The following is a 144179-nucleotide window of genomic DNA, read 5'->3' as shown; positions in this document are numbered from 1 at the left end:
CCAGGTTATATAAAAATCAATCTGTGAACCAGCTCCATGTGCTTTCTCTCCCTTGGATTCTAAACTAGGATGCAGCAGAGACAGAGGCATGGATGGGGCAGAGACTTCTCTTTCAGTCCCCAAGCCCAATCAAACCACTATAATCAGAATACACAACAGGTCACCGGGACAGGAAAGAGCATTCAGGAAGTAGATAATAAGCTGGGCATAGATCCATGATACATGGTAGAGGTGGTGTTGTTTATTCAGTCATTTCACTCATATCTGTCGTTTTCTTGGCAAAGATACTGGAGTAGTTTGCCATTTCCTTCTTCAGCTCATGAGGCAAACCAGGTTAAGTGCCTTACTTAGGGTCACACAGCTAGTGTCTGAAACTGTATTTGAACTCATATTTTCCTGACTCCAAGCCTAGTGTTCTATCCACTGTGCCACATAGCTGTCCCGTAATAGTGATAAAAGACCTCAGGCATCCAAAATGTTAGAGCTATCACTCTGCCCCAAAGGAAAGCAGGATATAATTTGTTGTCTTGCTTTAATGATGATTTTGTCACCCCAAAAGTAGAGAAACCAATGAGGGAAATTTTCTCTTTTGTATCAGCTCCTTACCAACAAGGAGGAAGTTGGGGTGAAAATGATGGAAATCTTGGGTTCTAGATATATATTCTTCATGCATTTTTCGTTATACTGCTTGGCCACTGGGCTCTCCAACAAAAAGGCCAAGGTCTCCCACTGCACTCTGGGCCATCTCCAGTCTTCCTGATATATATATCAGGCCGCTGAACCCAGATGGCTCAGGAGGAGAAGTGAGGCTGGTCACCTGCACAGCCCTCCCTCACTCAAAACAAAGTCAGTTGCAAGTCATGTCATCATCTCCCTGATGCCATGGTCCCCTTTGAGAATGAGGGACAAACCGCATCCACAACAACTATTATGGATGATGATGGTGATGATAAGTAATCTTTGTATGTAACTTCAAGGTTTGCAAAGCATTTTACATATGTTATCTCATTTTATCCTCACAACGAGGGTGATGCTATCATCCCCATTTTAAAGTTGAAGAACCTGAGGCAGACACAGGTCAAGTGACTTGTCCAGGGTCACACACACTTGTCCAGTAAATGAATGAGGCAGGATTTGATTTATTATTTATCTTTCTGATCACTCATTCTTAGTCTTTACCTCCTCCTATGTGTGGCTTCTAGACTAGGCCCCCTTTTCTTCCTCTCATTTCTCTCAAGAACCTCATTAGTTCCCATGGATTCAGTTATCACCTCTAAACTGATGACAGTCAAATATATGTAACCATTCCTTACATCTGTTCTCAGTTCTAGTCCCCATTACCAACTGTTTGCTGGACCTTTCCACCCAGATGTACCCAAGAGACATAAATTCAACATATTCAAAATAGGACTCTTTATGTTCCCTCCAAAATCTGCCCTCATTCATAATTTCAACATTTCTACTGAGGCCACCAGTATCCTTTAAGTAACCTTGGTTTATAAATTCAGGGTATCTTCGACTCTTCTGTTTCATTTTCATGCTATGGCCAATAAATTGCTGCATCCCATCAAATGTAACTCCACAATAGCTCTGACATTTGTCCCCTTCTCTCCACTCACTGGGCCACCCCCTAATCCTGGCTCTGCTCATCACTCACCTAAAGTTTTGCAATAGCCTTCTAACTGGCTTCACTGCTTCTAGCCTCCCTTCTCTCCAAATCAATTTCCTCACAGGTGAAAAATTTCTTCCACAACATAAGTCTGACCAGGACACTCCCTTGCTCAAGAAGCTTCCATACCTCTCTGTTGTCCCAGGATAATATGTAAATTCATTTTAGCATTTAAAGTCCTCTATAATCTAGCTCCATCTTCTCTTTCTAGGTTTGTTGAATACTACTTCCTGTCACACACTCTACCTTCGCTCAAAACTAGACCAATCCATTTCCCAAACTTAGTACTTTAATTCTCTCCTTTGTATGTGTGTGTGTGTGTTTGTCCTTCATTGCCAAAGAAGACCATGCCATCAGAGAAATAATGACATGACTTGCACTTGACTTTGTTTTGAGTGAGGGAGGGCTGTGCAGGTCACCAGCCTCACCAATTGGGGTTAAATGACTTGCCTAAGGTCACGCAGCTAGTGAGTGTCAAGTGTCTGAGGTGAGATTTGAACTCAGGTCCTCCTGACTCCTGCACTGGTGCTCTATCCACTGCACCACCTAGCTGCCCCTGTATGTATGCACAGTCTACTCCCTAAGCCTGGAATGTGTCCTTCCTTTCCTCAACAGCTTAAAATCCCTGGCTTTCTTCAAGGCCAGACTCTTTCACCATCTCCTGTAGGAAGATGTTTCTGATTTCCTTAATTATCAGTCCTCTTTCCTCAAATTACTGAGTCTACCTCTGTTTGCATGTTTTGCACGGTAGAACGTAATCTCCTTGAAAACAACACCCTCTGTTTTGTGGATTTCCTCAGCACCTAAGCAAAGACCTTGCCTATAATAAGTGTTTAATCACCACTCATTGGGTTGGATAGATTAGGCTTCACTGTTGTTGGTTGTCTTTGTTGGTCCTTTGAAGGCATCAGCTTCATTCTCTCCTCCAGTCACTGAGTCCGCAGGTAAGACAAGAGTTGAGATGACTGGCCTTCCCTGTGAGGCTGAGAGCATGGGAGCCTTCCTCATTTCCTAAGGAAGCTGTGATTAAAAGACCCTGTGATGTGACCAAATCAATGCCAAGACATATGGAGAGAACAGGATTGAACCAGTCAGCAAATCATCACACCCTTTCTTTTCTTGGCCTGTTGCTCCATGTTGGTAAGGCTGCTTTGGGAGGGCAGATAAGTGGACCTATACCCTCCAGGATGGGAAGGGTGAGAAGAATATTGAAAAAAATATGAACACTAATACTGTCCTATATGTTTTAAGGCTCAAGTCTTGTAACAACAATTTTATTTACTTTAACATTAATCTATATCCGAGCATTTGAAACTGAAGACAAAGATGTTCAAACTAGCATAGTCCTCTATCTCCTTCAATATGACTGTCTGCTCAAAAATGATCACAGGTGACATTTACAGGAATCTTAACAAGGAAAAAGATTATAATACATAAAATTTAATTTGTGTTAATTTTCCAAAATAGTTGAGGAACAACTTCACTTCCCTCTGGGACCTCTCCCCTCCCTTCTGGAGTAAACAAAAAGGTTTCCTCCCTGTCAATAAACATCAATATCCTTTCTTAATGGAGAAGCGTGGGTCATAGTGTCAATCTAACTCTAGATGAGTAGGCAAAGAAGGGATTGACCTTAGAGGAATCAATAACCCAAACTCATCCGGAGTAGAAACGGCAATGATGTAAAAACAAGATGAATTACTTTTGTTAAAAAAAAAGTTGGGTACCGTCCTTAATCCATTTCTCCTGCTAAAGCTTTTTTGTTCTTAATCACTTACCTTCCCAAGAATTTTGGAAAGGATTTTGGAGGAAACTATTTCTTTTACTAAAATGGTTTTTAATATAATTTCATAAGAGATAGTTTGAATAAACCAGTGATGAGAGCACTTAGAATTTAATTTGAATTTCTTGTTATTTTCCTTGCACTATATTTTGTGTCTTTTTGCATTATTATAATATTATATGATTAATTATGGTTAGATCTTAGGAAGATTCAGTAGAAAATGGGCTTTTGTAGACAGTGGTTTTGGAGAGAGGTCCCACACAAGTTCTAGTAGGCTCGATGGGACAGTGGAATACAACAGAGATGTGGGTTGGGTCAGATTGTTTCTAATGTCCCTTCCAAGACTGAGATTTTGTGGTTCTGTGCAATCACTATGTCTTCGAGTCCAAGATAAGAAAAAACACCACCAGAAATCAAGTAATATTGCTAGGAAAAAGCAAGAAAGAGACAGAGACAGAGACAGAGACAAACAGAGACAGACAGACAGACTGACTTGTTTACGTAGGTCAATACTCCGTGATACTGAGATAGTAGCCACCAGGAGGAAACGACAGGATAGGTGGCAGGTGAAAACTTCCTAACAACTGGCCCCAAACCCCAAAGTAGTCTCTGCAAACAGCTACACAAATAGCTACACACATTTATATGCAACACCTATACACACACGGAGGGTCAGTTCACTTTCACGTTTTAATTGATCTGTCCCAGGAAAACCCTCTCTACTCTTCATTCACAATATTGCAGGGACCCAGAATTTGAAGCTGCTGCTGCTGCTGGCTCTCAAAAAGTAGCACTTTAATTCTGCAACTAGGACTGCTTGGAACCATAAGATAAAGCTAGAAGGAAGAGGACTTCCTTGTTGGTGTCATCCAACTTTTCTTGGACTGGTTTTCTTTAGAGGAGAAAGAGATATACAAATGACACCTATTTTCGATAGTGCATGGTGGTGCTATGTGGTGTATCTGTGTTTATGTTCCCTTGTATTGTCTGTATTCTTGCAGAAATCTCATCTGCTGGACCATAATGTTAAGCTCTCTTGGGCAAAAAAGAACATGGGAAGTTTCCTCCATGGGGAATCCGCATCATAAGTTTAGTGACAGCAACATAATGCTGTTTGAGCCCTAGTGTCTTCTCCTGGCTATCCCTGTGCCAGAGGTAAAAAAAAGACCCTGATAGTCAAAGATCATGGGATCCCAACACCTGATCCACAGTCTTCTCCCTCAAAATGTGGTTTTAGAATTTAACTCAGGTTCTAATATCGAAGAGATCAGAAGTGTCTAATGTTCCCTGCACCAGAAACTGCCAGTCATCAGACTGAGATAGGGAACTCAAAGGCCATTTATTTGGCTTAAACCTGGAAGGAATGCTGTGCCAGGGACTACTCAACTCAATAATCCCTGCCCTTTCATGCCGTTCTGTAGTTCTTCCTGTTGTTGATCTGTGAATCTGTAGCTGGACCTCAATTTAGCTTAAAAGCTCTATCAAAAATTGTCTGCTGACTTGTGAATGAAGTCTCCTGGCCTAGGTAGACAAGTTTCTCTCTCTCTTTCCCATCCCACCTGTCACTCTCTTCCCTGCCCCCCCTTCTCTCTTTCTCTCTCACTTTTTCTCTCTCTCACTCTTTCTCTCTCTCTCTCTCTTTCTCTCTCTTTCTGTCTCTCTCTCTCTCTCTCTTGGACTCCATGACTAAGAAATTTCTACCTATTCTGGTACTGCTGACGTGCTTGTAACCCTCTCCTCATAGAACCCAGGAAGCCAAACTCTTCTATGGAAGAGAGACAGCCACAACTCTCCTTCCCACCAATATCACAACCCAACTTCTAGAAAGGGACAGGAGAAATAGGACAATATTACCTAAATTGTTCAACTGACTTTAAAAAGTGGGTCTGACCAATGATGTTTTTCTCAATAACATTGTTACTACTTTATAAACATATCCTGCCATGAGGTTTGTCTGAGCACCCATTTATAGCATTTAACACCATGGCTATGAAATCAAGTGTTCTCAGGGATGCTGTTTAATCTAATGTGGAAGGTTGTGTTCTTGTTGTGTGTTTTACTTTTTACTCATGCTCTTTTCTTTTTTTATATCCTTGTGACTTTCCAATGACTTCACACTCCCATAACACTCCTCAATAACAAATAAATACAGTTAAACAAAACAAATGAAAACATCTGAGGTTGAAGTCTTTCATTGTCCTTTTCTCTTTATGTTATTTTGACCATCACAAAGATATATCTTCCCACATATATGCACAAAATTAGTGGGAAGAATAGATACACACACACAGGGGAATACCAAAGGAATAGTTTTAACCAGGGTCCACTCATGGAAGGGCAACTCATGAATGAGAAGCTTCAGGGTCGTAGATGTTTTCTGGTGATGTCCAGCTTCTGCCAAAATGCCTCTTCCTGGTCTCTTACATCACTGTCCCATACTGCTAAGACAGACACTGCCCTGCTACATGCCCTGCCTCTGTTGGACAGTGCTGAACAGTGGGAGATGGGGCTAATACATGGCTAGATGGGTAGATGAGCGAGAAGAGTATTAAGCAGGGGGTGAGAACAGTTAATTCTTTTGGTATAGTCTTGCAAAAAGTACAAGAATAATACTAAAAAGAAGCAGTATGGCATAGAAGACAGAGAGCTGTTCTTAGAGTTAGGAAGACCTGGCTCCAAGTCCCATCTCTGACATATACTGTCTGTGTGACCCTGGACAAGTCATATAATTTCTCAGTGCCCTAAGGAATTCTTTAAGACTTTAAGTTAGAGAGAAGATACAACCCACATTGGGAAAGGAAGCTTCCTCAACTGAGAGTTCCCTATACCAATGAAATCACAATTCTAGCCCTCAGCCCTAAGGGTGTAATGGCAAATGGGGGTTGAGGGAGGGGGAGAATGAACATATATGTATATATATATATATATATATATATAATATATATATACATATGTGTGTGTGTATATGTGTATATAGGTATGTGTACATGTATGTATGTATATACACACACAGATATACACATGTACACAAGGATACAATTTTAAGTTTAATTTGCATTAACATTTTTCCATCACTTTAATCTACTCAATCAACAAAACAAATCAATTACTAATTTATATTTGCCAATTTCTTTTTTAAATTTCTTTTTTTATTTGCCAATTTCTGAATTGTAAATTCAGTAAATTGCTTACTCTGAAAATTTAACAATCAGCTCCCCCCAGTATAAGCTGACTCTAGCCCACCTCTGTCCTTGTACTCACAAAGGGAGTTTGTGAAACAAAGCTAAAAATGTTGGAAAGTTATGCCTTCCCAGGGTAGTTTGGGTGTAGGTAGGTTGGGGGAGCAGGAGATTCTTGACCCCACAATTCTTACTACAACAGGATCGTATATTTAGGATTGGACCTTAGTATCAACTGGTCTAACTCCTTCATATTACACAGGAGGAAACTGAGGCATAGAAGCCCAAGATACAACAATGAGCTGCTAGGGTGGGATTCAATCAGATCGTTAGCCACAAATGTCCTACCTTCCAGGTGAGACAATACAATGCAGATGGCTTTAATTGGCACTGACTTAGACAAAGTACAGTACAAAGAACAGGCCTTGTGAAGGTAGGCAGGACTCCAACCTTTAGAGGACAGAGCACATCATGCCGTTTCACCCATCCCAGTTCAGTGGTTAAAAAAAACGTGCTTCTTTTTCAGAAAGATAGAAAATAACCTTGTGGGTTGAGCAACAGGACAGTTTTTTTTATGGTGCTCTTGAATCAGTTTGACAGAAAAAGGCAGCGAACCTTTCAGAGCTTTAGCCAGTCAACAAAATATTTTTCAGGTAGAGGAAAAAAGTATAGGTCTTCAACTTTGTTTACTCCCATTTAACTTCTTGGGCCAGAAAGGGGATTCTTTTCACCTCAGAACTGAAAAACAGCCTCCATAAACTCCTGCTTCTTACTCGTTTTACAGCAGAAACCCACTAGATTAGGGCTGAGAGTAGGTCTTGGGCAGAGCTTGTCTTTGGGAGCCATCTGGTTGCCTTTTCAATTCCTCCTTAGCCCTTATGAGGGTACCTGCAGCACTTTGTCCAGCCTGCTCTCCTTATATTCCTCTCAACCAGCAGTCAACTAATGCCTCCAAAAGTTTAGCTGGAAACTCCCCTCCCAAAGGTATGTGCATTTCAGTGAGAAATTCTTAAAGTCTGAAAAGTCTTTTAAATCCAGAGGAATGAATCTCTGATGAGAAAATTTCAGGCTAGCAGCAAAGATACATAAAGGCCCGTTGTGCATTCCAGATCACATCCTGGAGGGAACTAGCTGTCTAGCATGTCAAATCATAAGGCTGATAGGGTGCCCATACCCATTCCATTCCAAAGTTCAAACCTATGTGCACGATATGTGATTAGATTCCTGAAGGTGTGTGTTCACTTGGGAATTTTATAAACTGAAGTTTATTTGAAATTCACTCAAAGAATCCTGCTCCGAAGAAATCCACAATAAATCCTGTTGTAAAGTGAATAGACTCATCGTTCAGAGTTCAAATCTGTGCCCAGACACTCACTAGCTGTGTGACCCTGAGCAAGTCATTTACGTTATTTGCCTCAGTTTCCACATCCATAAAATAAGCTGGAGAAAGAAATGGCAAACTCTTCCAGTATCTTTGCTCAAAAAAACCTCAAATGGGGCCATGACAGAGTCGAACATGACTGAAAATGACTGAACAACAAAATAATTGCATTTGCAGATTCAACTGTTCATGTCCGGGATTTACTTGAAGCAAGGCACACCTATTATCTATTGTATTCTTCAAACTTTTCTTAGAATTTTAGAAAAACAGCATTAACTTCTTCTGCAATAAAAAGCAAGAACAAATACTACATATTGAAAATTGATAGCTGAAAGGACTTATTCTTCAGCCAATCTAAGGCATAGGTTATGTTTAAAAGAATCTTACCAGGAATTTTCAACCCAACTAATTAAAACACACATAGGACTATGTCCCAATTAGTATGTATAATAAATCCCCTGAAGTGGTATCATTTTAAAAATTTGTATGGTATATTTTCATTGAATTAGGACAAATTATCATATGTTACATAATTATAACTTCAAATGGTATGACTTAGGATACACGCAATCACTTATGAACAGCATTGGTCCGAGCTTAATCTTTGCCATTCTGTCTTCCAATTTTCATCAAATAGGGAGCTCTTTGATAAGAAATTTATGTTTTCCATTTTCTTGAACATTGGGTTATGAGTTGCACTATTTACGATTCTTACTTGTCTAGTCTGTTCCATTGATTCACCTCGTTTTGTGACCCATACCAGATGGCTTTGATGGCTGCTGTTAGACAGTATAGTTTGCGGTCTGAAAGTGTGTTGCCTAGACATTCCTATTTGGTCACACTTTTATTATTTTCCTCAATTTTTCTTTTCTGTTTTCAGATGGTTTTGTCTTACCCTCAAGCTTACTGTTTCAATTCATTCAGTTCTCTCTCGGTCAATAATTATAATATCTCCAAAGATTTCTTCAGCAATGACTACCCTGAGTTTAAACCGGGAGTTTGGAGATCACTGATCAACAGCCCTAGTGTAACAGCAAAGGGTTTGGTAGTGATGGGCCAAAGGAGACCAGGAAGTGAGTTAGGTAGGTTAGCGTGTGGCAAACATTGAAAGCTAAATAACCCAGGGATGAGTCAACACAGAAAAGGTAAAGCTAAGGTAAGAGTCCAGATGCCTACCAGTGGCTCCCTATTACCTCCAGGATCAAATATCAAATCAAATCTAACCTTCTCTTTGGCTTTTAAACCCTTCACAACCTGGCCCCTACATTTCCAGTCTTATACATTATTCCCTCTACACCGTCCACATTCCCCGGATGCTGGCCTCAATACTGTTCTTCAAACAAGATGCTCCATCTTCTGACTCCTAGGCTTTTTCTGGTGCTTCCCCTATGTCTGCAGCTCTCTCCCCTCTCTCTCCTTCCTAACTTCCTTTAGCCTTTCCCAGTCTTCCTTGATCTTAGTGCCTTCCCTGAGATGATCTCCAATTTCTCCTGTATATCTTATTTTATGTGGTTGTTTGCATGTTGTCTCCAGAGGTTGTGAGCTCCTTCAGAGCAAGACCTGCTTTTTGACTTTCTTTGTAATCTGCAATGTTTAGCATAAAAAGCGCTTAATCTTCTTGATTTGACTTGACATGGAAGAAACAGGAAAGATGGGGAGTCTGAGTAGTGAGACTAGGGCCAATGCCCCCAAATGTGAGAGCAGTCCTGAGATTAATATGTCTATTTTCTATGAGTTACCTCATCAGGCAGGTTCACTGGACACAGAGTAAGACTGTTTGCCAAAAGGAGGGAATCAGGAGCTGGCACTGAGCCAGTCTTGCTCATTCCTCGACACCTTTGCTGGTGTTTGCTGACTGACCTTGCTGAGCTGTGTCCCCCAAAATGGCCCAAACCAGCCTCGCTATTCCTGAAAAACATCCTGCTTTGGTGTTCCACTTGTTCCTGGGAAAGATTGTCCATTCCTTTTCCCAACATCTCCCTAAACTGCCCCTCTGTGGTTTTCAAGCATGGATTTCCCCTGCCTTTCCTGGGCTGTAGGTTCCTTTATACTTTGCGTTGGGGTGTCTCAGCATTAGTGACTGATTTTCTTCCTAACAAAACTTTCTTGCTTTCAACTCAGCTTGGACTCCTTTTCATTTTCAGGGATGGGCTTTGTCCAGTTGACACAAGGCCAGACTGGGCATGAGGGCACAGGGAGGAGTGTAGATCAAGCACAGAGGGAAGAATTGGAATTCACTACAGTCTAGGTAAGTGGAGATCCATATAGGCACTAGAGATGGGGAGATCAGACTGGGGCAGGCATAGAGTGACAGCAGGTCGGGCCCCAGATAAATATTCTAAACAAGAGAAGTTGGCCACTGAAAGATTAAGTAACAGGTATTAGAGTGTGGACACAAGAATCAGCAGTAAGATAGACCTTAATCCTAAGTGAACTTCTCGCAAGGCAAGGGATTTTTGTGTGCTACCTGAGTGGGGCCAGGACTAGGAACATCTGATGCAAGAGTGATTTCAACTCTGTAGAAAAGGGCATGTCAGCACATCTAACGAGTTGTTCAGGAATAGGGAATCTAAACTGACAGTTTAGTAACTGAGGAAATTTCTGATCAAATAAAGTAATTCTGTTCCATTAAATGGTTTAAAGTTGCTTAATGTTTTCTTCAATGTACTAAAGAAATTTTATTCTGATAATTTGTATACATATCCTAGTAAAGGCCTTCCCTCTATCAATGACTATCAGAAGCGACTGTTTTTTTGAAAAGTGGTCTGGGATATTGAGAAGCCTAGTGATCTGTTCAAGGTCACATCAACCAGTATTTGTCAGAGGCAAAGGACATGAACCAAGGTCCTTCTGACTCTGAGGCTGGCTCTCTACCATGCCATTGCAGAGGGGAAGTGGGCAGAAGATTTATAAATGTGATAACAGCAAAGGCTCCCAAGGAAGGAAACAAGCATCTATTAAACGCTGTGCCAAAAACTAGGAATAGCAATATATAGTTTTAAAATCCAAAAGGTCAAGAACAGATCAAGTTCTCTTTGGTCTGGAGGTGTGAGAACATTTACTGAGTAGTATAAATCTCTAAGATCAGGATAGGGAGCTAAGGCAAAATCTGCCTAGAGTTCTAAATGCACACTTCCATCTGTGCCTTGCCCATAAATCTTATGTTTCTTTCAATATTATTGCCTCAAGTGTACTCTAGGCTAAATGTAAAGAGAAAATATTTTTCAGAGACTATAATTCTCTGAAATGTTTAAAGGATAAATTACTATATGTGCACATGTACACTTACGTGCACAAATACATGTATGTTTATACCTACATGAGCATACATGTGCATATGCAGATACATATATGTGTGTGTACACGTGTGCATATATATATTTATATACACACATATATAAACTCCCATTATGTACTCAGTCTATTTTCATTGCAACAATCCATCCTGAGAAGGGTACTCTCTAGCTGAGAGGATCAGGACACTTTCATGGAGGAAATGATGCTCAAGCTGTCTTGCAGAAGGGGAACTTATCAATAGGTAGAGGTGGAAGTGGAACCTGTTCCAAGCATAGGGATCAGAGTGGGCAGAATCATATATGTGGGGAAAGCAGGATGAAATGAGAGCATGAGAAGCAGTAAAGTTTGGCTGGAGTATGAAGCAAATGAGAGGGAGTATTGGGACTCACAAACGGAAAAGCAGGTTGGAGCCAGATTGCAGAGTTCCGCGAATGTTAATGCAAGGAGTTATGATTTTATTTAGTACGTAATACAGACCATTGGAGTTCTGATGGTCTTTTGTGCAGGAGAATGGCCAGATTTGTGCATTGGGATGATTACTAGGGTAGTTATGGGTGTATTAAAGAAGGGAGAAATAATAGTTTAGATAAGATGGAATGATGGCTAGAGCTCAAGTGGTGGCAGCCTGGGTGGCAAGTAAAGACACTGAGGACATAATTTGGAGGGTGGGTCAACAGAACTTCATAATAACTTGGTTGTGGAGGAGGTGGACATAGGAGGAGAGGGAAAAGAGGAAGGTGAGGGAGAAAGTGCCAAGAAAGAGTCTGCACCTCTGTGACTGGGAGGATAATGGTACCATTAGCAAAAATGAGAAAATTAGAAGGAAGGAGAGGTATCTGAGGGAAGCTGATGAACTTTAGTTTTGGACATAATGAATTTGAGGTGTTTTGTTACAATTGGAAAAGTAGATTGGAGCCAAATTGCAGAGTTCCATAAATGTTAAGGCAAAGAGTTATTATTTTATTCTGTAGGCAATACAGACCATTGGAGCTTGTGTGTGTGTGTGCGCGCGCGTGCACAGAATAGCATAGTTTTCTGAAATTACAGAAAAAGATCTTTAGTACCTGTATATCCTTCCCCCTTTGAAGTTAATATTATCATCTGATATGTCAGCAGTGTAACCATCAAGTCTGCTGAGGTCTAGAACAGAGGAAATCTAATCACTTAATTGATTGATCACTTGTTAAGGTCAAGATCATTCACACTAACCTCAATATTTTTATTAAAGTATTCTAGTAAGATAGGAACAACATTTTGAATCCCTGTGGATAGATTAGTCTATCTACAAAGGTAAGGCAAAATATTTTACCCAAATTAAGTTACAAAATCTTCATTTGGACTTCAAACACTTTTTCAAGGATTGAATTTTTGTTAGTATTGCTGAAAATTTAGATCCAAATAACATTGAAATTGGCTTATAAAGAACTCATATTCAGAGATAGAACTGTGGTTGTGCTGTATACATGGAGCATGATATACAATCATGGTATCTCAACACAAGGCTCATTTTGACAGAATGAACTTTTAGAAGAGTTGTTATTGTTTAGTTGTTTCAGTTATATCTGACTCTTCATGACCCTAATAGGGGTTTTCTTGGCAAAACTACTGGAGTAGTTTGCCATTTCCTTCTCCAGCTCATTTTATAGATGAGGAAACTGAGGCACATAGGGTTAAGTGTATTGTCCAGGGTCACCTTTAGTAGCTACTAAAGGTCTGAGGTCAGATTTGAACTAACAAAGACTAGAAGTGTATCAAATATTTATTATAGGTTGACCAACCTCATTCCCGTATTTAATTTTATTATCTCAAATTCTAGAATAATCCAACTAGTATGATTGGATATTTTCCAATTAAATAAGTTGCAACCTTTTCCTCATTAATGATCACCACCATTACCACCACAATTTATTAAATATTATTTAGTCAATAAACTAGAGAAATCTCCTTTCTCAAACATAATAACATATCTCTCCATACAGTTAATCCTTTAATATCCTATTATTAAATAAATATTAAAATTATGGAATGTATAATTAACAAATGAAATCAATAATAAAAAAGAATAGTTACAATATTTTAACTGAAATATCACAAACTTAAATCTTCACTAAAATGATAGATGGTATTACTTGAGAAAACACAGTCCCCCACTATTGTTTATCTCAAGACACCAAATAAATTATCTTCTCAAAAATCCTCTTCATAAGATAACAGTGAAATAGTTTCATCAAAGATTTCTCCATCTCTTTTCTCTGTCTTCTCCAGCTTCCCTCTACAGTCATGATAATTAAACAGTCTCTTCACTAGGCTCTCAAATGCTACTTATATTTCTTCACATTATAAGTTAGCACTCCTAAGAAGAAATAAGTTTCTCCTCAGTTTACCTGTCTTTTCCTAAAACTCTTTATAGATCTTCAAAGTTCAAAGATTAAATTCACACACACCCTCTCTGACTACATAGGGAGAAGCACCTCAAAGCCAGATATTTCCATCTGTACTGTTAATGTATTTTGCTTAATTTGAAGATCTTTCCTATCTATTAGTAGGCCAGTGTGACCTGCTTAACTCACATGGAAGCCTAAGTCACAAGTGGTAGGAGGAGCTTGCTGAACAAGTGGAACAGAAAGGATGGAGCAGAGCTGGAAGAAAGTTGGTCATGCTAGTCAGAGCTGGGAAGGACACAGGCAGGCACAACTACTCTTGTGTTTGCTTGTGAGAAGGCCCCAGAAGGCCGGGAAAGGCTTGGGAATGGCATTGTCTCCTACATTGTCCCCTATATATTGACTTCATGGTTACTATAATGAATTTGACTTTCTGGTTCTGGGATTGGGTTTTGTTTTCCTTCTGCCTTCTCTATGGAAAGTCTATTATACTTTGTGATTCAGAACTACGCCAGCATATTTATAGTCGCTATCAGTGCTATGAATATTGCTTTGGCAATACACTGTCAGTCCAAACCACCATCTTGACCTTTTTTCCCTCAGCGTTCCATTTAGTTCTTAAAAATAAAATGACAGTTGTTGGTGGAGCTGTGAGCTGATCCAACCATTCTGGAGAGCAATTTGGAACTATGCCCAAAGGGCTATAAAAAGGTGCATACCCTTTGACCTAGCAATACCGTTCTAGGGTTGTCTCCCAAAGAGATCATAAAAATGGGAAAAGGTCTCACTTATACAAAAATATTTACAGCAGCTCTTTTTGTGGTGGCCAAGAACTGGAAATCGAGGAGATGCCCATCAATTGGGGAATGGCTGGACAAGCTGTGGTATATGAATGCAATGGAGTACTATTATGCTATATGAGTCAACGAACAGGTGGACTTCAGAAAAACCTGGACAGACTTGTATGAACTGAGGCTGAGTACAGTGAGCAGAACCAGGAGAACATTATACATAGTAACAGCCACAGTGTGTGAGTCCGTCCTCCACAGTCATGCAAGGACCTAAAACATGTTCAAAGGATTCATTATGCAAATGCCATCCACATCCAGAGAAAGAACTATGGAGTCAGAACACAGAATGAAGCAGACTTTTTTCTCTTTTGTCATGTTTTGCTTTGTTTTATTTTTCTCATAGTTTCTCCCATTTGTTTTAATTCTTCTATGCAACATGACTAATGTGAAAATGTGTTTAATAAGAATATATATAAGAACATATAAGATTGCATGTGGTCTGGGAGAGGGAAGGGAAGGATATTTAAAACTTACAGAAGTGATTGTTGAAAATTGAAAACAAATTTGGAGGAAAAAAAAATAAAATGAAATAGCTTCTATGCAGAAGTTAGTTTGAAAGGTGTTATGAAAGTATTTTGTCATTGAAGAGCTCAGAGCAAAGTTATTTCCCCTGAATTGAATATTTTAAGTAATCAGTTTTCAGGAGCAACAAGAATCCTCTATTACTTGGACTTTCCTAAGGTTCTGGGATCTCATCAGTTTTAATATTCCACTCATCAGTGTAGATTGCAATTCATTCTGCACACTTTTCATCCATTCTCATATCCTACCATATGTTTACCACAGGAATAGGGGGGATGGGGAGGGGTCCACACGACATGGCATGGGACTTCCTTGTATTCTCTTAACATCTCAAGAATACTGGTAAAACACAGGGGTTTGCTGAATGGCCAACCTACCTTTTTATATCATATATCTCCTTGATGGTATCCATTATGCCACTTGTAGATTTCTTTATTTGTAATGAGTTCCAGATTGTTTAATCACTATGTCCTCTTTAATCCCATTTGTCGAATCTTTGACTTCAAAGTCTTTCCTATAGTCTTGTGTTCCACCAGAAAAATATTGATGTTAAAATGGTGGGCTTTTGTTCAAAGAGAAAAATCTAGGGAGGCTTATGAAAACTTTGTAACTTCCCAAAGGCAATTCAGCTTGTTTTCTTCTCCCTATTCAATGCCAAACCCAGGCAACTGTCCATTTGCTGTATCCATCTATGTGTTCTTGGGTAGTCATTCTAGTAGTGCCTGACTCTTTATAATCCCACTTGGGGTTTTCTTGGCAAATCTACTGGAAGGGTTTGCCATTTCCTTCTCCAGCTCATTTTACAGATGAGGAGACTGAGGTAAATAAGTTAAGTGATTTGGCCAGGGTCACAGAGCTGGTTTCTGAAGCCAGATTTGAACTCAGGAAGATGAGTCTTCATAACTTCAAGCAAGGTACTCTAACCATCGTGCCACCTAGTTGCTTTATGTGTATATATGTGTGTGTGTGTGTGTGTGTATGTGTATATATACACATATATACATGTATATATAAATGTGTGTGTATATACACACACACACACATATGTGTGTATATAAACCAATATATATGCATCTATGTGTATATAGATGTGTGATGTTACATTCTGTCCACTAAATTGCATTATCCTAGCTGAATAATAGGCCTTGTTCTTCCACTAGACTTTTCCTTTATGGATAGAGAAATGAAATTCTTTTGAGTACTCATGCATCTCATTTAGAAAGGACCACAACGTTCCAAGGCTTAAGGTAATTAGCACAACGTCACCTGCAAAGAAGAATATCTAGAGGGCCTTACCATCTATGCAGAATCCTTTTTTGGCCTTTATAATCTGTGCTGGATCTCCTTCAGCATAGAATATAAATACCAAGGGAGCATATATATCCCTGTTTTACATCTTGCTCATTATTAATAGAGGTCATCTGTGATTAAATATCTAGAAGAATCTTATATGATTTGAGTATGCTCATTGGAAACATTTTGTTGGAGAAAAGCCTTTAAGTAGAACTTTTCTCCGCCAAATGATGTGCTTTTGAGTCAATATACAAAAAGCAGAATGGGTTCTTGTCTCTACATCTGCAGGCCAGTTGTGTGAGAGTAAAGATGTGGTCACTGTGGTACATCACTGGTGAAAGTCTGCCTGTTTGTTCCCCTCTAACACTGTCATCAAGGATGCCCTCAATACAAGTATAAACCATAGAAGTGGGAAATAGTCATTATTGCTGTTCTGTGAGAGATTTTTTCCCGTATCTTTGATATCTTCTCCTCCTTCAGAAACCTTGAGATTCGATCCCTCAATAGCCTCACAATTAACTGTGTCACTAAAAGCACAGCTCTCCTTCTACATATATTTGATCTAAGCCAGAAGCCCATTTCCACATCTGTTTTCTCCAGTGCCATTTTCACTTCCTCAGGAAGCATACCTGGGATTGTGGTGTTAAGAGGCCACAAGTAGTAGGTCCATTGAATATATAAAAACCTTTTCAGATCTTTTATCATCTTTAATCTGTTGGTTGTGGAGAGGGAAGGAAAAGCAGAAGCAGATGAAGATCCCAAGGAGGAAGTAAAAATAAGATGAATTAGGTAAAGGAGGAAATGGAATAAAAAAATTCAAGGAGAAGGAAAATGTAGCTGCTGTGTGATTAATGTAAGGTAAGAAGGTAGGAGAGAAGAGAAAGGGAGATGAGTCACAGCTGCCAGGCTGTTAAGAGGTGCTGATAGGGCTGTCAAGGTGTTAACTTACAATCACTCACAAGTGGTGTGAAAGACAGGGATCTTACTTCAATAAATACACAGGTAATATAATGCACTGATTTGTGGAAAAGATCAGAGGGAGAAAAGGAGGATGACAGCATGAACAGTTACATGCTAGGCTGGAAAAAAAGAAGACAGAGACCAGGCTAGGGCCAGCCCTGTCTCTGTTTCCCAGGGGGTGCGGATGGCAGGGTTCCCAGGTCAGAGAACTACTTAGGAGGTTGAGGCAGCCTTGCAGCCCATCTTCAGAAATTCACCTTCCAACAAAGGGGAATAGGGTGAGAAAGTGAGTGATGGAGGGATAAGAAAAAAAGCTGAAATATTAAATATTTTAAGAGAAAAGGCCTCAATAAACAGAAGGTGAAAAGGCCTGAAGAACACCTCTCTGCGCTCTAGGTTATCAGGAACAATGCAGCATTCCTTAAAAAAAAAATCAGAATGACTTCAATGAGAAAAGATAAGTATTAAATGTTGAAACAAGTATTTTCTCCATCAAGGACCATAGAACCACCACACTTGGACTCTAACATCACACTTCCAGATGGGCTTAAAATGGTACTGAAAAGAACACAAGAAAAGCAGCCAGATTAGATCAAAAGTGTATCCAGACAAGATCTGTGCTGGAGATCACGCAATTGTGAGGGTTTTGAGGGACTGCTCTCTGAGGCATCTGAAAGATGGAAACAATTCTGGATATTACTAATATGGAAAAAAGACCATCAAAAGAACATCAGTAATTACTGCTCTACATGTCTACTCTCCCAGCTATGCAAAAGCTTTACATGTTTCACAGACAAGTTGGGCCAATGTCTGTGGAAAAGCCACACATTCCTCTCACAGTATGTCCCCTGAGGGGAGGAGACAAAGTGGGAGGCCCTGCATCTTCCACCCACCCCAGAGCATTCTCACCTCCTGGTGACAGCCCAATATCCCAGCTGGGATATGGAGAACCTCCAGGGGCAGAAGAGCAACCTTCCCCTTGACTCCTGATTTCTGCTGCACTCATCCTTTGAGGAAAGGTGAAGAGAAAAGTGCCAATCACCACCCTTTGAAGGAAAGAGTAGTAGTGAAGGCGGGCCTCCCATCTCATGTTGCACTCACTTGTCTCCACAGTCTCCTTTACCCTCTACTCAGTGATCAACTTTCTTACAACATCCCATCCCATAAGTCATCATGGAAACCCTGTTTTCCACCCACTACCTCCTAATTATTCTCATACCTTTCAACTCTCCAACCCCAAAGTTTCAACCAAATACTACTCAGTCCTTCTACTGTGTCCTCTGGAATTCCCTTTATCCTAAATCTTTTTCTTCCTCATTCTTTCCATCTACTAGCTATTCCTGAAGCTTGGCTCTCCCCCAGTGGCACAGCCTTCCTGGCCGTCCTTTTCAGACATCATTTCCAGCACTGGCAGCACCTTCAATCATTCACCTTGGCTCACTGGCCAAGGCAGGGGAGTTGGAACACTTCTTGTTCCTGTCACTTCCAGGTATTCTCCCACCTTTATCATTCAGTTACATCTCCTCCTTTGAGGTTCATGTTAGTCATCTCCACCACGCAATCAAAATCCTGGTTAACTAACTTCCAGGTCACTCCCCTCTTCCTTCCTCAGTGAGTTTAGTACAACTCACAATTTTTCTCTCTTCCCCAACTCCTGCCCTGATAATAGGAGACTTCAACATACATATTGACTCTCTCCCTCAAACACCCTAAACACTCAGTTCTTCAGCCTACATACTTCCCACCTCAGCCACACACAAAGATAGTCATACCCTTTATCTTGCCATCACACATAAATGTACCACCCTCCACATTTAAGAATTCTAAAATCCCCTTATCCAACCATAATCTATTGGCTTTTCACCTCTCCTTCTTCTCACAATACTCTACCCTTTGCCTGCAATGTCTCCAATGCCTCGACCCCTCAGTTCTCTCCCAGGATATCTCCTCTGCACTAGCCACTCTCCTCTTCTCTCCATCTTGACCCTTCAGTGAACCAGTTCAACCCTCCACTGTCCTCTCTTGAATCTCTAACTCTCATATCATATCACTGATTTGGCTCTGCCAATCATCAGCTTTGGATCACTCCTACCATCTGTCACCTTTGGTCCTACACACCAGCTACTGAAGGAAGGTAGAGTAAATCACAGACCCATTCTGCCTGGGCCCCCGCCCTTGTGAGGCAATACCTCTCTTATGCACTTTCGCACTCTCCACAGTGGCTCTACTCAAACCTCCCTTTGTTTCCCATCCCAAATCCTCTCAAGAGCTCCCTTTTCTGCTTCCTATCACTATCTCTCCTCCTTCACCTCTGTCTGACAAGAAGGAGTAGCCTTACTCCCTACCTAGGCTAAACCCTCCTCTACCATTGCTTCCCTTCTCTGTCATCTGCACCCCATCCCTTATTTCCAATCTTTCCCTGTCGATTCATCACTGCCTACAAACATGCCTATGTCTCCCTTATTATGAAAAAACTCTCACTTGATCCCCCCTATGTCTGCTAATTATCTTCCTATATCTCTTCTGTGGCTAAACTCCTTGAAAAGGCTATATCTATGATGGGTGCCTCCACTCGTTCTTTTTATTAACCTCTTGTAATCTGGCTTCTGACCTCAATTCCACGGAAACTGTGCTTTCCAAAGTTATCTTTTAGTTGCCAAATCCAATGACCCTTTCTCAATCCTCATTCTTTTGACCTCTCTGCAGTCTTTGACAAAATTACTTTCTCTTCCTTGATAGTCTCTTCTTTCCAGTTTTTGGGAACACCACTGCCTCCTGTTTCTTCTCCTATCTGACCACACCTCAATCTCCTTTGCTGGATCCTCCTCCAAATCACACCCCCTAACCTTAGGTGTCCCGCGGGGTTCTGTCTTGGCCCCTCTCTGCAATATTTCACTTAGTGATCTCATCAGCTCTCAGGAATCTAATTACCATCTCTATGTTAATGATTCTCAAATCTACCTTTCCTCCCCTAATCACTCTGCCTTTCAGATGTTTTGAACTAAATGTCCAAAAAACATCTTAAACTCAACATGTACAATACAGAACTCATCATGTCGTCCCCACCACCACCTCAAGCCCTACTCTTCTCTTCTCTTCACAGTTACTGTAGAGGGTAACACAATCCTCCTAGCACCCTTAGGCTTGCAACCTTGGAGTAATTCTCAACTCCTATCTTAATCAATATTCACTGTCACCAAAGCCCACCAATTTTACCTTTGTAACACCTCTCATATATGGTGTCTTCTCTCCTCTGACACTGTCCCATCCTGGTACAATCCCTCATTACCTTACACCTAGATTGTTGCAATAGTCTGCTGGCAGATTTACCTGCCCCAAGTCTCTCCTCACTCCATTATATCCTCCATTTAGCCACTAAAGTGATTTTCTTCAAGTGCAGGTGTGACTATATCACTCCCTTTCTCAATTAACTCACTGGCTCCCTATCACCTCCACAATCAAATATAAAATTCTCTTCCTGGCATTCAATGCCCTTAATAACCTAAGTCTTGTCTACTTTTCCCAATCTTTTATACCATACTCCCAGCAAAACATTTCTTTGATCAATGACACTGGATCCATCTCTCAGTTCTAGGCATTTTCTCCATCTGTCTTCCATCCCTGGGATGCTCTCTCTCCTCTTCTCCACCTACAGCCTTTCCTGACTTCAAGTCCCAAATAAAATTCCATCTCCTACAGGAAGACTTTCCTAATCCCTTTTAATTATAGTACCTTCCCTCACTTTCTTTTTATCCGATTTACAGAGCTTGTTTGCATATGTTTGTCTCTTACATTGGATTGTGAGCTTCTTCAGGGCAAAGACTGTCTTTCGCCTCTTTCTGTATCCCCAGCACTTAACACAGTGCATGGCATACACAGAAGGTGCTTAATGGCCTGATCATAAGGTGAGCTCAAAAGATGGCAGAGACAGAGCTCCACTGGTACCCCTGCGGTATTAAGGGAATATGAGGAGGAAAGCTGTCACCACAGGGGTTCAACTCGCTTTGTTGAACTTAGGGGAGGATGCGGACAAGAATTGCACAGACAAGCATGGGATTATGACTAATGTTTTTGGAACAAAGATATATCATTAAATATGATAAATTTTACACAAGTCTTTCATTTTGAATTTTTTAGGCCTTTCTGGATTAAACTAGATTATTTGAAAATTCATTCTGAGATTCTTTTGTATTTTATTGGGGAATTTAGTCTTTCTGTATTATAATTCTATTTAATTCAACAAACCATATTAAGTACCTACTATATGTGTAAGTCATCAATACACAAAGACATAAATGAAATAGTTTCTTCAAGAAGCTTATAGTTTAGCATACTATGGGGTAAAATGTACAAAAGTATGATAGAGATTATGAGGAAAACACTTTATTCATTTTGTTTAAATCTAGCTTTGTGTGGTGAAATATTGTTGAATACAGGATGTGCAGGAAGTGTTATAACAGCTCATGTTGACCTCAGTGACCCTCCACGGAAGCCAAAGACTTCTGCAAGGAATTCTTGGACCCCACCTAATCTTGTGTTGGAGCATTGCCCTAAGCTTCTTCTTTGGCCAAATTTTTATTTCATGTTTAGACTTACCTGTGGATGTACCTCTCAAACAACCTATGTCTTATCTGGAAACTACCTGTGTGCAGGCCACTAAGGTGATTAAGATATCCTGATACCTTTGCTTAAACTCTACAAAACATAAAACTTAAGACACATCTTTTTCTGGCTCTCCCCTCTGCCAAAAAACTTAATAAAATTCTTTCTAAAAACTTTCTTAAGTTTTGAGATTTGTTCCCAACTAACAAAGGGAAATAAGAGGTAAAAAGCATTAACAGTGGGGAATCAGATTCATGAAGGATATGGCATCTGAGATGAACCTTAAAGACAAGGATTCTGAGATGCAGAGATGAGGAGAGAACTTAGGCTAGGCTTTGGTGACAGCTTATGTGAATTTATGGAGGAACGATATTAAGCATCAAATTTGGAGAAGAGCTTGTATTCCAGTTTCACTGGAAGATAGAGTTCATATGACAGGAAGGAAAACAAATCAAGACTGGAAATGGATGTGAGAGCCAGTTTTCTGAAGTTCTCACATGTCCTATTGGTAATCAAGAAGGTTTTTGAAAAGGGGAACGACATGGTCAGACCTATGTCTGACTTGTGATTTCACTGATGTAGGAAATTCCATTGCCATTGCAATTAAGACACCTCTCTTCTGCAATTTGGACAGCAGCCTAAACTTAAGCACTGAGAAGTTAAGGAAATTTATCCAGGGTTACACATACAATGCATGTCAGGGCCAAGGTCTCCCTGCCTCTGAGGGTCAGTTCTCTTCTTGCTTTGTCCTACCTGTACACCCTTTCTCCATAGTTCTATTTTTTTAAAAAGGTATTGTATATATTTTCCATTGTTGTGACACTATACCTGGAGAAACAAATACATTTGACCAGTCCTTGTTAGGTTTACTCCTTTTCTAGCTAGAAGAACTTTGTTCCTATATTTTAAGGTGCAGCCTCAAAGTCTCAGGTAACATTTTCCTAGCCAGTGGTTAAACTTCCTAAATCTGCCATTTTCTTCTGGACCAGTATCCATTATTTGGCAACAGAAATAAAAATGATTGTGAGCTCCTCAAGGGCAGGTGCTATCTTTGCCTTTCTTTGTATCCCCTGCCCTTAGCACAGTGCTTGGCACAAAGTAAGAACTTAATGCTTTGCTCATTTATTGCATTTCCATGGCTGGTTGATTTTATGACCCATCTTTTGTGTCATTTATATTCTTGTTGTAATGGTAACAATTCCTGTTATTCCTTGCCAAAATATTGGGATTTCCATATTGTTTTAATCCTTCATGGGAACAGTGGCACAGACTATTTTAAATCAGAGCTGTGCTAGAAAACTATTAACCTATGGTTTGCCTAAGGAAAGAAGGCCTGGAAATTCTGGGTTTTTTTTTTCCCTTGCCCATTGTCTTTTTGGAATAAAATTTCTGTCTTCGTGTGTGCATGCAGGTATGTGTGTGTGTGTGTGTGTATTCATGTTAATATACTTTTAAACTGGACTTGGGTGAAATCTCAACTTTTATCTCCTCATCCCTATGTGTTGGTTTAACAAGATAGAAAAATGAAAACTGTAATTCCTATTGGAAGATAAGGATTTTGAAGGTGTGTTTTAATACAAGATTTTCCTTATAGTCACATGTTTTATTTTAACCACTTTTTTTTAAATTGGACTCACAATTACATTAGTGTAAGGAGCTCCTAGAAGAGGAACATTCTCTGTATCTTAAGATGCCTAGCTGTTTAAGGCATGGAGAATTAAATGACTTGTCAAAGGTGACACATTTCCTTAAAAAAGAAATCACGTGCACATACTATGTTGGTTAATGCAAAGCTGTATTTTGTGCTAAGTTTTTATAAAGCACTATTTGATTCTTAAAAGCATTCTCTGTTCTGAACTAGTGCCATATGTTTTCTGAGAAATTTTCCCAATTTTGCTTCTTAAATTGGACGAAATTTCCTCTTGTCTTCTATGAAGAAATCTGAAACTCCTATCATGCCATTTTTCCTAGAAACTCTAAGAAAAATAAGTAAAGACACATTCATTAGTACTTTATTGTAGCAGTGAAAATTTTTTAAAAATGTATTGTAATATATAACAACTAATATAAATCTTATACAAGTAAATTTAATTATGGTAATTTACTCAGTACCCTCTTTTCTTTTCAGCAACATGTTGTGTTCATATTTTCATGGCAGAAAAAATAGACATTTCTTTTGAGGTCAAAATATTAATATTTTTTCTTTTCAAATTCAGATTTTACAGTGAGCATGAAGTGACTACATAAAGTTATACTGTTATTCATATTAAGGTGTTTTACTGAGTCTTAAAGGATTATCTTAAGGCTAATAAAACATATATTAAATAACTGTCTTTTGATCCACTTTTTTTACTAGGGTGTTTAATTTTTTGCCAGTTGAAATCTACTGAACCAATATAACTAACTTGCAGTGTCAATATAAACTGTTTTTCGATGTTTATTTTTCTGACATAAGACCTTAACATAAAATTTTAAAATCATAATTAGCTGTTTATTAATGCTTTTAAGATTAAAAACTGAACTATATTTAGTTCATGGCCACAAGTGAAAAGGAAGTACAACCGTGCAAAAGATTATAAGATATCTAAGTCAGGAGAGATGTCAGAGGATATGTTGGCTAATCCGTTCCCAAATAAGAATTCCCTCTATCTCGCTCCTGACAAGTAACATCTGGGTATGTGGCTGAAGACCTCCAGTGCAAGGATGACTAGTACAGCTCCTAGGTGCAACCCAACCTACTTCTTGATAATTCTTATTACTAGAGAAGTTTTCCCTTATATTAAACCTAAATTTGCTTCTTTACAACTGCCACCCACCAGTTCCCATAGGTTCAATTATGTTCTATATACAGAAATCCCCAAATTAGTACTTGCTTTACAACATACTACAGTAGATAAAGTCAAGAAGATCTAGGTTCAGACTAGACATTCAGTAGCTATGTGACCACCCACTCTAGGCACCTTTTTCCTAACACTCTACAATTCCACAACAGTTGTCTTACTCTCACACTCAGCTTCCTTGCTCCCTCCCCTCCACTCTTTTCCCTCCCCTATTTGCCAGCCAAACGCAGACCTTAACTTTTATACTGGCTACATCTCTCTACCCTTCCCCAACTTGATCCTGTGATAAATCAGTCCAACTCTATATTCTTTTCTCTTGAGTACTTTGTTCTTTTATCCTCTTCAAACATTACATCCTACTAAACCGCAACCTTGGGACCCCCACTATTCACTGGTTTTATTCCTACTCATATGTTGTTGAATGAAACTAAAGAAAAATCTTGAAACTGTGCTGACTGGATCCTCTACAAATTTCTGTTACAAAATCTTAACTGGGTCCTCACTGCAACAAGGCAATCCTTTTATAGCTTCCTAATCAGTTCACTATCCCACTTACCACAGAGAATTTTCCAAACCTTTTCATTCCTCTTCAAACTACTATATAACTTCCTCTCCTTCCCACTCTCTCAGCTGAGAACCTCACCTCATATTTCATTAAAAAAAATAGGGGGCAGAGCCAAGATGGTGGAGTATAAAGACACATATACTCTAGCGCTTCCCCCACAGCCCACAAAATACCTGTAAAAAATGACTCTCAACAAATTCTAGAGCAGCAGAAGCCACAGAACAACAGAGTGAAAGAGGTTTCCAGCCAAAGGCAACCTGGAAGGCCTACAGGAAAGGTCTATCTCATGGGACACTGAGTAGAGCAGAGCCTAGCCCTGGTTACATGGCACTGGGAGGAACAGGAACTGAACAGACCTCCAGGGCAGAGTTCCCTGCAGGGAGGGTCCCAGATCCCTCAACCCACAAGTGACAAAGAAAGCTCCAAAGGTCAGTGTGGGAGGGCTTTCCAAGTTGGGTGAGAGGGGAACGGCTTCCTCCAGCAACAGCCCCAGGCAGCAGCAGCAGCAGGCTGCAGGCAGCTACAGCAGCCAGGAAGCAACCTGGGACCATTGTCCAGGCAGCTCAGCTTAAAGACTCTGATGTTAGGGAGCAGTGATCTAAACCTCAGCCCTGAGTGATGGCCCCGCCTCCACTCAAAGTCCCTGGGGGAGTTGAGCAGCTGATATGAATCTCAGCCTTGAACATGGTACTGGAGAGAGGAGGGGCAATAGAACCCTCCTCTTGACAAAGAATTCAGAAGTCAAGTAACTGGCTGGGAAAATGCCCAAAAAAGGGAAAAAAAAAAAGACCATGGAAGGCTACTTTCTTGGTGAACAAGTATCTCCTCCCATCCTTTCAGATGAAGAAGAACAAGGCATACTGTCACAGGAAGTCAAGGCCATTGCCTCCTGTGCCTCCAAAGTGAATGTAAAATGGGCTCAGGCAAATAGAAGAGCTTGAAAAGCAAGTTAGCAGCTTGCTAAAGGAAAACCAAAAAAAATGCTGAGGAAAATAGCACCTTTAAAAAGAGGTTAACTCAATTGGAAAAAGAGGTCCAAAAAGCCAATGAGGATAAGGAGGCTTTAAAAAGCAGAATTAGCCAAATGGAGGAGAAGTTTCAAAAGCTCACTGAACAAAATAGTTCTTTAAAAGAGAGAATTGAGTTCAGGGAAGCTAATGATTATGAGATAAACCCAGGAGTTAAAAAACAAAACCAAAAGTTTGAAAAGATAGAAGATAATGTGAAACATCTCATTGGAAAAACAACTGAGTTGGAAAACAGATCCAGGAGAGACAATTTAAAAATTATGAGACTACTTGAAAGCTATGATCAAAAAAAGAGCCTAGACATCATCTTTCATGAAATTATCAAGGAAAACTGCCCTGATATTCTAGAACCAGAGGGCAAAATAAATATTGAAAGAATCCACCAATCACCTCCTGAAAGAGATCCAAAAAGAGAAATTCCTAGGAATGTTGTGGCTAAATTTCAGAGTTCCCAGGTCAAGGAGAAAATTCTGCAAGCAGCGAGAAAGAAACAATTTGAGTATTGTGGAAATACAATCAGGATAACACAGGATCTTGCAGCTTCAACATCAAGGGATCCAAGGGTTTGGAATAGGATATTCCAGAATTCAAAGGAACTGGGATTAAAACCAAGAATCACCTACCCAGCAAAACTGAGCATAATACTTCAAAGGAATAAATGGTCATTCAATGATATACAGGGGTTTCAAGCATTCATGATGAAAAGATCAGAACTGAAGAGAAAATTTGATTTTCAAATGCAAGAATCAAGAGAAGCATGAAAAGGTAAACAGGAAAGAGAATTATAAATGACTTTCTAAAGCTGAACTGTTTATATTCCTACATGGAAAGACAACTCTTGAGACTTTTCTCAGTATTTACACACACACACACACACACACACACACACAAACGCACACACACACACATACACACTCATATACAGACAGAGAGTACAGGTTGAGTTGAATCAGTGGAGATGATATCCATAAAAAAAATAAAACAAAAATTAAGGGGTGAAGGAGGAAAATACTGGGAGGAGAAAGGGAGAAAAAGAATAAGGCAGGCAATAACTCATAAAAGAGATAAGAAAAATCTTGTTCAATGGAAGAGAAAAGGAAGAAGGGGAGAGGGGAAAAGTGAAGTTTACTCTCTCCACATATGGCTTAAGGAGGGAATAACATGCTCACTAAATTTGGTATGAAAATCTATCTTACACTACAGGAAAGCAGGGGAAGAGGCAACAAGTGGGGTAAGGTGAATGATCGAAGGGAGGGCAAATAGGAGAAGGGAGTAAACAGAAATAAACACTTTTGGGAAGGGACAAGGTCAAATGAGGGAATAAAAAAATAAGGGGGAATAGGGCAGGATAGAGGGCAATATAGTTAGTATTACACAACATGATTATTATGGAAGTCCTTTGCAAAATGACACATATTTAGTCTGTATTGAATTGCTTGCCTTCTCAGTGGGGATGGGTAGGAAGGTAGGGAGGGAGAGAAGTTGGAATTCAAAGTATTAGAAATGAATGTTGAGAATTATTATTGCATATAACTGAGAAATAAGAAACAAAGGTAATGGGCTATAGAAGTTTATCTTGCCCTACAAGAAAAGAGAGAAGATGGGGATAAGGGAAGGGTGGGATGTGATAGAAGGGAGGGTACACTGAGGGAAGGAGTAATCAGAATGCAAGGTATTAGGGGTTGGGGGGAGGGGAGAGATGGGGAGAAATATTGGACATGTTACAAAGTGATATAAAAGCAATTAGTATTAAAACAATTGACAATTAATTACTGAGACTAAATCAGAGACATCTTTAGTTTGAGGAAAAGAATTTTAGTCTAAGTTTCCTAGAGGCAGATAACCTAGGGTAAAATTTGGCATTGATGAAAAAGTTAAGGCTTTAAGGGTAAATTTAATTTTATGATTGTTATTTAATCAGGAACTAGAACATGTATAGAGAGCCATGTAAGCCACTTAAGACTTGCCTCAAAAGATGTTCCTTAGCCAATGTGAAATTATAGTCATATCTGAAACCTGGTTATTGGAACTTGCTATTTTAAAATTCTATGGGACTATTAAGTGACTGCTCTTCTGAGTCTAACTCCAGGTATGGATAGCAAGAAAGACGGTCTGAACCTCCAATCCATGAAGCCAGTAAGCCTGTGAGATGCTGCTATGAACAGCAAAAGGTGATCTCATGGGAAGGGTAGGAGAGTGGCTGTTCAGCCTGGGTTGAGGTAGGATTCTCCTGACTCAATTTCCCCACTGACACCTGGCAGACTTTAAGACTGACTGAATGCAAGTGAACAATCTACTCCTGCCTGGAACTGACATAAAGTTGGGGAGATACTGCTTTCCTGCAATGTCCCTACTCTTAGTGGCAATTTCCTATAGTCAAAAGGTTTGTAAGCTTCATACCAGATCTATTATAGATTGTGGGTAGGGGAACATCCGAGGTTAAGTCTAAAATTAAGGTATTAGGCTTAGGACTTTAGACCAACAACAATAAGTTTAATTCTTAGTAGCAGTGTGGAGACAATTAGATCAAGGGCTTGTGAAGTTAGCATACACAGTTATTATTTGTGTCTCAGTTAATGTTAAAAAAAAAATTCGTTTGTGGTCTATATTGTAAATGCTTTAAAAGAAGTATCACCTGACCAAAAGTTGGAATTGTTTTATGTGATATGAATTATGTTAAAAATGAAAAATAAAATAAAAATTAAAAAAAAAAAGGAAAACAGTTGCTGCTCTCCCTTCCTGCCTAATCCTCTCACCTCATACCACTGAGGCAGATGCCTTCTGCTACTATCTCCTCATTGAACCCATCCCACATGAAGAGGTGGGCCTTCTCATTAAGACAAACTCTTCTAGATGTACATGTAATCTCAATCCATTCAGTCTTCTCCAGCAGACTGCCCTCTTTATCTACTCTCTCAGTAATCTTTTCCCTAACTACTACTGGTTGTTTCCCTACAAGCACACCTATGTCCCTCCCACTATCCTCAAAAAATCCTCATTTGATCTGTACATTTCTACTAGCAATTATCCTATCTCTCTCCCTCCCTCCCCCCTTTTTTTGCAACTAAACTCCATGAAAAGGTCATGTACAACAGGTGCCTGACTCCACTTCTCTTCTCACTCTTTTAAAATGCTGAACTCTGGATTCCCTCATCATTCAGCCAAAACTGTTCTCTCCAAAGTTACCAATGATTTTTTGCTTGTCAAATCTAATGGACTTTTAAAAATCCTCATCTTTCTTGACCTCTCTTGCAGCCTCTGATACTGACAACCACTCTCTTTCCCTTGATCCTCTATCCTCTCTAGGTTTTCATGGCACTGCTCTCTCCTGGTTCTCCTGTCCCATCTTCTCTATCTTCCCTTGTCTTCCATTTCCCATCTCTGTTCTCCTTTGCCAAATATTAATCCATGTCATGGCTGCTAAACCATGAGTGTCCCTCAAAACTGTCCTGGGCCCTATTCTCTATATATACCATTTTATTTGATCTCATTAGCTCCCATAGATTCAAGAATGATCTCTATGTTGATGATTCTCTAATCTACTTCTCTGATCCTAAGCCTCCTGCTAACTATCTCAGGTCTCACATCTCTAACTGCTCTTAGGCACCTCAATCCAGATGTCTACTAGGTATCTTAAACTCAATATGTCCAAAACTCTTTTTCCCCCAAGCTCTTCTTTCTTCCAAACATCCCTATTACTATTCAAAGGTATCCTATATATTCCCAGTCACCCAGGTTTGCAAACTGAAAATCATCCTTGTCTCATAACGTGCTTCTTTACCTCCCCTCCCCCATTATCCAAGCCAAACCCTGCTTTTTCCTCCTCCATAACATCTCTCATATATGTCCCTTTCTTGCCTCTGACACTGCCACCCCCGGGACAGACATTCATCCATTCACTGCAATAGCCTTTGGCTGATTTCCTTGCCTCGAGTCTCCCTCTCACCACTATAATCTCCTCTAGTCAGCTATCAAACTGATGATCTTCCTTAAGGATAGATGGAACCATGTCATTCTCCTATTCAATAAAGTCTAGTGACTTACTTTTAGAATTAAATATAAAATTCTCTTTTTTTTTTTTTTAAAACACTTCATACCCTATTTCCTTCCTACTTTTACAGTTTTCTCATACCTTAACTCTTCCTCCTCTACATGCTCTACCGCCCTGTGACACTGGCCCCTCCTTGCTGCTCCTCACATACAATCCTCTAATCTAAGGACTGAGCATTTTCACTCGTGGCCCACCCTTCCTCCCCAATGTCTAAGACTCACTTCTCTCTTCATCTCCACCTTCTGGCTTCCCTGACTCCCTCAAAAGTCCCAGCTCAAGTCCTACCATCTGCAAGACAACTTTCCTAATTCTTCACCTTGATGTTGTCTTTCTGTTATCTCAAATTTATTTATCCTTCCTGTCTATATCTTGTTTGTACATAATTGACTGAGTGTTGTCTCCCCCATGAAACTATGAGCTCCTTGAGGGCACTACTATGTGCTTGGCATACAGTAGGAGCTTAATAAATGTTATGTGCCTGGCATATATTAGGTGCTTAATAAATGTTTGTTGACTGATTGATTGACCTTGAAGGCAAGTCACCTCATCTCTCTGGGCCTGTTTCATCATCTGTAAAATAAGGGAATTAGACTCAGAAGCCCTTTAAAGTTTCTTTTTTCTGTCTCTTAAACCTATGATCATATGATAGCGATCTGGCCCTCGTTTCTTTCCTCATCTGTAATCCTGCCATCACCAACTATCTTTTGGACATTTCAAACCAGATGTTCTACAAACATGTCAAATTTTTCCACCAAATGCAGCTTTCTGAACTTCTCTATTTCTGTTGAGGGTAACACTTCTATGTCATCTTCGACTCTCCCTTGTCTCATACCTAACCAGTTAATTGCCAGATTTGATCAACTCTACCTCCAGAACATCACTCACATTTATCCCCTTCCCCCCATTCCCACAATCATTACCCTAGTCCAGACCCTCATCTCCTCTCACCATGACATCCTAATTGGAGTCCTTGGCCTTGCCCTTCTCCCCTCTCCTCTCCGATCTCCTCCACTCAGTCACCAAAAGGATATTCCTGACCATGTCACTCCACTGCATTTAAAGCCCTTTACAACTTGACTCCAGCTTACCTTTTCCAATCTTATACACATCCTTTCTCATTTCACGCACACTACAGGCCATTTGGCTTTTTTCTCCTGTTCCTCAATCAGTCAACAAACATTTTTTTAGCACCTGCACTGCTCTACATGCTGGAGATACAAAGATGAAAAAAATCAGTCTCTGATTCTCAAAAAACTTATTTTCTATTGAGATTTCCTCAGACAATCTATTCCTTCTTCCATTTCTGTGCCCTCACTCAGGATAACTCTCACCTCACACCTAGAATGCCTTCTCTCCCCACCTCTGCCTCCTTAGAATCCCTTGTTTCCTTCCAAACTCAGTTCACATGCCTATGTGAAGCCTTTCCTGATGCCTAGCTCCTAAACACTTTCCTCTACCCAAACTATTTTATTTTGTATATACTTATATACGCACATGTTGTCTCATGTGAAACATGTAAATTTCTTCAAAACAAAAACTGATTTATTTTTGTCTTTATATCCTCATCTTTATATAGCCTGGTATATAATAGGTGTTTTAACACATCCTTACTGAGCTACTGCTCCTGAGAACGTTCAATCCCTCTACTTTCAGATACCTGAAAACTGCTATCATATCTCCCCCTGCACCCCCCAAAGAAATCTTCTCCAGGTTTGACATCCACAGTAATTTCCATCAAGTTTCACGTGGCATGAACTGGAGAACTTCCACCCTCCTGATGGCCTTCCTCGTGATACTCAATAGCCTATCAATGTCCTTCCTAAAACTGCCCAGAACTGAACATAAGAATCTATTATATGGCATGAGTAGGACAGCATGGATATACAATGTGACTCTACTAAAATTCCTTATTCCTGAATGTCCTGCCTCTTAGCACGACCTAAGACTTGTTAGCTTGCTTGGCTGACATCTCACATTGCTGATTCATGGCCACTAGATTGCCCAGGTAGTTTTCAGACAAACTCCTCGATAGCTATGCTTCCTTCATCTTGGCCTTGTGAAGTTGCCTTTTTGAGTAATGAGTTGAAACAACGCATTTCATCTTACTAGAAATTCAGTTCAATGTCCAAAGCTGTCAAGATCTTTTGAAATCCTGACTGTCATCCAGTGTGATCTATCAGCATGGTCTAGGGGACAAGAGATCTAAGCTAAGTGCCAGGGTGAGCTTTGTCTCAGACACTTCAAGCTGAGTAACACCAGGTAATTCATATAACATTTCTGAGCCTCAATTCCTCAACTTTGTAAGATGTGGGTAATAGTAATACCTATACCTCCCTTTCAAAGAGTTACTGTGAAGCTCAAATGAGATAATGTCTATAAGGCCCGCTGTAAACTTTTAAGCCCTACCTAATGTGAGTTGGTATTGTGGTTATGATCTACCATATGATCTCTCCATGATCTGCTTCTCCAAGGTTGACATCATCTACACATTTGACAAACATGCCATCTAGGTCTGCATCTATGTCCATATAATTGTATTGTTGCATAGCTATCTCTCAACTTTGTCCATGGGCTGGGGAACATGGCAGACCCTATGAAATGTTTTGTTAAAATCTAAATAAATAAAACCTTTAGCATTCCCCAATCTGCCACATTATTACACTACCCAAAAAAGGGCCTGTGGTTAATCTATCACAAGCTATCCTGGCTGAAGCCACGGTGACTCAAAGATTGCTGTTTTCCCTTTCAAGCACTAACCATCATTTTAATAAAATATTCTAGAATGTTCTAGGAATAAATGGCAAGTTTAGTAGACCTGTAGTTTGCAGGGGGAAATTTTCTTCTCTTTGGGGGAAATTCTGACCTTTGTCCATCTCTGATAATACTTTTCCATTCCTCTATATTCTGAAAGAACTAAGCATCTTCCAGTTCTTTCAGTAACCTAGGAAGTGGTTTGTCTGGGCTTGGTGATATGAGCTCCTCAGGGATGGCTAGGTGTTCTCTTATTGTACTCTTACTCATCCTGGGCATCTATATTAAACCATTTTATTTTATCCTTTGCTGTCCAAAGATAGTTTTTATTGGCTGAGAAAACAGAAATAAATTGAATTGAGCAACACTGTCTTCTTACTGTTATATAGTGTCCTCTTAATAAATAAATGTTTGTTGGTTTATTAAATGGGTTATCATTTCATCCACCCCTAGCCCTGGCACAACAAAACTATCATTTTTTTGATCCACTTCTTTTCCCAAACACAACCAAACTTTCCAGGTTGTCCTCAGTTTTCCTCACCAGCTTCCAAGCTCATTTTACAGTTCAGCCCTATCACAGCTCTCATAGACTATGCCCTGCTTTTCTATCCCTCCCTAGAGGAACACACATATATTATATAGTAAAAGGCTGAACATATCCACAGCCGTTAATAAATTCATGAACTAATTAATTAGTTCTCTTTAAATTTCTCTTGTGAAGGATAGGGATTTATTACCTTAAGTAATGTCCTATGCCTTGATTACAATAGTTAGCAGTGATTTGGCCTGTGCTACCATTTCCTTAAACTATTTTACATTTGTACGTCATAGGGGATGAGCCAGTCGGAGTCCCCTCAATCAGTCCTCCCATTACATTACTTAAAATAATGCTTTCTAGTTTTAAAAAAGAATATATAGTGTCCCAAAAGTCTTAAGCTTTAAGCTATTAAACTTTAAAACCGCACTAAAACCTTTGGGATGTCCTATATGTTAGTACCATTTTGTAAATGCTGCACTGAAACATAAGGAGGTTACATAGCTAGCAGTAAACTACAGTACCAGGGACAGAACTGTAGAACTGAGATTTTCCAACTCCTCATCCGTTGTCCTACTCTCTCAAATTTAAGGCTTATAAAATTTGAATATGCATACATACATATGCACACACATACACACACACACATACACACACACACTAATGACTATAATATAAAGGTAGGAGTAAATTCAAATGAGGTAGCAAGGTGGGGCAGTGGATAGCGGCACTGAACTGGAGTCATAAATACTTATCTTCCTGGATTCAAATCTGGCCTCGGACACTTAATGTCTGAACCCAGAGCAAGTCACTTAACCCTGTTTGCCTCAGTCCCTTATCTGTAAAATGAGCTGGAAAAGGAAATGGCAAATCACTCCAGTATCTTTGCCAAGAAAACCCTAAATGGGGTCATAAAGGGTCAGACACAACTGAATCGACTAAACAGCAAATTCAGATAAGGGTTTGGCACTAGCAGAAGGACAAACATGATCCAAATAAATTTATTCATTGCTAATGCTATATACAGATATGCCTGTGTATATATTATGTATATTAAAATATATACATATAATTTACATATACATAATGATGTAGCTCATTCATGATAAACTTTTATTTCAAATTCTTTTTAACATAATTACATCATATACTTCCATAAATCCTTTTCTAGAATGATCATTCTGTTACTGCGAACCTCTATTATAATCCATCTCTATTATTATTTCCTATTTGCTCCCTGTTATAGCTCCCCAGAAGGAGGAAAGGAATGTCCTTTAAAAATGAAAACAATTATTTGCTCTGCCCTGGGGAAAATGCAAACAAACAAAGCAACAAAATACAAGCCCAGCAAGCTCTAAAAAGAAGAAAACACCGAGCTGCTTAGGTTTTGCTTTAGTCTGAGAAGTTTTATGGATCATTTCCACCACTAAAACTGTTTTTTCAACTTCATCCTGACTTCTGGTGCCTTGTTCATTTCCTGTACGTTCCCTCTGTCTTTCACAATTTAGCTTCATATTTGACCTTGATATCCATCCTCAACCCTATAATTTGCCAGTTTCAGAATCTACCTTTCAAGAAAGACGCTTATCTCTAACACAATCCATTATCCACAACCTACTAATCCTCAATATTGGTTTTATTTATTGTGTTATAGTCTCAGCTGTTCACTTCTGTTTACTAAACCTTCACTTCTACTTACAATCATACTCTTCTCTTTACTCCTTTTACATTTTAAGAGTCTGCTATTTGTTGACTGCGTGATCCTGGGCAGGTCATTTAACGTTTCTGACCCTTGGAGTATTTGATTTGTGCTATCAACCTCCCAAGGCCACAGAAATCTCAGATTTAGAGATAGGGGTCCAAATCCCAATTCATCCTCTTTCCCCTCCAAAGCTTACTTTCTGATTAACCTATTTGTAATTGAGTGGCAGCACTTAGTCATTCAAGATCCAGGGTAGTAGAGTGGAATGCACTACCCTTGGGAGTGAGGAAGTCCTGGGCTCAGTTTCTGTCTCTGACACATGGCTACGTGACCCCAGCATGGTCCAAGCAACTCTTTAAGGTTTCAGAGCTGCACAGAAGTTGCTGGTCTGCATTACTCCTTGACTGTTCGTTCACCTTTCATTCACTTACATATTCAATCAGTTACTCAGCCCTGTTGATTCTACACTTTCTCATTATTTCTTCGCATCCAACCCCTTGTTCTCTGTTTCCACTGCCATTTTTATTTCTTTGGAATATACTGATTTGTAAAACATCAGACAAATCTATTATTTGGATGAAAGTAATTAAATATACTCCAAAGCTAAATATAAATAATTTGAAACCATCATTTGAAATTATCTGTGGTACTTAATTACATTGGTTCAGAAAATCAGGAATAAATTGTATATAAAAATTACACCAACCAACCACTCTGGGGAATAATTTGGAACCATGCCCAAAGGGCTATAAAACTGTGCATACCCTTTGACCCAGCAATATCACTACAAAAAGATCAAAGGAAAAGGATCTGTATTAGAAAAATATTTATAACAGCTATTTTTGTGGTAGCAACAAATTGGACATCGAGGGGATGCTCATCATTTGGAGGATGGCTGAATAAGTTGTGGCATATGATTATGATGGAGTACTACTGTGCTATGGGAAATTATGAGGGGGTGGTGTCAGAAAAACATGACAAGAATTATGTGAACTGATGCAAAATGAAGTGAGAAGAACTGGGAGATCTTTGTGCACAGTAACAGCAATGTCGTATTGATCAACTGTGAAAGACTTGAACACTTTTTTCAAGGACTTATGATAAAAATAATGCTATTCGCCTCCAGAGAGAGAACTGATAAACTCTGAGTGCAAATGGAAACAATTTTCTCATGTCTGAGATATAGCTAATAAGAAAACATATCTTGTATGATTTCCCATCTATGATTGATATGACTGTGGCTGCCTTCTCTGTAGGTAGGAGAAGGGCAGGTGAGAACTGGGGACTCGATTTAAAAAGAAAAGAATGTTAAATAATAATAATGATGATAAAACAAATTACATCAAGGATATAATTTATGTTTAAACACAAATGATACCAACCACTGCCAGTTTACTTTAGGCAGCTGAAAATTGTGCCTGTTCATGTGCTTAGGCAGCTGACGTAAAGAAGGAATTCAAGAATAACTCAAAGGACCAAGCTGTGTCAATTGGTATGGTGCATTTTTTTTTTAGTGACAATGCAAAGAAACTATAAGATGAAAATTATTTCAGACTGAAATTAGAATAAAGTGTTTGCATTACTTGATGTGCCTCACCTTTCTTGTGTAGAGTATTATAATAGGTAACATATACCTCCTTTTTGAGACTAAAAAGTTATTTGTGTAGCTAACCAGGTAAGAACACCAAAAAAAAAAGTTAGCATGGAATCTGCTTTGTGAAACTATTTAATTTGGAGAAATAATTTAACTTCTATGATTTTCATGCATTTAGCTGAACTACTTTACTTTTGCTTTCACACTGCACATTTTTCTTCATTTTTTTACAGTTTTCTCTGTCTACAAATAGCTTCCCTCACTCTTTCTGCCTATTGAATTCCATCTGAAAGAGTTAGTTTTTGAGAAACATGATAGTCAAAGCACCTCACGCTCAAAAAGCATATAATTACACTATGTAAATGAAGAAGCACAATCAACTTATTGAAGCAAGAATTGGAACCGTCATCATACAAATGACTTCATACTTATCTAGCATTTCCCCCCAGGCACTTAGAATGTGGAATAAGAGTATACTTTTCTGGCTATCTACAATGCCACATGTCCTAATTTTTCATCCCAGAAATCTAAATCTCTTTGATGTGTTTCATTATCAAAAAGTTCTAGTTATCTTTCTAAATATATTTTTACATCACATCATAGTTAAAATTATTTGAAGGATTGAATATCAGAACTAATGTAAATTTATTAAAAATTATATTTAATTGGGAGATAAAATTTCTTCTTCCAGTGACTAAAATGAATTGAACAGAATACTGGCAACTACAGTACACTGAACAGATCAAGGAGATGAGATCTTCAAAAATATTTTGTTTGATGTTCCAAGCCAGGGGTAGGGAACCTGTGGCTTATCAAGGTCACATGTTGCCCTCTAGATGCTCAAGTAAGGCTCTTTGACTGGATCCAAACTTTTGTTCTGTAAAGTTTGGATTTAGTCAAGGACCCAGAGGGTTACATATGGCCTCAAGGCTGCAGTTTCCCCAACCCTGTTCTATGCACACAGACCAATCACAAAATTGTTTTTTTAACTTTTATCATTCTCATTAGTAGTGTGTAAACAAATTATAAGATTATTTAGCTGAAATTTAATGGAAATGTATGTTTTCCATAGTAGATTCCCACATTCATTAACATAAAAAGAGTGTCAGATTCAGTTAATACTTACACTGTTTCTTCAAGATTACTGAGAAAAAGGTTAGTATCACTCTCGGTTCTATCTCGATCTAAGCTTGAAAGATAACTGAAGATAAAAGAGAAAGTCTCAAAGGGGATGCGAGCAGGTCCCCCTTCAGGATCTTCTGTAAGGATTTCACAAGCATGCTTCATTGCACTTTGTAATGTCTGGAAACAATACCAACAAAGAGAAAAAAAGTTAAATTTACTATGCAGATTCCTATCTTTATCAGTAATTACAACAAATGGGCAAAAAACATTTTACTGAAATTCTGTCAATGAACTAGAAAAAAGGGAAAGGTCAAAACAGCATATAATTGAGCTAAAAACATCTTTTCGTGAACTACTGAAAACTTACAAGATCATGAAGATGAAGAGAAAATGTAATGGGATACCACCTGTAAACAAAACCACCCTTATAAGACCAACTTCTGTCACGCTAAAATTGCAGATTCCAGTTGGTATCAAGCTTTAAACTGTTTAACATGGTAGTCCTAGTCTGTAAACACAGTTAACAAACTGAGATTTCTTGCATGTGTCCTAAATAAACTTCAGGTCTTTGGGGGAGTTCATAATTTATTTTTACTTTTCTGATATTTTGTGACTTTACTACCCAGTTTAAGTGCTTATTTAGGAGTATCACAGAGTCTAGCTTTGGAGAGTTCACCACTTTTTGAAGCTCCCCCTCCTTCAATTTTATTTTTGTAACATTCATTAAAAGGATAGGAGCTGGTTTTGCATATAACTCATATTTGTGCTAGAGATCAAGAAAGAATAGCTTCCTACTTTCTACCACCTGCCTGAGTGCTGAAATTGACACTGTGACAATTTCTATCATACAGAAACAATACAAACAAAGGTGACATAATGTAATCACTGACCAGTAATTACGTCATACTATGATTTCCCATCCAGGAAAAATAATGACACTGGCTTTTGTGTGTTTTCTCACAGATGCTGAACTAATGTAGTGAAAGTGTATACAAATTATGCAAGTCCTTTACATAAATTCAAAGTTGTAACTGGAAAGATTCCCCACTCTCTATTTCCTATCCCCCCAAAAGAAATGAGATTTTCTGAAAGAACTTTCAGTGGTGATCAAATAAAGCTTCTGCTAGAAGGATGTTTCTCAGTTCCAACCTATGCAAAACAAGGAATGGGGTGTTTTTTAAAAAATTAACTGTAAAAAGTTGTGAATTAAATGAAAAAAATAAATGAACTTGATATTATTAGTAAAACTGACCTTGAAAATACAATGGAGTTTTTGTCAGACCTTCTGGAACATCTAAAAGGCTAAAGCAGCTCCTCCTTAAATTTTCTGTTTTTCCACCTCTGCTATTTTTTATATTCTTTCCTGTCTTAAATACCTACCCTCCCCCCTTCTCTCTGCCTGTTGGAATTGTATCAAATCTTTTCAAGAACTGATTTCATTTAAAATGCTTTTTCCACAAAGTCTTCCCTGACCTACTCTGGCAAATCAAAAATCATCTCTATTCCTTTATCTTGACATAATAATAACAACAAAAACAATAAGATATTATATAATTGTTAGCTTTTCTTACATTCCAGGTACTGTGCTAGGCACTTTACAAATATAGACAGTTTTTACTTCACTTAAGTGGACTGTTCTATAGACCTCTACATAAAGTAATTTTTATGTAATGCTTCATTTAGCCTATGTAACACAAAAGCATACACAAAATATCTTCATGTAAGTCATAAAATGTACTTAAATGCAGACATATTAAATACTATTATCATAATAAACAGAATTATGAAATGCACAGTAATTGTAAAGTGAAAAGGGGTGTGTTGTGCACTATGTCGTCCTTTCCTCATCCACACTGTTGATCACTCTCTCCTCCATGATACTCTTTTCTCTCCAGGTTTTCAGGACACCACTCTCTTCTGGTTCTCCTCCCTATCTGTCTGACTGCTCCTTCTCTGTCTCCTTTGCTGCATCCTCCTTCCAAATCACACCCTCCTCCTGTAGGTGTCCCACAGGGTTTTGTCCCGTCCTGTTCTCTTCTCTTTATTTGATGATTTCATCAGCTCCCACGGATTTAATTCCATCTCTAAGCTGATGATTCTCAAAGCTACCTTTCCTACCCCAGTTTCCCTGCTGACCTCCAATCTCATATTTCCAACTGCTTTTTAGACATCTCAAACTAGATGTTCTTAAACAAATGTCTAAAATGGAACTTATTGGTTTGTTCCCTTCCAAACCCTCCTCTCCTACCACCTTCCCTCTTACTATAGAGGGCAATACTATCCTCTCAATCCTTAAGACTTGCAACCTAGGATTCCCTACTACCTCTTAAATCCCCCTCTACCCCATTATCTGAGCCATTGCCAAGGCCTAACGATTTCACCTTTCAACATTTCTCATGTACACCCCCTTCTCTCCTCTGACACAGTCACCATTCTAGTGTAAGTCCTCATCATCTCATGGCTAGATTATTGTAAAAGCTTGCTGGTGGGTCTACCTGACTCAAATCTCTCTCCACTCCAATCCATCCTCTGTTGGGCCATTAAAGTGATTTTCCTAAAGTCCAGATCCTTTTATGTCTCATACACACACAGACATACCTCAAACTTCAGTGGCTCCTTATTGTCTCCAAGAGCAAATACAAAATGCTGTTTGGCCTTTAAACCTACCCTGCTCTCCCTTCCTACCTTTCCTACCTTTCCAATCTTCTTACATCTTATTCTTCAACATGTATTCTTCCATCCAGTGACACTGGTCTCCTGACTATTCCAAGTAAAATTCTACTTTCTACAGGAAGCCTTCCCCAACACCTTTTAATTCCAGTGCTTTTCCTCTTTTTATTACATCCTATTTATCTTACATGTACTTTGCTTTGCATGTATTTGTCATGTCATGTCATGTCATCTCCCTCCATTAGATTGTAAGCTCCTTGAGGGGCTGTCTTTTGTCTTTTTTTTATCTCCAGTGGTCAGCACAGTGCCTGGCATGTAATAGTCACTTAATTGATTGAGAACTAGTACAATTAGGAAAACATGTCCAGCACATAGTTAGAAATTCAAGCAGAAAGATTAGTTCTGGATATACAAGTTAACAGTCCAAATTAAACTGTAATTAACAGGAAAGCATATTTTCCTAAAAATTCTGTAATCTTTATGTAATTTATACGGAATCAGTTCTAAGATTTATAAGTGTTGTAATGGTGAATTTCCACATAGTAATATCCAATTTAATAAGGGTAACCATGATAACCCTTCACATTTATATAGTACTCGAAAGTTTGCAACAAAATACTTCACTGATTAGCATCATCACTAGCATTTCTAGGGTATTTTAGGGTTTTGCAAAAAGTTTTACAAAGATTATCTCACTTTATCCTCACAATAATCATAGGAGGTGGGTGCTATTACTATCACCAGTTTACAGATGAAGTAACTGAGGTAGACAAAAAATAATTGACTTGTTTTTCCATAGTTACATATGTAGTAAATGCCTGAGGCTGGATTTGAACTCAATTTTTCCTGACTTCATATATTCACATCTCTTTTGACCTTTCCAACAACCTTTTTGCACAGCTATTATTATCCCTATTTTACAGATAAGAAGAGTTAAGTCACAAAGAAATGAAGTGATTTACACAGTGAATTACACAGATAGTAATCATCTTAGACAGGATTTGAACCCACAACTTCCTATTATACTCTTACCTGAGAAACTAGGCTGCCTCCTTTCTGTTGAGAATGAATGAAACAGAACATATTGTCCTAGATCTCAAGGAGCTGACAATATAGGTAAGGACATACAATATTCAATATACATGTTTATTTCAATTACTTCAACAAGGATCTGTGATTTTGTCACTTGGGTCCTATCTTTTGTTGAATATATTGCCCCTCTATAAACTTAGTGGAAGTTGTCTGAAGGAATTTTCCAAGGCCAAAATAATTCATCATTGCATAGAAAACTGATAATGAATCTCTTCAAAGTTTCATTTGACTGGATATTTGGACAATGGATCCAGACTTGGTATCAAACTAGCCCGGCATCTGTGGATAGTGGCATTGCTTTGATTTTCTATCATGTTGGTAGTGGGGTGCAAAGAGGGAAAGAGAGAGCTAGTAGAGAAGCATATCATTCTACTTCTAAGAGTGATTATTAAAGGAAGAATCCTGTTCTTGATGCTGATAATCACTTTGAAAATAAAGTATATTGGGGAAAAGTGTCAAAATATAAGGTTCTATCTAAAAGTTGCTCATTGTTTCTTTCAAGGTTTCATCTGTTGTCAGGAAAGAAAGACCTAGGATGGATAATGATGTGGAAAGCCAACTACCCCACTTTATGGAACTTGGATTTATAAATCTCCTTGGGTTTACAAAGGCCTGGTTTTCCAAAGCCTATTCTACTGCCATCTAGTGTCTAGATAAACTGGTAAAAGATTTGGCAAAAAAGTGTCTATATTAGGTTAAAGAGAATATTCTTGATCTCAAAGTCAGTTTGTGGCTAAGAACTCAGCTGGCATGAGGTATGGTAGATCCTAAAAAAAGCTGACCTGGGTGAGGACAGTATGAAGGTGAAAGAGGGAAGGAATGGGACAGATAATTTCTATTGTATCCCTAAGGATTATTCTACCCCTCACTTAGAGATCTCCTCTCATAGTACAGTTTCCAATAACTGGTGCCAATAATGAGGTATTTCAGGTGAGAAGCTATTAAAAATGATGATTTTCCACCCAGAATCTACAAGGTTGAAAATCCCATATACTGAAGTCAAAGTTAGTTGTTAGAATGACAAATCAGTTTGAAAGTGTCTGAAAAAACTGAATGATATTCATAGGAACAAGTTTGCTATAATCCAGGAAATCTAAGGAAGGCATAGACTTTTAACGATTCAGTTTATACATTATGCCACATAGATAAGAGTAAGTAACAACATGTCAGGTCATCATTTCAAAGCTGCACAATGAAAACACTAGAAAAATTATGAACTCACCAAAAACCCTGAACCAAAATGCAGCATTAAAATGCGTCTCCCTTTAATAGCAGTTAAGTTTCTTTAACCTGAGATACTGTGTCAGATATAAAGAGATACACATCTATGCCTATTACACTTCAAGAATTCATAGAACTAAAAATCTAAGCACAGAGGTTTCCTCAATTACCTGCCAGGGCTTTGAGAAAACTCAACTCTATTAAAATCAATAGAAGTTGGATTATCCTATTCTTAGAGGGACTAACATAAGATTTGGTGGGGGGGAGAGCAGGAAGAAGGGTGACAGCTTAGCATGGTATCTGAAACTACAGCTGAAGAGCAGCCAATTCACTTATGTGAAAAATTAAAAAGGGAGGAACATGCCCCATTAAAAAAAACCTACTCTATTTCTTGTCATCTCTACGTCATTTTCATGAAGAAATAGTATCCTTTGAAATACTTGCTTTCCTGTTATATACCCAATATGAATACTTGAAATAATGGATTCCAGTTGAACCCTTTGCTCTACCCTTGAGAGGGACACTGTGGGACTGCATAACAATGTACCGGCATAATTCATGCCTAAAGCATTCAAACTTTACTACAGGGAGCACATCTCCTCTGGGATGGCCACATTGTTCGAATGCAGAAACATCTACTTGCCAAAAAGACTATTTTGTGGAGTACTCACACAGGGCAAGCACTGACATGATGGTCAGAAGTAGTAATATGAGGACACTCTCAAGGTCTCAAGAAATTTGGAATCGATTGTGTGATGTGGGAGACATTGGCAAAAGGCTTACCCAGCATGGAATGCCCACATCAGAAAGATGCTGTGTTCTATGAGCAAAAACAGAATTGAAGTAGCTCAAAAGAAATGATGCACAAATTTAGAGAATGCACCCCAAATGTTCAGATGGACTATTTGTGCCTGATCTGTGGTAGAGCATTCTGAGCTCATATTGGTCTCACCAGCTGCAGTCAGACACCTGTAACTTGACTCTAGCATAGTGATGTCATTTTGGTCCCCTTCAAGAAAGAAGGACAATGACCAATCCACACGGAGGGTTGGTAAATGTGAGGAGGATCTCATTCCCCAGTCTACATAATGGGAGTTGTATCTCATTCCATGGCTAAGCTTTCCGTCTGGCTCTGCTTGCTTTCCATGAAAACCCTCAAAGGAAACATGGGGCAGGGGATTGGCAGGGGAGCTTATTCTTACAATAACCTATGCAGTAGTTCATGCCTTTACACACTCATGTATAAGAAAGTACTCTATCAGTTCTTCAGTCAAAGTTTACTGCATGTCTAGTCACCACATAAGCACAAGATTGCATAATCACATGGGATAGTGCTCACCATTCTCTAGTCTAGGGGTACGATCTAAACAGCCTGTTTTTGTACTGCCAGCAAGCCAAGAAGAGTTTTTTACATATTGAAAGTTTTATCATATTTAAAAAAATGTAAAATTCATTCCCAGATCAGGGCATAGTGAAACAGACAAATGTCCTCAGCCAGGAGATGGCATAACTAGCATCATTACTAGTTCAAAGTAGAGAGTGAACTCAGTGAATATTTGAAGAGTTTAAAGCCCTATCCCCAAACAAGGTGAATTTCACATGGCTCCTAGGTACATAGTATATACCCAGACTTGTGGGCAGTGAGGTAGGAACCATACAAATTTGTAAATAAATAGATAAATCATTTAAATATATCTTCTAGCAACATATCACAGAATTTCAGAGTTGGAAGGGACTTCAGTGGTCATCTAGTCCAACCCAAAATTGAAAGAAAATTCCTAGAACAGCACACCCCAAATGAGTGCTGTGATCCCCTATACCAGGAAGCCCAGTCTATTCAACTTTTGTATTTGAAAACAGCTAATATGCCTCCCCCAGTTCCTTCAGCTGTTAAATCCTTTTATGGCCCAGAATTGGCCCTTGTTCCATTCTAGAAGATATTCTTTGGATGACCTTCAACTTATCATTGACTTCCTAAACTATGGTGTCCAAATCACCACACAATATTCTGGATGTGATCTAATTAGAGCAGAGTACAAAAGGAATGTTACCACTTAATTTCTGAAAGTGAGGCTTCATTTCTCAATATAGCCCAAGAACATGGCAGCTTTCTGGCTTTTCTTACTTGGTTTGGGGTCCGTTAGAATGATCCTCATCTTTTTAAACCCAGCTACCACTCTCCTCATCTCTTCTTGTGAAGTTGATTTTGGGCACTTGAATGTATTTAACTTTGTATTTATCCCTAACTAAATTTCATCTAATTAGAATAAAGACAAATAATTGGGGGAAAGAGATAAGGAAAAATATATCCCATTATTCAAAAGTAATAATGTTACCAAAATAGTGTTACTGATACCATACAAAGTTTTGGTTTAAGGTTTGCAAGGACTTTAAAGTTTCTCTTTCTAGATGATATCTGGTGAGATGCCTCCTCAATGGCATAATCATCTTAACACATTTGAGCAAAGGGAATACCCTCTCCTTCTCTCCCTTAACTCAATGAGCTTATTTGCCAGGTAGGCATTGAAAGTACATTATTAACCAATTGATTAAGAGCATGTAGCTTTATCCATGACAAAATGTCGCCATCTAGTGTTAAAACATTTAACTGGGTGAATAGTTTTCAAAATAGATTCACAAAGCATTTTGTTTTTAATTTAGTTTTCGATTTTCAAAAATAGTAAGATATGCATTTAAAGTATGAAATTTCTTACTTTTAAATCACTAAAAATTAAATTTAAAATTTCATAACTGTTTGTGTGTGTGTCTGTGTGTGTAGACAATTCTTGTTCCGGCAAGAATTGAATTCACCTTCTTGTCCATGTTCTTCCATATAATATTTAGTGAGATGCCTCGATGGCATATTCTGATCTTCTCCCTCCTGTATATGCAAATGATATGAACTTGTAACATGGACATACTAAGAATTTAAGTTACCACAAGCTTCTTGGGGTATTTTGTTATACCACCATGTCCACGTTCACAGTACAAAGCCCTAGCCAGAAATAACTGTGCCAAGGTCAAAAAAAATTTTTTTTTAATTACACATCCTTTGGTTTTCTCCTGACGAATCATAGTTACGGTTTCCCTTTTGGAATTTCATAGATACCTAACTTATATATATGAACAGATTATCTCTTCTTAATATTACCCCTCATCAAGCATCATCCTTCACTTAACTACACTACCATCTCCAATATATCTCCTGCCATCTTCTGCCACTTGAACTTCCACTTTGCAAAGGGCTTTTAAATCCTCCCTCCAATAAACTTCATTTGATCACGTTGCCCTCCAGTCTTCTTACACTTTACTCCCTCCTGCCACATACTCTGATTCAGTGACAATGGCCTCCCCTGGATGTTCCACCAAGACAAATCTCAGCTTCTGGCTACCTCCAGGCCCACAACTCTTTCCCCTCCTCATCTCTGCTTCCCAGCTTTCCCTAGCTTCCTTCAAACCTCAGTTAAATTCCATGTTCTACAGGAAGACATTTCTCAGCCTCTCTTAATTGCAGTGCTTTCCCTCTCATTTACTTCCTATTTATCCTTCATATAGTTTATTTAGACACGTTTGTTTTTTGTCTCCGTTAGATTACAAGCTGCTTGAGGGCAGAGAATGTCTTCTTTTTCTTTTTGTACCCCCAGTGCTTAATAAATGTTTACTAACTAATATTTTTACACAGTAACTGCAAAATATTTTAAAATCACTTATTGTAGTATATTTGATTACGCTATTTAAGTATTATTTTATGCTTCCTTTACAAATGAGGAAGACATGAAAAACAGATTATGTAACACATGAAATGATCTATAAGGACTTTACTCCTAATTAATGGTACACATAGCACTGGAAACCAAATCTTTCTATATAACAGTAATACAGAGCTTTTTTTTTTTTAACTTACCGACATTTTTCCGGTACTTAATATCGTGATTTTTAGAAGATACATTTAATTAATGTCACTGAATTTAAAAGGATTGTGCCATACACTTCAATATTTAAAATTCAGTGATTTCATAGATACTCCCTTCCCCCAATGGAGATCACAAATCTATTACATCTAAGAGCTGATATGATCAAAAACTGTATTGCCCTGGGCCCAGTCTGTTAATGAGGTCCTCCAAGCTTAGTTAGGTTTGTCCTTGAAGATATATATACACTACTAGACTCATATTTGAAGGGTCAAGCACAGCCTTTGAACAAGCCAGGTCATTGCCAGGCTACACAATGAGGCACATCAGAGTAGGGCTTTAGCGTGGTGGAAATAGAACTATAAACTGAATAGGTCTGGAACAAAATTACCAAAATGGTCACAGTGCTTCTCAGTTTCACTTATTCAAAGTCATAAATTAATTTTTAGAGATGTTTTTTATTTCAGAGATGCTTAGAGGCAGCCAGGTGCCCCAGCGGATTGAAGACCAGGAAGACCTAAGTTCAAATCCAGCCTCACTTAGCAGCTGTGTGGCCCTGGACAGGTCACTTAGCCTCTGTTTTCTTCAGTTTCCTCAACTGTAGAATGAGGATAATAAAGCACTTAACTCCTAGGGTTATTGTAAGCATTTAGCATGATGTCTGACACATAAGAGGCACTATATAAATGCTTATTTCCTCTTCTTCCCTCCCTTTTAGTTGTCTTATACAAAGTTACTAATATTCTTTCCGTAGATACCTACCCCACCCAATGTACTGCAGCCAAGTGAAAAAAATTTCATCCATTCTACTGTGTCTTCAACAGGATCCATTTTGAGAATGAATTTGAGTGTTTCTATCGGCAAGCATAGAATTTTCCATTTTTCCTCAAGTTCTTGTAAATCCACAATATGTTTATGAGCAAGCTTTAAGAAATATAAATGAAAAGGTAAAATCATGTAGAATAGGATAGAAAACAGTTTTTAACAAAAGTAATTGTTGGCATTCTAAATTTCAAGTACTTTAGGAAAACTGAATTCTGTTTCATGTGTGAAAAAATCAAAAGAAAGTCATAATAACTTATGTCTTTAAGATGAGACTTAAAAGTAGAAGGGACACTGAAGATGATTTAATTCAACCTCCCCTTCATTGCAGGGAGGGAAAGGAAGCCATGAGAGATGAAGTAGTTTTCCCAAAATCACACAAAGAAATCTTATTCCCACATTCTTCTCTTGGAAAAGCTTTATTTCTCAAAAGCAAAATACTTCAAAAGATGTGAGGAGTTAAGAGTAACACATCCTGAAGTTTCAGATACAAAGGCCAATTAATAATTACGGAAGCTTTGTTTCACTCTGTGTTCAGATTTCTACGGAAAGATCCTTTCTAAATTGAAATGGGGACTTCAGGTGGAGAAGTTCACTGTTTGTCAGATAGTCTTTATGCCTATGAAGTAACTATTTTCTAGAGACCTAGAGAACCTCCAAAAAACAGACTGAGGATGATATGCCAAAACTGCCAACGTAGTGGTCCTAAAGGTGATGGTATTTTTCCTGATTAGATGGATGGAAAAAAAAAACATTTATAAAACAGATGTTATTTTAGAGGTCCACCCCCAAGATTGGGTTTGGTCTGTGTAAAACTCAGATAGCTTGGCAAGGTACTGTGCCACATGAATTACATACAACCTTACTCTAATCTATGAGGTGTTAAAATTATTTTCCCTTCCTGGAAGAAAAATTGGAAGAGATCTCTGCAAGAACACCTCTGACAAAAATAAAGATCAGAACATTTCAACTTTAGAGAATAAAGTACTGAACAATTTCTTTTTAAATATGCTACATTTTTTTTCAACATTGGAAACGGTTCAAAAGTTTAATAAATAATTTAGAAGATGAATTGTAACTTTGTTCATTGTTCGTAGAAAAACCACTAACAATAAAAAAGAGAGTATTTGATACAAGAACTAATGACAATATAAGATTAGGTGATAATGAATAATCCTACTTAGGGAAACCTAACAATGAATCACGTAAGCTTGAAGCACAGGAGGTAGTTATATATAATTATATGTGCTTCCTCTTCAAATAAACTTCTAAAATTTGTTGGATGTGAAAATAGAATTTATTAATGTCTCTGAGTGGTGTCAACCCCTTATAGTAAATTTAGGTAGGTTTGATTTCAAGCACTAGAGAATTAAACCATCACAACAGTATTGGAACTATAGTACAGATGCTATACCATTATATGTGGGGGAAGGGGGACTAATCAGTTGTTGGTTGGGTAGAACACAGGTTCTTTGTACCTGCTTGTGTAAAACTTTAAGGAGTCCTCTTGTCAATCCTGTATCATTTTTTTGGGTAGCCACTGGCAGTTCAACTCTCTCCTTCACAGGAAGGGGATCCCCTCTTGACAAAGCTGAAAAATACCTAATAATCAAAGAAAGATCTTAGATCAATATTTATAATATATATGAGTTAGTTTCTTAAAAGAATTTAGTGAGTGGTTCTAAAAAGGTAAGAAATGAATGAGCACAATGAAGTAAAGTTACTAAAGAACTAACTAACACTTTTCATCTAGGCTCCAGAATCAATCTAAAACATTGGTGTTAAACTAAAACAGAAACAGGAGCCTCTACGCTGTATGTAACAGTTCCTACAGACCACATATTGACAGTTAAAAAAATGCAATATTATGTTTCTTTGAATTTTTATTTATTTCATTAAATATTTTCCAATGACAGTTTAATCTGCTTCAGGCTGTACTCAGGATTGTTGTGGGCCTCATATAGCCCACAGGACATCTGTTTGACATTTCTCATCTAAAGCAGTGATTCTTAAATTATGGGTCAAAAATATGGGAGCAGGAAGTCATGAAACATTTGGCAACAGTTTCTGAATGTGCAAGGACCAAAAATTAATTCAAAATCATATATTATTTCTGACAGTGCTTGCCGTTTTGCATTGTACAACTTCACTGCAGTCTGGGTTCTGAACACACATCATGCACATTTTTTCACCAAGCATGCCCTCAGGCCACGAATCCCCAACACACTCCAGAAAAGGTTTCTGGAATGCAAAACGTTTAAGAAGCCCTGATCTAAAGCATCAAATCTAGTTAGTCTAAGCTCTTGAGTAGCTTTCTCCCCTTTTCCTCCTTTCTTCAAGTTTTTTTCTTAACTAATATATTAATGGCAGGTTTCCCACTTTTATCATTTTCATTTCATAGTAGCCCCAAATCAAGCAGAGGTTTCCTGTTAATGAAGTAGCGATAATCAGGCCAGATGCTAACTGCCTGGGTCTTGCTGTGCTAAGGTATTTTAATTTACCTGCCCTTTCCTCATTCCCCAGCGATAACAACACTGCTACATTTCCCATCAACCCCCTTCATTTTTCATTTCTAAGACCAACAAGGAGTCAGAAGTTTGAAATTTTTCTCAGTGAACTCAAAGAATGAACACAAACTCAGCCAGCTGGGAAACTGGATTGTCAGTTCCCCTCTGAGGAAAAGGATGAGTAGGTTAAAGAGAAGTGATGGTAACACTGACTACTACTGAGTGTTTACAGGCAGGATATGGCTTCTTTGCTGCCCTTTGGTACAGACTGTAGCAAATGTAGCTGATTTCTTGAATCTAATTCATTTCAGCACTCTACTCATTGGACTGAAGTATCTTGAAAAGAGACTTAAACGTACTCATGTATGAAATAACATTATCTTGCTCCATGGCCCAGGCAAAAAAACCTCATGGAGTTCAGGTAATAGACTCATGATCATAGAGAATTCTACTTTTTCTCCTATCAGCTCTTGTGACCATTGAATCTTCATAATATGAGAAGCAGTAGGAGGAATTAAAACACTTGCATTTTTACATAGGAGTAAAACTATTTAACCAAGGTTATCTAGGTAAATGGCAGGGCAAGGTTATTACCTTAGGTCTTCCGACTCCAACAGAAGGAATGGAAAAGATTAATATTGGTAAATAAGTAGGATTTATTAAGAATTTGTGGTCAAGATTTTTTTTTAATTATCTTATAGCCTGAAAAATTCTGTTTACAAAGAAAATTTAAATGTGTGCCTAATTTTGTACCATGATGTTTTTATTTATGCTTTACGGATTTCACCCTACATAACTTGTGAAATCCATCACCAAGGACATCTGCAATTCCAGCAGTTTTACACTTATTTTTATACTCAGATAGTATCCTACATAATTTATCAGTGAAGACATAAAAAACCATCTTTGATTACACTTCATCAACCAAAGCTTCAACAGTATTTTGAGATATGTGTGTCCTTCAGTCAACCATGCCTCACAATGACATTACCTAGAACAACAGACTCCAAGGTGATGTAATATTCATCATATGTATGTAAACATACATACATACATGTATATACACAGAGCTTTATTTTTCCAGCCATGGATAGGAATTTTACACAACTTTCACTAAAAAATTAATTTTAGTGGAAGAGGACAAAACTAGAAAAGCCAAAGCTGTATAATTTTAATGAAAAATAAATATGAATTTAATGAAAAATAAAAATATAAAATAAAATGAAGCGGAAACTAGCTTTTCTGGGAAGTTACTTTTAAATAGGATAGGCTGATGGAGAGGAATTAAAATTGCTTTGATTCTCCATCATCTAAGATGCTCTTACGGAAGAACATGATGCTGGAAGCTTCTAAGATGCTCTTATGGAAGAACCTGATGCTAGAAGCTTCTGCCTAGAAGTGACCATACAGTAATCATACTGTTTTAAGTTCACCCTAATATAATATATATTCTAACCATAATAAGGTGAAATAGTTCACCTCAAATCTAAAACGGGGCTTAAAAGAAGTTAGTCATTATCTTTATTAATATTTTACTATATACATGTATACATATTTTAATCTGACATCTAACATCTCTCTCTTTGGGCTCTTCTCCAATCACACCCCATGACACATAAAACCCGACAAAACGGAGCAGGCGTTTGTGCAGACCAGTTCCAGGCACGGTGTTAAACATCTCCGGTCCCTCAAAAGTGTGAGCAGTTACAACAACCCTACTCTTTTTCGATATAACCATTTCTAAAAAGAAGAGGGTGACCACAGGACCTCTTAACCCACGTTAAGGAGGCAGCCCGGGCGGCGGCGGGGCGCTTCAGGTGCCCGCGCAGGGGAGGGCTCACTTACCCTGCGGACCACTGCAGCACGTCGGTGGGCTGGGTTCTGATGGCAGCCTTGGTGAACTGTTTCAGGATATCTGGGAGCTCGGGGGGTATGTGAATCTGCTGGGCGCAGAACATAGTGTCTGGAAGAGGCATGATTCTCCGGCGGTTTAGCAACCCAAGCTTGAAAAGGGAAACACAGTCAAATAAAAGAACGCGTCCTGGGGCTCTATCTAGGAAAGAGGCCCGGGCTCTGAGAGGAGCGAGCATCCTGCTTAGCGGTGGGATTTGTCTATCCCGGGGTCCTGGGCGGGGGGGGACAGGCAGGAAGCAGGGATCCCCAAAGGCAGGGCAGGGAGGCCAGAGAGATCAGCACTTTTCTTGCAGTGGCAGGACCAGGAGCCGGGAAGGCTCACCTTCCCGAGTTCAAATCCGTCCTCCGCCAGCTCCTAGAGGGGTGACCCTGGACAAGTCACTTCCCTCTGTGAGCCGAGCTGGAGAAGGACAGGACAAGCCACTCCAGGACCTTTGCCCAGAAAACCCCAAATGGGGTCACGAAGAGCCGGAACAGGACCGCCCCCAAGCTCTCGGCCCGGGAAGGCCGGCCCCGGGGGGCCCCCTGGCCCCGGGGGCTCCCCCTAACCCTGGGCTCCAGAGCTCGGGGAAGCCGCCCCCGCCTCCGCCTCCGCCGCCTCCTCCTCCCGGGAGTGGGGAGGTCGGGACGCCCCGGCAGGGACACCTGTCAGGCCGAGGACAGGGCTCAGCTTCGGGGGAGCTGAAAACATGGGCGGCTTCTTGAAGGGGGCCCGGGGACGCTGGGGGAGCTCTTACCGGCTCCTCCGGATCCACTGGAATGAGGACCAACGGCGGACCCTCGAGACTACCCCGCCAAGCCCGCCGCCGTCACGGAGGAGGCACGATTGTTTCGCGCCGTATCCAGGCAACGGGGACGCGCTCGGAGCGCTTCCTGTCCCCTCCCCCCGCGCCCCGCCGCGCAAGCGCACAGGCGGGCCAGAGCTGGGCGGGGGAGGGAGCCAGCCGAGATGGAGAAGGCGGAGTCTACGCCTGCCCCTAACCGGCGGGGTATCCGCCCGTCCAGTTACCCCGAACTCCGCTCGGGGCGGGCAGGGTTGGGGGCTTGCCTCCGGCCGGTTACAGGCCGTGTGACCCTGGACAAGTCGTTCAGCTTCTCAGCGCCTCCCCTCCCCCCCAACCAAGACCGTGCGTCCCAGAGCCGCCGAGGGGGAGCCTCGGTAGAGAGGGCTCCTCTGGGAGCTCCGTAGCTGTAACCCAGGCCCAGGTCCGGTCCGGTCCAAACTAAGAACTTGGAAAGGAACCCAAGCGAGAACGATCCCTGTCAGGGAGCTGGCACAGAAAGCCCACTTAGCTTATTGTACCACCGCTTGTACCCCAGCTTCTGTCCCAGCGGTATGCAAAGCATGTGCGAGCGAACCCCCAGAATAACTTTCTCTGAAGTTCAAGGACTTTGGGGATGGGGGTGTCCGTATTCCGAGCCACAAGGGACAGGGAAAGACACTTAGTAGGCTCCCAATAAATGTTACTCACGTGAATGAATGACTGGTCCTTATGTGATACAGAACTGGCTTTATTAATAGGGCAAGCTAGGCGTGTTTTCAAATAGCTTTTTCTGTGGTCACTTAAGAGAAGCCATCCGCTTCAACCGAATGGAACGCTCCCGACACTTAATGCTTACCCTCCGCTTACTGATGCTTAAAAGAGGAGCATTTGACATTGAAAGTGCTGGTGTGAAATTGGAAGCTAAGAATGGTCAGGCTCCCGGTGATCGCTGAGCGTCCGCTCTGCGCTGACTCTGGTGACGCAAATACAGAAAGAATGGCATCACCAGGAGCTGACGATCTGGCAGGGAAAACCACCCGGACGCGTGGAAGTTTGCACACGATAACGTCTGCGGAACAAGTACAAAAAACATACCAGACAGGCAAGGCACTAGCAGCTGATGGGACCAAGAAAGGCTTCAGGTAGAAAATAGCTGAAAGGAGGTGCTCTAGGAAGGAAGGGTGGCAGAGAAGGGTTCTCCAAGGGACTACCAGTGCACAAGTGTTAAATGCATGAAACAGAATAGTGTGCGGCTGGACCACAGAGTGAAGAAAGGGGAATGATGGATGATGAATTTGGAAAGACAGGTTAGGGACTAGTTTAGGAAGGGCTTTAGAAACAAGTACGTGTTCTAGAGGTAATGCTGGAATATTGTAGCTTGTTGAGCAGAGGAGTGGCCTGGCTGAAAAATAATTTTGGAAGCTGTGTGGAGATTGGATTGGAGAGGGGAAGACTTGACTCAGGGAAAACAATTAGGAATTCATTAGGATGATGAGGTTTTTTTTATGTGGTAGCCTTAAAAGTGTGTGGTGTGTGTGTGTGTGTGTGTGTGTGTGTGTGTGTGTGTGTGTGTGTGCAGGTACTTACTATATGGGTGTATGGGAAAGCTCTGGTTTAGGATAACCTAGAGATTCAATAAGATTCATTGCTGCTTGCAATTTTTTCCTCAAATTTCAAAGGCAGGAGGTGGGAGCATATTTTCCATGAGTAGACACTCCAGGATTTCCAAGGCAGATCATATGTCAAGAGAAACTATGGTTTTAGTGATACTTTGCAAAAAGAACAGACCATGTATCCTGAGTTTTATTTTGTAAAATACTGTAGTTGAAAACATAAGGGAAAATGATGTTAATTCAGTTGGCTGACCAGCTGGCTATAATATTGTGGAATTATTGGTCCTACTTTAACCTATACTTCAAGTTAGATTATATAGTGTAGAAGCAAAAGTCCAGATTGAAGGGTAAGAGGAAAATGGGGTGGAAGTCCAAGTAGCCTGATGATTGACCTTAGAGGTCACATGAATAGAAATATGGAATTCCAGACCATTAGGGTTACACCTATCTAAAGTCTTCAGAGAAGTTACCTTAAAGGACTTTAAATCTGCACCACTTGACTATGAACACATTTCCACTGTCTGAATCCTTCATGATACAGAATTTTCCATCTTTTAATGGCAAAATTTATCCTACTGAACTAAATTCACTTAGTTACATGCCATGGATCTTCTTGATATTCTGGACTGATTTTTTTTTCTTTGTGGATGAATATATAATATTTTATTTTATTTTTTTGATTGAGAACAAATTTAAGCAAAAAAATTGGTCTTTGACCCAGGATGGAGTGCAATTAACAAAAGTAAAAATATATATTTTCCTGGAGTCTTGAAAATCTAGAAAGCTTTAAACTTAAAAAAGAGAGAACTGCTCACATTTGCCTGTCAAACCAGATACCATAGAGAATACTAGTTTCCAAATTGGAAGAAAATCATTAATAAGAAAACAAAATCCGATAAGAACACCAACAATAAAACTCATAGCCTCATGTTTGGAGATGCGTAGAGTAAAAATAAAAATTTGGGTGGACCAGAGACCCTAACATAAGGAACTAAATTAGACTTTTTAGGTAAGAAAACTGAGGGGAATAGGACAGCAAGGTGGTTGATTGTGGGAATTAAGTCAAAAACACTGACTCCACCTTGTGATTCATCCAGCTCGGATCCTTTTCTATTCAGGTATGGATCTAGTCCAAATTCTGTCTTGTAAGAAAAGTTAAATTGTGGAAAATGGGAGAGAATCTTGTCATATGGTTTGAACCTAACCCCTGTATGGCTGGAAAACTGGACCACCTCTACCTGCTGTTTAGAGACCCTTAATTAACCAAGGCCCCAGGTTATGCCGATAAAAACCTAGCCAGACCCAAAGATCGATGCAAGTTTTCTCACAATTATACATCTTGAGCAACCCATATATTTTATCTGAAAACTGGCCCTGTATTGATCAGTTATCATTTCCATGTTCTTTGATTATTCACAGACACTTGGGGTAACAGGAAGACCTTTTCTGATTTCATGGAATTGTACTTTTGCTTTTCCCCTTCCAACTTGTAAAAGTCCCCAATCTTTCATCCGATTAGAAATCAGATTACCTAATGTATTTTAATTAATTGGTCTTATTTTTAATACATAAAAGAAGCCTGTCTCCCCTTCTGTTTGGGGTCGAGGCATAAACTGATATGTTACCAGTTTGTTAGGCAATTGCCATGCATTGTTTAATAAACTGATATGGTATCAAGATCAAACCTTTGCGTCTTCAGGCATTTCAAGAGCATTCCTGTTTGTTTGTTTGTTTGTTTTTTTGATGGGAAAGGATTCATGGTGGGGATATGGCTAAGTCAGTATGAACCCTGCAGTGATCTTTATCTATTTGAGTTTGACACCAGCATCAAGCGCCTGGCACTATGCTAAGTGCTGGGGAAACATGATTTAGGTTGAAGAAAATACGTCCACATAAAACTATGTACAAGAATTGGATTTGTGTGTGTACGTGAAAGGTTAAGGTATTAACAGTGGGATTGGGTTAAGATTCCTGTAGGTGGAATTCAGCTGAACTCTGAAGGAAATTATGAATTCTATGAGATGGAGGTGAGGAGTGCATTCCTTTAGGTATAGGGGAAACCCTGTAAAATGTATGGTGACAGGACTTACAACGTATCATGCAGAAACCCACAAGGTCAACTTGGCAGGAATGTTTTGGTGCATGAAAGAAAAGGGCTCACAATTAGCCTAGAATGGACAACTAAGAGTCGAACCATTAAAAACTGAGGTAAAAGGGAGCCACTAGAAGTTGAGTGGGGAAGTGTTATCAAACCAATGTTGTAGAAATACTAATTTGGCAATTGTGTGGAGGATGGATTGGAAAGTAAAGCTGAGAGACCAATTAAAAGTTAGTATTAAGTAGAGAAATGTGACACTAAGTTGGTGTTATGTAAGTGGAAAGTAATGACAGATATGAAAGACCTGGAGGTAAAATGTGGCAAGTGATTTGACATGAGAAACGAATATTAGGAAAGAGTCAAATATGACTCCAAGGTTAACTCAGGGGACTATAAGGACTGTGGTGTCTTTGTCAGAAATAGAAGTCAGTTTGGAGAGCAAAAACAATGGGTTGTTTTACACAGGTTGAAATTGAGATAGCTATGGGACAGACAGTTGGAGAAATGCAATAGTTGGTGTTGTGGGACTAGAGTTCAGAAGAGAGAAAAGATCTAGGAGTCAATGGCAAGACAGGAGCTGTTAAGATAACCAAAAAAGTAGAGAAGCTAGGATAGGATCCTAGGGTACATTCATGCGAAGGGGTAAGATAACTGATGATCGCTATAGGTGTAGCCAGTCAGGTCAAAGAAGAGGGCAATGACCTGAAAAACCAAAGAAAACAGAGCACCTAAGAGGGAGTGGCCAACACTACCAATAATGGAGTTTGGGAAGGACAGGACTGAGAAAAGGTCCTAATTTTGACAAATAATATATTAGTAAAAGGGCAGCTAGGTGGCACAGTAGACTGCCAGGCCTGAAGTCACAAAGACCTGAGCTCAAATCTGGCCTCTGACACTTAACTAGCTGCGTGACCTTGGGCAAGTCACTTACCACTACTCACCTCAGTTTCCTCATCTGTAAAAGAGCTGGAGAAGGAAATGGCAAATCACTTCAATATATTTGCCAAGAAAACCACAAATGGGGTCATGAAGAGTGGGAACACAATTGAAACAACTGAACAACACTAGTAACCTTAGAGAGGGCAATTTCTGTTTGCTAATGGTACCAGAAGCCAGACTGCAAAGGTTTGAAAAATTAGCAGATGAAGAAATGAATGCAATGTTTACACAGCTTTTTCTAGGAGATCCTCTGATGGGGAGAGATGGAGGTAATTAAGCTAGATGACAGTACTTCAGTTGTTTTGGAATTAGTAGAATGACTAATCCCAAAGAACATCTACTGAGTCATCAACTTTGCATGTAGGTTTTTAGGTCTCTAATGGAAAGGATCTGTCCTTTGCTGTTTTAACAGTTTAAATCAACTTTTTAATGAAGGTATAACACAAAGCATAACTGTCAAATTTTCAAATGTCAGTCTTGTACAGTTAGGTTCCTATGGGATGAATATAACAGTATAATTTAATATGGGATGAATATAATAGTGGATTTAATAAATTTTATCTCTGAGTTTCAAAAAATCACCTTACCAGGTTGATGAGGAAGGCATGGCTGAAGGAGTTCCAGTGAACTACAAACTCACTATAAATCAACAATGTGACAAAGGAGACAACAAAACAAACCAGTTCATAGGCTGCACTGAGGCACAATTCACAGAGCAGAGTAGTTCATGACTGTGCTACAACTAAAGTACCATGTCCTATTCTGAAGGCCACATTTTAGGAAGGGCAGTGACAAGCTGGAATGCAGTCAGAGGAGTCACAAGAATAGTGATGGAAATAGAGGCTATGTCATGTAAACAAAGGTTGAACTACAGATGTTTAGCTTGGAGGGGGAAAAAATACAATAGTTATGAAGTATTTTCAAAAGGCTCTTATGTTTCAAACTGACCAGATTTGCCCTGTATTAACTCCAAAGGGAAGAACCAGAAACAATAAATGAGTGAAAGTCTAAGCTTATAGGCCTAGAGCTGTAAAGAAGCCTTTTCAAGTAATCTAGTCCAATCCCCTTATTTTGTAAACAAGGAAACTTGAGATTCAGAGCGTCCAAGTGATTTGGCCAAGGTCCCAAAGGTAGTAAGCAGCATAAACTAAATTCCTATTTAGGTCTCACGGGTCCAAGTTTAGTGTTCTTTCCAGTATCCACGCAGGGGAGTAGACTTCAATTTGATGTAAGGAAATGCATCACAACAATTAGAGCTATCCAGATATGGGATGGGCTCCTTTGGGAATAAGTTGGGGTTTCTACTCATTAAAGGTCTTTAAGTAGAGCTTACTTCAGGATGTTTTGGAGGCAGTTTTCCCTCAAGTATGGGTTGAACTAGACAATTTCACTTTATTGAAACTTCTCCTAATCTAATTCTCATTTTCTGTATGAAATTACAAACCTATACCAAGATTATCCTCTACAGTAATGGTATCAAACTCATATAGATAGGAAGGCCACTAAACTGCACATAAGGATCCCTGTGGGCTGTACATTGACTTAGAAAACCAGAAAATAATAGTTTTATTGTACTTTTATTTAAACATTACCCAATTACATTTTAACTTGGTTCAATGCACTTCAGAGAGCTGTCTGCAGCGTTCGACACATCTGCTCCAATACATACCTAAACAGGTGACTATCCTACTTTTGGTTAAAGATTTCCATGGCGGAAACCCACTACCACCCCCAAGACAACCCATGCCATTTTTGTGTAAATTGTTGGGATGTTTTGCCTCTTTATAATTTCTACCCATTGTTTTAAGTTTTGATCCTTGGGGCCAAATGGAACCCATCTTCTGTACAATAGCCTTCAAAGGCTTCAAATACAAGACTTTAGTTTCCCTTAAGCCTTCAGGTTCTTATCCTTCCTAATATGGCACAAACTAGAGACCCTTCACTTTCCTAGCTGCCATCCTCTATCCATTTTCCAGCTTATCAATGTTCTTCCTAAAATGCAGCAAACCAGAACATATCCCATCTCTCTCCCTTTTTAAATGCTAAAAGCTCCTGAGAGGGAACATGTAATAGTTATCTCTGTGTTTTCCCATACATAGCATATTATACACAAAGTGTACAACCTAATAAACATGTTGACTAACAGCTGGTATTTGTGAAGTGCTTTATATAAATTAAATCCCTAGATCTTCACACAAACCTGTAAGGTTGGCAGGGCAAGTATTATTAATCCTATTTAAAGATGAGGAAACCAAGGTTTGGAAAGACAAAAGAACTTGCCCAAAGTCACCTAGTCAGCAAGTAGCAAAGCTGGGATTCAAAAGATCTTCTGACAGATTATGTGCTCTTTAAACAAACTACCTCACAATAATGAAGAATTACAAGAGTCTGCTGGTAGGGCAGCTAGGTGGCACAGTGCATACAGTGCCAGCTCTGGAGTCAGGAAGACTCATCTGCCTAAATTCAAATCTGTTTCAGACACTTACTAGTTATGCGACTCTGGGCAAGTCACTTGACTGTTTGCCTCAGTTTCCTTATCTGTAAAATGAGCTGGAGAAGGAAATGGCAAACTACTTCAGTATCTTTTCCAAGAATACCCCAAATGGAGTTACAAAAAGTAAGACGCAACTGAAAACAACTGAAGGACTACTATGTTTGCTTGAGATTAGCTTTGATAGCTGCTGTCATCTCCATCTGTGAAGAATTGTAAATAAAATCTGATTTCTGCAATAGCAGATGCTTTATTATTTTTTTTTTTTGTCAAAGGTCTTCCTTAACATTCCACTCTTCGCATTTTTATTGATGGTGGTTCTGTGAATGGAAATAGTTTACATTCATGACAAATAAAAAGTGAAAGGCACATATAAAAAGTACACAGGAATAAATGGTACACTTTTCTAATTATCACGATATTAAAAATACAGAATATTACAAAGTGAAATATGAAGGAAGGATGCCCCTATGGACAGTCAAAAAAAGGTATGGGCTCACAGTCGCTTATAAAATAAAAGATTAAATAAACTAGGATAAAATAATTTAACCAAAAGTTTGAAAGAATTTATATTAGTCATGCTTTTTGATAATACTTTTCTTGTTTATCTACAGTTTTCATGATAAATGGAAGCAGTAATTCAACAGATACTTTCTACTTTTCATTATGAAAAATCTTTTAAACATATCTAAGTTTAATACTATAAAACTGACCTTTGCAAATAAATTTAAAATGTAGCATTCTTAAGATATGAGAAAACTAAAAACTTTACTTTTTACGTGTCAATGTCACCAAATACATTTATCAGTGGTTTTTTTGCAAACATTTTGTTGACGAAGAAATTTTTTTTGACTCTTCATTTCAACCCAAATGCAAAAGTCATATTTTTAAATTGGCTGCTTTTCTGGGTGTGAGAAAAGTACATATTATAAAAATCAAATCATTTGAGGAAAAATCAGCCTCAACTATTTCAATAAGAGAGTGGAAAAAAAAACACAAGACAATAATCATTACATTATTTAAGAGATGTATTAAACTTTAAAATAAAAATTATTTTACATTTACATCCAGACTTAAGGTGTCCAATGACATTTGTTTTCACTTAATCCCCACTGATTCTCCATATATGTAATAGGAAAAATCATCTAAAGAAAACATTTTGAGGTTTTTGGATCCTAGCTATAATCAGCAAACTTCACATTAGCACTTTTTGAAAGTAATAATCTCAGATTGACATTTAAAAAAAAAAAACAGTGCTTGATGATTTTAAAATGAAATTCATAATTTACTGACAATGAACAACTATGCATTTGACATAAACAATGGCCTCTGATGACATTAATGAGTTATTCACCCTAATATTTAATTTTTTTAATTTGTTAAAAAAACCCACTAAAATAAACAAGACAAAAAAACCTTATTCTCCTAACAAATTTTAATATTCCTCAAAGACTGGGGTTTCAGACTGCGTAAAATTTATGAGATTGCACTACTGGGGGAAAAAGCTATATGAAGCACTGAAACAACAGAGATTTAAAATATTTACAAGACTGTTAAAGAAAAATCTTGATGCCAACAAACTATTGTTGGCAAATCCTGTCTTTGTAAAAAATATCCTTTTGAAATTACAATGTTAAAGGAATACTGACAGTCAAATCAAAAATAATTTGTGGTAAAAACAATCAAAATTTTACATTTAATGATCATAATATATGTATAAGTGAATCAGAGGGAAAATTATTTTGGCCTTTTTTCATGTTATGTTTTACCTGAAATTTTCCAACCAAGTATATGAAGCAGTACATAATTCTGTAGAGTATCAATTATTAATGTCTTGGAAAATTGCCCAGACCTTTTGTGCTAAACAAATACATATATTATTAAACTTTTGTATAAAGGAATTTAAATTCTTGTTAACACTAAATTAAACATTAAAGAATTTGGGTAAATATAATAATCGAATTTCACTTTTCTCCTAAAAAGCAATTTCTTATTTAACATGACAGATTTTATCAAGTATTTAGAAAAAAGAAATTCAAAATTTTATTAGACAAAAGGACTGAGCAGAGCTTTAGCTTGAACATTCCTTATCGCAGTACAAGAAACCTGCATACACACAGAGATGTACTACAAAGTGCGAAATGCTGTAATACTACACCCCACATGAGGCTTCTTCCACCTCTATTGTCTATAATAAAAATTTAAATGAAAACACTACGGGGCGACTGAGAATGACTGCAAATAAATGAAACTATCAGAAACTGTTGCATTTGACTTGGTGGCTTGTGTTTGGCTGTAGTTTTACATTAAAAAAAATGGAGATTTTAGTTTATGTATTTTAATACTATATGGATTTTTTCTGTAGTTTACAAAGATCATTCTTCTATGACCATTTGTGACTCACCAAACAAAGTTAATTCTGCCTTTCTTTAAAAAGGGCAGACTCGTTGATCATTTCATACAATATAGTGACTACCATTTAAAATATTCGGTCCATCTGCCCATCAGCTCTCCCTGTAAATTTTCTAATTTCCAGCTTTGGTTATAAGGAAAACTAACTTTTTAAGTGAGATACCCTAGCAAGGTCCTAATGTAACACAGTTTGTATTTCTTTTGAAAAAACCAGCTCAGTTGGCTTCCTCCTAGACAAAATTTAGTTGGTTAATGGGAATCAATGTATTCACTCACATATAAAGCTTTTGATATTTGGGGAGATGATTGCTTGAAAAGTAGGAAAAATACATTCTCTAATTCCCACCCAGTCATTTGCTAGCTCACAGTGCTAGATTTTTCCAAATAATCTTCTCCATTATATTTTACCTAAGCAAATAAGCCACGTCTACAATTCGCAAAAACATCACAAAAATGTAGTAACTTCAGTAAAGTTACAGTACTGTATTGTTTATGATGTGATGTTGTATGACTTTTGGCCACTGCTGCCAACAAATGCGAATGAGTAAAGGAAACAACAAAAAGTCTTGATTTGGTGTTTTTGTTTTTTGGTTAAGTGTAGACATGCCCTTAACAAGCACAAAAACCTGACTTTCAATGCTGATCTCTAGGGTTATTAAAGTTATCAAAATTAAAAATAGATTCCTTACCTACAGCAAGATACTGTACAATATTACAAACACAGACACATGAAAAAAAATCAGGCAGTAGAAAACGTACAACAGCTTTGGTGTTCTACAAAACAACTTTCAAAAAGGTTGATAGTGAAGCACACAGTTCATGTTTTCTTACCACAGACATTTCACTGACGATTTGTATTTGTTTCTTTTCATGTTCTTGGTAAGGCCTCTCTACCCAAGAAAGTCAGAATGCATCAATTTAATAAGAACTATTAGGAACATCATAAAATGAGCTCCAAATTCACTGAAAAGTCTTGCCTCTTTGTGCCATCGCTTTGTGGCACTTTTCTTGACAACAGAACAGCAGGTCCAAAATAAAGTGACAACTACATTTAATAAATTAATATACATTTTTGTTTAAAGATGTACAATGCACATTCTGTTTAATCCAAGGTTTTAGGGTGTCAGGATACTTTCTATTTACACATATACAGATCTCAAACAGCAATGAAAAATGAAGAAGATGCAGATAGAGGAGCAGGTCTTCAACTGCTATCTAAATGCTAAGAATATGAATTTTTAAAAAGTTAAAGTAAAAACATTGCTGTAAAGATCATTGGGAAAAATATTATCCAGAGATAGAAGAGTCCACAAAAAAGGACACATAAAGGCAAAAGGAAGGTCAAGGTATTTAAGACAACTATTTTATTCTTGTGAAGACGGTGGAGATGGTGTTGACGTGCCTTGTTTACCTGACTTTCGCTCATAGTTCACTAGTCGTTGTCCCACAAGATATCTAAATTTGAAAAGAGAAGAATTAGTATTAGGAAAAATTTATGTATCCTTACATTTTAACAGATACAATCAAACAGCATATCTAGGCTTAAACCACTTTACATATAGAATCAATGTATTTTACTATTTGGAAAATACAGAATAGGGATCAGAAACAAATGAGCATCAATTCTAATTGGTCTGAATTTCAGCAATAACCATCCCAGGAATTTAGGAGATACTTAGGCTAGAAGGAGTTATAGAGAACAGGAACGGAACAAAGGAAGAGGAAAAAAAGAGAAGATAAGATGGAAATTAAAGGAAGAAGCAGATGAGAAGACCTAAGTGATAAATGTAAGATCTTAATTGCCTTAACAAGTCAGATTTACATAATGTTTTTTAAGGCTCATATAATGGCTTCCTCAAAGCACTGTGGGAAAAAGGCAATAATTATTAATAATATATATTATAAAATAATAATTAACAACCCCATTTTATATACAAGGAAACTGAGGCTCAGAGATCTTAACTGATTTAAACAAATTCACCTCTCACATCCTTGCTAGTTGTATGACCACTGGTAAATTATTTAACACCTTACAGGTTTAATTTCCTTATTTGTGAAATGGGTATAATTCAACCTATGCGCATTGTGCTAAGCACTAGAAATACCAAAGACAAAAATGAAAACAACTCCTGTCCTCAAGGTTACTGTATATGAACAAACAGAAAAATGAATGCAAAGTAATGTAAAAGTGGAATGAATGCTAATATAATACCTGTACTACACATTGTTATGAGAAGTGTACTTTGCAAACCCTAAAAAGCTATACAATGCTAGCTGTTCACTTATTTTTATTTTCTATGCCAATTGGTCCAAACCGCCCCCCCCCCATAACTATATACCCACAGGCTACACTTCCAGCAGATGACCTACCTTCCTTTTTTTCATTTAAATTTTTTTGAGTTACAATTTAAATTCTGAACTGTCTCCTTCCCCCACCACTGCTGCATCCAGCACTAAAGGAAGCTACCATTTAACACAGATTTATAAATAGTGTATAAGACTGTAACATATCTATTTCTATTTATCAATTCTTTCTCTGGAGATGGAGAGATCCTTCATAGATGATTTGATCCTGTAAACTAGCCCTATCCTAGCAGATAATCTTTTTTCCCTTAGCTTTAGAAATACCACACCCCTCCTGATTTTCCTTAATCTAGAAACTTATTTCTAGGTTCATCTACTTAAGGGCTAACGCATTAAATATCTGTGTTCCCTAAGGGTCTATCCTTAGTCCTCTTCTCTTCCCATCCTAGCTAACTTTGGCAGTCTCATTCAGTGTGGCTTCAAGTGTCAGATTTATGCAGATGATTCCTAAATCTTTTCTTAGTCTTTACCTCTCTTTTAAGATCCAAGTTCATATCTCCAGCTACCTACAGGATAATTTTTCTTCAATATCCCAGATTCTTCAAATTAGACATGTCCAAACAGGAGTTCACTATCCTTCCCCAAACCTACTTTCACTTTCTTTCTGTAACCACTACTCATCATTTCTCATGTCTGTCACCTTAATGTTATATTTTAATCTTTCTACTTCTTAACATCTCACAACTAGTTACCAAAAACTGTCAATTCCACCTCTGTACTATCTCTAGAATCTTTCCCCTCCTTTCGAGCTTCGTGGAATGAGAACCCAGTATAGGCTCTCTTTACCACCTGCCTAGACTACTTCAATAGTCGCCTTATACAGCTCTGTAATATCCACTTCCAACATTTTCAATCCATCCATGACCCAACTACCAGATAATTTCTTGTGCAAATTTCAGTAGTGGCCCATTGGCTATTCAGTAAAGTTCAAACTCCTGTCAACATTTGAAGACCCTTTAGTCTAGCTAAACTGAACTACTTCTTAGTCCCTTGAACATTTAACTTTTGCGGCCCTTGTTCAGGTTGTTGGTCCTTCTGTGTAGAAGTACCACCTTCCCCATTTTGCCTGTTTAATTTTTCTAACCATCCTCTAAAGTCTAATTAAAATACTACCTCCTCCAGGGAGTTATCCATAATCCTCTCACAAGCAATGTACCTTAACCTTAGAATTTCTCACAGCACTTTGCTATTTGAATCTCTACCTGTGGTAGTATGCCTATTTGTGTTGGTATCTTAACTCCTCTATAAGACTGTTAGTTCCTTGAGGATATACACAGAGTCTTCTCTGGAAAAACTGCTGAGTAATGATGTTATATTGTATTTCTCCTATGAACACAACATAACCATTAGTTTTTATTGTTCCTTTTAAACCTCAAGTTTAACTTTAGGTCAAACTTGACATACAAGTCCAGACCATGATTTTGATGGCATTATTTTTTTGTGTCTTTAAGATATAGGAGGAAGTACTTAAGGCTGTCACCTAAGGTAGGAAGTACATTAATTTATAGTAATCCACAATTGCCTTTAATCACCAAAAATGACCCCTCTTCACATGAAAGGGTAAAGGAAGAGTTTATTTTGTGGATTGTTGGAGTAATCTTGATTCTAAACATTTGCCAGACAGAAAATTCAATTAGTTTTGTACCCTTTGATTGTTGAGCACACATGTAATTTCATTACTGGAGGAATTCTTTCTAGCTGATAGAAAGTAAAAACATAAAGCCATGATTTATCACACTGAGTTGTTTTCAGTTTCTCACTCTTTCTACAACAAAACTTTCCAAATTTCTTTCCCATGTTCTTGTAATAGCACAACATCCATTACCACTCTGCAGTAATCTTCCCAACCACTATTATGAATAATTACAATAACAGTCCTGCTATTTGGTGTGTTTGTACTTTTTTTTTTTTTTACCACTACTATGTAGTATTCTAATACAGAAATTAAAGACTTCAGAGAGACCTAAACTCAATGGTCCAGATGAGCCAAAAATGTAATGCTAGAAGAGCCTATTTATATGTCTTTTTTACTCTGTCCAGTTAATCTTGATTTTAGTAACACAAATTAAGAACTATGAAAAAATTAAGAAGAAAAACTGGAAAACTCACTTGTCATTTTTAATATGTTCATAAAGGCGCTTGAACTGTCGAACCTGGAAGGACAGGATACCCATCAAAACCACCACCATTAGTAAAAAAGGATAAATTCGACGCTGTACCAAATTTTGCATTTCAGCAGTAACACCTGTAAAATAAATAAAACAAACCCTCAGTAAACGTAATAAGGGATACGAATGCTTCTATGTAGTCAAAAATTTAAAGTAAAATCAAATTTCCCTATGGTGAGGCAGTACTATGTAGGAAAAAAACTCAATGGATTCAAGAGTTTAATTCTAGTCCTCCAATAACAACTAGCTGTGTGACCCACTAAGCAAATAATTAAATCGACATTTCTCAGATGCAGTTTCCTCACCTAGGAACTGAAGCACTTAGACTGGATCTTTAGACTGTAATCTCCAATTACAAAATTCCCTATCAATGAACTCCCTAGGAAAAAATCTCCAGGGCCAGACAGATTCACAAGTGAATTCTATCAAACATTTAAAGAACAGTTAAATCCAATACTACATAGACTATTTGGGAAAATTGGGGAAGGAGTCCTCCCAAATTCTTTTTATGATACAAATATGGTTTTGACACCTAAACCAGGAAGAGCCAAAACAGAGAAAGAAAATTATAGACTAATTTATCTAATGAATATAGATGCAAAATTTTAAATAACATTTTAGCAAAAAGCAACTTATCACGAGAATAATACATTATGATCAGGTAGGATTCATACCAGGAATGCAAGATTGGTTCAGTATTAGGAAAACTACTAGCATTATTGATCAAATCAACAACAAAGGTAACAGAAACCACATGATTATCTCAACAGATGCAGAAAAAGCTTCTGACAAAATAAAACACTCATTTCTATTAAAAACAATGGAGAGCATAGGAATACATGGAACTTTCCATAAAATAATAAGCAGTATCTAACTAAAACCTTTAGCAAGCATTACATGCAATGGAGATAAGCTAGATGCATTTCCAATAAGATCAGGGGTGAAACAAGGATGTCCATTATCACCACTATTATTCAATATGGTACTAGAAATGTTAGCTGTAGCAATTAGAGAAGGTAAAGAAATTAGAATAGGCAAAGAAGAAACTAAGTTATCACTCTTTGCAGATGATATGATGATATACTTAGAGAATCCCAGAGATTCAAGTAAAAAAACTACTTGAAGTAATACACAACTTTGGCAAAGTTGCAGATTACAAAATAAACCCACACAAATCCTCTGCATTTCTACATATTAGTAATAAAGCTCAACAGCAAGAGATAGAAAGAGAAATCCCATTTAAAGCTAGGGTAGACACTATAAAATATTTGGGAGTTTACCTGCCAAAACAAACCCAGGGACTATATGAACACAATTACAAGACACTTTTTGCACAAATAAAGTCAGATCTAAGTAAGTGGCAAAACATCAGTTGCTCATGGGTAGGCCGAGCCAATGTAATAAAAATGATAATTCTACCTAAATTAATTTACTTATTTAGTGCCATACCAATCAAACTATCAGATAATTATTTTCTAGAGCTGGAAAAAATAATATCCAAATTCATCTGGAAGAACAAAAGGTCCAGAATATCAAGGGGACTAACGAAAAGAAATTCTGGGGAAGGTGGCCTAGCTCTTCCAGATCTCAAATTGTATTATAAAGCAGCAACTATCAAAACCACTTGGTACTGCCTAAGAAACAGAAGGGTAGACAAGTGGAACAGGCTACATACTCAAGACACAGTAGGCAATGAATATTGCAATCTACTGTTTGATAAACCTAAGGACCCCGGCTTCTGGGATAAGAACTCACTGTTCCACAAAAACTGCTGGGAAACCTGGATAACAGTATGGCAGAAACTAGGCACAGACCCATGCCTGACACCATACACAAGAATAAAGTCCAAATGGGTACACAATCTAGGTATAAAGATTGATACTATGGACAAATTGGTGGAGCAAGGAATAGTGTATTTATAAGATTTATGGAGAAGGGAAGAATTTTTGACTAAGGAAGAGATAGAAAGCATTATGAAGTGCAAAATGGATAATTTTGATTACATTAAACTGAAAAGGTTTTGCACAACCAAATCCAATGCAACCAAAATCGGGAGGGATATAGTAAATTGGGAAAGAATTTTTACAGCTAAGCTCAGGGATAAAGGCCTCATCTCTAGAATATATAGAGAACTGAGTCAAACGTACAAAAATACAAGTCATTCCCCAATTCATAAATGGTCAAAGGATATGAACAGGCAATTTTCAGAGAAAGAAATTAAAGATATCTATAGTCATATGAAAAAGTGCTCTAAATCACTTTTGATTAGAGAGATGCAAATCAAAACAGCTCTGAGGTACCACATCACACCTATCAGATTGGCAAACATGACAGAACAGGAAGACGATAAATGTTAGAGAGAATGTGGGAGAGTTGGGACACAATACACTGTTGGTGTAGCTGTGAGCTGATCCAACCATTCTGGAGAGCAATTTGGAACTATGCCAAAGGGCTACAAAAATGTGCATACTTTTTGACACAGCAATAGCACTTCTAGAACTGTAACCCCAAGGGATCATAAAAACGGGAAAGGGTCCCACATGTACAAAAATATTTATAGCAACACTCTTTGTGGTGGCCCCAAACTGGAAATCAAGGGGATGCCCATCAATTGGGGAATGGCTGAATAAATTATGGTATATGAATGTAATGGAATGGGGGGGAGAGGGAGGGAGAGGGAGAGGGAAAAGGATAGAGATAGAGAGAGAGAGAGAGAACTTTCTTTTTGAAAGTTCTTTCTAGTTAAATGGGAGAGAATCTTAACCTTTCTTCCCTTTCAGTTTATGCTGAACTATACTCTTTTACTTAAATATATATTAAGTAATAATAAGGTGATAAAACCAGCCTTAGTTATATGGATAGCATAGTGAAGGACCCTGTTTCTTAACTCCAGTGGCAAAATAAACTTTTAATGAACTGATATGCAATGTACAATTTAAAATTCTTCTGTTATTAAAATGACATTAAAGAAATAGGATGACACTGCTACAAATGAACACTTTAATTTTTCCTATTTCTCCCAAGGACAGAGAAAAGTCAGCAAAGTGCACATATTTTAAATTATGAACGTATATGATTACAGAAATTTTTGTCACAATTACAAAGTGGAAAAGTCATGTAATCTACTTTGAAAAAAGAGTGTATTTCAATAATAATATTTTTACAGGGATACGGTGAAGAACACTGTCTTTAACAAATGTTTTTAATGTCACTATTTTCATAATAACCAAACCAAACAAAGCTGAAATACTGAGGGAAAAAATTGGTCAGCTGTCTAACACGCAAATGATAACTTTTTCCTACAGAACTAAGTGCCTCCTGAAATCCTGTATGAAAAAGGCTAAATTATTATAGCAATAAGAATCATAAACTGACAGTTTAAAAGATCCAACATGCTGAAAATCAAAATTTGCATTAGGTAAGGTAATAACTATATCCAAGTTTCAAGAGTTTCTTCCTCTGGCTGTAGGTAATCTGACAAAATTATAATTTGAAATAATTTTCTGGTGAAAAGATGAGTATCCACAATTTGAAAAATGATCCCAAAAGATACCTAGAATATAACAAAATATTAATAAAACTTCTCTTGAAGCACTGAAATATGAAGAATAAACAGTAACAAGAATTTTACTCACCTAGTAAAGGTACAATACCAGATGCTATAATGTAAGGTACACAAAGAGAAAGCAACAGTACAGATATCACTGGTGCTGCTAGTTTTCGAATGATATAATGAAGATCAATATTACGGATGCCATTTGCATAAACCTAAAGCAATGAAAAAGCAGAGTAAGAGCAGGTAAATAAGAAAAAAAAACCTTCAGGCTAGAAAGACACCAACTAATCTGAAGTCCTACCTACCTATTTATTTCACCAAATCAAAATAACCAAAATTTGTTTTTTCCTTAAAAGGTTAGGCAAGTGACAGAAAACAGACATAAGAACTACTCAGTGGTTGACAGAACATTGCTCTGGGAGTATGCTTTGCACCCTGAGGGGCAGTATCACTCTGAGGATAGAGCAAGTCGTTGAACCTTGTAAAGTGTAGTTTTCTCATCTATAAAAGATACTGTCTAGCTCTTAATTTATGATCCTATGAATACATACACTTTTTCAACAATGTTGACTACATGTATTCTATACCCGGGAGGATTCATCTTGGAGGAAAAAGCAGGTTTTTTGGTTCTGTTCTATATCCTCTACTAAACAGGCAACACAGAAATATGCTCCCAAGGACAAAAAAATCTCTCCAACAAATGTGAGCAGTTAAGGAATTCTTTTGGCTTAACATGTTCCTCTTTGGAAATATAACTCTACCAAGACTAGAGTAGCCCATTTACATCACAATGCCTTTCTTTCAGTCAGATCAACATACACCAGTTAACATGATTATAATGAATGAGCTAGTTGAAAAAGAGGAAAAGATGATTTTGGAGCATGAATCTCTGAAGTGAAAGAAAACAAGCAAGGGTGGAATGCTATATAGGATTTTAGATAACAGACAGTAGAATACGTGGTAAGAAAGAAGGATAGAAAAATTTTGTCTCTATCGTCATTTTTCTTACATTCTTCTGGTTGAGAACGCAGCACAATCTGAGATGTCATATAAAGCTAAAACCTAGATGATTAAATATGTTTAACCAGCACTTCCAAACAAACATGCAACCACAAACTACCACATGACTTTACATTTTCGAAAATTCCATCGACTTCAGCAAAAGATGAAATCATTACTTAAGAACAGAAGATAAATCTGCACATCAAGCAAAATGAACAGACACTATGTACATGAGGATGGTCTCCGGTACTTATCTTACAACCTACTGGTTTTATATATTTAGTTATTCAAATACAGGGTTTGCCAAAAGCTGAAGTACACTGGTATTTCTAAAGAACAGTAATATTTCATTTATTTGTAGTCAGGGAATGAGATAGTTTATACTAGTGAATTTTCCAAGTTAACAAATTTAGTGCTTAAAGTACCAAAAGATTTATCCATTAAAGCACATAATCAGTTTGGATGAAAAATCTTCCTTAAGATAACTTATACTTCCCTGTCTTAAACAGAGCAGGATGATAGTTTTAAGTTGTTGTGATGACTCAGGACTATTGCTGTGAAAATCAGTTATTAGATTGTTGCCTCTGATGTCTCAGGGAATAAAGAAAGGAGTTAGGATTTTCTGCCTCTAATCAAAAAAGTTCCAGGATACTTAGATGGCCTTCTGTATCTATTTTCAAATATTTCCTATCACTTCATTTGCAGTCATTTGTTACTTCTGAATGCTTTCAGGGTTCATGTATCAAAAGCATAGACTTTCTGAAAAATCTTGATTATCTGATTTCTCAAACAAAATCAAACTAACCTAATAGCCAAACTTATCAGAAGCAAAGTAAGACTAAATGGGCTCTGAGTGAAAGCCTACCAACAAAGCAAGAGAATATTAGATCATAAAGTGACAAAACAGATTAGTAGCACAAAAGCTTTTTTTAAACTTTTCCTATTTTTTACTTTATTCCTGGCAGTTAAGATAACAGACAAATAAATGACAATTAAGTGAAGTACTATTACAGGAAACAAAGTTTCAATGCTGTTCAAGAGACAATTTTTCTTACCTGTTCAATTACTGTTTTTAACCACCACTGAGGTCCCATCAATGTTATGGCTGCAATTATTTTGGCATGGAGAACTCCAAGGGCCCAGTCCTAGGGTATAAAGATATTTAACTATTCTATTTTAGTAATGAGATGAGCTTATTAACAGTATACGAACCTAACAACTTCTTCAGTCAATATGTAAGAAGTTATACATTTCCTTTTAAAAATGTTGGCCAAGGGAAAAAAAAAGACCATTAATAAATAATTCTATAGCACTAGTCTATGGCAACACACTGGCAAACCTGTACTAGAAAACAAACCTTGCTTTTTCCAAAAGCTAAATCCTAATGCCACTGTAGGGATAAATTTCAAACATGTCTTTCAACAATCAACATGTAGATTTTCCTAAAGAGAATTTTAAATCAAAGGAGTTAAGTGACTGAGGCATAATTATCTAGTAATTTCAGCAAAGAATCACATAATTTCTATACAACCTTACCAGAAACTTCAGATGCATGCTTTATTCTTTCTCCTTGTTTACACAAATGTATTTTATTTTAACTTGAAAAGAAATCCACAGCAGCAGAAAAGCACTCCTCAACAGAAACATCAGTAAGGATATACTTGGGGTTTCACCAAATTTCTCAATTACCATCACATCTAACCTGGTTTGAGCTTTAGCTACATTCCCTAAGTGTACTCAAGGGGAAGTGAGGGGAAAGGAGTGGAGGGGAGTGAAGGGGAAAAGAGGAGGAGAGAGGGTAGGTGAAGGAAGAAGAAAATGCAGTACACTAATAGGGCTTTATCAGCCAACACATATGGCCCAGAAAGTACTCTGGCTAAACGTGCTAAACTCTCTCCATGAACCTTTCCATAAAATCTTCTGAGACATCTCTGCAAACTTTTAATTTGAGCCTTCACCTCAGAGTAAGGACCAATGTCCTAAAACATTGATCTTTCCCTGAAAATGGACAAACTAATCTGGTTTATAAATTACGGGACTTGCTCCAAGATCCGAAGTAAAAATTTGTTGAGTTTCTAAATAGTTACTTCTTAGAGATAAGCAAAGATCACAGTCCTCATAGCATTCTACTTCAATTATAGTCCCTGTACTTCTACTGACCCAGAGACATGAGAGCCATAATCTATCTAAAGAAATCACAGTTTATGGGGCAGCTAGGTGGCTCAGTGAATAGAGCACCAGCTCTGGCATCAAGAGGACCTGAGTTCAACTCCAGTCTCAGACATCTGACACTTTCCAGCTGTGTGATCTTGGCAAGTGTCTTAACCCCAACTGCCTTGCCTCTCCACTCCAAAAAAAAAAAAAGAAAAAGAAATCATAGTTTAGGTCCACAGACAGGTAAGCTCTTCAGGTACTGAGGGAATGTAAGCTCCTTGAGAGAGGAGGTTGTTTCATTCATTGTATTTGCATTCTTAGTGCCTAGCACATAACAGATACTTAATAATTATTTAATGATGGATTGAAAAAGGAAAGGTGGATCAGTCAGCTGCCTCCACTCAATATCCTAGCTGCCTTTACAAAGAATCACAAAATATTATTTAAGCTGGAAAAGATTGTGGAATCATTTAACTTCTCCATTTTAAAAAGGAGAAAATGGAAGCCTAGTCAGTTCCAGTGAAATGCTCAGAATCATACAGAGAAGAAGGGCAAAATGAGAACTAGGCATCTTTCCAATTACTTTTACTAAGTTAGGTAACACATGTAAAGCACTACACAAATGCCAGTCACTGTTATTGTTGGCCTGGATACGTGATTTCACTGGCATAGGAAATTCCTAGTTGAGGGATCTTCCTCTGTCAGTGCAGACTGGCATTGCTCTTCATTTTATATTTTTAGTATCTGAGAGATGCCTGTGGGTACTTAAAGGTGAAGGGGCACTGGCTGTGTCACAAATGATACTTGAGACCAGATCTTGCAGCATCCAAGGCCAGCTCTCTAACTACTGTGTTATGACCACCTCTAGTTATCTCTAGCTATACAGAAAGATATCTAGAGATTAATGCTTTTAGGGTTTTTTGGGAAAACTTGAAATTCTATCTATTTTTAACCTCACAATTTTAGGAATGGCTTCAAACCAGGTGTGGAAACATGAAATTACTGTTATGATTTCTAATGAACCTATACTTATTCACTTAATCAAAAAACATTTATGAAGTAACTGTGTCTGTCAGGCACATTCAGGCATGAGTGATACAAAGACAAAAAAATCTCTACCCTCACTGAGTCTACATTCTGTTGGGGAGATAATATGTATACTTATAAGTATATGCAAAATATAGATAAAATAAATGTGAGGTTGGTTTCCTGGGAAGGCGTTAGGAGGGACCAGGAAAGACATGGAGGAAGCAGCATTTCCGTTAGGTTTTAAAGGAATCGAAACATTCTAAGAAATGGGGTAAGAGGGGAGAGCGTTCCAGGGATTAAGGACAATCTTTACAAAGGCTAGATGCTGCGTCATGTATGGAAAAATCTATTTACCAGGACCAGAGAATATGGGAAGAATGTGGGCAGAAGACTAGAAAGAGGTTGGAGCTTGGTTGTGAAAAGTTTTAAATGTTATACAAAAGGATTTATATTTGCTCTTATGGGCATGAAAGAAACACTAAAGCTTCCTCAGTAGTGAAGCAACATGATCAGATTTGTGTTTGGCAGTTTTGTGGAGAACATGTACCTCTCATAACCTTAATGTCTTGTTTTCTCAGTATGTTACCTTAAACAAGACATTATGGTAATGAGAAGTACATATTATAGTTACTCAAGATGCATGAACTCTGAGGAAAAAAACTCAAACTTTCTTTTGGCTAATTCAAAATTAACATTTATTCATTTCTCTCTGAATGTTCGTAAACGTTATACTTAAAAATATGCTTACGAAAACAAATATTAATTATGCCTATCTCATCTTGCTGTAGGAATCAACACTATGTGACCAAAAAACTCAATGGCACTATTATAAAATACTGACTTACTTTTATGGCTCTGCTTCCTAAGATTGTAAGGATATCTGACAGATTCTTCAAAAGTAAAGAAATCAATCTAAATGAGGACCTGAATATTTCCAAATTAGTAGGACAAAAGCACCTGAAAGAGACAAGAACTGACCTGCCATGGGTAAAACAAAGGTGTCTGGTCCAATGGAACCCTCAGTGGTGCAACAATCACCAGTTCAAATAAAAGTCCAAGTAGAAGTGGCACAACACCAGCTAGGAGTACTGCTACTATCAAAGTCTTCATTATCTAATTAGAGAGAAAATGTCATGAGAGGTGACATGCTTTGGACATCTGTTTACAAGAACTTTTAATATTATCTTTTTTTAGGAGAGAAAAAACTTATTGTTGGTAGCTAGTAGAAAAAAAATGTCTGAATATAGTCCAATTCCCCCCTACAAATAAGATGTAGCCCCAAATGAGGTATCTTTGAAAGCAAAAATATATAAACAGGTACTCAAAAATAATCATACAGCATTAATATATTGAAAGATAATATTTTTTGTAAAACTTTTTCCTTATATGTTTTTCCAATTAAATTTTATTCTTTTTTTATCTTCATTATTCTAAATACTTCAACAAATGTGATAAAGATGTTCTCTCCTGCCTAACTCTCCTACTATATACATGACATACTGCTCTCAATTTTTAAACAAGTAAGAGGGAAAGTGCGGTCAATACAATAACTCACATCACCCTAAGCACCTTCTGGGATATACAGGGCAATCAAAATTTCATGAACATGTCAATATAAAATTTTGGGGAAAGAGGTCCTTTTCCAACTTTTATGATGGCAAGCCATAATAGCATAAAATATCATAGCCAAGAAATGAAGAAAACTAGAAATTTGTTTTTATCATATATAGTAACAAGGCTGGCATAGAGAATGTGGTCATTGGTTCAGTATATGTACATATCTTCTGTTGTTCCAAGCAGAAGATACATTAGAAAAGAAATAATAAAAACTATGATGATATATGGCTTTATTAAGTACATTAATAAGTAGCTCTCCCAATTTAGCAATCAAAATTTTGCCCCTCCCAGCCACTCCCTGTACAGTGAAATATAACTTCTTTCTCAAGCTCTCTAGTAGGCAAAGACAGTATTGAGTCTTAGATTCAAAGTCAACATTAAAGATAACCAAACATAGAATTATAAACTCAAAATGAAGCATAACAATTTTAGGTAAGTGAATAAGCTTAAGAAAGAAGTAGCCTATAAATTATAAAACATATCAGCTATAACTCATCATAAAGTGATCTGATAACTATAATGGTCAGAGATTAATACTCACTACAATAATGTACTACACACACACACACACACACACACACACACACACACACACACACACACACACACACACACACACACACACACACACACACACACACACAGCCTAATGTTGATCTTTCATATTTATAAGCATGAAGCTCTTAAAATTCAGAACAAGCATGAACCAGTAAATCACCAAATACTCCAGTTACCCTAGAACATTCTTGACTTAGCATTATGGCTGTAAAGAATAGGTATCCAGTTCATGAATGCTTAAAACCAAAGGAATAAAACAATATTCTTAATCTTAAAACAATTATAAAAAACTTCAAAGTTTAATTACTTGAAAGTATTGCCCTTTGTAATGAATAGCAAACTACTGTGACCTATTAAATTTTACTTTTATTAGAAGATTTTTAAAGTTCCACCTTAACAAGTAATCCTTAAAAATAAAAAAAAAAATACAAAAAAAATTTAAGTTATGGCACTGCTAATAGCATAATCTCATACAATAATAATCTAAGGCAAGAAATTGAAAACTATATGACTTCTTCTCTCAAGGCCAAAGGGTAATGCACATTACTTTTGTCTCTCTCAAGACACTATTCTCCAACAGAATCTTTTTTTTTTTTTAAATACACTGACTTTGATGCTGAATAAACCTATAATGGAAGGGAAGGGTAAAAGTAATAGTTAAAGAAATGTACCCACCTATTAAAATGATAAACCTTTCTTTGAAAACTTACCATAAGGGACCACTCTTTAACCTTTTGAAAGATCACTCTGCGTCCCTGTGGCATCCATGCAACTAGAACTGTCACTGCCCTGATGGTTAACCAGCAGACATAAAGACCACAGGCAGCTGTGTATAGTTCATGGATTTTGGCAGTCCCCGTCCAAAATGACATTAACCACCGGCCAGTAAATACTGAAAATAGAAAGGCTGATAAATGAGACATATGGCTAAGTAAAGAGAATTGTTATCTTTACGCTGACATTAATAACATAAATCAGCTATTCTCATTATATTAACTTGTCATGACTCTCGTAAACTTTAGACAGTGTGTCAATTTCTTTCATTTAAAAAACTTTTCTTAAGAACCACAAAATGTTAGTAGAAAGGAATTAAGAAATTAACTAAGCTAATTTCTTCATTTTACCTATAAGAAACTAAGGTACAGTGGGGGCCAAGCGAGTTTATGATTGATTAAAATTGCTCCAAAATATTCTCGATGGAGAAAAAATTTGGAATAAGTTCCCACTCTTTCATATGCATGCTAATGTACTCTCTTTAATTTTAGGTCAAAATACTATTGAAGGCTTTTTTTCCCAGTAATTGAAAGAATTATGTTAATAGGCTAAATGTAGTATTTTGAAGATTCTAACAAAAGAGATTAATTCTTTATTAATCTTAATTCTAAAAAATTAAGAGTTAGCTTCTTAGAATCATCTCATTTGTCAACCAGCAAAGCTAATTTTATTTTAATGAAGAATATATGTGATACACACTTCGACAAAGTAATCATATTAAGTCACAGCAAAGTCCTGTCTCAAGAATTATTGTTACAGAGGTCACAATAGTTTCTTGAAAACTATCCAAGTAGAATATGAATTCTGATATGCTTTTCCATGATGGAGTGGTTTAAAGTATGGTCTTGGTGCGGTGGCAGCTAGGTGGCACAGTGGATAAGGCACTAGGTCTGGAGGCAGGCAAGGTTGCATGACATCCTTGACCACTGTTAGGCAGCACATGAATAGGAAAGAGAGGTAAATGACAGGGGTAACACAGGAATGGGATATGACAGGGCATGACTGGTGATAAGACAAGGAACAAGAGATTCTAGAATACAGGTGAAGTGTTTAAGTGTTTATAGGTTCAATACTGTGAAAGGAAAGGATATCAGAGCAGAAGTGATGAACTAGGCAAACAAGTAAAACTGGTCACATGGAGGACACAGAACAAAGAGCAGCTGGCTAATGTAGTGAATAGAATGTCAGTCCTGGAGTGAGGAAGACACAAGTTCAAACCTAGTCTCAGACACATACTAGCTGTATGACCCTGAGTAAATTGTATAACCTCCACTTGCTTCAGGTTCCTTAGCTTCAAAATGGACATAATGTAACAGTACCTATTTTCCAAGACTGTTATGAAAATCAAATGAGATAATAACTGTAAAGTGCTTAGAATAGGGTCTTGTACATAGGAAGCGCTATGTAAATGGCAGCTGCTGTTGTTCATAGAGCAAAGAACTTGAAGTCAGGAGACTGAAGTTCAAACCCCAAATCCCCATCTATAGGTTAGTTACTCAACATCTATAAGGCTGTTTCTTTGTCTACAAAATGGACTACCCGAAAGAATATGGTCCCTCTTATCACTGCCCTAAGGGGATGATAATAAACTATCATAATGAAGATCTGTTCCTGATAAATTCCTGTCCACAGATCTTCAACTTCTAGCTAGTTAGAAAAGAGATTGCAAAATTTAGTCTGCAACTGGCTGAAACAAAATATTTCATTATTTGCAAATAACCAGACACTGACTAGTGGAATGTAAACTGTTCCAAGAACATAATGATCACTATTAATGATATGTAATTAATCACAGATATCACTATGTAATGATGCTTCACGTTTGACTGCAATTTTAAAATATCCTTTCCATAAAAAAAATATGGTTGATATGAACTAGTACTTTGATTTTTTCACAATGGACAACAAATTCTTTCCTTGACCAAATCTTCCAATTCCTTCTGATATATACATCAAGTAACCCAAATTGGGAAATCCTAAACAGATAGATTAAAAGTTTCAATTAACTGAAATATAGGATACACAGTTCTCCCCAAATCTGGCTAATGTAAAACTTCAGTATAGCAAGCACAGCATAATATCTGTAATTTTTTTCCTTTCAAAGAGATCTCACTTTAAGTGAACAATCTCTATTTGAATGAATACGTTATAAACACCATTTAAAAATTATATTTGATGAACACAAATTTAAACATTTCCTTTTAAAATAATGGAATTAAGGAAAATTTTAGCTAAAGATTAAAATAAAAAATATACCTGGTAAAGTAAGGCAGATGAGACTGGCAATCAGTAAGGTTATACACATGAAGACAATCAACAGAAATATCTGCGATACAAAACATATAGTATAAACATCTTAAGATACAACAAACATTAAATGACTATTTGCAATTTTGTTTTATTTTCAAGCTAACTCCACATAAAAGGAAAAAAATATTTTATGAAAATATGAATTACAACTCAAACCAAACAAATTTCCATAGGCTCCTATTTTTATCTTACTTTAGCTAAAACTGGAAACCCTAGTATTTAACCTTATGTTAGTAAAGTCTGCAATAAGCTATCCTTATGAAAAAGGAAAAATATTAACTTTACATTCTTGAAATGCCATCAACCCAAGTGTTTTCATAATCTACTTATAGGAGGAATACTTAATCAGGGGTCCAAGGATAGATTTCAAGGAGTCCATGCATACTTACATGGGAAAAAGCTATTTTCACTAACTTGTAATGAAAATATTGCTTTTCCTTCAACTATTTAAAAATATTATGATGAAAAAGGGTCCATGGATCCATAGATTATACCAGACTGGCAAAGGGGTCCATGACACACAAAAAAGTTCCTATAACCCCTGAATTATAGAGCCATTTCTTTTTTAAAAAAATTATATACACATCATAATTGAAATTACTTTTTGAAATTAGAAATAAAGTGCAAATAAAATACACTCTACATATGAGTATATATGATAAACATACAACTATATATTAGCAGTTATTCTATGAAAAAATGTTAGTCAACAGTATGAACCCAAAGTATGGGATGATATTGCTTTTAAATAAATGCAATATAGCCTAATTTTAAATGAGTTTATTATACAATCCTAAGGGTGATAATCCTTGATAAGTAATGTTCTACTTAACAGCTAATCAGGATCTCTTATAGAAGCCCAGTTTTGTTTTAAAAAATGTCAAGATTTTTGGCCATTGATTTCTATAGTAATAAAGCTATGACAACTTTTAACTGAGTGATTAATATATAACGTAACAAAAATTAAAGATTCAGTTTTTTAAATAGAATTTAGAAGGCTCTGAAATTTATACATTTTTCATTACATAGTAAAATTCTACCACAATCCATCTAACAGTGAGAATTATTTGAAAATTTCTTAACATACTTCACTCATTCTTTACAAACATGACATATGGCAGGGATAACAGCCATACTATTTAGCGCGGGCTGGCAATTATAAGAGCACGATTTCTTAACATAAATCTCCCAGGGGTGAAGAACCTAGGACCTCGAGGTTACACGCGGCCCTCTCGGTCTTCAATAGTGGCCCTTTCACTGAAAACAAATTTCAAAAAACAAATCCCCTTAATAAAAGGATTTGTTCTGTAAAACTGGGACTCAACCTAGAGGTTGTGCCAGAGGACCTAGAAAGCCACAGGACTTCCCCAGGTTCCCCTCCCTGTACACAAATCTAAATAATACAAGATGTTGAAAAAGGATTTACTGTACCTACCCTGAGTGGAAATTTTAAAGGCCTACGGTAAGGCTGAAAGCCCACAGGTCCTCCTTGCTGCAGGATGGCTTGGTGGGCTGCATGAAGACCTTCCCCCACCACCGGGATGGCATTGTTATTACGAGCATGCTGGTTGTTGTTAGCTTGTGGATTTGCACTGTTTTCACTCTCTTCTTGATCCCCAAGTAAGTAAGAATGAAGATCCCTATGTCAAAAAGGCCCATAATAGAGTAAAACTCTCTTTAAATCAAAATATAAATCAAGTTAAGGGGAAAGAATATAGAATCAAATCATACTTGTGTTGATCTAATTTGTTTCCTTCATTATACATGAGGAATCTGAAGCCCAAGGACTGTGAATATACCCAAGTTCACCCATCTGGCAAGTGGCAGAGCCAAGACTGTACCAGAAGTCTACTGATTCAGTCTAGTACTCTTTCCATGCTACCACAAATGGATAAAGGTTAATAAATCCCTCAATGATCTGCTTCTAATGCAAAAGATAACATGGTAGATATTTTCTACACAGGTAGATCTTGCATGTGGCTGCTAGGTTAAGATTTCATCAGTAAATATACTCTTTAATCATCACAAGCTCTCTATACTGTGAATGAGGAAAAGGAATCATTTGGCAATTAACCTTCTAAGCTTTCTACACCTGGCTGGGATTATGCTGACTGACAAAGAATCCACCAGAAGTTCTGTGCATTAATCCTCTACAGCTTGAGTCTTCAGGCACAGACTTTGAGTGAACCCAGTTGGTTGAGTGAATAAGTAACAGAGGTAGGATCAAATCTGATCCTCCTTCTGCTTTATCAAACTGCTCCATGACATTTCTTAAATTTAAAATTAAGCTTTTTTTTTTAAGGGGAATGTTAAAGAGTGGAATGTTAGTAGATATATATTGCCTTAATCTATTCTAAATCTCTCAAAAATCATTAACTATCCTGAGTTGTATTAGTGGTATAAATTAGGCCTGCTGTGATTCAAGTCTCTCGATCATGAAAAAGAAATTAGCAATCTAAAATTACATGAAACGGATAAAACGTTGTTTTTTTCTAATCTCAAGAGAGCCATCATTCCCCAATTGACAAATGCTCAAATGATATGAACTGGCAGTTTTCAGAGGAAAAAATTAAAAGCTATCTTTGGTCATATGAAAAAATGCTCTAAATCACTACTGATTAGAGAGGCAAAGCAAAACAATTCTGAGGTACCACATCACACCTATTAGATTGGCTAATATGACAAAACAGGAAAATGATAAATGTGGGAGAAGATGTGGGAGAGTTGGAATACTAATTCATTGTTGTGAGCTGATCTAACCATTCTGGAGAGCAATTTGGAACTATGCCCACGGGGCTATAAAAATGTGCATACCTTTTGATCCAGCAATACTGCTTCAAGGGTTGTATCCCAAAAAGATCATAAAAATGGGAAAAGGTCCCACATGTACAAAAATATTTATAGTAGCTCTTTTTGTGGTGGCTAAGAACTGGAAATTGAAGGGATGACCATCAACTGGTGAATGGTTGAACAAGTTGTGGTATATGAATGCAATGGAATACCACTGTGCTATAAGAAATGATGAAAAGGAGGACTTCAGAAAAACCTGGAAAAACTTATGTGAACTGATGCTGAATGAAGTGAGCAGAACCAGGAAAACATTATACACAGTAAGAGACACAATGTGTGAGGACTGTTTCTGATAGACTTAGCCCTTCACAGCAATGCAAGGGCCTAAAACATTTCCAAAGGACTCGATGCAAAATGCCATTCAAATCTAGAGAAAGAACTAGAGAGATGGAACACAGAATGAAGCAGACTATTTTCTTCTCTGTCATGTTTTGTTTTGTTTTTTCTCATGGTTTCTCTCATTTGTTTTAATTCTTCCATGCAACATGACTAATGTGGAAATATGTTTAATAAGAATGTATGTGTAGAGCCCACATAAGATTGCATATAAGATCTTGGGGAGGGAGCGGGAGAAAATTTAAAATTTATGAAAGTGACTGCTGAAAACGGGAAACAAATTAATTATCAAAAAGAGAAAGACAGCCAGAATCCAATAGTCTGTATATTATTTTTATTCTATACCCACAGATGCTACCTATTACTAGTCATGTCATCTGGTTTAGTAAGTCAAAAAACCACAGGATTTCTAGAAGGATGGCATCTTACAGATGATCCGATTCAACATCCTCATTTTAAAGATGAACTGAGGTCAAAACTAAACGATTTGCCCAGCCCAAGGACACATGGGTTAATAAATGGCAGAGAAGGGATTTGGACCCAAGTTTTTGATTCCAAATCCAGTTCTCATTCTACTTTACCACACCGGGCCAATTAAAATTGAAACTTCTGACTTTCATTTCAAGCTATAATAGGAAACTAGATTTGAGAGGCAATATCTTTTCTGAAATAATCTTTACCACAAAAATTTAGCTTAAAGTATGTAAAACAGAAATACACATATCATGTCAAGGCCTAAGAAATACTTACAAAACTGAAAAGCACTACAACTAAGAATAGTTATTTAAAATGAACAATATCTCCCAGCAGGATATATGCCAAGATATAACTTCCAAATCATGGTAAGTAAGACTGAAGCACAAGAAGAATTTTTGACTAAAATAATGAAAGCAAATACTTGGGCAACTCTTCTAAGTATATTTATATTAACAACAGTCCTCAAGACCACAGTTTTGCCTACATAAGGTAAAGAATACCAATGAAGGGAAACAAGGTTAAATTAGTATAAATGATATAATTAAGATGTTGGTTGTTTACACTTACAGCAAATATCCGGCAGTCACAGTCCATGCTCGGACAAGACCCTTCAGCCATTGTCGAGTGTGTCCTTGTTCAAGTAAAGCTGGCAATACCACCTGTAGCAGGAGCAGCTCAAGAGACAGTTCACTCACTGGGGCATCACTATAATGATAAAAAGGACCAAAAATAAGCTGATAAACTATAACATGTATTTATATTTAAGGTGATCTCTACTGTGATATAACACAGAACCTTTGCTAAGTGACAGATTCTTATTTCTATCAAAGAATCCTTTGCAGTAATATGAGTGTTAGAAATGCATGGTTTTGCTAATCTGTCCTTCTTGTTGAATTTTTTCATATGACCAAAGATAGCTTTAGAACTATACCTTAACAAATCTGTATTAAATTTTTTTAAGGGAAAGACAATGTTCTAAATTTATGAAAATTCTAAATATAACAGAAGGATCAAACGCAATTATATTACTAGTGTCATGTGTTGGTTTAGTTCTACTGTATGGCTTTTTATTTTTTCTTCACTTTTTTACTTTTTGTTAGAAGGGATGACTCAATGGGTAAAGAAAGGGAGAAAGATACAACTGGAAAGGTGGTAAACAAAAGGTGGTAATAAAACAAGTAATATTAAAATACTTGTTTTTAAATTTTCAACGTGCTTAATTTTCTATAAGCAACAAAACAGTAACAAAATCTAGCTCAATGCTTATAAAATATTATGGTCATGGGAGGGAAGAACGTTTTTATTGGGATTATTTAGAAATGTATTTCTAATGGATGTACTTCCCTCAGGAATATAATTTTTTTAGAAGTTCTAAAATAATACCATTTGCAAAATGGCATTATCAGGAAATAATGTACTATTTTTATATACAAAATTGAAGTCATGTAGCATGCTGAACAATTTAATATTAAATAAATGGTATGGTAACAAATGGTAAATGCGATGAATATGGTACATTAATGTTTATCAGTTCTAATATTTTCCAAAACTTAGTTAACCTCATGAACTTACCTTTCCCTCACCAACTCCCACAAGAAATAAAGCATAGAATCAGAATACAAAATCCACATTAGTGAAGAAGGAAATTTCAAGGACAGAAACCTTACCTGTATAGCATGACATTATATGGAAGAAAATTGGGCAACAGATTCTTAATAATACGTATAGGGAGCCACAGCATAAGAAGAACAATGGAACCAAAGACAATCTGCAACAAGTAAAATGACATTAAACTATAACAACAGTAAATGGTTTATCCAAGACAGGTCAAACCTTTAAGTTTTAAAAAAATGCCATGATTAGTTTTCCAAACATATGTCAGCTTGATCTTGGAGAGACAGCTATGGGTAGTATGCATAATTGTACTCTTGGAGTCAGGAAGAACTGGGTTCCAGTCCTGCCTCTGACAAACAATAACTGTGTAACTAGGGACAAAACACTTCTCAGTATTTTAGGGAAGCTCTTCAAGACTCTTAAGTGACAGATGAATTACCAATCTACATCAGTAGGAAGACATCTGCACACCAGGAACACCAAATAACTAATAATAAAGATAATAATCTCACCTCTAAAACTTGCTGTATCACCTGTGGTCAAGTGAATCTGTTTTATTATCTACAAAATGTAAATATTAATATTGATATTCAGTCATTTGTTAGTTGTGTCCAAGCCTTTGTGACCCCACATTTGGGGTTTTCTTGGCAGGGATATAGACGTGGTTTGCCATTTCCTTCTTCAGGTCATTTTACAGATGAGGAAACTGAGGCAAACAGACTGAAGTGACTTGCCCAGGGTCATACAGCTAGTAAGAATCCGAGGCCAGATTTGAACTCTGGAAGATGAGTCTTCTTGACTCCAGTCTGGCACTCCATCCATGCAGGCATCTAGCTGCATGTATGTGTGCTTTTGTCTTGTGTGTTTGTGTGTGTGTGTGCCCATGTGCACGCGCACATAGCATAGTCGATAAAGAGCCAACCTTGGAATCAGGAATATTTGGATTCAAGTTCTACCTCTAATAAATTGGCTACAGGGGCAAGTAAAAGTTGCATAACCTCTCAGTATTGCTCTGAATTGGAAGAGGAAGTTTTCTCACTGAGAATTTGCCATAATAAACAAATCATAAGCCCAGGTCAAAAATACCTGTGGTACCTACCTCACAAAGATAATGGGCAATTGAAATGACATGATGTTAAGTATAATGCTTTGCGTACTTTAAAACACTAGGTAAATTTCAATAACTAATTCTGCAATTATATTAAAGAGATCACTATGGTTTATCAAAGGTAATAATTTTATTTCAAACAGAGAACAATAAATAAAAATAAATTATGTTCTGCTGTTCTAAGCAAAAAAAAAAAAAAGGCCTCTGTGATATAACTGAAACAGTACAAAAAGAGTATAATAAATATTTGACAAGGTACATAGTGTAACATACTTTATTTTAAGGACTAAATAAAAATGTTTCATTACCACTGACAAAATAAATCTTCGGAGATGTCTATAAATGGGCAAGTGAATCATTTCCTGTACTGGATTAAAATCTGGATCATTCAAATTCCTTAGAAACCATAAGACACCAGGCCTCAGCACCTACAAAAAAAAATTAAAATTTGTAAAAATGTACTGACCAAATTCTCCAGATATAGCCTGGTCCCAATTAATTGAATAATTAATTCTCCAAAGTGGTTGCATTATTTGAATTAATACTGTGTCTGATTAAATTGACTGAACTCAAATCAATGACATTTTACATAATTACAACTTCAAATAATATGAATTTGAATATATGAAACCACTTGAGGAAAACAAGTTATCTACAATAATCAAGACCTAGTTGTATACACGTAAGACAAAATAAAACAGAAAAACAGTAAAAAAAAAAAAAAAAAAAGCTCTTACTATCACTTTGGCAATGAGTGAATTAAAGATTTATTCAGTCCTTACTATGTATGTGCTAGGCATTGTGCTGGGGGTTCATATACAAAAAGTGGGACAATCACTACCTTTTGCCTTTTTCCTTTCTCAAGAATGAAGAATATATACCCTTTTAGTTGTGAGAAATGTGACAATGATAGTACCAACAAAATTGTTCCTATATGAAGGAAAGGAGAAAAAAATGAGTTCATGCTAACAGGCTATATATAAAAAACATCCTGAATCTTATTTAATGTGTCGTCATAGATTAATATATAGTCAGTCAATAAGCACACAATAAATAAATACCTTGTGCCAAGCAATGTACTAAGCACTGAGATAGTAGGAAAGGTAAAAAGACAGTTCTTGACTCAAGGAGATGGCTATGTTCTGGCAATATCCAAGAATGTTAGCAAAATCCAACCTTCCACTGAACTTATAAATGCTTTGGAGGATAAAAATAAATGCAAAAAGTAGAAGAAACTTGATACATTTTTCTTTAAACTTTTAACATGACTTTAAGAAGGGCGTTAATGAATGACCCTCCACCAAAACATACAATTTGAATTGTCAGAATTAAGAACTCAATTTTGTTTAAGTTTACTCAAAATAAAAACATATGTAAAATTATGGAAATAAGGCTTACTATTTCCACTTCATGATCTAGTGCTCAAAAGGTCTGCAATCTTCCCCCAAGTTTTGGAAGTTCATTTCATTTCCTTGATATGATACATCTATCTTCCCTCGATGTCAGTTTTTGAAAGAAGCTCTCTAGTGGACTACCTGCAGCAGCTTCAGTGTGCTATACACAAGAAACTCAGAAGAATCAGGCCTATGATGGAATTCTTTGCAGTTATTTAGGATGCAAATCCAATGCAAACTACTAGAGCTTGGTATCAATCAGCAAACCCTTTCAGTCTGAAAAGACGCACATTGCCTAAAATAACTGTCAATGACTATAATATCACCATCTGCTGGTATTTTCTGTACAGGAAGTAGTGTCTATCTAAATTTACCACAGTCAGCATGTAAAAAGTTTATTGTACTTTTTTCACTTATAAACTGCTGGGTTACTTAGTTTTGGAAAACAGCCAAAGTCTCATTTCTCACGTTTAACAATAGGAGAAAAGGCAGTCCTCTCGTCAATTCCTCTTTGTTTTCAAATTTTATTTACTGAACAAAAGCACCACATTTATCTTGAGTTCAACCAAGCAGTAGCTATGTTAAAATTCATTAGAGATCACTGGTTTACCACATCTGGGATATGACTCTATAGTGATTCAAGATTATATTATTTACACTAAAGTTTTCTGACTTCAAAATAAATTCAAATGTAGAAAAGGCACAAAAGTAATACAAAGTTGCTACAGTTGTCTGTGTCCTTTTGTTCAAACTATTCAGTGGTTGTTCTTTTGTTGCAATCAAGAAACTTAATTTCTCCCAAGTCATAAACAGGGTCATTTTTTTAAAGTTGCCTGATGTAATCTACCTTTGCTGTCACCGTTACTGTCTGTATCTCTTTCTGTACTCTCTCTTCATTATATCATTCCAGAAGAGTTCTGGGGTTGACAAATATTTACTTACCCTATATCATCAGGCATTTTTGAGTACAGATCACTATCTATCTTGGCAAACACTACTCGATCTTATTTAAATAGTATTCCTTAATGACAATGAAGCCTTCCTCAAAAACTGAAAGTAACATCTGGCTTAAATTAACTAAAGCAACATCTATATTTCTTAAAATTTCTTCTATTTTTCTACTACAAGGACTTGTTCTTTGAATTGTTATGGAAATAAAGAGCCAAGTTTACAACAGCAGTAGGGGGCATCAGTGGTTGGGTAAGGGTAAGAAGACAGCAGCTTTCATTGTAGCAAAAAGGTCTCGAGCAAGGAGCAGAGGGAATGGCCAAGCTCTACAAAGCTACATCTGCTCCTTTGTTGACTACCATAGCTCTCATGAGTTTATATTACAACAGGGAAGAGACAACACATGATGAGAGGAGTACTGGTCATGGAAGGAAATTCTGGTCTGAGAATCGGCAAGGATGGTGAAATAATTGATCAAAGGAAAACCAGAGGATATGCCCTTTCTTGAAATGATAGCAGTATTGATTAGAAATTGGGCGGGAGAGCGAATATCCTGGTTTTTAAAACAAGCTTAACTACTATTTATGGCAAAATCTTAGAACACATTTTCAGCTAAAAAATAGGATTAAAAAAAAAAAGAAACCCCAAAAAGTCCTTCTGGGAAGACAAAGGATTTCCAAAGCTCAAATATCTCCAAGAAAAGCACACTCTATTAAGCTATAATTTTCAAACTAGGGTGTTTTAAAATGTCTATTGTTGGTAAACACAAGGGAAAATGGTTATCTCTAAACAAAAAAGACAAATTAATTGGCAACATCTAGTAGATAAATCACAGTGACAGTTGATAGTACTTGCTCATAAACATTAGCATTACCACAGAGAGAAGCTATTTGATATTGGATAAGTTTTACTATTTTGGCACCTTAATTATATTATCTTAAAAATATAATTTTATGGTGTTACTTTAGTGGCTCAACAGAAAGCATTACCAACAGCAGAGCTGGTATGATAGAAATACTGAACTAAGTCAGATCCAGGTCTGGATTTTAGTTCTGGTTCTGTCATTAGTGTCAAAGTGTAGAATGATCTGTTTTGGAGGATATTAACAAGTTCTTTGTAGAATTCTCTACCACATCATCCTCAGTCACTGATATTGTTGCATAAGCAGCGATTACTTTCATTAGTACTGCAATACATGAAAACCAAATAGTTCATGAAATGTTTCTTGTTGCCTTTGAAAACGTTTATTCTACTACCTTTTTTCTTTATCTCTCTAAGAAATATCTGTGAGATGTCTATCATTTTAGCTGAAAATTCCTTCTTTCTTGGGTTTCATTTAGAGCAACAAATGTCAAGACTGATATGATTCAGATGCTCTTGAAAAATGTGTACTTGGTCAATACACAAGGATCTCACATTACTAAACTGAACTCTTACCTCTTAGATGAACTCTAAGGTCCCTCATAACGGTTAAATTAAGCCAAATTCACATATCTTATCATCATTTTGTAAATACAAAAAAAAATGTGGTTATTACTAACATACAGAAAAACATCCATAATCCTTTTAGGGCAACGTAACAAGGGTTCATGGCAATTTACATGATGAATTTACAATTCAGTAACTGTTTTTCTTAGAACTTACCTCTCTCAGTAAAAGAATGAAAGAAGCAAAGTAGAAGACATAGACCATTCCCACTAGCCAGTGCAGAAACATGGTGGTACCTGGAGCAGACTGAAAGCTCAACTCTCGATCTTTCAAAGTAGCATCAAACATTTCCTGAACCAAAACAGAAAACATACATACATTTAAAAAGTGCAAACAAGTTTTTCTATAGTTTAAATTTGCCCAATTTACACATCTCACTTTTTAACAAATGAATAAAACGTGTATATATATGAAAAACACATTTTAGACCAGAAATTTCATTTTATGATGTCTCAGTGTCACATTTATATTTTGCTTCAGACTGAGAAATTGCTCTGGAGACACATAAAACAAAATTTAAGATGGCTCTAAATATAAAGAAAATGTAATGTTTTTCCAAAGAAAAACTAAAAATTATGGGCTGGTAAAATATTCACATGCTTGGCAGTGTATATGCTACCATCTAAAGATAACACATAAAAAAAAACCATTAGTAAATGAAAGAATGCTTTGTTATAGTTCTATGACAGAAAATGCTGATTCAACAACTGAAGATCTTATTTTCTGATTATAGTTATACCACTACGTTAAAATATCTCCAAGGAAAGGGAATAAGTATTCATATAGCATGTGCCAGAGGCTGTGCTAAGTACTTCTTTAAATATCTCATTTGATCCTCACAACAACCCTAGGAAGTCAGTGCTATTATTATCCCCATTTTACAACTAAGGAAACTGAGGCAAACAGAGGTTAAGCGACTTGCCCAGGGTCATATAGCTAATAAGTGTCTGAGATCAGATGTGAATTCAAGTCTTCCACTGTGTCACTAGCTGCTTCAAAGTACATAATAATCATTACTATGCTTACTTTATTTACTAAAATCCTGCTCTAATGTCTCAGGAGATGACCCTGGCTACTTGAAGACTGTAAGCTGTGGCATATTCTATCAAGCTATAAAAGACAGAATATTATCCAAGAATATTATCCAATATTATCCAGAATATTATTCAATATTATCCAAGAATCTACAGAATTAAGTTTAGAAATATTCAATAGCCAAAGGCTGCCCCCTTGGGTGATTAATTTACTTTGGCCATACAACTCAGTTAGCAATTGTAAAACTGTCTACTAAGTAACAGAAAAATAAAGATCTACAGCAATAATTAAATGGACTATAAGTATTTGAAAAAGCTGACAGCTTTTCTACCCATAAATACAAGTATAGTGATATAATATAAAGACCAACGGGTTTAGAGTTAAGAGAATATGGGTTTGAAATCCAGTTGTATCACTTACAAGATGTGTGACATTGGACAACTCATATATCTGCGCCTCAGTTCACTTATTTATAAAATTATGGGAGTAGTCTGGACTTGGTGATCTTTAAACTAGAAATAGCATAGCATAATGCATAAAGAGCCAGAGCCAGGAAGACTTAGGTTCAAGAGCTGCCTTTGATACACATGGAGGCATGAATAAGAGGCTGAATAATCACCAGTCAGCACTGATCAAGGACATTTCTTCAAAAGAATTTCCTAATACAACTGAAAGCATAGGTAGATTTCAAAAAAATCTTGTCTTTTACAGATTGACATTCAGATGGAAATTATTTTAGCTAAAGTTAGCACAGAATCCTAATTTACAAATTTCTCATCTTGTTTTTTATTGTCTATGATCTATATAATTTCTTGACATCAGAAAAAAAATTAGCACTAAAACAACCAATACAGATTGTTTACTATTCTCTATTTGCTATTAAAAAGACAAGAATGCTGCATATTAAAATATAGTACTAGAAAAAATTCCTGTTACAATTTTATATAACCCAAAGATTATAGACATAAACCTGAGTTTTCAAAGACTCCTTAGTTACACTTATTTTCAGGAGAAAAAAAATAATCATCTAATTGATAAACATTGATTTTAAAGAGACTTTTCTTCAAACCTTTCCAAGAGAAACTTTATAACTGAAGTCTTAAGTTCACAGATTATACTGAAAAAAAAAATATTAATACTTACCAGAGAACATATATCTAGCCACCAGCCACAAATGAGAGGGAACACTCCAATTTCTACCACCACTAACAGAGAGACCTTAAGTAAAAACAAATTTCATCAATAGTGAGATAAATACAGAACAGATGAATATTTTCAATAGTTTAAATTAAATAAAATATAAATTACCTTAACAACAATATAGCAGACCCCTAGTAAGCGACGAGATCGTTGAAATTTCACAAGAGCTGCCAAACCCTACATCATCTGGTCAAGGAAATAACTCAATACAATATCAGAACAAAGCACTTGGACAATATGCAATTTATTTTTTTAGTATCAATGTAGTATTTCATTTTTCCCCAGTTACATGTAAAAACAATTTTTAACATTTGTTTTTAAAACTTTGAGTTCAAAATTCTTTCTCCCTTCACACCCTCCTCCTCCACTGAGAAGGCAAGCAATTCCATATACGTTACATATGTGCAGTCATGCAACACATATCTGTAAGACAAAGTAATTTGTGGATCACTAATTCTGATGTTAAGTTAAAAATGATCTAACTATAAATTCAATAATACTAGCATAGTCTAAAGAAGATGTTGTAGAGTTTCCATTCCTTGAGATTTTGAAGGCATAAAGGTACAATCATGTGTCAGTAGTTTAATTCACTTGCTTAAAAGCAAGACATACCAGAAGTTCTTTTAACATCTACCTCTACAACTTGTTGTGATCCATATAAAGGATACCAGTGAAACCTGCAGCTGCAAAAAAGTCAAAGTAAATCCCTCCAGATTTATACTGTTATTAACTTGTAACTGGGAAGAGAGCTAAAATTAAGAGGATAAAAGTCCCAGTTACAAACTTTTGTTTATCAATGTCAAATATTGTTTTGGAATACCCAAAAATATAATTTAACTTTTGGTACTCTAAACTTTCTATTAATTTGCAATCTCCTGGAGGGAAGGGACTGGTTTTTATTTTATCTGTGTCCTAAACATCTACATGGTGAGGTACATTAGAAAATAGCCACTTAATGAGTTGTCATTACAATAATTATATGAAAACATAAAGTAGATGCAACCAAAGGGAAAGATGGCTCACAAGGTCTCTTTGGAAAGACAAATAAAATAGGTGGTGGATTTGGTTTTATTATTCCTATAAAGGCAAAAAGGAACAATTTCTTGGGATATTAGAGTCATGACAGCTTGCTGTACTTATGATAAGCATAAGCAAAAGGACTATCCCAAGCATAATTGTGATATTACAGAGCAACGGTTTTTGGCAATGAAAAATTGGACCAAGTCAATAGAATTTCACTTCAGCAAACCTGTACATAGGGGAAGAACAATACGCTGACAAATGTACAAGGAAATAGCCCTCAGAATTAAGAAATGAAGCTATTCTCTAAAGGATAAATGGTCAAAGGACACAAAACTGTATGAAAAAGAGATACTCCAAATCTCTAAAAATTACAAATTAAAGTAACTTTGAGCTTCCACTTCACAGTCATAAGATTGGCAAAGTTGACAAAAAGGAGAATGACAATGTAGGAGAGCTGCAGGACAACAACATTAATGCACAGCTGATGGAACTGTGAATTACTCTAGTTGTTTTGGAAAGTAGTTTGGCACTACGTCCATATATATGTATCCTTTGATTTAGTTATACCAAGTCTATACCCCAAACAGATCAAAGAAAGAGGAAAAGGACCCATATATAGAAAAATATGTATAGCAGCAATTACAGTGGTAACAAAGAAGTGCAAACTAAGAGGTTGCCCATCAACTGACAAATGACTGAACTATGGTATATTAATACAACGGAATTTTATTGTGTCATAAGAAATGACAAAAGAGACAGTTTCAGAAAAAAGTAGGAAGACTTTTATGAGTTGATGCAGAAGTGAGAAGAGAATAGCATACAAGAACACCATACAGACCAGCAACTTTGAAAGACTTAAGAAGTGAGATCAATGCAATGATAACCATAATCCAAGAAAATTAAAGAAGTATGCTACCCCACCTCCTGAGAGAGAGGTAAGAGACTAAAGATGCAAAATGAGACGTACATTTTTGAACATGGACAAAATGGGAATTTGTTTTACTTAGCTATGTATATTAGTTATAAGGTATTTGTTTTGTTTTCAGTAAAGAAAGGTGAGAGGGAAAGAAAACAAATGCTTGATAATTAAAAAAAATAAATTTTAAAGGATTAAGGGCTGGAGGATTGTGGAGTATTCAGAAGTGCCTCCCCTGTATAGATAAATAATTTCTTCAAGAGTTAGAAAATGCTGTACATGACAAGAACTAAACACTGCAAAACATAAAACTGCATCTGAAGAAGGAAGTCACTGGTTACCTATGTAGGAGTCATTTTCAAACTGTATGTATACATACTATCAAATACTCAAATAATAGGAGCAAAACAGAAGGAAAAAGGTTGCAGAATCAGAGACTTTTAAAACTGAAAGGAACTTCAAGATGCCACATAAACCTACCTGTACTTGAACAATAATCTCTACCATATCCCTAATAAGAAATCAGTTGGTCTTTGCTGGAAGACCTCCTGTGAAAGGAAACCAATTCCCAGAGTAGCTAATTCTTTTTTTCTTTGAAAAGTTTGATTGCTAGAAGTTTTCCTTATGCCAAATCAAAGTTGTTTCTTTTCAACTTTCACTTACTGATGCTAGTCCTATGCTGTAGGGCAGGTGGAGTGGGCCTAATCCTTGTACAGAACAACTTTTCAAATACTTTTTGACAGCTCTCATGTCTTCCATTTATAACAGGTTTTCAAAGAGCATAATTTGGAAGCCCTTCACTAACTTTGCCAATGAGGAAAACAGTCTCTAAAAAGTTTAAATGACTTGCCCATGATGTATGTATGTCCATGTATGCCACTGAGCGGGCATATAAACCCAGTTCTCCTGACTACCAGTCCTTTGCATTATGCCACACAGTTACTAAGAGATAAGAAAATAACCTGAGCTGCCAAACCCTGACCTCTCACACACATGTGTGTGTGTGTGTGTGTGTGTGTGTGTGAGTGTGTGTATGTGCACGAATTACTGAGCAATAGTGAAATACCAATTTTATCATGAGATTCAACTGAGTTCAAAGACTGCTATACACCAGACACTATACCAGGCGACAGGGATACAAAGACAAAAGCAAACAGTCCCTGACCTCAAAGAGCTTGTCTTCTAGTTGTGGGAATCAAAATCAACACAGTAAATTAATACATTATCCAACATGATGCCTGAAGGGAGGGCACTAGCCATTAGATGGATAGGCTTCTCGTAGGTTGTTTTCTCAACAGAAATTTCAAAGAGGCCATAGATTCTAGGGGTGTATTTCAAAGACCTAGGGAGTAGCCTAAAAACAGACATGGAGAGGGGAGATGAAATGTCACATACAGCAATAAGTAAACAGGCCAATCTGGCTGGACCATAGAATATATGAAGAGTACAGAAACACTGTAACATAAGATGGAGTCAGACTGGAGTGAGATTTAAAAGTCAAACAGGAGATTTTCTGGTTTGGCCCAAGAACCACTGGAGCTTCTCCAACAGGGATATGTAAAGATAAATGTGTCAAGTAACCAGAGGTACCTACATCATTTTGTCCAAGGATACATGACAAATTATCAGTGATATTGCTAAAAGTACGTAGCCAACTATTGTCGTGATTAGGCCTTCAAAATGAGATGCTTGGACCTAGAAAAAAAAAATAACAGTTCAAGATGTTGGAACCTAAACTTTCAAGGGACATATTTTGGTATGAGGCCTTCTGTTTTCATTTAGATACTCTATTAATTTGTATAAACCAGACCCATTCCTCCTGCTGTCAAACATGCTATTAATTCAAATCAGTGCAAAAATTTAAAAATCTGACATACATACATTTATTTACATTTCAGTGCTTGTGTATTTAAAACAGGAAAACTAAGAAAATTTGTTTTGGTTGATCTTCCAATTCAAAGGACACTGTATTCATTTACCTAAGAACAGGGTAAAATAATAAATTCCTATATATCTAACTTTTGCTTTGGGAATACAACACAGGAAGGTTTCTCTTCACCTTTTTCAGAGTAATTCTAAATTCTTATACATGACGGCCTTTTCATGGCATCTATTCATAATAGCAGCAGACACTGAGGATATAATTATTTATTATTCAGGACCACAAATACCCATCAAAGACATGCTTCCTCATCTTGGATAGTCCCCATAACCTACATCTCAGGATAATTATTTTAAATTTCCTCTTCCTTGTCATTTTTATTTCTAAATTGGCGTTAATTTAATGCTAAGGGCTGAAGAGTTACTCTTTTTCCTTGCTAAAACTGTCATAAGTATGTTGATGGAAGGAACTGAAAAATGGGTCTTTTGGAAAAACAATACACTTGACTACGATAATAAAGGGAAAAGAAAAAAGATAAGGGTAGCAGATTAGAGAGCACCACTGGTTATCTCCATAATTAGAATACAAAGCCATTAAAGAAAGCTTTTCAATGAAGTCTCAGCATACTTAGATATGCCACAACATACTAGCCAGGAAAAAGTATGTTAGGTACTAGTATCTCTACACTGCTATTCCAGATATCTCCTTTCCACCTTCATTATTGTAGCTGTCATTTGGGGACAGAATTTCAGTAGAGAGGCAATGGTGATACAAAAGATAACAACAGTGTAATATAAATATAAAGGATCAATTACACTGAGTAACCATTCTCAAAGCATAAAGTAATTGGGAGGTACAACATGCCATAAAAAAGATACACTGTATTACACAAGATTTGTCTTAACGTGGCAAGAACCTAAAAGTAATGAAAGTAAATATCTTTGAATATTTCTAATCCTTCATACTTACATATTCCTCAAATCCCAAGCCAACAACAGAAAAATGACCAATGTGGTAAGGGCAAAATGCTAAAGGGAAAAAAATAAAATAAAACATGAAAACTTCAACATAACATGCTTTTCTAGAAGAGTCTACACCTTATCATCATAAACAACATGGGATAAAACCACAAGAACTAGTATGTGGGAAAGCTACTCATTCTCAAGTCTCTAAATACACATGACCAATATTACCTATATTACTGGGCATTTTACCATCTATGTACACCATAGTCATTGTCAATTGGACTGACTTTAGAAAAACAGGAGCTACTCAGGAAGTTTAAAGTTACCATTTGGAGAAAGGAAAAAGTACTACTGTGGTGGTAGTTAAAAAAAAACAAACCACATAGTTAAGCACAACAGACTCCAAAGAAGAAGTTTACAAATGTCCCTCTTTTCCATTTTTTGCAGATATGAAAGAATAAGGGTGGATATGTAAATAACACTGCACAACGTGGAACTTCACTAATGTTCTAATTCTTATTTATGTCTGCAGAATCTAGCCTATACTAGGCACTAAAAAATGCTTGACTAAATAATAAACATGGCTTATTTAAAGCACTCGCTGCAACAGATTCTAATATTAATCAATTCAAATGAAAGGATAACAGACAACTATTTGCTACTATTTACTTTTAGAAGTCAATGGGGAAAAATGCTTAAAAGTACGATAAAAATTTGGCATTATTTTGTCTAACTCTATAAAATATGCCCCTGGTAGTTTGAATAGTATAGTATTAAATCTATAAACTAATTCAGATAGTACTGTCATTTCTAAATGACTCTACTAAGCTCACACAGAGAGAGAATCAAATCCAGGTTTTCCAATGACAAATCTGGGGCCCTTTTCACTATTTCACACTGCCACCCAAAAATATCAGTGAATTTAACTACCATTTTATAACAACTTTTACCTAGGAAAATGTGGTTACCAATTCATGTTCAAATAGCTATCCCACTGCTAAGAAATCATAAAGAGAAATCCCAAACTATTCCATCCTCTCCTTTTCCCCTCAAAAACTCTGCTGGGCAGTAGGAATGGAAGCTCTTCTAACTCGAGACACTGGCCAAGGCTCCTGGAGCAAAGTCTCTGAACAGAAAAGCAGAGATTGGGTAGGGCTCTAAGAGCTGGAGAAAAGGATTTCAACTACAGAAATAAGTCAGGGGTGGTAGGACCAGAGTGCCTCTGGAAACAAGGAGTGAAAGCTAATAATAGCAGGATAGGTCAAATTCTGGCACTGGGTACATAGACAGGAAGGTAAGGAGGTCATGATCATCTCTAGCAGTTAGGTGATATAATAGGTCAGCTACAGGTGAAGAATGGAAGGGCAGAATTAGTCCAAGGAAGCAAAAGGGAGTAGAAATGAAAGGTGAGAAAAATGGTGGGCTCATACATTGAAAGGCCAACACTGGGACAAAAGAAGAGTTATTTCCATCAGAAGGAAAAGTGAAATGGGTTGGTGGACGTCTGATGAGCTTGCTAGAGGATCAGAGTGAGACAAGAGTAATGGTGCAAATCTGCTACAACCGTGGCAGGAGTCAGCTCTAGCAGTGAGGAGGATAAGTAAATAAGAGGAGAGTTTAAGCAGTCAAAGTAATAAGTCTCCAAATACGACAGTTATTTATATGAGACATTTCTACACCAAGTGTTTCTAAGTCAAAAACTACCAGTTTAAAAGAAACAAACCAAAGGATCCAAAACTAACCTAAAACATTGCTCCCTAACAAAGAGGTGTATCTGAAAAATACCCAGCATTTATCTAGTACAGCACCTTAAAAGAACTGACAGCTAATCAATGTTTGTTGAATACTTACCAAAGACAAGAATAAATAATGTATTCAGAGACACCACCCAAAAAACATGTTCCTTTAAAAAAAGAAACATAAAAATAAAGTCAAAGAACAAAATTATATAACAGTATAACCAGATTTTGCTTAGTTTATATTATAAATTTAAGTAACACAAAATGTTACATAGATGTAACTTATAATTAGAAAAAAAATTAATTCTTAAATTATCAAATTTAAAGTCTTAAATACATGAAGTATGAGTATTTTCTAACTAAAAACATTACTTCACTTACAGAAAGTCTTCAAAAGAAAAACTAAAAAAAAAGGAATATTTCCTTAATATGATGTTTGATATCATCAAAAGATTTGTAATAATTTTTAAAACAATCTAATACAACTCATCTCATTAAATTAGTAACCAAATAAAGAAGAGAATTTTGAAAACTATATGCAGTTTTAAGCAACCTAAACTGTTCTATTTCAGATAAAAAGATAATGCTATTATATCTATATTGTGAAAAGTATTGTTTTTCTAACAATCAAACTGTTTTTGTTTTTAAACTAATAAACATAACCTAATTTTACCCATAACCAAGTAACCAGATTGTGAGGACTGGCTAGGCTGATGTGATACTGTGGCGACATTAGTTACCCTCTATACAAAGCAAACTGGTTTGTGATTTAACCACAGCTTCATGATCACCATGCTCTACCTAACCGAATAAACCAGCCCAAATGAAATTAACATTAAAAAAGACACTAGAAAAGCATCTTTTGCCATTTATCTTTTCCATCTTCCCCAACAGACTGGCCCTCCAATCATCCCTACTCTATTGCTAATCTTCATTCTCATCTGATCAACCAATTCCTTCCTGCAAACAAGCCCAAGTCTCCCCCATGTTTCATAACCCTCACTAGATCCTAACATCCTTTCAAGTTATCATCCTGTATGTCACCTTTGTCTACCCTTGCCTGCCTCCATTTCCTCTCCTCTCACTTACTTCTCGACCCCATGCAGTCTGACTTATGACTTCAATTGAAATGGCTCTGCCCAAAGTTACCAATGATCTTTGAATTGTCAAACTTAATAGCTTTTTCTTTGTCTCCATCTTTCTGACCCCTTCGTAGCACTGGCCACTGCTTATGACTCTCTGAGTTTTCATGATGCTGCACTCTCTTGATTCTCTTAACTGTTTGACACAGGGTACTCCAAGGTTGTCTTGAAAATTCTTTCTACACACTCTTTCAACTAGTGAACACATCAGCTCCCATGGGCTTAATAATTATCCCTATGCACAGTAACTCCCAGATCTACATATCCTGCTCTAGTCTCTCTCCTAAGCTGTAAATACCACATCATCAATCTACCGTACATTTCACACTAAATGCATGAAAGGTATCTCTTAACTCAATAGGTCAAAAACAGCACATTTTTTCTTTTGAAAAATTCCCAAAGCACCTATCTATGAAATCTCCCTGTCACTACCAAGGGTACCAGAGTCCTTCCCGTAATCTACATATGCAACTTTGGTGTCACTGTTGATCCCTCACTGTCTCTCAGTTCACATATCCAACTGCTTGCCAAATTTTGCTGTTTCTGCCTCCAGTACCACTTCCTTATCTGTCCCCTTCTCTTAACTCAGACAGCTACCACTTCAGTACAAGCCATCACTTCTCCCTTGGACTACTGCAAGAATCTTCTAATTGGCTTCCATGAGTCATTCATCTCTCCACTCCAAAGTCATTTTCCTAAAACACGTATCTTGTCAAATTTTTCTAGTCGATAAACTCCAGTGGTTCCTTCTTTCCTCTACGATCAAATATAAATTTCTCTACTAGCAGTCAGAGCTCTTCATAATCTGACACAACTTACTTTTCCAGTCTTATCATACAAGCTGCTATGATGCAGCAAAATTGGCCTTCTTACTGTTTTTCATACATGATATTCGGAGGCCCAACCCTATGTCTTGGTACTGGCTACCTCTCATACCTGAAATGAAGTCTTTTATCAAGAATCACTAGTTACCTTAAAAAGTAAAATCATGCACCACCTTCTACAGGAGGCCTTTCCAAAACTTCTAGTTTCCTCCACAAATTATTTCTGTTATCTATTTTGTACACCCCTCTCTCTGCTTCTCATGATGGAAGATAAGGCATTTGAGAGCAACAACAATTTCATTCCAGCCTTTTCATCCCCAGTTACCAGCACAGTGCCTTAAACACAGCTGACACTTAATAAATGCTTGCTGGCTGAATAAAACAACACTAACAATCTGAGCATACTACTCTGGGCCATGCCCTTTAGCTGTGATTACCTGGAGATTGAATCTCCACTATTTATAACCCCAGAGGAAAAAAAATGGTATTTTTAGCCCTGGAGAGCCTGAGGGCAGGGTCAGGGATCCCGGATAGAGCAGAGTATAGCCAACCTGATAGATGTGCCTCACACCTGGCAAGCAATCTAGGAATAAAGAATATCCCCTGGATATAAAGAAATTAGATTTGGAGTTCAATGGAAAGAAGAAAGTAGGTTACAGCATTAAAATTTTGTCCTTTACATACTCAGGGTTGCTTTGGTTTCATCATTTTTTTTCTTGACTATTACAATATAGAGTTACAAAAAAAAAAAATCACTGGATTCTTAGATGTTTGTACTGCACCCTTTATTTATCCTTATATTAATAATCATTTATGTTCCAATCCTTTTTAAAATTATTCATGTCATCATACTTTCTTACTAGACTGAAAATCTCACAGGGAAGGAGTCTATGTCTTATCTTTATATTTTCCCCAGCACTGAACACAAAGTTCTATATACAGTAAAGTCTTAAATAAATATTTTAAAATTTTACTCAAAATCACAAGTATTAATTTTTTTCCACAAAATGCATTTTCTTCCAGGAGTCATTCAATAATACAATAAAGTGGTAATACAATAAAGTGGTAATATAGTAAAGTGGTAATAAAGAGGTCTTATAATCTAAAGCATAAAATTACCCTGTTTAACAATCCTCCCCCCTAATTCTTTTTCAGAGGCAAGGAGTTCATGAGTGTGGAACACTGAACAACATCAGATTTGGGGGATATATAACTAGTTGTCCTCAACTTTTTCTTCCCTTCTTTAAAAAAAATTCTTTGCTATAAGGGATAATTCTCTGGCAGGAGGAAGAGATATACAGGGAAAACTAGGCAATACAAAAACAAAAGATACCAATAAAAATCTCTTTTAAAGTGACACTGCTGTAAATCTTAAGATACTCAAATTACTGAAACAATGATTAAAAAAGTAAATCACAATTCTATTCTTAAACAGGGTGAATTTACTTACTAGGAAAACTAGTGACCCATCAAGTCCGAGCATCTAAGGAAAGAAAATAATTAGAAAAGACTACTGATAGATTCGATTTTCTATCTAAAAAAACCTCCTTTCCCTTTATGCATTTTTGCCTACCAATGAAGTACAAAGGTTTCACATGTTAGAACATTTCCATGCATGTATGTTTCACTGAGAATTACATATTTTCCTATTTCCCTAAAAGAAAAATCTGAATAAACTTAATATCTTGGTCAGTATAGGCATGTTTGAAGCTATCTTTCTTCTTACACATGAATTTGTCATTTTACATTTTAAGTGTATTAGTAATTAAAATCAAACTGTTCCTAAAACGTAGAATATTTTGTAATACAAGTTTAAAACAAAGCCCTCAAAATGCAGTATTTTTGACTGAAAAAGCCATTGATTTACTCTTCAAGATATACTTTTCAATACTTTAGCATATTAGGACAGTTTGCGTCACTTATGAAGATGGCTGATAAAAGACTTTACTACCACAATATTCACCTAAAATAAAACTGTGACATTATACTATAACTACTTTTTCTATTTTCTAAAAATGTCTGTTGAATCACCAACTTATCTAAATAGAGATAACTTACTAAACATCGTTTTAGTAAATATATCTAAATATCCCTAAGCTGTGCAATGAACTTTAGTTAATATTTTGGCTACTCTGAGAATGAGAGTCTGCAACTCCTAGTACTTGATAAAAAGGGCTCTTACTCACTCTCTCCCATGTTAATTCTTCTGCAGCTCGATCCCACTCTAAAGCATTCCAGTTCATGTCATCTGAAATAATAATTATAGTTTAGAGATGCCTGAGGAATACAAATATTAATAGGAACTGTCCCTGAAATGAGTACCTTACAGAACTTATATAAAAATACTAAACCTAATATTATTATTGAGAGGGAAGTAAAAAAAGCAATTCATTAGCCCTATTACTAGCATAGTACCTGGAAGGTACTTTAATTCTTTCAAATCACACCTACACATTTTTGAAACACTAGGAAAAAGAAATTTAATAAATTAGCTCAAGCTTTAATAACATTTTACAAAATTTCATCCAGCTGCCATTCATTCTTTCCTTTAAGATACATATGGATGTATACATATATAGGACAGGATTCATATTTATAGTATAGTACATTTATAGTATGTATAATTTGTATATACATACAAACACAAGAACATTAAGGTTAAAATCTGCTGAAGATTTATGAATATTAAAAATAGGTAGAAAGCAGTAATTTAGATTAAAATTAAATTAGAAGTGTCATTATTCTAAAATGCTGTCTACATCAGCTATTACCTTGTGCCCCATTATTAGCATCTGCTGCATCTTCAACTACAGCATCCTCTTCATCCTCATTGTCTTCCTCTTCTTCATCAGCTTGTTCTTCCTGAATTTCAGGGTTTTCCCCTACTACTGCATCTTCAGCTGGTGGGTTAGCAGGCTGATCAATTGCAACATTTTCAGCACCATTTCCTACACCTGGAGCCTAAAATGATGAGATATTCCAGATATGTGGATAAATTTTCTTAGTTCTGCTATGCTTTGATTAATTTCTAAGAAAGTAATTACTTCATCTGATACCAAATATATGAACTTACATTTATTATTCTGAATTATAGTACAACTTCTATAAAGTTCACACATTTTAAACAACTGAATACACAAATAGAAGTCAGTTTGTGTAGTCAGTTAATATGTAACATTTCATAAATAGTGAAGTTCATATACCTAGATACATTGCATTACTCTGTTTTGAAATTCCTCTTGGTTAAGTACTCTCTCCTGCTTTCATTGGGAAGCAGCAACAGTTACTATTGATAATCACTCTAAAGCTAGCAGGCCTTAGGCAGAAGCCCTTTGGAGTCCCAGTTTCAGAATGCAGTAGGTTTTAGGACAGGGCAGGACAGGAAAGAAAAGGGGCCAGTAAAACCCAAGTCAACTGGGCATCTTTTGGCCATTCAAATTTACCTTTCTTTGGAGAGGAGAAGGAAGGGGAGGGGAAGGCAGACAGGAGAGAAGGAGTTGAGTTCTCCAGCTAGTTGAGTCCCCATTCAGCCAGCTGTGTCTACTCACAGGATTGTGTTTGTCCAGGCCTCCTAGCTTTAGAGTGATTATCAATAGTAACTCTTGCTGCTTCCTACCCAGCCTGATGTCTTTCTTTTTCTTGACCTCATTAAAGGGGCCATGCCCTGGCTACCTCTTAAACAGGCCTATTCAATGAATGGGTGTTACCTCACCCTATGTGAGTACCTGCAAAGACTTTGGCCTAAAGGGCCCAAGGTCTCCCAGTGCATCCTGGGTCACCTCCAGTCATCCTGAGGAATAACAGGTCAATGGATTCAGATGGCTCTGGAGGAGAAGTGAGGCTGGTGACCTGCACAGCCCTCCCTCACTCAAAATAAAGTCAAGTGCAAGTCATGTCAGCATTTTTCTGATGGCATGGTCTTCTTCGGCAACGAAGGATGAACTTAATCCTGCTTTCACTGACTGCCGCACCCGCCCCCCCCCCCCCCCCCCCCCGTAAACTTTCCAATGGCCTCATTGGGTCAACTAACAATATAATAATCCTCCCTAACCAGCTAACAGATCCTCAAGTACCTGTGTTATCACTACGCAAACACACAAGGGACTGGGACACCAAAAGTATTCCACACACAAAGTGACAATAACAGATAAAAGTCTGGCTCATTGTTTTTTGCCTAATAATTTATAAAATGAAATCTCCCCTGGTTCTGCTAAATGCTCAAAACAGTTACACAGCCAGCACAATTACCAAATAAAGTTGAACATCATGCATTTTCTAATGCATGAACTTTAAAATATTCATCAAGCCCACCTATTTCTTCAGACCTTAAATATCTGATCCTATGTCTACTGATGACACTCAGGTAAAGAGTGAAAAAAAAATATATTCCTACAGGTAATCACACAAAAGCTGAAGCATAAATCCTAACTCATTTGACTGTAACACTGCTCATAGTTTTGACTGTATATGCATTTTGCAACTGAAAAAACCAAGGTGAGGCAAAGAAATTAAATTATTTTGTTACATTCATAAGGCAAGTCAAAAATAAATCTGAGACCAGGACATAGCTTTTGTGTTTTCAAGTAAGAGTTACTAAACATCATCACAGGCAAGCAGAAAGAAAAATTAATTTAATCTATCCCTCTAGCTGAAGCCACACTATCACAACACTGTCCTAAATTTGCACATTGCTTATATCAACAACATGTGTTATTATTTTACAAGTATGCCTGTGAGAAAAGACCAAGAGAGAAGACTTATTCAAACCATGAAGAAGTAGAAGTAATTCCATAACAATTAAAATCGAAACAAATATCTTGCCTCGTTCTGTTGTCCAGCAGCATTGAGGGGTTGAGCGTGATTTTGTTCCAACCACTGTGGTGCTCCACCATGGACTATTTGTTCTCTCAACCATACAAGGCTGATGAATGCACAAAGAGTGCACGTCACCACAAAACAACCCTGCAAACAATCTGCCAATAAATTTTCCCTATAAAAAAAAAGTTACATAATTATTTCTACAGTAACAAAAGTAATTTAAAATGAGTTCATCTACATTTCTAGTAAACTATCAACTATCCAGAAAATTAGACTATACAAAATGATTTGTTTGTTGAAGGTTCGGGTTAGTTGCATATTAGGGAATAATGGAAAAATATGACATGTTGCATTCATTATATTTATATGGCTTTATCTATTCTCTGTATTTTTGGATATTTCAACAGGTCTATGGTCCAGACACTTAACGTGTAGTCCCAAGTCTATAGGGTATGATTTATTTCCTAGGGAAATATCACTTAGAGTGGATCATAATTCTAGGAGAGTGTTTGCCTAAGGTATATGAGATACTTGGGACTTATGTGAGCCGGGGGCAAGCTTCCCTGCTACCGAATGAACACCAGAGGTTTGCCTTTTCTGGACTTCAACAACCATAGAAATAAATACAAAGGAAACAAATCAACCAAAGGTCTGAGTAGGGCAGGATCCAACTTTTCCATTATTTTTACTTTACTTATTTCATAATATTTTGTCTACTTCTACTTCTTTATTGCTTTATCTTCTAAGATGCCCTTTATTTACACTTCTTTTAGGGATTCATGACAAAACTTCCATATTTTTCCTCCTGAGAGGATTTTAACATTCTTACTTCCATGAATTTTAAAGTTCATTCCCTCTTCAATTTCCACTTCATATATATTGAGAAACAGACACAGAAATTAAATTTTAAAAAGATAATATTGTCTATTAGAGGTAATTATGAACTTAAGAATCAGAAAGATCCAAGTTTAAATCCTGTTTCCTATACTTGCTAGTTCATGATCATGAGCAAGTCACAAAACTTATCAGCTTCCTCATTCATAAAAAGATGCTATTATCTATAGTGCTACTTCACAAAGCTCAAATGAGATATGCAAAACACTTTCTAAACCTCAAATGCATATGTCAGGTTTTTAAAAAAATTTATATCAAACATGTATATTTAAGAAACAAATTTCCCAGGCCAAATTCATTTTACAAAGTTAATGAGTTAGTGTTGCTAAAATATTGATTTTTCACATTGTAGAAATTAGATTTTAAAGTTCTAAATGCAGTGAGCAGTTTTTAGCAATTTTAAAAAGTATGGTTTCAATAAAAGAGGCAGGCAAAAGACTTTTTAGTGGAGGGAAAAAGAGGGGAGGTGAGAGAAAAACATGAAGTTCACTCTCATCACATTTGACTAAAGGAAGGAATAAAATGCACACTCATTTTGGTATGAAAACCTATCTTATAATAAAGGAAAATGGGGGAGAAGGGGATAAGCAGGGTGGGGGGGATGATGGAAGGGAGGGCAATGGGAGGAGGGAGCAATTTGAAGACAACACTCTTGGGGAGGGACAGGATCAAAAGAGAGAATAGAAGCAATGGGGGGCAGGATAGGATGGAGGGAAATATAGTTAGTCTTACATAACATGACTATTATGGAAGTCATTTGCAAAACTACACAGATATGGCCTATATTGAATTGCTTGCCTTCCCAAAGGGAATGGGAAAAGAGGGAGGGATGAAGAGAAGCTGGAACTCAAAGATTTAGGAACAACTGTCAAATTCTGTTCTTGCTACTAGGAAATAAGAAATACAGGTAAAGGGATGTAGAAAGTTATCTGGCCCTACAGGACAAAAGAGAAGATGGGGACAAGGGAAGGAAGGGATGATAGAAGAGAGGGCAGATTGGTGATAGGGGCAATTAGAATGCTCGGTGTTTTGAGGTGGGGGGAGGGAACAAATGGGGAGAAAATTTGGAACCCAAAATTTTGTGAAAATGAATGTTAAAAGTTAAATAAATAAATTTAAAATTTAAAAAAAGTATGGTTCCAGATGCAAAGGGACTAGAAAACTCTAAGTTAGTCTAAGAAGAAGAAAGCTGTACAAGTCTACTAAAAATGTGAAATACTATGCCTTTCCTATCTTTTCTTTTTTGAGTTAATTGCATGGGAATATGTGCTTTTAGAGGCTCTTTCAATGCATTATGATAGATCTTTTGATCTTTTCCTTATTTACATATGGAGCAGTAGAACAAGTTAAGAAAGGCCAAGTGCAAGAAACAAGTAAATCTGAAATGGACAAAACTGTATGAAAGTTTTTAATGGGGTTAACAATTTATATTGCTTCTAAGTCTATTAACAGAGAACCAAGTGCTCTCTCTTCTATTTTTAGAAAGTTACAAAATGCTTTACACATTAGAATTAAGAAGCACCGAGACAACTAGGTGAAATGTTATCAGAGATTATATCTTAAATGTCATTCATAAAATAGACAAATGTCATATACTTGAACTCAAAGGTAACTGCTGTTTTGCTGTGGTTCTTCAGTATTTTTGTTTGTAAAGGTGTTAATGAAGTCAATGTGACTCACTGAGCAAAGTAATGATCTCATTCAAAACAAATCTTAAGTTATACAATCAATCTTTAAATATGTAGCTTGAAATGGAATATCTTGTCTATACAACATATTCCTAAAATTACAAATCTAATTTAGAAATCCTTCTGAAGAGTATGACAGTTATGCTTTCAAAGATAATAAATAGAGTTACAAAAACTATGCTTTCCCATAGGGTAAGAGAGAAACCTTAAATTTTAACATGAACATAGGAAGAAAAATAAACCATAAAAATGAATCATTTGAATCAAGCATTTTTTCCATATTACATTGGTTTACACTTACGTTGACAGCATATCTAATGGCAGTGTCAATAGTGAGCTCACAGAGCCAGTAAACAAGCACTTGTAGATACGGCCTGTACAGAAATAAACAAAGTACTATATAAGCGACAACTTTTAGACAGAATTTACAATGCTTATATTTGTAATTACTGAGCACACATTAACTTACATTCTCTATGAAGACATCAAAACCTGAGATTGGATCAAAATACAAATACCACTAAATTTACTTTAAAATACAATCTGTCCCTTAAATAACAAGTAAATCAGAATTGCTTACCTTTAATTACCTGAATTTACTTAAATTCAAGCAAATCAGATAAAACACTCAAAGAATTTCTTATCCAAATCTAACCTCACACCCTAGAATTTCCTACTACATATCTTGTGCAAGTCATCCATACTACAGAATTAGTAAGTTAAATCTTTCAAGGAACATCTGCATTTCACTAGGGCAGAATATAAGAGTATTTTTGTTATTTTTGGAGAGAAGGGAAGGGCAGCGGGAAGAGGAGGCTTTCCTGTTCAACTTGTTTATTTGGGGCCACTATCCCATCCACTTTAGCGGTCATTCATATTCCAGATTTCATCTTATAAGCAAATTTTAAAAACAAGATGGAAAAGAAAATTAAATCCTAGGGGGCGTGACATTAGCTTCCCAAAAATCCAAAATTTGAGGATAATTACAATATGACTGAAGGACTGAAGAGCTTAAGATCATCATTTGCCTAGCATCTGAGTTCTGAATTTAGTCTTTGGATTCTTTTCTAAATAATAATAATTATTCATCATATTTTGTTCATTTTTCTTTCCTAGATTCTCTTTGGGAAAAGTCTACCTAGATTAAAGTGCCAAAAATTAATTCCCAATACAACATTTTTAAGCTAAATTTTTTATGTTTAAGAACATTATAATATTATATACTCATTAAAGGATATCACATGAAATAACAAGATGCAATGGTATCTATTATTACACAATATTTAAGAAATCCAACACTGAAAGTAGTACTTACATGCTGTAAGAGGTACAACCCCCAACCATGCAAAGGCCACAAGTGTATAGTGAAACCAGTAACGTATTGCTGTGCCAATACTTGTAACCAGTCCAGCAAAAATATCTTGGATTGGTAGCCTTGAAGGCATATCTGGGGAATAAACTGAAAGAAAAAAATAGAACTCAACAAAACTTACAGTTAAAAATGGCTCGTTATATTAAAAGCTGAGCTAAAAGAACATTATATATAAGTAAAACAATGTAAATACCATTAACATTGAATGGCCACAAAACTCTAATAAAAAAGTCAATGTTAGTACCATATGATCATTATTTTAAAAAAACAACAACAACAGATCCAGTCCTTTTCGTTAAGAGCTAATAAGCTTTTTGGGAAATGTACTTTGCAGGGAGGATTGAGTGTCTGGTATGAAATATATATTGTATCAAAACGAAATGCAACAATAAATGTTTTAATTATTTATATCATATATGTAAAATAGATATGTATATCATAATTTTTATGACAAGATACTCTTTTAATAAGACATTTCAGTAAACAGCTGTAACAAATGAAATCAAGATAATAATGCATTTATCCCAAAGCACATTATCTCAAAGAAGGAAAAGTAATGTATTCAACCAATATCTAAGCAGAAATCCCCTCTATAGTAGTTCAGACAAGTGATAATCCAGAATTGATTGGTAAACATCCAATATTCAGGAACTCCATATCTTAAAAAAATATAATGAGCCTTCTCTTAACAACTTATTTACTAAAATTTAGGAACAGGAAGATTAACTTTATATTGAGCCAAAATTACCCTCTCTACAACTTCTACCCTCTGCCACTAGCTCTGATTTTTAGTGTCAAGTACAGATGAAAGACAACCCTTTAAACACTTAGACACTCAACATGTCATCTCTTCTCAAGGTTAAATATATTAAATTCTTTCAATCAATCTTCATACAGTATAGTTTGGAGTCCTTTCAACATGCTATATGCCCTCCTCTATTACACATTAGTTTGTCAACGTCCTTCCTAAAATGTGATGGTTAGACCTAGATACAAAACTCCAGATTTGGCCTAACCTGGGACAACAACAGTATCAAACACCTCATTTACTTGGCATGTAACTGGAAAGAAAACTGTTACTATCATACAAAAAATACTATAGACTGCCTGTAGAGAGAAAGAAATAGATCACAAGATTATGGCAAGGAGATATATAAAAGATAGTAGTTAAGAGGAACTTCAACTATCTAGAATTCTGTTTGAATATTCTCTTGTAAAAGTAGAGCAATTATCAATTTCTGGGTCCAGTTTAATGATATCATCCTTTCAAAGATGGGGAAATCATTGAAGGGAGGTTCCAATTCTGGTCCAGATTCTCATCAGAATGGAAGAAGTAGATGTTAAAACAGAATTGATTGGAATCTTGGGGGAAGGAAGAAGACTTCATCTTAGAATATGTGGTTGAAAATAAATTGGGAACAATCAGATATGTAACCCAGGAAGAACATATTTCAAAGGATTCAGAAAAAGGAAAGGATCAAGCATACCCCAGGAGAAGAACTAAGAAATGTATTTTCCTCCCCACTTGGCAGAGGTGGGGGACTATGTGCATGGAATGTCACACATAGTCAGACTACCTGATGTGCTAGATGGCTTTGCTGAATGGTTTATAGAGCACATAAAAAAGTAATATTTTGTAATACAAATGATGGTGAAAAAACATACCAAAAAAATTAGTCTTTTTTTTAAAGAAGAAAACAATCACATGGCTTAAAATTCTACGTGTGAAATCAAACCAGGAAGAATGAGAATAAAGAAAGAAATTCTAAAAAAATGAGAAAAATTCCATGAGGAAGGGGAAAGATGCCCACAGGAAACAACGTGGGTGCATCAAACACTTACTAATCAACTCAGATTTTAAATTCATATGCATAAAAGATAATTAAAGTATAGCATGACCCTACAGAAGTCTAAGGAATGCAAAAGCTCCTAATAAGCCGGATTTAGTGATAAAAAAAATTCTAAGAAAAATAAAATGGAATAAAGGAGGTATCTGATTTTTAACCCTGTGGAAGAACAGAAGAAGAAACAAAGAAAGGAGAAGAATGCTATTTGGAATGATGGGGAAGGTAATAAATAGCTAAGATAAGGTAAAACAATTAAATCTTCATTTCCTTCTGCCTTCTGGGAAATACCAGAAAGGATAAAATAAAAATTCTTAATAGAGAATGAAACCTAAGATAAGCAATGATATAGTGAGACAGCAATTGGTTAATTCAAATTCAATTCCCCAGAAGAACATCATTATTAAAATTAAATGTGACAGAGACTTCTGGGTCACATGAGCAACATGATGATGGTGGACTAGATAGACATTTTCTCCCATGACTGCTCAAACTTCTCCAAAAAGAAATTATATGCCAAAGATAAAGCAATTTCAGCTGTCTCCATAGTTTAGGACACCCAGAATCCAAAAGAAGGATAACAAAAACAGTAACTGAATGCTCACCCTGAGTTCACTCAGTATCTCTCCATTTTCTCTCATGCCATTGGTAGCAAGGTGACACTTGCAGACCCAAAGACATCATCAAACCCCCCCCCCCATTACCCTTCCCTTATTTCACTGCCATCATTAACAGTGAATTTTTGCTAGAACATACGCTATTCAACATTTTCTGTCAACAATCAAGGAATAGACAATATACTTTTCCAATCTGCAGATAACACAGTTAAACGTAAGTATGTGAGCTAAGAATAGCTAACATGCAAGAAGACAAAATCAAGATTCAAAATAATCTTTAAACTTATATTGTTGGGCTAAATCAAATAAGATAAAATTTAATAGGATGAATGCAAAGTCAAGTTAAAAAAATTATATACTTCAGAAGAATATGTGGAAAAGGTATGACTAAATCCCAGGTTCTCTGAAAAAAATTTTGGGTTTAAATTATAAACTCAGCAGTGCAATGTGATATGGCAGTCAAAAAAGGTAACAAGATCTTAGGCTACATTAACACAAGTACAGTAGCCAAAATTAGGGAAGTGATAATCCCACTGTATTTTGCCTTGGTCAGACAACATCTGAGGTGTTAGTTACCTTCAATATCACCTTTTAGGAAGGTCAATGATAAGCTGGAATGATCTACAGCAACCAGGTTTACGAATCGCCTCAAGATCATGCCACATGAAGATCAGTTAAAGTAAATACAAATATTTGTTCTGGAGAGGATATCCTGGTCATGTATAGATTGTACTAGATATCCTTAAAGGCACCTTACAAATTTGAGATTTGTAGATAACTGGAGGCTAAAGAAAGCAACATTCTAACAAAAAATTAATCATGTACACACGACAAGTTTCATAAAAAATGAAGCTCAGTAGTTTAGGTTTTAATTTGCTATAAGGCCAATAAGGCTATTAATTTTTTAAGTTGCGTATGATAACTTTTCAGTCCTAAGCAATTATTAATAAAATTGACCTTAGTGATGCTGATCACTGGATTTCAGAGACAGAAGGGCTATGAAAAATTATATAATCCAAACAACTTATTAAGAAGGTGAGAAGACTGAGTCCTAAAGTACATTGATAAGTGGCAGAGCCAGAAGTCAAATCCAGTTCATCTCTCTTAGGTATATGGATTTCTATAGATGGTAACATAATGACACTTTGTCAAAGAAATGAGAAGCTTCTTTCAACAATAATTCTTTTTTTTTCCCAGTGGAAAAAACACAAGATCAATACTCATTTCTACCACATATACTTTAGTGACTTGAAGTACTCAAAAAAGTTTAACCCTTGCGAAGTTTATGTCCCTGAAAAAAACATACACACACACACATATAAATTGGATGTTCCTATTTCATTACAATTACTTAAAAAGTGATACTATTGCGGGGGTGGGAGGGAATGGGGGAGGGATTAGTTCCTCCACACCTTCCTTTCAATGGATCAGGAACTTATTCCTGTTTAATGAAGTGGTATCAAAATTTTATTCAATACTGAAGTAGAATTTAAATGCTTTGAGGGCAAGCAAGTATTACATTATTGCCTTTGTACATTAAGCTCTTAGTATAGTGCCTTAAACTTGGCAGGCACTAAATGTCTGTTGAATTTAATTCAGTATTCTAGATCTTTAACTAAATGCATAACAGATTTTGTAATGCAATACATCACACATGTGATGTTTTTTAAAACAAACTAGGTAATAAGAAATAGAAGCTCAGAATACTTTTTATGCCAGAAATCAAAGAGGAATGAAATATGAAAGGACAAAAATTTAAATATTACTTTTAAATTTCAAATTGAAAGTTGCAAAGATATAATACACAAAAAGGCAGTAAAAGTTGTTAATACTACAAACTTACTTGGTGTGAAAGCAAATCTGTGTTTGCATAGTTCACAGTATTCTTTTCTGCTGTGTTTCAACCACTGAACTAAGCTGAAATTAGAAAGACATAATATTTATAAATCAAATAATAATGCAGTTTATTTTTATATACAATACATTTTTAAAGTTTAGATTTATAGTAACTATAATTTTCAATTTTCAGAAAAAGCTTTCCCCATCTTTAAAACACTGCATTTAATTTTGACATTTTGTATAACTACCTTACATTTTGCATAACTATACAACGATACCAGAGTAGTAAATAAAACCTTTGGGGTAAGAGTTACAGGGAGAGGAAAAGTATTTTCCTCTTCAGGATAGTCATAAAGGGGGGGAAGGGGAGCATGGGACTGCAGGAGGGCCCTAAGGCAAAGAGGACTGTCACAGCGAAGAAGCACAAATTCCCACCTCCTCAAATGAATATGTCCAAGTTTCCAATGAAAGATCTATCGGTACCTTCAGTGATAATGCCACAAAGAAAAATTCATTGGAATGAAAACCAAAAAATGGTTACGAAGAAACATACCTATTTTTTAAGAAGCTTAAAGACAATTTATACAGTTGGTTATGTATTAATCAACAAGCATTTATTAAGAGCCTGATATGTGCCAGGTGTTAAAGATAATATAAAAATGAGACAGCTCCTGTCCTGAAGAGCTAATATTTTACCGAAGAGGACAGAGAATGTTCATAAATAAGAAAATACAAAATAAATACACACAACTTGGGAATAAGGAAAGGCTTCTGCATGTAGAAGGTGGCACTTGATCTGAGCTTTGAAGGGAGCTGGAAGTTCTAAGAGTTAAGAAGGAAGAATGCTCCAGACATGCGGGTCAGCATGAAAGGAACAGAGGCAAAAGATGAAATGTTATACAGGGAGAACAGCAAGTAGAGACCAGAGTGGTTTAAGGACAAAGTGCATAAGGATAAGTAATATGTAATTACTTTCAAGTAACCAAAACTATTTCAAACAAAAAGATAACAACAATCTGGCCTCAGAAAAACCTCAATGGACTAATCATACTGAATTAGATGCCCTCAAATGTTTCATCTGGCTCTATAATGTTCAGAATCTCTGATTATTACTTTGTTCGCCAACAACTATCTTTTGTTTAACTAAAGGTCCTGTTCCTTTATGACACTTATTTATTTGAAGTAGTTATTTTCAATTTCTCCAATTAACATGAGGAATCCTGAGTAAGTGTAATTTCCATTATACCAGTTTCCTCTACATTACCTAGTATCTAATTCTAATAATATTAATTCAATACTCATTATAGATTTGTAAAATTCAAAGTATGTATCTGTTTTCTTGTTCAGACCTGTGATCCGTGTACTTGGAAAAACTGTGAAATTCTTACTTAAAGCCTCACTCAAAAAGGTGTTGCCCAACTAGAGAAGATACAAAACAGGACAGCTAAGAAACTGGAGGACATGCTATATGAGAAAAGAACAAACAATTAGGACTTTTTAGTCTGCAAAAACTGAAAGGGAGATGAGTCAAGTTTTTAAATTCTAAAGTTTTCTGACAGAACAAATACTGCCAAGTTCATCAAACACTAGAAAACAGACAATACCTCATATAGTTTCCTAACGAACAATATTTCAAAATAATATCAAATAATCAAAGTCTGCTACTCCACTGTGGAGAAACTATTGTAAATGGTGGCTGTCCTCTCTCGTCACAAGTCCCCTGACCAAGGGGACACTGGGAGAGTGGCTTTTGAAGCCAATCAGAAAACTGTTGCTGGCCCAGTCCAGGGGAAGTCAGCACTACAAGGAAATGAAGGGCACAGCTCCTACTCAAAACAATGTTCCCTGCACTCACTTCTCCCTCTATACTGCTGTTCTGGCCAACAAAGGTTTTGCAGAACCAATGACCAATACCAGTCAAGATATGTCCACAGTAGATATAGGAAACACTCTGAAATTTGAAAGAGTCTAGTATATATAAAAATTCAAGAAACATTTACTTTGCACTATTTATTTTGCACCAAATTATTTTGTAGGGCACAGTGCTAAGTAAAGAGCTAAATAAGACACTGTCTTTATCTTCAAAAAGCTTTTCATTTCTTATTGGTGCACATAAACTACTTTACCCAGCAGGTAGTCAACACATGGAATTCCTTACCTCCAACAGATAGTAAAAGCTGAAAATATAAATTCAAGAAGTATTTAGATAAATACATGGATGATATATCCATAAAATTTTATTAGGGAAGTTAGCAATTTGGGAGCATAACACTAATCTTTTAGATGTTTTTCATAAAATATTCATATTTTCCCCAAATATCATATAATATCATTGTTAGAATTACAACACTGGGAAGAAAGCATCATTGTTAGGTTCCCTCCTTAGGAAATCTTCAGTCAGAGGCTGGATATTCACTTATCAGGAGTGTCATAGTCTGTCAGGATTCCTTTCACACATGGATTAGACTGAATGGTCCCTAATGTCTCTTCTAACTCAAACTTTGCGATTTTTTAACTAATTTTGTCTACTTTTAATGGCATTTATGATATCAAATGATGTATCTAGTTGTTCTCACTGACCCTATGTTTATATCCCTAGTTGCTAGCAGAGACATTGCCCAGAGTATAGCTACTTACTAGCTACTGAGTAAGCAACTATTGAATTAACTGTTATCTCATAAGAAATGAACTGACATTATTGAATCTTGCTTAATAGTCCTTTTCATGAAGCTTAAAATGAGGAAGCAAATATGACTCCCCTCCATACTCCTTCCCATCTGTAAAGTCAAGCTGTATGTATCCTGTCATGTCCAAAATGTTATCCACTTTGTGAAACCAGTCTTACTGAAGTGACCTTGTTCATGTCCTTGCCCTTAGTCTGCGTGCTATGACAGAATATCTAAATTCAGACATTGTGGAAAGGTTTGAAAATAACAGATATCTGACCTCTCTAAGAATGTAATGCTTTCTCTTCCTATTCCCTGAGATTATATATGTGTGTGTATGTATGTATATACATGTATACATACACATATGATACTTTAAATTCATTCATTCTTTCTCATAAAGAAACCTGTTTTGCCAATTGGCTAACTGCTTAAAATAAACTCTGAAAAAATATCTTAGCTAAAAGACAATATAAATAAAGTGGTTTTAAGTCCATGATGCTAATTATTTTTAGTCCACATTCTCTTCTCCCTACGAAAATCTGGGGTTCTTAAGTAGCTACATCTTTTCTTTAATCTCAACAGATAATAATATATTAAGAATAAAGGGGTTTCTACAATTAAACAACAAATTAATTATACCAGCAACAAAAATGAGTTTTGAAATTTAATTTCTGAAAAGTCTACTCACCATTCTTGATGGATAAATTTAATACTGCCAGTACATACACACGGATGATACAGCGGTTTCTCAGGTGTTCCTTCTGATCGACACACCCTACATATGTCTGTTAATCAAGAATAAAAACTAATTTATTTTTGGCTTGATCATCTTTATAAAAAGAAATAAATCTAGGAATGTTATAATGTAGCACATTAGGAAAGGCATTAGGCTATAAAACAGTAATAGGCTGGCATGTATACGAAAAATTTTTGAAATCAAATTGATACTAAAATATTTATTCCTTAATGAAAATCTGACTAATTCATGAGAACAAAATAACTAGATTCAACAATTTCAAGTAGGTAAGGTCAGAAATTACCTTCTGTTTATATATCTACTATCCAATAGTATATTTACAAAATGCTGCATAGAGTATTAAAAAAAGCAAACGAGAACAGTGTCAATGGATAAACACAAGCAAAGGTTATTCGATGACCTATCTAGTACAACAGCAGTAGCTACAGGATTTGTCATATTATACACAAAAGGGTAACAAAAGAATCTCATTTTCTGACACCAGCCTCTCTAAAATCACAGAAAACTAATTTTAAAAAATCATAGCTTATCCTTATATGAAATAGTGACTTCTACAAAGAGATAATATCTCTAATCTTTAGCAACTTGTTGAATGAGCAAAGATATATTATTTTTCCAACTATACATTAAACAAACTTTATGCATATTAATTGGCAACATGAGACCTCTTTGGGTCAAAATGTTTCTTTTCTCTTACAATCTAATAAAGAAGATTTAATAATGGTTAAAAGTCAGTTATCCAAATTGGAGAGTTGGGAAGGGAGCAAAATCCTACTTGACTTTTTAAAAAGCCTTTCTACATTGAAATTTCTAAAAATATTTAAATGCATCTTTCCTTTTTAATGTCTTGAAATGCTATAACTGTATTTTCATTCAATCTGTATATGTTAAAAATATCATTTATAAAAAGGGACATTCTTTAATTTAAAAGTTTTTTAATTTCTACATTCCTCTTCCAGAAAAATGTAATAAGCTTTCCAAAATAAAACTATAATGATCTGAGATTTCATTAAATTGGAAATCTGGTTCAACTGACTAATCTGAGTATTCTCGCCTATAAAATAAAGGATTTGGACTAGGTAACCTCTGAGGATGCTGCCAGTCCTATGTCTAGTATCAATAAATTACTCAGCTGATGAATATTTATTAAGCACCTATTATATGCTAGGTACTAAAAATACAATTCAAAGAATTAAACAATCCCTTTTGGAGAATTCTAGGACCCTACATAGGTATGTTTTCCACGCAATTCAATTTAGCAAACAGTTACTAAGCACCAACAGGCTGAGGCTCCAAAAGAAGTAAGGTTTAAGACATACAAACACATACCTAGGACATGTTTTGGAACATAAATGAGCATAAGGCCAACAGATTGGCACAGGAGACTTGAAGGAGTGATCATTTCTAAATAGAGGAATCTAGAAAGATTAGATCTTGAAGATTTCAACAATCAATTAACAAGTATTTACTAAATAAGTATTAAGTGTCAAACACTTTGCTAGGTACTGGGGAATAAAATGACAAAAATGCTGTGCTCCATAACTGTACACAAAAAGAAATCTTTAGCAAAAATTATAGAAATTATCTTAAATTTAAAAATTAACGATTTCATCTGGGACATGGGGAACAATTTCTCAACCAATTCACACAGTTAAAAGAGCATTAAAAAGTTTGTTTAATGCATTCAAGGATCAAGTGCTTACTATTTGAATGTCAAGGAACTTAATTAAGCATAAAATGAGCCTCTGACTTGCATCATCATCACCACCACAAAAAATTTTTACACTTAAAAGTGGAATGTTTTAACAAGTAGTTAAACCTATTCTAGAATACCACTAATAATGGGAATCCCTGACTTTCAAAGACACATCTCACTTCTGGATCTCATTATTAGGAACTTTTTCTTTATATTGAGTGAAAAATCTAATTTTCTTTAACTTCCAAACACTGGTCCTCATTATAATGCTCTAGAGTCAAAATATTTATAGCAAAGAATTGGAAATAAAATAGATGCCTATCAGTTGGGAAGTGGCTAGAAACTTTCAAAAACTTTTTAACATTAATTTTTTAAAATTTTAAGTTACAAATTCTCTTCCTCCTGCCTTCCCCAACCTCCTCATTGAGAAGGCAAATATAACGTAAGTTATACATGTACAATTATGTAAAACATTTCTGTACTGGTCATGTTGTGAGAGAAAACAAACAAAATAATAATACAGTAAAAAAAATATGCTTCAATCTGCATTCAGATTCCATCAGTTTTTTCTCTGGAGATGGATAACCTTTTTTTATCCTAAATCTTTCAGAAATGTCTTGGATCATTTTATTGCTGAAAATGGCTAAGTCATTCAAGGTTGATCACAGTACAATATTGCTGTTACTGTGTACAATGTTTTCCTGGTTCTGCACATTCCCATCCTGCTCATCATTTCTTATGGTACAACAGTGTTCCATCACCATCACATGCCACACCTTGTTAGGCCATTCCCCAATTTCTGATTCTTTGCCACCACAAAAAAGAACGGTTATAAATATTTTTATACATATGGGTGCTTTCCCTTTTTCAAAAAATCTCTCTGGGATACAGATCTACTAGTGGTATTGCTGGGTCAAAGGGTATGCAGTTTTATAGCCCTTTGGGAATAGTTCCTGAATGTTCTCCAGAACAGTTGAATTAGTTCACATCTATACCAATAGTGCACTAGTGTCTTGATTTTCCCACATTTCCTCCAACATTCATTGTTCTCTTTTTAATCAAGTCAGTAAGTGTGAGGTAGTACCTCAGGGTTTTGCATTTGCATTTCTCTAATCAATAGTGAATTAGAACATTTTTTTCATATGACTATAGGTAGCTTTGATTTCTTCTGACAATTGCCTATTCATATCCTTTGGCCATTTATCAGCTGAGGAATGACTCATATTCTAATAAATTTGACTTAAATTCTCTGTATGCTTGAGAAACGAAGCCTTTATCACAAAAACTTGCTGCAAAAATTTCCCCCCAGTTTTCTGCTTTCCTTCTAATTTTGGCTGCATTGGTTTTGTTTGCACAAAACCTTGTTAATTTAATGTAATCAAAATTATCCATTTTACATATTCCCATTCAATTTTCTCCACATTTAACTTTTCTAAAATTCTATTCATTTCCTTAACTACTTTTCTTCTTTATTTTTTGGTTAGATTTATCTGGTTCTTAGAAAGTAGTAAAGCTGAGGTCCCCCAGTGGTATAGTTTTATTGTCTACTGCCTCCTGTAACTTATTTAACTTTTGGGTACTATAACATTTGGTGCATATATATATTGAGTACTTGTCTCACACAATTGTCTATGATACTTTTTAGCAAAAAATTATTTCCCTGCTTATTTAATTAGATTTAATTTCACTTTTTTTGTTTGAAATCATGATTGCCACCTGTTTTGTTTTGTTTTTTTACTTCAACTGTGGTATAATAGATTCTTCTCCATTCCCTTATCTTTATTCTCTGTGTGAATCTCTGCTTCATGTATGGTTGTTATAAATGACATATTGTAGGGTTCTGGTTTTTAAACCACTTGGCTATCCACTACCATTTCATGGGTAAGTTTATCACATTCACAGTTATGATTACTAACTATGCTGTGTATTTCCCTTCATCCTATATGTCCCATTTATCCTCTTCTCTCTCTCTCTGACCCTTCTCAAAAGTGTTCTGCTTCTGACCAGTGCCTCCCCTAATTCTCCCTCCCTTCTATCAGTCCCCCTCTTTTCTTATGACCTTCCCCTCCTATTTTACTGTAGGATAAGCTAGATTTCTATACCCAACTAAATGTGTACGTTATGCCCTCTTTGAGTCAATTCTGATAAGAGTAAGGTTTAAAGTATTGCCCACCACCTCCCCATCTTTCCCTCCACTGTAAAAGATTCATGCCTATTTTATGTGTGATAATTTATCCCATTCTACCTCTTCCTCCCCTCCTTTCCCAGTGCATCCCTCTTTCTCACTTCTTCCCTTTATTTTTTTTGGATATCATCTCATCATAGTGAACTCCACCTATGCTTTATACTTCTAAATGCCCAAGTAATGAGAAAGTTCTTAGGAGTTACAAGTATCATCTTTGCAATGGAGAAATGTAAACAGTTAAACCTTCTTGAATTCCTTATTATTTCTCTTTCCTGTTTCCTTTTTTATGCTTTTCTTGAGTCGTGTATTTGAAAGTCAAATTTTCTATACAGCTCTACTCTTTTCATCAGGAATGAAAGTCCTCTATTTCATTAAATATCCATTTTTCCCCCTGAAGGATTATACTCAGTTCTGCTAGGCAGGTGAATTTTGGTTATAATCCTAGCTTTTTTATCCACCAAAATTTCATAATCCAAGATCCTTTAATGTGGAAACTGTTAAATCTTGTCTGATCCTGACTGTGGCTCCAGGATATTTGAATTGCTTCTTTCCAGCTTCTTTGCAAAATATTCTCTCCTTGAGCTAGGAACTCTGGAATCTGGCTATAACATTCTTGGGAGTTTTCAACTGGGAATCTCAGGAGGTAATCTTTGGCTTCTTTCCATTTTATTTTCCCCTCTAGTTCTAGGATATCAGGGCAGTTTTCCTTGATAATTTCTTGAAATATGATGCCGAGGCTCTCTTTTTTTGATCATGGTTTCCAGGTAATCCAATAATTCTTAAGTTATCTGTCCTTGATCTATTTTCCAGGTCAATTGATTTTCCAATGAGATGTTTCACTTTTTCTTCTACTTTTTTCATTCTTTTGTTTGTTTTGTTTTCTTTATGTCTCAATTACGTGTTTCTACTCACCCAATTCTAATTTTTAAGGAATTATAGAGCGCTTTTGTTACCACCTTTTCCATTTGGCTAACTCTGCTTTTTAAGAAGTTCTGCAATCGGCTGGAGAAGAAAGGATCGAAAAGTATCACTCATGCGTTTAGAGGGGTTTAAGCCTTGGCAAGAAAGACAACTATCTTCATTATATGAGACAAGGGTGAAGGAGAAGATAGTAGCAGAGGCATCCAGGTGATATAAGATGAAGATGAGGGGGGAAAAAAGAGCTCTCAGCAAATAGCCTCAATTTTTTTCAGTAAAAAATGAGGCAACATTCTTAGCTCAGAGGGTGGGTGTTCCAACTGGGCTACTTCTAGCATCATGAAAATCAGATGCAATAAAAAGGGCCTTTGAAAATCCCTATCATAGAAAAGTCAGCTATTATTACTACTACTCCATGCTTTTCCTCCTATTGTCATACTCCAACCCCTTCACCAACATCCCAAAAATTATTTTTCTCTACTATTTTTCACTTAAATGTTATTTCTGGTTCAAATGCCAACTCACAAAACTTAGACTCTCAGAGGTGCTGGGAACTTTAGAGGTCATCTAGTCCAACCAATAAATGAAGACATACTCTTTACACTATTTCTGAAAAACTGTCATCAAGCATTCACTTGAAGCCTTCCGAAGCTACTACCTCTGAAGAAAGCCTATTTCACTGTTGGACTGCTCAAACTACTAGGAAACCAAAACGTACCTCTCAGCAACTTCTACCCATTGGTTCTAGTTATGCTCTCTGGGTCTTGTCTTGCAGATATTCCTAGCTTACAATGACTGCTTTCTCCTCTTAACTTCTGTAATAATTATTTTCTAAACCTCTTACACGACAATTATGCTATGCCATCTTATATTGTTTTATAACTGTTTATGTGGCCTGTATCTCTCCAGCTACAATAAAAACTATGTATTCCCAGAACCTAACACAGTACATACTAGGTAATTAATAAATGTGTATAGGTATATGGATTAAAAACAATGGTGACAAGTAACTGCTATCAATAACCAAATAACAGCTATCAGTTTTCATTTCAGTCTTTAAGTAAAAGGTGATAACTGACTGGCAAAAAAAAAGACTCAAAAATTAGAGTGGGTTTTTTTTTTTAGTTTCAAAGAAAATTTTCATTAGCAATCATGAGAAATACTTACACTACTACTGCTATTTTCATTGTTGAAAAATTATTAATTCCCTTCCATTGTTAGTTGGATTAATTCCAACATCATTTTAGCAAACATCTAACCTGGAATATGAATTACATTCTAGTGACTGCTTCTGATTAGTCCAATTCAATCATCATTCATTAAGTATCAATTATGTCCAAGGTGCTAGGGAATAAAAAGACCAAATCAAATACAATTCATAACTTCAAGGAGCTTATGTTATGCTGGTAGGATGCATGGTAACATAAGATGATACATGGTAATTTGACAAGATAAAAAAATGGGATCCGGAAAGGCATCCCATAGTAACCAGCCTTTAAGGAAGCCAGGGAGCCTAAGAGGCAGAAGTGAGAACTTTACTTTTGGCTTCCCAACACAGTGGATATAATCAAACTTACCAAAAGATCACCTTGAGCAATGATTCATCCAAATATGGATTCTGTGATTTAATAACATTAAATGTCTTAAATGTTAAGTAATAACAGTACCTTTGCAATAATATATATTTGCAGTATCTTGCAAAATGTAAAACAATTCAAGAATGAACTACCAGAATGTTTACAAGAACTAAAGGAAAGGAGGATAAAGGATAAAGATCACCAAGTCCATTTTTGAATTCTACTTCCTCCTTCCTAGTAGCGCTGCAACTTCCCAGTTAAGTTCTTACTCTGCTATTTTCAGAGTTCAGGGAGAAAATAGTATAAAATTCAAGAAAAAGAAAGTGAAATCATAGGAATAGGGGCTTTCATTGTGCAATTAGATGAAAATCAAACAAATACTAAAATCCAACATGGAAAAACAATCAGTACATTATTAAATAATTTTATAATTTCTGTTGTAATATATTTATTGGATTAAGACAGACCCTATGTAACTTACTCATATGAAAATATTGACAGAGGGTGAGTCTCAACTGGGAAATCTAAGACCATGGGGAAATTCAAAGATATCATTTACTAACAAGTAATAATGACTGAATTATGCTGACTTCATTAAGTAAATGAAAATGTTTACAACAGTGTAAACAGGATCCTAATGAATATGCTAATTTTAATCCCCCCCATTGCTAGTTTTTAGGTATAAAATAAGCAGTAAAACACTAATCTTGGGGAATAAATCATGACCATGTTCTAAGTGCATTTCTAAAAAAACTGGAATTGGCTACTTGAAGTAAGAATTTCAGTCTAGGGGAAGGAAAGCTCAGGTGTGAATCCTACACTATTCAAGAAATTAGCCTTTACAAAAAAACAAAAACACTAAAACCTCAGATCACATTCACTGGTCCAAATATGTGATTTCCTCATTATGGAAAATCTCCAGTGATGCAGATCATAACTCCTCAGTAAGTTAGAGTTGCTTGGAGTAGTGAGAAGTGACTTGACCAAAGTCATATTCCTATCATGTGTCAGAGGCAGTACTTGAATCCAGTTCTTCCTGACTCCAAGAGCAACCAGCCCTTTTTACTAGGATGCCACTCACAAGTCCAGACTAAATCACATAAAAGGTAATAATCTGGCAAAACAAATAAACTAAATATGACAGTGTAGAGAGCTGTCACAACAGAAGTTCTCCTAGGATGAAAAAAATCATCTATCTTTTCCATATTCTGGTAATAAAAAAAAATAAAATGTTATAGCATATACTACACTTAGTCTATGGGTCTACATTACTTGATATTTTTGAACTATTTTTTTTTAAAAAAAGAAAAAATCCTTCCTCTCTTCTATCCTACCTTTTCCACCCTCAAATGAGAATGCAAGAAAAACAAAACTCCTGTTACAAACATGTATAGTAAAAACAAAATAAACATGTGCATTGGCAATGTCTAAAAGAAAGAAAACACATAAATACATGGATGTGTACATAATATGTCTCATTCTGCACTCTGAATCCTTCACCTCTATATTAGGTGGTAGGTTTCATCATTGGTCCTCAAATAACAGCTATCAGTTTTCATTTCAGTCTTTAAGTAAAAGGTGATAATTTACTAGCAAAACAAAGACTCAAAAACTAGAGTGGGGTTTTAATTTTTGTTTTAAGGAAAATTTTCATTAGCAATCATGAAAAATACTTATACTACTACTACTTTCATTGTTGAAAAATTACTAATTCACTTCCATTTTTAGTTGGATTATTTCCAACACCACTTTAGTGGAATCACCTAACCTGGAATATGAATTACATTCTAGTGACTGCTTCTGATTAGTCCAATTTCATCATCATTCATTAAGTATCAAATTTAGACCTGCTTAGTAATATTAATATGGCTAAGCAGCTAATTAGCTCAGTGGATGGAGAACTGTTCCTGGAGTCAGGAAGACCTGAGTTCAAATCTAGCCTTAGGCACTTACTAGCTGTGTGACCCTGGGCAAGTCACTTAATCTCTGCCTTAATCTACTGGAGAAGGAAATGGTAAATCACTCCAGTGTCTTTGTTCCAAGAAAACTCTAGGGACAGTATTGGTGTGATATGGCCCACAGGATCATGAAGAGTTGTACATGACTAAATGATTGAACAGCAAGTAATGTGGCTAGTTGTGTTGCCACATAGTCATATCATAATCAGGATCACACTTTGAGAACCACTCTCCTAAAGTAACCATGCCACTAACTGATACCTCCGTTCAATAAACTGGCAGCTACATATTACTCCAAGGATCAAATACAAAATTCTTTTTGGCATTTAAGGCCCTGGTCAACCTGGCTCCAAGTTGCCTTTCCATTTATGATGTCCATATACTAATCCAACAAAATGAGCATTCTTATTGTTTTTCATATATGTACCATTCCATTTCCAGTCTCCATGTCCTTTGCACACAGTCATCCACTCCTGAAATTCATTCCCTCCTATCTTTTGGCCTATTAGCATCCCTAGTTTTCCACAAATCTTAGTTCAAACACCTTTTACTTATTATAGGAAGTTTTTCTGGATTCCCCCAGCTACTACTGGCTCCCCACGATTACTCTGCATTTACTTTGCATATATTTTGTACATAATTATACATATACATGTTACTTCCTTTCACTGAATGTGAGTTTCTTAAGGCCAAGTCCTGTTTGTTTTCTTCTATATCATTCCAATATGTAGCACAGTAGCAAGTCAACAAGTATTTATTAAGATATATACACAGATATAAGACCTATTTATATATCTATATGCTTGGTAACAAAAAGAAACACAGTCCCTGCCTGCAAAGAGCTTTACATTTTAAGTGAAAAAGATATGGAGTATGGCACACATATATTTGTTGCTCAACTGTCTGAAAGCAATATAAAGGCTAAGATGTATGAGAGAGAACAAAGATGAAAGAGGAAATGTCTCTAAACCTTGGTAAGAAGCATACCCTTAAAAAAGAATGAGGGTAATGATGTAAGTATACCAACATAATTACTCGAGTAGTTCCTTCCCCTAAAATGTGATTTACCTTTCTTTGAGGAATCTTAATGCAATCTGGTAAGCATCTAAATTACATCCAACTAAATACAGATTTTGAATAATATTTCTAATGTACTTTCAGGAAAGTCTAACTACATACAGAACATCTAGCATTATGCTTTAGGTGGACTGGGTCTTCAATAAATGTTTGATGAATAAATTAACAAATGAAAGAAATACAACAATTCAAAGTAAAATTATATAGGATTCTATACTGGTTTCTTCCCCACTCTCTAAAAGCAGAATAGGATACAGATGCTGAGTATAAGCAGCAGATAAACAGAACCACAAATTTTGAGAGAAAGGGGACCTCAGAGGTTATCAATTTGAACTCTGTCTCTTAACTGAAAAATCTAAAGGCCTTTTGTTTCATCCTTCTTGACCTCTCAGCAACCTTTGACACTATCTGTCACGCTCCTGTCCTTGATATTTTCTTCTCTCTAGGTTTTCAAATCTCTCCCCACTGATCTAACCTAGTTCTCCTGTTCGTCCCTCCTCAGTCTCCTCTGCTGGATCTCCACCAGGTCACACCTGCTAACAACGGGAGCCCCACAACTCTCTGACATGGGTCTTCTCCCTCTGTACTATTTCACTTAATGATTTCATCAGTTCCCATGGATTCAATTATCATTTATCTCCGTGCAGATAATTCTCAGATATATTTTTCCAGGCCTAATGTCTCTTCTGACCTCTAGTCTCACATCTCCATCAAGCTTTTAGACATCTTGTCCTTTATGTCTGATGGACAGCTTAAACTCAACATGTTCACAGGTGAACTCACATTTCTCCCCCTCCCTAAATTCTTCCCCCTTCTTCCCAAATTCCTTATTATTGTCAATGATACCATCATCCTCCCAGTAACCTAGGCTCAAAACCCAGGTGTCATCCTCGATTTCTCATTTTCACCTTACATGTCCAATCAATGTTCAAGACTTGTTGTTTTCACCTTTGTAATGTCTCTCAAATATAGCCCCATCTCTTCTCTCAACCTGCTAATATCCTGGTGCAGACCTTCATCACTTCATGCCTGGACTGTTGCAATAACTTGTTGGTCTTCCTGCCTCAAATCTCTCCCCACTTTAATCCATCCTCCACTCAGCTGTCAAACTGACTTTCCTAAAGCACAGGTTCCTAATTCAATAAATTTCAGTAGTTGCCTAACACCACCAGGATCAAATATGAAATCTTCCATTTGGCATTCAAAGCTCTTCACATCCTGGCCCCCTACCCTGCCAGTCTTCTAATATCTCAATCTCCTCCAGGCACTCTTCAATTCAGTGACGCTGGCCTCCCCTGCTGATCCTTGAACAAGACACTTCATCTCTAGACTCCAAATGTTTCCACTGACTATCTCTCATGAATGGAATACTCTGCCCCATCTCAACCCCCACCCCACCAGCACTCCCTACCTCTCCATTTCCACCTCCTAGCTTCCCTGGCTCCCTTGAAGTCTCATCTAAATTCCTCCCTTCTACAAGAAGCCTTTCTTTATTTCCCTTAATGCTAGTGGCTCCTGAGATTACTCCTAATTTATTCTGCTTTAGCCTTTCTTTGTGACCTCAGTGCTTAGCACATAGTAGGTACTTAATAAATTCTAGGTAACTAATGGATTGACTCCAAATCTGTCACCTTTTCCACTACACCACAATGCAGATGCTTTTTTTTGAACATCTCATCAATATGGCAAAAATGTTTACTTCACAATTTTGCTACAGTAAATAACTAAATAAGAATAAATACAAAACTGCTTCACCAAACAGGACTATTTAAACACAAATAACAATATTTTTAATGCAAATATAGCAACCCATTGCTTTAACTGTCAACCAAAACAAACCAGTTTAACTAGAGTTGAGAAGTAGCAATACAGTGAAATTAATTTTGTCCCTTGGGTAGTTGCCTAGGCTTTGTTGTAAATGCAATTGTCTTCAAGTTGCATCATTCATAAAAGTTAAACTTGTACTAGAAAAGCAGTTCTGTACCTAGAATACTTTGCTCTCAGGGTTTATTTCAGGATAAAACGTGGTGTAAGTGCTTTGAAAAACCTAAAGTGTTATATACAATTATTTATTATGACTCAACCTTCACATCTTTCCACTAATAGTTACTATCGTACTTGAGGCCTTATCAGGCCCAGATTACCTCAAAAGCTTTCTAATTAACAAAAAATTTTTTTAAAGTTTTCATTGTTCTACTTCCCCACTCCAATCTATCCACCAATTGTCAAAGAGATTTTTCTAAAGTGAAGATCCGATCATGTCATCCATCACCTATTCAATAAACTCCAGTGGCTCTTCATTATCTTCAGGACCAAACAGAAAGCTTGGCTTGATACTGGTCCCTTCCTACCATTCCAGGCTCCTTACACTTAACTCCCCTCCATATACTATGCACCAACATTACTGGCCTTGTGCTGCTCCTCACACCTGTCACTCCATTTCCTACCTCCATGCCATTACATGGGCTGTGTTCCACACCTAGAACGCTCTCTTTCCACACCTCCTCCTCCTGACTTCCTTCAAGACTCACCTCAAATCCCACCTTTTGAAAGAATCCTTTCCTGGTTCATTAACATTGCCACCACATCCAGCTACTATCTAGTGCCTTTCCCATTATGATTACCTTCCATCTACCCTGTATACATATATTTCATATGTACCTAGATATTTTACAGGGTATCTCTCCTATTAGAACATGGGCTCCTTAAGGGCAGAGTACACTTTTACTTTCCCTGATATTACCAGGGCTTACTTAGCACAGTGACTAACAAATCACAAACATGTCAGTTTGCTAACTGACCAGGTGAAAGCATGGTATAAGTGACAAAAAAAGTCAGCCTCATCCAAAAGACCTGGATTCAAGTCTCACACATATTAGATCAAATGTGAGACCCTGGGCAAATAACAACTTGTCGATGCCTCCAGACACCTCTCTAAGACTATAATGAAACTATATGAAAACTATAATGAAACACAGTATATAGTGGGTAGTCCTAGACTTGGAATCAGGAAGGCATGGGTTCAATTCTCACCTCAGACAGTGTGTGCCTCTTGGCAAGTCACTTAATCTTTCTGGGTGTCAGTTTTCTCAAAAGTAAAATAAAAAGCTTGAAATCAGAGACCTTAAAAATCCCTTCCAGATCTAGATCTATGATGTAAAGATCCTATTACATTTTAAGTGAAGAAGGGTTGCTAATCTGCCTTAGTAGCAGGAGGGCCTCCAAAGAGAGTTCCCTGTAGTTACTTTAGAGAGCTGGGAGGGAGGGTGGAAGGCAAGGGAGGATTAAAATTCATCTAGAAGAACAAAGAGGCAAGATTCTAATGGGAAATAATGGAAAAAAAAGTAGGAAGGAAGGGGTCCTAAGCAGGATAAGATCCCAAACTACACTACAAAGCAGTAATCATCCAAACAAGAGAGGTCCATTAGTAGAATGGATAAGTTATATAACATATGGAAAAAAACAAAACTGCTAGCTTAGTGTTTGATTAACCCAAAGACTTAACTACTGGGATAAGGGCTACTATAGTAAAGAAAAACTGGAAAGTAATCTAGTAGATATTAAACTAGGCTCAGATCTTATACTATATATTACAGTAACCTCTAACTAGACTCACACTTTAGAAATAAAAAGTCATTTTATAAACAAATGAGAAACACAAGAAGGAAAATTCCTTTCAGAATTATGGCTAGGGGAAGAGCCTGGGATTAAACAGAGGATCACAAAAGATAAAATGGACAATTTTGGTTACAAAAAAATGAATGCAATTAAAATTATAAAGGAAACTGTTAAACGAGAAAAAAATCTTGCAGCAAGTTTGTCTGATAAAAGTCTGACAGCCAAAATCTATAAGGAACTGACTTAAATATTCCCCAATAGATATGGCCAAAGTATATGAAAAGAGTTCTCATAGGAATAAAGAACATCAGCCAAATCTGAAAAGTGCTCCAAATCACTATTATTATTGCCTTTCGTACTCGAAAAGGACCAAATGACATCACAATGTCAGGGTCAGTGTATAATGTATGTCCAACTGTGGCTAAACAGACCAACTTGAGCTCAGAAGGCTCTACCACAGGTTGGGCAGAAATAATCTACGTGAATATTTGGGATGGAGATGTCTTTAAATTTTTGCATCTCACATCTCTTTTGAGCTACTACAATTCTGCCTAGCTCACAGAGCACAGCATCTTCTTTGATGTGAGCATCTCATGCTGGATGGTCCTGTGCTAGTCTCTCCTAATACTCACAATCAATATCAAAGTTCCTCAGAGAGACCTTGAGAATGTCTTTGTATCACTTCTTCTGACCTTTGCTTGTGTGAGACCCTTGCTTTGTTGTGAGTTCTCCATAAAACATTCTCTTCCACAAACATATGTTAGGCATTCAAACAATATAGTCAGTTCAGTTGCACTCCCTACAGTAGAGTTGGAATATTTGGCACTTCAGCTTGAGAAAGGACCTAACCTTGCCAGGTGATCTTCAAAATTTTCCTAAGGCAATTCAAAGAGAAGTAGTTCCATTTCCTGACATGGTACTGGTATATTGTTCAGGTTTCATAGCATACAACAATGAGATCAGCACAATGGCTCTGCAGACTTTTAGTTTGGTAGGCAGCCTAATATCTCTTCTCTTAGACACTTTCTTTCAGAGTTTCCCAAATGCTGAACTAACTCCAGCAATGCATGCATCAACCTCATCATCTATGTGTACATCCCGGGAAAGCATACTGCCAAGGTAAGTGAACTTACCCATAGCACTCAAAATTTCAACCATTTGCTGTAACTGATGGTTTCCTGTATAGATGGTACAATGGTGGCTGGTACCGATTCATTCCAGGAGAGATCTACAAGTCAGGGGGTCCACTGTTCATACAAAAGCTGACAGAAATCTTCCAGCATGATGTTTTCAGCTATATCAGATGCCTTCAATGAGGATGAAAATGGCTTCAAGGTCAGCTACCACAATGACAGTAAATTACTTAACTTGAAAAGGCTACAAGCCAAGACTCAAAGTCACTAATAAATAAAGAAATGAAAATTAAAAGAACTCTGAAGTAACACTTCATACTCCTCAGGACGGCAAAGATAAACCCCAAAAAAGGAAAATTACAATTGGTGGAAAGGCTGTGGAAAGACAGTCATTTTTAGCGTCACTGAATTGATCCAGCTATTCTGGAAAACAATTTGGAACTATACAAAAAGTTTCCAAACTGTGGCTATACCCCCTTTGACTCCCTGATAAAACTACCACACCTATACCCAAACAGATCAAAGTGTTTGCTTCTGATTATCCCTTTCCTCAATTTGAGGATCAAAGAGAGAGAAAAACTACTTATAAAAAATATTTGTAGTTATTCTTTTTGTTATAGAAAAGAACTGAAAACAAAAGAGGTAATCATCAATTGGGGAATAAAGACTGAATAAATTATGGTATACAAAGATAATGTACTATTACTGTACCACACTGTTTGAATGCCCAGGAAATGAGGAAAAGCAGCTTCAAAGAAACCTGGTAAGAAATATATGATGATGCAGAATGAAGTGAACAGAACCAGGAGAACAATTTATACAGTAACAAGTAACAATACTATTAAAAAAAAAAAAACAACAGCTTTCAAAGACTTAAGAACTAAGATTAATGTAATAACCAACCATGACTTCAGACAGTAGATGATGAAGCATGCTATTCTCCTCCTGAAATAAGGATAATGAATGTAATAAACATTTTTAGATGTGGCAAATGTGTAGATTTGTTTTGTATAATTAAGGTAACCAGAAAAAACCCTTTATTCCACAATACTATAATAACATCTATCAAGAAAAGCTTAAAACAAGGAGACAAATACTCAAGGATGATCAATATTATTATGAAGGCTATGCTTTGCAGATTACAAATGGAGTAGAAGTGGTAAGGTCCCTCCAGATGCTTTTAGAGGGGTAACATGATGTTGATTTAATCAGTCCCCAAAACATTATTTCATACAAAGTTTCCTCACTGATATCAAAAGAGATAATAACTGATAATGGAAAAACCAAATGTATGAAAAATAACTATTTATTAGAGTGTAACATGAAAGTGGATAAACAGACCATTGAGTCTGCTATATTGAGTTAGCCAATCAATATATTTGTCTTATTCCAAGACTCATGATGGAAAATGCTATCCACATCCAGAGAAAGAACTATGGAGTCTGAATACAGATAGAAGCATCCTATTTTCTTTTTTTCTTTCTCACAATTTTTCCCTTTTCTTCTTATTCTTCCACAACATGACTAATGTGAAAATATGTTTAATATGATTGTACATGTATAGCCTATATCAGATTGCTTGCAGTCTTGGGAAGGGGTAAAGGGAAAGGAAAATAAAATTTGGAACTCAAAATCTTATTAATTTTGAACACTATCTTTACATGCAAATTGAAAAAATAAAGTACTATTAAGTGGAAAATGTATATACATATGTATATACATAATATATATAAATATATATTTGTCTTAGACAAGCAATACAAATAATGAGCTGTGGCTCATGAATAAAAAAGAGAAAAAGAAATTTTATTTGAATAATGTGCAGTGTTTACAGTGATCACAAACCACACCCTGCATAAAAATTCATCATTTTAATATCAATTTTCTTCTGGTGATGCTATATGGCCTTGAAACACGGGAACACCACATCGCCCAAGCATCAATATTCCTAGTGACACAAATATTGAAGCAATACATGGTGAGCATAAGTAGGCTACAACATATTACCAAAAGTGACATTTATAAACATTATAAAAGATGTTTGAGCTATTTAATTCCTTAAATAAAGGTGTCAACCTGAATTTTAATGAAAACAGTCAATATAACAAAAATAGAGGTGTTTGAATCTGGGCAAGTAAATTACAGCCCGGGTGCCACATAGCAAGTGCTGGGGTATCCAGGGAGAGGGCTGGGAACAGGGTTTATATATAGTACTAAGGCAGAGAGAATGGCTGAGCTGCTGATGGGAGGGGTTAGATATCTCACAGTTTCATCAGATAAGTTGTTTTGCATAACAAGCAAAAATCAATAAATATTAAAGATAGAGAATACTGGGAGGAGAGAGTTTGGGAGGTTTACAAAATAATCAGAGGCCAGGAGTGACAAAGTCTGGTCAGCAGTAGGCTATTCATTGGCCTGGGAATGGAGACCAGGGCAGTTTCAGTCAGTGGTTGACTGCGTTTGTCAGGTTTGGACTTCATGGCTCCATTCTAAAATCAGAGATAGGTGGCAAAAATGTTGTTGTTGTTGTCTGTCCTTTGTTCTCAAAGGACATGACATTAGGATGGTGATGCCATGACTTGCAAATGAATTAGATTCAAGTGAGGGAGAGCTGTGCAAAGACACTAGTCTCACTTTTTCCTTCAGAGTCATCTGGGCCCAGCGGCAAGACACGGATCAGGATGAGAAAAGATGGCCTCCAGGTGGCAAAGATGAAATAAGAGAATCAAGGCTGATAAGATCTTACAAAATAATGCAGTTATTTCAATAACAAGCTTCCTAGGGCATAGTAGAAAAATAAGTAAGAAGTCCCAAAGTAGTGTAGTCAGGTGAGAAATGAGATAATAAGTTCTCCCTCCTGAAGAGTTTTTGAAAAGAAGCTGGAAAAATACTTATTAGTTATGAAAATGTGTCTAATAGAAATGTATGTGTAAAGCCATATCATATTGCATATCTTGGGGAGAGGAGGGTGAAGGAGGGAGCGAAAATTTAAAACTTTTGGAAGTGAATGTTGAAAACTAAAAATAAATCTTTAAAAGGGGAAAAATAAAAATACTTCTTAGTTATGTTATAGCAGTGATTCCTTTAGGATGTGGGTGATATTGATGGGATTATGGAATTTAAGTGCTGGACCTCTAAAAGGAAAAGACTGTGTCTTTGAAAGCAACCCAGCCCCTGTCTCCCATACGTTTCTACCTAGATATTCAATAATCCTTTATATGCCCTTACACAGTGGCTGTCTAACTTTTCCTTTCATTGTCAGCATCCAGACCACTCTAGGCTATTTATCACTCCTTAATTCCATCCAGATCTTCTCACTGTCTTTTCTTGCATATAAATACCAATCTTACTCCCCTTAAATTGCTCAGATTCACTTAGAATATTTCTACTGGCCTCACAATATTACAGATTTACAGGGAATCTTGCCAGCCTATCTGGTGTCATAATAAAATCTTGCTACTTTGACTGAAAGAAGAGTTGAGTGGTGAAATTCTTTTGAGGCAGACCCTCTATACCCTTGTATTTTGGGGTTCCCAGCACCCGAAACTGCAACAATACTAGAGGGTCATCAAGGTCCCTTGCAACTCTCAAATTCTGTGATTCAAATAGTTCACTCATAGGAAAGTATTTCAGATTCTCACTCAAAATCTACTCTTAAATTAGGAACAATTTTATTAAGTATAGTCATCTGGGTTTATTTAAACTTATATGATAGATATAGAAAGAAAGGCAAAAACACCTTCCAGCCTCAAAGAGCCCACATTTTAATCAGGGACATAAAATGCAAGTCAGTATGTGCATATAAATTATATATAACATGAATGAAGGTAATTTGACGGAAGGAGCTTGTTACTACATTCTCATTTCCCACTCCCACTCACAGAGAATGCTAAAGCCAGGCACCCTGGAAAAGCTGTAAGAGTAAAAAGCTATAAAAAGCAGGAAAAAAAAGCCTGTGATCTATAGCCTATAGCACAGAAGCAAACAGCTCCACACCATTCAATAGCTCCTGATACCATCACTGTTATAAAGCAACACAATAAAATAAATGATATTCATAGTGAATTCTATGTCATCAAAAAGTCAACTCACTTCAGTGAAAATAGGGAAATGTAAATTAAAATTCAGAAAGATACCCATTCAAAAGGATTCAACTAAAGAAAGTTGTAGCACTTAGGGAGTTTCAATTATGTAGCAAATTCATTCATAAAGAATAACTTATATTCCAAAGATGTGGTATAAACAAATCATTAATGTATTCTCCATACATTCATATAAGCATTTTAGTCTATTAAATTCCCTTCTCCCATGCTTCAATGGATCTGGGATCTCATTCACAGGGTTACTCTCTCCAAAGGTCCAGATTCTAACTCCTCCATGGTTTCTCATTCTGTATTATTCTTAAATATCCAAGGTGTTTTTCAGGGGTGGAAGTTAAATGGTCAGTTGAAGGCTGTTCCAGGTAGGTTATTCTACCCATATCCTACACACAGATGACCTCACCCCAACCAACCCCTACACACATAATGCATTAGGAATCTTTAGAACCCTTAATATTTCACAGATGGATTGTCAACTAGTTATCTCTCATTCTAATTCAATAGCCAGTCCAACTCCTCTTCTAGTCATATAGCTCTCCCTGAGGAAATCCTTCTTGCTGTTTCTCAAACAATTAAACAGTAACATGAAAGAAAAGCATATAATGCAGCCTACTTATGCCTACCATATGCCTTTGGGTGATGCTTAACTTTAGTTCTTAAGATATTAGTATTCCTCAACTCACAGATAAATAGTCTCACCAGAAACATATTTTTTCTCCCAGGCAGAAGCTTGGGGTAATTACAAGCACTGTACAATTTCACAAAGGCAAACTAGTCCACTATCCTCCTATCCTGGGCCCAGGTCACTGTCTATTGCAGTGTTTGTCCAAGACATGTTTACTGATGGCCCTGAAATAGGCTGTCCATCATCCAAATGCATGTCATAGTCTGGAAAGTAGGCATTTTTCATCCACTTAATTTTTTCCTGTACAAATATGCCGAATTCTGGAATGCACCATTCTAAGGCTTGGTACAATCATCTCAGTTTCTTCTAGGACTTCACCATCTACAAGAAATCCTTTCAATAGTCAGACTCTACAGTGGACATCCCCTTTGACAGTAGTAAAGGCTTTTAATGAATATATGTATTCTTGTTTTAAGCCTCATTTTATGTTAATAGGAGAATCAAATAAAATTATCTCTATTATTACATCTTTCAAAGAATATTTTGCTCATGGGAGAAAGTCAAGGTTTTGCTGTATTGAATCAAGTGCTTTTTTTATAAGCAGCAAATAAACACAGGAGGTTCTTGTATTGTCTTTTAGTACATTGTGTTCTCCCAAAGAAGTAATCTACTACAGAATATAATTTATAAAAGTCTCCTATTTTCTTTTCAAGCCATGATTCATCAAGGACTACTTCAAGGAGTGTATAGATTACTTCCATTCCCATTTCCTTTCCTCCTTCCTTTCAAACACAACATAGGAAATATCTAAATTTATCTAGAAGAATCATGAACTGTTAATACAATTTTCACATCTGAAAAACATTCATATACTTCAGCATACATTTTATGTTTAATAAATGCAAATGTCAAGAAAATATTTTGCTGGTATTCAAAGAGTGCCAAAAAACTATGCCCCTAAATTACTCAACTATCTACTAATATTTGAATCAAAAATAATACTACTAGGCCTAGGTCCCCCAAAGGTATCAAAAAGATAAAAAAATATTTATAGTAGCCTTTTATATTAGTGGCAAAGAATTAGATACTAAAGGGGTACCCATCAGTCAGGTAATGGATGAACAAATTATAAGAATGGAACATAGAAACCTGGGAAGGCTTATATAAGCTGATAGAGTTAAGTGAACTGAACTAGAAAACCAATGTATACAATAGCAAAAAACATTGTGAAGATAAACAACTTTGAAGGATTTAAGAATTCTGATCAATGCACTGACCAACTGTGATTTCAGGGGACTCAAGATGTTGAGTAAATATGTACATACAAAACACCTGTTACCAAAACAAGACGCTTAAAGGTTAACTTTTACCTATCACCAGGTTTAAATCTGACATAAAAGTATTCTATCAGAGGCAAAAGTAAAGCCATCCATTTAATATCAATGCATACTTACATTGTAGCAGTCAGTAGGTATGGAATATACTCAAATATTACAGAACTGCTTTTAGAAAAGCACATATAGTACCATATATAAAAGATTTGTTTGCCTAATAAATTGGAAGTATCTCAGTGCATTTTAGGCTCAGTTTTCTCATCTCTAAAATTAGGAAATTAGATGATCTCTAAAGAAGATCCAAATTCTAAAGTTCTATTAACCTGGTATTACATGAGTTTACTTAGAGAATGCCAGTGCTTTGATACTTTGACAAGATCACATAGCACTCCGTTCTATAGTATGACTTGCAACCCACCAATATCTTATTATGAGCAATTCTTGTCCATGTCCTTCCATTTGTCCAGTGCTGAGGCCTTCCTCTAAAGATCTTACCAGTACAGGTTATTGATCTATATTATTGAGAGAAATGGTTATTAATAACTAATGATTTGGGGAGATTCAGAGTTTCTCCCTTTTCTCTATCCTCATTTCAAGACCTTAGTCTCTGAATCCAAAATACAGAACAAATCCCCTTAATAAAAGGATTTGTTCTGTAAAATCTGAACTAGGTCAAAAGGCCACACCCAAGGGCCTCCATGCCACAGGCACCCCAACCCTGCTCAAGTCTATGGTGAATTCCCTTCAATCAACCTTGGGTGGAGGAAGACCCTTTTGTCTAAGTTACAGTCTCTCTGTCCAAGGGTGACACGATGTCACTCTTAGTCCCTCACTGGTTAACAATTAATGAGAGAATAATAATTGCAATATCAGAGTTGATGGCATCCTTTGAACACTCATCTTCCAAAAGGGCATAAAACCTGAGAGCTCTCCATGGTTATCTTTACTCCAAGAGAGAGACAGCCAAATGACCATCCTTTTATCAAAATACTGGCATTATTAATAAAATGATTAAATTTTATGACTCTCTCTTAAAGACCATATTATGCACTCCCTCACCACCTGGTGATCAATCTACTTTCTTTTTTGGTCATCTCTCTCTCTCTCTCTGAGGACAGACTAAATGACAGAGGTGTACAGAACATAAAGAGTCAGGAATCACTAGATTCAAATTCTGCCTCTGATACTTAGTATCTATCTAAGTGAGCAAATCAATTAACTTTTCATAATACAAGTTTCCTCATCTCTAAAATGTGGATACTAAAATTGTGATATATCTCATATGGCTAATATGAGACTCAAATGAGATAATATATATGGACAAGTTTTGCAAACCTTAAGGCACTATATAAACGTCAATCATTCTTATCACTATATCTTTTATAGTATTTCTTGTGCACAATTATTTGGGGGTGATATATTTCAGCTTATTTTCATTTACTATGAGCCTCTACACTGACCTTTCCATAACCTACAATTTCAATTCACCAAAAATTGGAGTATTTTATGATTCCATGTCCTACAGCATCACCAGAAGTTTAAAAGTTATCAAATGAAATTCAACTATTTACTATCCATACTATGTCACTGAAATATAAGGTCTACTCAGTTTATTTTACTGATTAAAAACAAACATGTTTTAAATTGCACCTGAAATGAATCCTGTTATTTGTGTAAACATTTTTGCCCTGGGCTAAATGCCTTCTAAAAAAATAGACATTTGGCACTGGGTTATTTTGACTTTACACCAAGAAACCTAGATGACAGAAGGTTACTGTCTTTAGATGAATGTCATTCCACAGTGGGCCAGAAAAAAGTCCTGGAAGGGAGAAATGGCCAAGGAATGATGGGACCTTCCTGGTGATGACTGTGGGGGGAAATGAATATCCCATTCATTCCTCAACCTATTTTGATGTTGTTCTTTTATTCTGAAGGATGAGGTTGCATTTATCATTGCAAAGTTTTTGCTTTCTCTAATTTTCTGCTAATAGGAAAAAAAGGAGAAGATAATAAAACTCTACTGATTTTGAGACAAAAAAGAAAAGAAAAGATGAAGTCTGATACTTCTTACCCAGTTGGAAAGGCATCAAAGTAAACCAGCCTACTTCAGAGAGACTCAATAACCTCAAGATTGGCCACTGTAGGTGATGAAATTTTTTTTTGGTCACAACTGATTTCACAAGTCTAAGATACAGACAGAATTCCATCTTCATCTATGAGAGTACTCACTCATACTGATGAAATAACATATTTTGGTGTACTACTCCAAAATTAAATGCCTCAACAGAAATGTGATGTGATACATTATAAGAATTAGGCATAACAAAGCTGTTAGCTGGTATAATCAAAGAATGGGATGCTCTGGCTAATTAAAATATTATGAGTAAAGAAACTATCATGAATCATAGAATCTTAGTGCCTGAATGAACCTAAGAGATATTTTGGAACTACCCCTACTTTCCAGATGAGAAAACCAAGGTCCAGATCACTGGAGTATCTCTGCCAAGTTCTAGTCTCCTGACTCTGTGAGACTTATTTTCTACCATGCATGCTGCCTGCAAATTCTCAAAGGAATAGAATACAATAAAATATCTTAACCCAAAAAAGAATATTGAAAATAATGTAATATTTCTTTGCTGCTCAAGAAAGGACTTCAAAATTCCACAGGGCTGAAGGCTCGCTACTGTGAATTAGCAGAGATCTGGGTTCCAGTTATGACAACTACCATTTCCTAGACATGGCATTAGGCAGTTTACTTAACCTTTCTTGAGTCTCTTGTATGTACTCATCTGTAAAATGAGGAACTGGACAAGATCTCTAAGGTCCAGTCTAGTACTAACATTGTGTGAATCTCTTAGATACTGAAAAAGTTCTGGCTAAAAGACTACTGCATTCACCAGAATAAAAGAGAAAATTCAGTCTTTCTGAATTTTCACATTAGAAGTTGAATTCAAAAACAGCTACTTCAGAGACCTGGATTTCAAATATTACTGACAAAGAGATGGATGGCCATTCTGACTTTGATCTCCTGTACTAGGTTTTCCATAGGAATCTTCTTCTTCTGCAATATGGCATTTCAAGAATATATTAAGGATACTGGGGAGAAGAGGAAGGCAGCCCATTACTGATGACATAAAGACTTCTCAAAAATGAAATAATTTGTCAATATTACCTAACACAGAGAACAATCATTTCAGTTTTAACTGTTTAATGTATAAGAATGATCTGTGAAACCTCGAAAGATAACTTGGGGTTTATGGGCTAGATTTATTTTTTTAAGGACCATGCCTTAAACTCAAATCACTCCGGTTCTCATTTATTAGTCAACAATAGGTCCCAGGCCTAGCCCCACTAGCTCACTGTTTGGGCCCTGATCTGCTCAGAGTGAATTTAAATACCAATTGTTTCAGTTCTGGCCAGAAACATCAAGGGTCTTCCCCTCACAGGTTGATACTTTTTTTTGACTAGGTGAAAGAGGCCATTCACTGCCTCATTTCTTACCTAACCTTAATCACTGTATGGACAAACTGAGACCTTGTAAAGACCTTAGTTTAACAAGTCCAAGGTCTCCCACTTCATACAGGGCCATCTCCAGTAGTCCTGATCTATATCTTGCCACTGGGTCTAGATGGCTCAGGAGGGGAAAGTGAGGCTGATGTGAAGCACAGTCCTCCCTCAATTAAATCCAATTCACTTGCATGTCATGGCATCACCTGCCCGATGTCATAGTCCTCTTTGAGAAGGAAGGGCAAATAACATAAGAATACTTCAAAAAATTTCAAAAATGAATTCTATACCAGTAAATCCATTAAACTAAAAACCAGAAACTCAGACTTCTTTAATTGTTCATTTTAACCTAATTATAACAGTTATGACTTTAAACTACCCAGTTCATCACATGCCACTGAATTGTAGAATACTTATTGCATCATACATAAATCCAAAAATGTTTAGACAAATTGGAAGCTATAGCAACTCTCTGAAGTAGCTCAGAATATGGAAATAAATTAATGACATTTATATAGCACTTTCTTTACAATATCCCAGTGAGTAAGGCACAGTAAGAATTAAATCCCCATCCAAGAGATGAAAAAACAGAATTGGTTAGGTAACTTCTTCATGGTACACAATTAACAGTAATGGAATCAAGGTCTTCTCAATCCAAGACCCTAACTCTGACTAAAGGCTCTCTTCTCACTTATACCATGAGTTCCTTTCACAATTGCCTCAGTAATTTCCTATGTTATTTAGCTTATAAATGCATTACTAAGTGATAGGGGAGGGGGGGATTTTTCTGAAGCAATACACTTAATTTACTACGTATGGCCAACTTATTAACTTTAAGCATATCACCATGTAAGCCTTCACATATACATCAAGCTCCACAGCTGGTCAGCACAAGAATTTAACTACACTGAAAATACATTTATGTTTGAAACTGCAACTTTCCTACCCATAACCTTTTATGTTTTTTCAATCTTTCTTTTCCGATTTAATATACAAACTTTCGATCACAAGCTGGAAAGGGACTTGGTTTTGTAATCAAGGCCAGCGCACTCCATTCAGGTGACAGAGGCGGTATTATTTGCTTTCCTCCATAACTTTCCAAGTCAACAAAGAAATGTATCGACATTTTTCAAGGGGAAAGGGGTTAACAGGCAAAAAGCAAACAGGCAAATTTCCAGAGAAAAGGGGAAAAAAAGGAAATCTCACACACACTGGGCCACAACGAAATAGCCCATCACTTAATTTGAGAGCAGATGGGTGCATTTTGCAAGCTGAAATCCCCTTCCCTTGCTCCGGCACCCCGGGGTGAGGGGGGGGAGAGGGGGCTCCGGGCTTCTAATGCTAAGGGAGGGGAGGGAGGAGAAGAAAAGGCGAGAGAGAAGAGTCCGGTTTCTACTGGCCACCATGGCAAGCAAAAGAGCATCTGGAGAAAGGGGGGAGACGTGAGCTGGAGAAGCCCTACGGGAAAGACCTTTTACCCCAACACACACACACCCACACACACACACACACACCCGAAAGACCTTTTGCCCCAACACACACACACACACAGACACACACACACCCACACACCCACACACACACACACGCGAAAGACCTTTTACCCCAACACACACACACACACACACACACACACACACGCGAAAGACCTTTTGCCCCAACACACACCACACACACACACACACACACACACACACACACACACACACACACACACACACGCCCCCCCCCCCCTTTCCTGGGGAAGGTGGGGCGAGAGAAGCGAATCCCCTTGGGTCCAGCTGGCCGGCCACCTCGCCCCAAGACGGGCGGCCCCACCGTCAGGTCAGCCCGCGCTGAGCGGCTCCAGCCCCGCTCCCTCTCTCTGTGGAAGGAGCCCCCGTCCGGGCTGGACCCTCCCCCCCCCACACAGCCATCCACCTTCTCCCAATTCACAGCATCCTACCCGCGAGCCCGGGCGCGCGCCCCTCGCGGGTAGTAGAGGGAAGGGGGACGAGGTCCCCGCAGCCCCGGCCCCCGGCCTCCCCCGCCGGTCTGGCCGGGGGAGGAGGCGCCTCCGGGAGGCCCCAGGGTTCCCAGGTCACCCGCTCCGGTGCAGAGGGAACTGACCCCTCGCCCACCATTCCCCCCTCCAAGGAAGCCCAAGGGACTGCGGCGGGAGACCCGGGGACAGCAGGGGCCGAGAGGGATTGTCGCAGCCCGGGGGCGGGGAGACGAGGGGGGGAGCGAGGGTGCGGGTGTCACGGGGGCGGACGGGGAGGAGGCGACAGCGCGTTACCTTCTTCGGCGGTGTCCATCTTGTCTGGGGGGGCGGCGGTGACGCAGCCGCGGATGCTCCCGAGACTGGAGCCTTCCGGGCGGAGGCGGGGGGAAGTGAAGGAGGAGGGAAGGGGTAGGGCGAGGGAGGGGAGAGCGAGGTGGAGGCGTGCGAGAAGGGTAGAGAGGCCGGGGAAAGAGGTGGAGAGAGAGAGAGTGAGAGAGGGAGGAAGAAAGTGAGAAGGTAAAGGGGGGGGTGGGGGATGTGGAGGGGGGAGTAGGCCCAGGCGTACAGTGGAGACCGGAAGGAACTTGAGCGCCATCGACTACGGGACTGGCGTCACGTCCGGCTGAGGCTCCTGCCCTCCGAATTCGGACGGGGGAGGGGGGCGCGAAGGAGGGCTGAAAGTGACGAGGCTGTCAGTTTCCTCCCTTCGGAGAGGCGGGGAAGGTGCATTACTCTAGTGACCGTGAAGCGTGAGCTTGCGGGGCAGAACCATCTGTGCGGAGGAGTTATTTTCAAACGTGCACTATCCTTTTCGTTTGGAATGACTATTGTAACACGGGAAAGAGTCCATGGCTGGGGGAAAGGGATGTTGGAGGAGGAGGGTCTCGTTGGAAAATTACAAAATTGGGAAAAAAAAGTGCATCAATGTAACATTTA

At 36.8% G+C, this 144179-nt stretch overlaps 2 protein-coding genes across 3 annotated transcripts; both read right to left on the bottom strand.

Annotated features, from left to right (window-relative positions):
* Positions 1 to 23693: 23693 nt before the first annotated feature.
* Positions 23694 to 53739, bottom strand: ROPN1L (rhophilin associated tail protein 1 like). 2 transcript variants are annotated; one of them, XM_072605425.1, is made up of 6 exons: positions 53716 to 53739; positions 52175 to 52332; positions 49301 to 49424; positions 47763 to 47924; positions 38108 to 38283; positions 23694 to 23891 (listed from the first exon to the last, which is right to left on the bottom strand). In XM_072605425.1, exons 2-6 carry the CDS (start codon positions 52303 to 52305, stop codon positions 23816 to 23818), a joined length of 669 nt encoding a protein of 222 aa, XP_072461526.1. In that variant the 5' UTR covers positions 52306 to 52332; positions 53716 to 53739; the 3' UTR covers positions 23694 to 23815. The 2 variants fall into 2 exon arrangements, with proteins under 2 accessions (XP_072461526.1, XP_072461525.1); XM_072605424.1 differs by lacking the exon at positions 53716 to 53739 and adding an exon at positions 52981 to 53075.
* A 9855-nt stretch (positions 53740 to 63594) lies between these two features.
* Positions 63595 to 143853, bottom strand: MARCHF6 (membrane associated ring-CH-type finger 6). Its single transcript, XM_072605423.1, is given in 30 exon segments — positions 63595 to 64015; positions 67034 to 67169; positions 70728 to 70860; positions 72706 to 72795; positions 75812 to 75946; positions 77719 to 77900; positions 80039 to 80108; positions 81528 to 81732; positions 84323 to 84460; positions 85423 to 85523; positions 86786 to 86905; positions 90464 to 90598; positions 92486 to 92560; positions 92651 to 92719; positions 96096 to 96176; positions 97333 to 97391; positions 99180 to 99231; positions 102484 to 102516; positions 103220 to 103281; positions 103805 to 103994; positions 105855 to 106023; positions 108735 to 108807; positions 109749 to 109892; positions 114110 to 114183; positions 116264 to 116282; positions 117463 to 117559; positions 143538 to 143572; positions 143575 to 143698; positions 143700 to 143777; positions 143779 to 143853. Coding segments are annotated over 30 exon segments (3030 nt in total). The 5' UTR covers positions 143839 to 143853; the 3' UTR covers positions 63595 to 63924.
* Positions 143854 to 144179: the final 326 nt, after the last annotated feature.

This window comes from Notamacropus eugenii, chromosome 4, assembly GCF_028372415.1.
Source record: "Notamacropus eugenii isolate mMacEug1 chromosome 4, mMacEug1.pri_v2, whole genome shotgun sequence".
Classification (NCBI taxonomy): domain Eukaryota; kingdom Metazoa; phylum Chordata; class Mammalia; order Diprotodontia; family Macropodidae; genus Notamacropus; species Notamacropus eugenii.
This window is presented reverse-complemented; position numbering and strand designations above follow the sequence as displayed.

What these genes read in the sequence shown, in the direction of transcription:
- ROPN1L (XM_072605425.1), bottom strand. Translation starts at nt 52,305, where the DNA reads ATGCCTCTTCCAGACACTATGTTCTGCGCCCAGCAGATTCACATACCC. An exon ending in GCTGCAGTACATTGGGTGGG is followed by an intron (nt 38,284 to 47,762) that starts GTAGGTATCTAC and finishes TATTGTTTCCAG; the next exon opens with ACATTACAAAGTGCAATGAA. An exon ending in AGTAATCTTGAAGAAACAGT is followed by an intron (nt 23,892 to 38,107) that starts GTAAGTATTAAC and finishes TATTTTTCTTAG; the next exon opens with AGTTTCTAGGAAAAATGGCA.